The sequence below is a fragment of the Amblyomma americanum genome, chromosome 1, assembly GCF_052857255.1.
Source record: "Amblyomma americanum isolate KBUSLIRL-KWMA chromosome 1, ASM5285725v1, whole genome shotgun sequence".
Classification (NCBI taxonomy): Eukaryota; Metazoa; Arthropoda; class Arachnida; order Ixodida; family Ixodidae; genus Amblyomma; species Amblyomma americanum.
In genome coordinates, this window is record NC_135497.1 from 144,139,377 (window position 1) to 144,283,555 (window position 144,179).

Consider the following 144,179-nt stretch of genomic DNA (forward strand, 5'->3'; position numbering starts at 1 on the left):
TCGGTTTCCAGTCCTTTCAATCTTTATTCCTTTCTACGGTTGTGCTGCGTCATTTCTGGACGGATGAATTCAAGCATCCGCACGTCTCTTCGTGACTGCTGCGCAAAGAAACGCGCTTCGTGGTACCACGCGTATCTACTAGATACGGAGCAGCAAGACGCTGCGTGTATGTCCCCAGGATATTTAATAATTTGTCAGACGATTATTTTTCCGTGGACTCTCGGTCTCAATTGAAGAGTTTGGTATGCATGTTGTAATGCATATGTATGCTCTTATTTTCCTTTTGCTTGTCGCAGTTTGTAGTGATCATGCTTTTGTTTCGATGCCTGGAGACTTGATCTATGCTTATCACTCTTATTTTCTTTTCTTTGTTGGTTTTAAATATGTACATATATACTGTAACCACATCGCTTAGCTGACGATGCCGGGCCACGTCACACAAGCCATCATTGGCTTAGATGGGCCCATTTTTGCTGTACTGATTTTTGGGTGCTTAATGAAGGTTATTATTATTATTATTATTATTATTATTATTATTATTATTATTATTATTATTATTATTATTATTATTATTATTATTATTATTATTATTATTATTATTATTATTATTATTATTATTTAACCCCTGTGATTCAGAATGGCGCCTCCAGATCGAACGATCAGTGATGCCACCCTACCAAAGAGATGCTCTATCGAGGTAGCACGAGATAAAAAAGGCGTTTTTTGAGGAAAGTAAATGGCGCAGTAACTCTCTCACTTCCCAGTGTACACCTCAACAGCGCCGTGAGGAAAAGGATGGCCCGTGGAGCGTCGCCGTGTACAGCGGCGAGAAAGGAAAGCTCAGCCTGGAGGGCAGCGTCGGGCCACTCGGTCAAGCAAGTAAAAACAAAAGCTGTAGAAAAGATACACTTCTTTTGCATTCACACTTTGCACTACTCTTTATTTCAATAAACAGTTCAGTGCAGATCCTTGAGGCCAGATTCTGATTGCAGTGCCCGAGCCTTCGCTGTGGTTTTCAAGGACACTCTGCCTAAATATGTCAGCTGAATCGCCAGACTTTTGAACGCTGAGTACTAAGATTTTCGGTACAAAACTGCGGGATGCCTTCGTCGTCGAACGTTTGGCACGGGATGATCGAGCCCTAGTGCAAAGCTGTGAAGGCTTGCTGCAGATTGCCGCGTAGATTGCCGCGCAGATTACCGTTATCTTCATGATGGCCTTATGGCTCCGCCAACAGCAGGTGAAAAAAGAAGGAGGCGTTAGATTCCATGAAACGAGGCTCAGCGATAGGGCTAGATACGCTTCCTGTGGAGCTCTATTTACAATTCTGGCATATTGTAGGCCCCGTTTTCGAGGGTGTGTTAACACTCTGCTTCACTCGGCATGTCTTTCCCGATTCATTTAAAAGAGGCCGCATTGTCCTGATTCCTAAAGAGTCTATTTTCTCTACATGTCCGGCAGATTGGCGCGCTAACACTTTACTAAATTCAGATTGTAAAGTATTAGCAACATTACTCGTTCGCCGCCTACGGGCTCTCCTCCCTTGCCTCGTTTCCTGCCACCAGGTTTGCTCCATCCCGGGTCGTACGTGGAATACACAGTTTTATCGTCCGTAACGCGAGATATCCGATAGTATACTATACGGCGGCGCGCACAGGATCTTCTTCTTTCTCTCGGTCAAAAAAAAAAAAAGCGTTGGACCTCTTAGAGCAGGAGTATGTTTACGGTACATTGGATGCTTTTGGTTTCCCACCTTCTTTCGTGCTTCTCATCAAAGAGATGAACGGGAGGGTATTTAAAGCACTGCATTCCTCGATAGCCGGGAAAGTACCGCATTTATGTTGGCCGCGGCGTCCGTCCAGGTTGTCCGCTCCCCCCCCCCCCCCCCCTTGTTTGTCTTATAGCATTAGAGCCTTTCTTCTTGGCAGTCGATCACCACTCTCCTATTAGAGGTCTGGCGTTGCCAGGAAGTGAGGCAGTACGCGTCACCGCGTATGCAGGTGACATTACACTCTACTTAGCTGACGATCACAGCCTGCTCGAAGCTTTAAACGTTTTTCGTAAGTATGCCTCCTTGTCGGAGACTGCTCTTAATTATGCTCAGAGTCATTACTTTTTTGTGAGGTCTCGTCAGAGACGTATTACATGTGCGATACTTTTGCAGTGGTGTGCGCAGATGCGAATTTGAGGCGTGACCTACGACTGTGATGGAATATGGGATGGTATGTGGTCTCGCTCGTAGAGTGCATTACAGCTCGTGTGCGGAGGGCAGAGACATTTGGCACACGCACAGACATTTGACTTGCCTCTGATTGAGAGGCGTTACCTGGTTGAGTCGGTCGTGCTGGGTGCCTTCTGGTACCTTTGCCACATTGTTAAACCACCCCTGCGCGTCATAAGGCGGGTGCAGGCTTCCGTTCTATTTTTTTTTCTTTTTTAGGCAGAACCGAGGTTGTGGCTCGTGCTGTTCTTGGACAACCACGGGAGAGGGGCGATTTTGCCTTTCCAACTTTGCCCATCACGTCCTCGTTGTTATGTATATCTATAGCTTTGAAGTGCATTTTGCGTATCCTGATGGGGGACACGTCTCCAGCGCGAACCCTGGCGCGGCACTTTTTGGGCCCTTCTTTGCGCTTTTTGAATCCCTCGGCAACTGCTAATCATGGACCTTAATCAGAGCAGCCTACCGCTTTCTATGCTACGTCAATGACCTTTTTCAGACATGTAGGCGCAGTAGCACCTGATGTCAACATCGTTGCAGACCGTGTGGTGGACATTGGGCTCGCTGCTGTTGCCTGTTGTGCCGGCGGCTCGCCGCTCACCGATGCGCCGCGTTCAATTGGCGCGCGTATATAGCGTCCCAGACCATCTACGCGACTTTGATTGGAAACTTGGCTGGGCAGTGCTGCCTACTTGTGATCGGGTAGAACGGTGGGGTGTTTTACAAGTAAATTATTGACAAGTAAATTAATGACGTGGCCATATATTTGTAAAGCGAAACAGAAAGCAGAGAGGCAAGGTAACGTTATACATTCTTATGAAACCATGGTTATTGAAAGGGCAATACGAAAAAAAAAAAGACAAAAAGAACACTCATGCGATTGATTTCCGCATATGTTTCCAATTCAATGCAATGGTTTGTATGCACAATTGTTACAAAGACAGAGTAAAAATGTACAAGACAAAGCATAAAAAAAAGCCGTGGACAGGCAACTGGGGTTTTTGGGGTTTTCGCAATTTTTTTTTCTCATTGCAGGTTGCATTTTGCGTGACTTGAATGATAAATATCGTTTTCTTCGGAATCGCTCGAATATTGTGCCGTGTCTCGAAATGAACTGCATGCATCTGTTATTTTGATGCATACAGCGTTATTGTGAACTGTCCGAAATTCGTTGTCAGTGAGCTCGCACCACCTTTTGGTCAGCAGCGGCGGTTTTCTTCCCGATTCTGCAGCATTGTGACTATACTTTTTAGATGCAAGCGAGAGATTTGTGTTAAAAGGTGGCGTTCATTTGTCGGGTTTAATTAGCACAGTGGTGAGTGCTCCGCCGTGGCCCGATTAACAAGTGGCCGTCTGCAACTTTCGATTTCGCCGCTGCCGAGGAACCCACTCCTTTGGCAAAGCGGAGTTTTGGGCCAGTTGGTGATTCACGATTTGCAGGTTGGCTTAGCGCGAGGCAAACGAGGACACGAGAGGGGCACCGGATGAGCGCTGACACAGGACGAGCGCTCACCCTGTGGCCTCTCTTGTCCCCGCTTGTCTCGCGCTAAGCCAACCTGCAAACCTACTCCATTGTGGGCCTCTCGAGGTACCTAGCATATTATGAATTGTTCCGTGCAACCAGTTAGCCGCGGATCCAGTCCTCGCCAAAAGTGTCTGGGACGTCGTCGTTGTTGACCTCTGTTCGAGTGCCACATAGCCACAGCGGGGGATTCGACAGGGTGCCTTCTACAGTCAAATATTTGCGAAACAATGGCTCATTTAAGGTAGTCGAGGTTTAATTTTGTGCTTGAAAAGAGAAGTGAATTTGAGTGAATTTTTGAAAAAAAAAACTCATTTGAGCAAATATGCAGCTCTCCTATCACTCAAATGGGTGAACTGCGTTTCTCAGTCAGCTCATATGTGTGCCTTTTATATGACTCATATGAAATAAATGGATTACATTTCATCTTGTCTTTCACGCAGAGCACTTGAGCTCATAATTAAAGAACACAGGTGATCAAGATAGGTCCCTCTAACGTGGTAGGATGTTAAATCCCAAGTATAGTACCATTCCACGTTGTATGAGCTTAGCACAACATGTATGAACAAGCATATGGCATTCCAATACTGTGCAGTTTCAAAGCTACACCTCAGCTAAAGCACACACATTCGAAAAAAAATTTTAGAAAACCATCAGGACATGAAGTATAATTAATCCAAGGTGACCATCTAAAACAAAATAGATAATGAGGCCACAAAACATTGGTTCATGGGATAAATGACTCAAGTAACCTCCAAAAATAAGGAAGTGACTATACAGAAGCAAAAATTTCCGATACATATATCGTAAGCTTGAGAGGTGTGTTGAATAATTTGCCTCCTTGTCTATAATGTGCTAATTACTGAAAGTGAAACATATTATTGTAAAAATAAAGCTTCAGATGTCTTTTTTTCACAGGTGTAATTCAGTTTTTGATATAGTCTCCCACTTACACTGATGCCCTTACGTCATCGATACACTATTGTTGACATGCCCTCAGAGGAGAATGAGGCTGATTGCCCCAACTGGGCACTAAAGGTCTTCAAATGTTTCTTCAGGTATGGAACAGCCAGCAGCTACAAGGCACTAGGCCAGAACTATGGGAGGGTGAAGCAGAACATCTCGAAACTGCAGCTTATTCAACACAGCGCTTTTGCCACCTAACTTGCTGTTATGGCAAGCGCTGTCACGTTAAGTGATGGATTTTTTAAGGAGAAACTTAAAGCAAAAGTGCACGGTGCTTCAGCATCCTCAAGTTCAAGAATGCCCGCAATAACCATCTGCTTAACGTGACAATCATCACAAATAAATTCATCCACATGTGCCACGAGCTCAGGTGTGAGATGCAGACAGCGGGCACCCACTGCGCTCCTCGTCTTTCGCACTCAACACAGCTGGATCTTGCATGCACGTACAGTTTGTACCCACCTTCTGACTGGAAACATAACATACACATTACCATAAATAGGACTCAGTCGACGGTGGATAGTGATAAGGAGAAGACCTTCTGCCATCCAAAATTTGGTTTTGAAAAACTGTTCGAACCGTACACTGGTGTATACCAACATTTTCCTTGTGACTACTTCAATATTAGTGGTGCCGTGTACAAAATGAAAACATCATGAAAAGTGGGAGCACCAAACTGCGTTTTTATGGAGGAAAAACGCTAAGGCGCCCGTGTGCTGTGCGATGTCAGTGCACGTTAAAGATCCCCAGGTGGTCGAAATTATTCCGGAGCCCTCCACTACGGCACCTCTCTCTTCCTTTCTTCTTTCACTCCCTCCTTTACCCTTATGAGACAGATACTTATGAGACAGATATATGAGACAGATACTGCGCCATTTCCTTTCCCTCCAAAACCAATTATTATTATTATTATTATTAACTTTCTTTTCATTGTAACGTATTTCTCTTTCATTAGTTAATAAATGTGTTACATACCAGGAGGTAAAAAATATACTGAACACCCCTCGTACAAACAGAATCCACAAATACCATCTGTTCAATGAGACAACACTACATAATACACAAAAACACTACATAATATATCATGGCACAAGAGTAAGAGTTTTGTACACAGACCACACGAACAACACAGCAGCAAGTGACATACAATATTAGGTATATTTCTCCATATTTACTATACTCGAATACAACTCAAAAATGAACTGGCAGATGCCTCTCAAAGGACCAGACGTCGTAATGAGCATGGAGGAGGAGGACACAACCAGCAGTGTTTATGCGAGTTTTGATGATGACGATGAGATGTGAGCCCGTTAACAGGCCAATGTGATCCATTAAATGTCTGCGTATACAAGCCGAGCACATCGAGCACTGCCACAATGAGATTAGCAAACATGAGAATGACAATGCCTCTGATGAGCTATTGCAGACGTCATGGTGGAGGGCTCCAGATTAATTTCAACCTTATATGTGCTGACAACGGACAACAAAGAGGCGTGTTTTCCACTTCACCTCTATCGACATGCGACTGCCCTCGCCTGGATTTGACTCAGCTTCCTAGGGCATATACCACAATGGAGTGAATAAATGTACATCCAAACAACTGTAACCTGACAACTAAAGAACTGAATATGGACAGGTAATGACAAAAAGAAAAGTGGGCCATATATGCCCTCTTCAGAGTGTGAACATGTCCATCCATCTGAAAACAAAACAAAAATAAAAAGACATCAAGTGTCACCTGCTGAAGAAATAAACAGCCTAAACACTAGTACAACCTTCATTCACAGAAACTGAGCTACCTGTCACAAGGCAATGGGTATGGCAGGCATGCAGCAACCCAATTATATAGTGTGCGCCATCCTGATTGGCTCAGGTTGTCGTACCTTTCATGCAAAGAACTTGCGAGATGAATTATAGACAAGCATTTGCCACTTCATTCTTGAGTTGTATTCAACTATGGTTGGATGGTTTATGGGGTTTAACGTCCCAAAGAGGCTATGAGAGACGCCGTAGTGAAGGGCTCCGGAAATGTCGACCACCTGGGGTTCTTTTACGTGCACTGACATCGTACAGCACACGGGCCTCTAGAATTTCGCCTCCATCGAAATTCGACCGCCGCGGCCGGGATTGAACCCGCGTCTTTCGGGTCGGCAGTCGAGTGCCATAACCGCTCAGCCACCGCGGCGGCTGTATTCAACTATAGTTTACACAACATACAAAAGAAACTGTACTGCTTCTCAAAGGGACACTTAGGACATGTCAATGCAATTTCTGTTCACAGTAAAAATATGTTGTACGGCCCTTTCTAGCCATTCTGTTACTTCTTCAGCAGCAAAATATATATTTATTGTTGGGAAAACTGTATTTAAAAATTAGTTTTTTTTTCTCGCTACTTCATTAAAATTCATATCTAGACTGAGAAATACTCTGTCATCCCTGCTAGAAAGTGTATGGTGGGAAACCAGTCTTGGCACCACCACAATTTTCTTGAGAAAAGGCCTGGTGGTGGTGATACCTGTATTCAATTTTTTACCTTTACCAGCTTAATAAGTTTTTCAATGAAAGTAACCACTTCTTCATTGGAATGCACAAATCTGTTGATACATAGCAACAGGAATTTGTCTTCAGAGTACATTTAAACATGTTACATAACACTGCACCTTTGATGTTCACACACTGGAAAAATAAAGGTTAGTGATGAGCTGTCATGAACTGAATTGGTTGGTCATGTAAAACAGAGGATGCAAAGACAGTTGACACCAAAAATGCCTTGGTTAAGGATAAGAACAGTTTTTAAGATACCTTTTAATGCAACACGTACTTTTTAATGGAATTGATCACTCGTGCGTACAGCTTCCTACCTATAAATCAAGCTCCTTATTTCAATTATTTTATATTTGCCATGAATCTTTGCACCATTTGTTCGTTCGCAACTCACAACCGCCGGCACGCGGCTTTATCATTTTGTTTTGTAATGCGAGATGCGACCAGACTTATCTCCATTGATCATTGACACGTGCAAATGATTCCACATTTTTCCAGATCTTGCTGCTTTCGGTTCTTTATCTCAAAGGTTCCTTACCAGCTTTAAATTCAGCACGACAAAGAACTGCATGACATTCAGTTCGATGACCGCCGAGCACGCTTAATTGCGCCTATTGTCGCCGCCGAGTAAATCAGTTCTTAGTGGGCGTGAGTCAGCCCGTTAAACAGTTAATTTTGGAAGCTTTTTCCTTCTCTTCCTGACAGCTGGAGTGTCGTCACCGCAACGTGACACTTTGCATCAAGCTTTGAACGTAGAAAAAAATTATATATAATTTATTATGTAAATGATTATTAAATAAATAAATAACAAAATAAGCTCGAACTCCTGCCCTCCCACTAAAAAAAAGAAAGTTCCGGAGTCCTTGGCTATACTAATTGTCTCGAGCACAGCCGAAACCTTCACCCGCTGCCATTATGACCCGGACACGACAGCGGTGTGCCAGAGAACGCTGCGAAACTATACTTATAGACCTCAACGAAGCACCTCGATCGAGAGTGCGGTTGTGCTACCTAGAGTCACTAAATAAAGACCTTTAGTGACTCTAGTGCTACGCAGTTCCGTGTTGATGATGATGATGGCCTCTGGATGAATGGCACGTACCCACGATGGGGGATTAGCCAGGGTACATTGTTGATACAAACGCACACACGGGTAAGGAGTGGAGTAATTGGATAATTTTGTGAAGAATACGCAAATTTGGAAGTTGTAGCTCACTAGCAGTTTATTTTTGAGAACCTATTCCTCCTCGTACCTTGCACTCTTCTATTTTCTTAACATATATTCTTCCAGTGCATCAGTTTACCTATTCAGCAGTTTATATCCCCCTTCACTGCTGGTCCTCAGTGGCTGATTTCAGGTCAGTGGCAATATAGTACTCATGAGATATACCACACACCGAGCCATAAAATACTTATTTTGCAGCAATTACAGACTTTTCAAGCACTTGCTGCATTTAGGGGCGTTCTAAAAGAAGTGCTTATTTTATCGTAGATAACACAGATGTTGCTGTTTACAGCGCAGAGAAAAGGGAAGGGCCCAGTGTTATGATCAAGATCCAACAGGAGCTTTTATATTTCGAAACCGAAGCTGAAAATGTTTTAGGGTCGTGTGACGGCGAGGTCCAGACTGTAGGTGCGTCCTGTTTGTCGTAAGCCACACAAAACTTGCTTAAAGCACTAAGTAAAAAGCGCAATGCGCGCCACTAGCTTCGAGCTTGGAAACCTAAACCGATGGTGATTTGTGACATAGCTACTACTTTGTGTAATACCGTGGAGATAAAAAATACCAGAACACTTCAGACATCTAGGTTACAGCAATACCATAAAGCTCTTACAGTTAGACTAAGCCACCCTATTCACAGTCCATGGGCTGTCACAGGTGCAAGAGCGACTTGGTGGGATAGTTGGTTCTGCAGTTGGTTCTGCTTGTTTTGGACCAACGCTCTATGGCACAGCTTGGCACGGCGCCCACAACTATTTCCCCTCAAAGTGGTATTTGTAACTTTTCAAATATTATAAGTATTTTATGGTTGTAGAGCTTCGCGTCGTCTGCTACTGCATGCGGTCAACCAGCAGTCAGCGGAATGGCCGGATGAGCTGCACGAGGAGGCTGCGACATGAAGCGAGATAGAGATCATGGGTCGAAGACGGAAGTTCTGCCACAGGAAATAAACAGCGGAAACTCATCGAATAAAACGTATTTATTATTCAGGATTTTACCGAAGTGGTCATCATCATCATCGTATGCAGCGCCCTGTGCCGTCCGCGTCGCCAAGCCAATCCAAGTCTGTGGTCGTTTGCGTCCAACGTTGCGTCACCAGTCAGCACTGTGTCGGTTTATGTTATTGTTGTTACAATACATTGTGGGTTTTGCAGCCACATGTGACACTTCCACTATGAGTTCCTCAGCTCCGCCGAGATATGCGTACGTGAAATACTTCGACCGACGGCGCAAAGCTATCGTACACATCTCTATGTCGTCCTTGTTTCCTTCGGGCTACACCTCTCATGATATCTCACCGACTGCCGTTAGCGACCTGGCGAAAAAAAAGGACTACTGGCGCGGCGGAAAAGATGAGAAGGCATTCTATCCCGCCCAAGTAATGGAGCTTGGAGGTGACTTCTACAGTTACTTCGCTTATAATAATAATTGGTTTTGGGGGAAAGGAAATGGCGCAGTATCTGTCTCGTATATCGTTGGACACCTGAACCATGCCGTAAGGGAAGTGATAAGGGGGGAGTGAAAGAAGAAAGGAAAAAAAGAGGTGCCGTAGTGGAGGGCTCCGGAATAATTTCGACCACGTGTGCTGACATCGCACAGCGCACGGGCGCCTTAGCGTTTTTCCTCTATAAAAACGCAGCCCCCGCGGACGGGTTCGAACCCGAGTATGTCCTGTTAAGGTTCAGATTTTTTTGTTAAGGGCCTGAACAACTTCGCTACGTGGTCAGATCTGAGAAGTGTGCCAAACGTGTGTGTACATTACTCACCGATTGAAATGGGACATTCGAAGCGCTTAAAATTACTTTCCCTTCACTGTCCTTAAACCCCAATGCCTTGGATAAATCAGCCCCGCTGCTTTCCACTGTAGGGTGAAGCCCTTTACAGAAAAGTTTCAAGTGTTCAGCCGTTTCCTCCTCCTCTCCGCACGCTACGCACAACGTGTCTATCTCAAGGTACCTGACTCGATATGTCTTAGTCCGCAAAACTCCCGTCCTGGCCTCAAACAACAAAGATCTTCCCCTAAAATTATCATAGATATTTTCCTTGGCAATTTCCTGCTTAAAAATCCTGTATGTTCCCAGTGCTGATTTGGTCAGCATCCCTGTTTTCCACAAAGCTCTCTCTGTTTCTTTAACCTTTTTCTTAACTGATAACTGCTGATTTGCCCCCCTACTGCTGTCCAGATATTTGCTTGTCAATTTTCTAGTCCGCTTTTCCATTTCGTATCAACATTCCTTATATACATGTATCTGAAAGCTTTCCCAGCCCACTGATTTTCCCCCATTTTTCTCAATCGCTCCTCAAATGCTATCTTAATGCTAGCTTCTCTGCTCTCGAACGACGCCCATCCCATATCACCTTGTGTCCCCTGATTTGGTGTGTTGCCATGTGCTCCCAAAGCTAGCCTCCCTACGCCACGTTTAATTTCTAACCTTGCTTGAACATCTAGTCGCATCCACTGGACTGCATTACCGAAAGTCAGGCTAGGAAGCATCACCCCTTTCCAAATCCCTCTTACCACTTCATACCTATTGTAATTCAACAGTGAACTATTTTTCATGACAGCTGCAATCCTACTACCTTTGTTCATTACATATTTTTCATGCTCTGTCAGATACTCAGGCCGTCGCTGCATGCTGCGCCGCCAGTGGATGCTCATGGAACCAAGGTGCTGCATTGTGGTATAGCGCGAAGGGGAGAACATGTACGAAGCAGAATTGCTCCTTCCGGTCGCCAATGAGCCGGCCTGTGGTTTACCACACTGCCTGCGTGGCGCTGCAAGGCTAGCGCGCATTCGTGTGCCGACCGAAATGGTTCGGCGGTGCGCACTGCCCGTTTTGCGCCGTCGTCTGCTTGCTCATCTGCGTGGGCAGACGACGCTCTCGTTACACGTGTTTTGGCTATGCGGCACGCATGTTGTGCAAGCAAGACACGGGATTCAGCTACGAGATTGCGCCGTACGTGCCTTCGTAGACATGATCAACACTTGCACAAAAGAAAAGGAAGTTTATTTCATTTGTTTTGTAACGACAAAAAAAGAAAAGAAGCAGTCACAGGCCCGTCCTCGTGCGACATTTAAAGGAAGTCTTAGTATTTTGTTGGTTCGCCCTTAGCAGCCAATACGGCGGCCATTCTGCGTGGGAAGCTTTTGTAGAGGGTATCGACCAAGGAAGAACGCGCTACCTTCTCCCATTCTTCTTGAACAGCTGCCCACAGGTTGACCGAAAAACACGCGTGGAGCGCCCGACGAGACAGGGCCTTCTTTATTTAAGCCCATACATTCTCAATAATAATCATGTCCGCACCTTGCGGAGGACAGTTCAACACCATCACGCACCTGTCTTCCAGCAAGCGATTCACGGGTGCTGCGGTGTGAACTGGGCTCCGGTTGTGGTGGAAGTAAAACAAGCCGTCCTTAAATGGCCCATCCAGGGCGTGCGGCATAAGGACGGTGTCGAGGAGGTCTAAATATGCTGCGGCATTAAAGCGGCTGTCCAGGCGTACAAGCGGACCCAAGCCTTTATTGGAAATACAGCCCCACACGTTGACACTACATCGACCGCTGCTTGCACCACGATGCAGGTTGGTGGCGTCGAACCTGGGTGAATGAAGCGGGAAGAACACAGTACATTATGTTACTTCACTGCAACTGATAACCGTGACGGTAAGGGGTCCTGCTCTTGAATGTTGGCAGAATGCACTGCCTTTAGTGACCATTTCTACAAACTGCTTTTGTCCAACGCACGAAACAAGGTGTTGGTGAAATGTTTTCGCCGTGCGTTCTCTCTTCGCAGTAGCCGAGCGTACGGTATATAAAACGTAATTTTTTATGAAAACACATACCTAGTAGTGTGGTAAACCAGAGGCCGGCTCGTTGGCGACCGGAAGGGAAAATAGAGCAGCGCGTAACAAAACAGGACACAAATGAGAGACACGGAACGACACGAGCGCTAACTATCAACTGTTTATTTCTTGCTGTCGCTACGTATAAATACATGAGCCACAACTCGAAACGAAAAACAAAAAAAGATTGATGAGTCAGCCTTTCGCTGGTTTCCATCGTTCTCGATAGGAGAGCTCTTTAGCTGACAATGCCACTGATGCCACGCTCACACACTTGTTACCTGCACGCAAAATACTACCAGCCTCAATAATCTCTCGAACAATCTTATCATTGTGGCGGGTTATGATTTGGCTCTTCTTAAAAAGTGGCATGCACGAATTTGGAAGGTCCCGTTTCTCAGCCTCGACCTTGCAGTGACGACAGGGTTGGCTTAGGTGGCCCGATTTGCTTTCATTAACATTGTAGCCATGTTCTTTTAGCCTGCTATTCACACATCTCCCTGTTTGCCCAATATACTCATGGCCACAAGACAACGGTACGCGATAGACAACACCCTCCTCACAAGTGACAAATCGTTTCTGATGGTCTATTACACATCTTTTTTTTCTCCTGGATACCGCACAGATTGGTCTTTTTGCAAAGCATAGACAGTTTTACGGGTGCTGAAAATACAACTTCAACGCCTGCTCGTTTTCCTAGTTTCTTTAGGTTGTGGGATGTATGATGAATGTAAGGGATGACAACTACTTTCTTGCGATCCTGCTGTTCATTGGTACCTGCCTGCTTGTTGAACAATCGTGCTTTTTTCATTTTTTGCAGCAGGCCTTCAGCCACAGAAACAATTAGTGGCCCAGGATACCCAGAATCAGACAGTCGTCTAATCTGTGATGCTAAGCATTCTTGCATCATGTGCTCACATGAGCTTTTGAGCGCATTTGTCAGGCAATACTTGATAATGCCTCTCTTTACCAGTTTCGAATGCGCCGATACCGCTGGCAGTAGGCCTTTTTTTGCACGAGGCTCATAACCCCAACAGATGTGGTTAGTGTGAAAGTTAAGTCTAAGATCTAAGAACTTGATAGAGTTCTTGTCAGGAAGCTCATGCGTCAGATTTAATGGGTTAATTGTTTTTTAAAGGAGCCGAGCACGTTTGCAGCGTCAGTATAAAAATCTGCCTTAGAGTTGTCAATGATGATCAAAAAATCATCCACAAATCTAAAAATTTTCACAACTTTGGAGCTACTTAAGCTTTTCCCTAGGATCCTATCATGCTTTGCAAGAAGGAGGTCGCTGAGAACAGGCGCAATACATGAACCATGCCTCTCCTTTGTGTCCTGTTTTGTTACGCGCTGCTCTATTTTCATGGATCACCAACTCGCCCAACAAGCAACACTTCTGGAATTCATTTCTAGTTCATCGGGCTCTTCTTTATGTTCTCTTCAACCAAATGCTCTTGCTGCTCTGGCTGCCAATGCAACCTGCCAGGCTCGCACACTTTCCTTCTGTTTACGTGCGAAGTTCCTGCCGCCGGCAGTTCGGTTGATCTTCGGAGCCATTAGGCCCTCGGTTGGGCATGCGACCAGGGTCCTCAAGATACTGAGGTCCGAATGGCGAAGGCAAGCTCGGCTATTCAGGGAATACCTGTTTGTCCAAGTTACCAGGACCGCACCTCCTTCAAAGGCCGCACTAATCTGGCTGGAATTCCGCCGAGCGCTTGACCAATCGACCGAGGGACTTTGGAAGGTTTTGCTGTCTCGCCTCCGTGTACTTCAACCCACCAAGAAGAAGGTGAGCGCCTACAACCCCGTTCACATTGAAGGCCGCGCTCATATTCCCGAGTACGTACTACGTACCCTCCAGCTTGGGCCAAAGTGTGCTGTAGAACCTAGGAAAAACGCCCCGGAGTTGCTGGGAATGGTCCCACGAGTTACAAGCCTGGCGCCGGAATGTGAGAAGAGCAGCTGCGTATCCCAAGGCGTTGACGTTCTCGAACGTTCAGTGCGACCAAAGCAGACCGTGCCGTTAAAACAAGTGTCAGATTTTCTTTGTGACAATCGCCTCTGTGCCCTGACAGCCGATAAGAAGGGGGGTTTCGCCATCTTACCTCATGACCTGTTTCGGAAGAAAGCTTCAGAAGCTATAGAATGCAATTTCGTTAAGAAGGACCAAAAATGTTTAAAGAAAGCTAAGGCGGAAGCAAAGAAGTTATGCAAACGGTTAGGTTTACAGAGCCTTGTCAAGCAAATTCAGGACAGCCATAAACCTTCCTTAGACATGTTCTTTTCTGCTAAAACGCACAAAGAACTGTGCCCACTTCGCGTAATAATCTCGGAAAAAGGGGCATGGCAGAAATGTGTACCTAGATTCCTGCAAAAGAACTTAGCGCTACTCGAAATTGATGACCCCTACCTTGTAAAAAATTCTAAACAGGTTGTCGACTATTTGTGCCAGAATAAAAACAAAAATGTATTGGCTTTTTCAATAGACATCAAAGATCTGTTTTACTCCTTGCCACAAGACGAATTGCTGTTGTGTGTTGAACAGGCTATTGACGCGCTTGGAGCTGTTTCCTTTCAGAACAGTTCTGGAGTGAGTGTGAGTGGGTTTTTAGAATTGCTGGATGTATACCTGCGCTCAACAATGGCTACCTGGGACAAAGGTGTTTACCTGCAAAAGTGTGGAATTTGTAATGGTTCATGTATTGCGCCTGTTCTCAGCGACCTCCTTCTTGCAAAGCATGATAGGATCCTAGGGAAAAGCTTAAGTAGCTCCAAAGTTGTAAAAAGTTTTAGATTTGTGGATGATTTTTTGATTAACATTGACAACTCTAAGGCAGATTTTTATACTGACGCTGCAAACGTGCTCGACTCCTTTAAAAAACAATTAAACCCATTAATTCTGACGCATGAGCTTCCTGACAAGGACTCTATCAAGTTCTTAGAACTTAGACTTAGCTTTCACACTAACCACATCTGTTGGGGTTATGAACCTCGTGCAAAAAAGGGCCTACTGCCACAGGTATCGGCGCATTCGAAACTGGTAAAGAGAGGCATTATCAAGTATTGCCTGACAAATGCGCTCAAAAGCTCATGTGAGCACATGATGCAAGAATGCTTAGCATCACAGATAAAACGACTGTCTGATTCTGGGTATCCTGGGCCACTAATTGTTTCTGTGGCTGAAGGCCTGCTGCAAAAAAATGAAAAAAGCACGATTGTTCAACAAGCAGGCAGGTACCAATGAACAGCAGGATCGCAAGAAAGTAGCTGTCATCCCTTACATTCATCATACATCCCACAACCTAAAGAAACTAGGAAAACGAGCAGGCGTTGAAGTTGTATTTTCAGCACCCGTAAAACTGTCTATGCTTTGCAAAAAGACCAATCCGTGCGGTATCCAGGAGAAAAAAAAGATGTGTAATAGACCATCAGAAACAATTTGTCACTTGTGAGGAGGGTGTTGTCTATCGCGTACCGTTTTCTTGTGGCCATGAGTATATTGGGCAAACAGGGAGATGTGTGAATAGCAGGCTAAAAGAACATGACTACAATGTTAATGAAAGCAAATCGGGCCACCTAAGCCAACACTGTCGTCACTGCAAGGTCGAGGCTGAGAAACGGGACCTTCCAAATTCGTGCATGCCACTTTTTAAGAAGAGCCAAATCATAACCCGCCACAATGATAAGATTGTTCGAGAGATTATTGAGGCTGGTAGTATTTTGCGTGCAGGTAACAAGTGTGTGAGCGTGGCATCAGTGGCATTGTCAGCTAAAGAGCTCTCCTATCTAGAACGATGGAAACCAGCGAAAGGCTGACTCATCAATCTTTTTTGTTTTTCGTTTCGAGTTGTGGCTCATGTATTTATACGTAGCGACAGCAAGAAATAAACAGTTGATAGTTAGCGCTCGTGTCGTTCCGTGTCTCTCCTTTGTGTCCTGTTTTGTTACGCGCTGCTCTATTTTCATGGATCACCAACTCGCCCAACAAGCAACACGACCGGAAGGGACAATTCTGCTTTGTGCATGTTCTCCCCCTCGCGCTATACCACAATGCAGCACCTTGGTTTCATGAGCATCCACGGGCGGCGCTGCATGCAGCGACGGCCACGCGCTCCGAATGTCCTATTTCAATCCGTAAGTACTGTATAGTTTAGCCTAACGCTTTTAACAAAGCTTGGTGGCGTTTTACATAAAGTAGATGCGTGTGCTTTTTTTTACTGTTGCGAGCACTTGCAGAACACTTACAGTACCACTTCCTCTGTGCTTGCGATCCGAGCACACAGCAGCCCAGCGCTTGCTTCCCAAAGAAGGGAAAAACTGCGTGGTTGCGTTGTAGCAGGTCTCGAGGAAATGTCACTCTGAGCGAACAAATATTTCGTGATTTTTTTCTTGAATTCAAGTAATTGCATAAGGCAGGGAGAAACCGGCTGTTTTCAGATCTGCTAATTTTTCGCATCATATGCTTTTTGGAAAGCAATGAACGCGACACACTAACAGATCCGTTTTCGTAGCTTGCCCTGTGTTTGCTGTCGCTTTCATTATTTTATCTCTCATTTTTTGTGTTCCAGTAACAAAAGCGGAGCTTATCCAGAGGGTGTCGAAGAGAAAAATCACTGCGATGGACTTTGAAGAGTCTGAGCCAGCAACAACAGTTGCACAGATACATGTATGTACTGAGCGAAGTTTTACTGCGGATGCCTCTGCTAGTGCCACTCGCATGCTTACCAGTCGCAATATGTACATTACATAGCATCATGCTTCAGAGCCAGAGAGGTGTCTCTCTCTGTGTGTGTCTAAAATATTTATGGTTGCAGGAAGCAGCCAGGCTCCCTTCAGCAGCAGAGAGCCTTGTAGCTGATCTTTGAATTGTAGTATAGACATATTGCTTAAATGCTACCATTGTGAAAGATTGTGTAGGACACTAGAGAACCGCATGAGGAATGGATGGAAGCGTTGTGCTGTTTTTTGCTCTCTCATGTATAGTGTGCTTGATGTCAGTTCAAAGTTTCATTTTTCGTGTTGCCTCCTCGCGTTGTTGTCTAAAATATTTATGGTGTTGAGGTGCAGCCAGGCTGCCTTCAGCAGTAGAGAGCCTTGTAGCGAGGCCACCGATACGGCGTTGCGGGACAGCGCACTTCTTTCATTGCAGCGTGTTGTTCGTTGCTTCGGCTTGCAACTCAGTGGCCTGTTTTCTCAGTGCCACGATGCTGGTTAAATATATGTATTGCTGGAAATTTATAAGCCCTGCTATTGTTCGGTTATGTGGCTTACCAAAGCGAATCGGCCCACGTGAAACGCGGCTAGAGCCTCTGATAATTATTATTCATGAGGGGTCTTTAACGTGCGTGCACATTGCACAGCCCTTGGGCAAACTTGCATTTCATCATCCATTGAAATGCGGTACCCACGTGCCGATCCGCAACCTCAGTTTCGGTGAGTGCTGGCTTCGCTGTTTTATATTATCGGGGATCAGAGCTGATTCAGAAAAAGCGACCAGTGTGGCAGGCTATTACAACGCGTTACGAATATGGTCCTGTGAGTGGTCGCTTGAGCTTCCAAATGCATTGTCGCACTGCCTGCTGAATGCTGGAATGAATGGCGTCCATAAAGCAAAAATTTCGTGATGAGTTAAACGTATTCTGATTTCTTTCAGGCTCATTACAAATGTTGATGATGTTTATCAGTTCTTTAATAAAATTTGATGTAGAGCGGTGCAGTCTGCGAGCACTTTCGCGCGAGACTTATTATGAGAGAGCTGTGGCCAAGAAGAATGACATTGATTTCATTGATCTGCACAGAGATTAGCAGCTGCTGCAAAGTATCTCATCCTCCTCACACAGCACAATTTCATTGATCTGCACAGAGATTAGCAGCTGCTGCAAAGTATCACATCCGCCTCACACAGCCCGCACATAAAATGAAGTTGTCCGCTATCCGCGTCACTTGCATGGTGCGGTAAAGCTCTGAGGAGGCCTTGCCGCACTGGCTCAAGGCAGACCGCCCGACTGCAGTGTCGGGGCACACGAGATCGATCTCAGCTGCGGAGACCCCGTTTGAGTGGAAGTCAAACGTGAAGCAGCTGTTTAATGCGCGATGTCAGTGCAAGTTACCCCCCTCCCCATGGTCGTCATCGTTAGGGGCCATATTGGCGTCCCAAGAAGCCCGATTCGCTTTGGTAAGCTGCGTAACCGAACAATAGCAGGGCTTATAAATTTCCAGCAAAACATCCTGGAAATCCTGTCCTGTCCTGCTGCCATCACTTCACGTTGAAAGTTCCAGGATATGCTATTCTGACGCTGCATCAGCGCACGGAACCTGACGACCGTTACCTGCTTTTCTTGGACACCCAGGAATCGGCGGCTGTTGGGCCTTGTGTCACAAACACTGTGCATCGTAATCTTCATCGACTGGCTACGCCCCCTTTTAACAGCAGTTTGGCAGTGGCAGTGGTGAGCGACAGACGTGGGCTTTGACAAGTTCTTGTGCATTTTTCCCAGGTTTGTGGCACTTTTCCACATTTTCCTTTGCTGTGTATGCTAAAACCGCTGCTGCTTCCAAACTCGCTAGTTTCTTGTTTGTTGCTGTCTTTTTTTTCTCTTACGAAGTGTACGTTACTCATTGTCATGAGTGATTCAGAACTGGAAATATGTTTGGCCTACAATTGTGAGATTGAAGTTGCTGGAAACGTCCTTGAGTGTAAGCAATGTATGCACCCCTATCACGCCGAAAATTGCTCTGGTTTAGCTTCGAAGACAAGGAGTGGGAACTACCGCAAGAATTTTGCTTGTCCGACGTGCAAAACACATGCTTCCCGCAGTGGCGCGGCAAGTGTAATGGGCGCGTGCCAGGACTTTAATGTAGCCGCCGCTTTCGCTGAACTGAGTCGTTAGCTCGACTCCCTTTTGCCACTTAAAGAACAGGTCGACAACATCGAACAGTCCATTCAAACCATGTCTGACCATTTTGACGACATTCTAAGCCGTCTTGACAACCACGACAAAGAAATCGGGCAGATCAAGAAAAGGCTTGAACATGTCGACAACGTAAATTGTACCGAAAAGGTACCTCAGCTTCACGCTGATATAAATGAACTTGAGTTTCACAGCAGAAAAACGAATTTGGAGATACATGGCGTTCCGGTAACTGAGCAGGAAAATCTTCCACAAAAAGTAAATGATATAGCTAAACTCGTTCACTTGGCAAAGGTTGATGACTGTGATTGTGAAGTTTGTCATAGGCTCCCATCCAAACCAAGTAAAGTGCCCGCTATTCTAGTGAGGTTTGGAAGGCAAGCACTCAAAGACAAGTGGATGGCAAAGAGAGCCTTGCTCGGAGAGAAGGACAGCAATCTGTACATGTGCGATAACCTGATGCGCCGTACTAAGCTTCTGCTCTCAACAACCAAAGAATGGGCTAACAGCAAAAGCTACCGCTTTGTCTGGTGCTCCAATGGCAAAGTGCTCATCCGCAGAAAGGGAGGCGACTCCGCACAGGAAGTCACTGACGCACGTGACTTAGCTAGGTTTGTCATTAACTGATAACCACCTGTTCACTGCAATAACGTGCCACTAGCTCTGTCTTGGCTACAAGCGCACGTTATCTTTTACCCAGTGCTATACGGAACACGCTGCTCCCACAGTGGTCATCTTCTTCTGTGCTGAAATGTGTCCATCTCAATGTGCGATTGTTAAACAACAAACTAGATGAGTTTAAAATTCTATTGCAAAGCTTAGGCTTCTCCTTTGATTTTGTTATAATTTCAGAATCGTGGCTTAATACAGATAACTTCCAGTTGCAGTCATTTTCAACGTTTTCCCTTAACCGCGACCGTCGTCGTGGTGGAGGAGTGTATTCTGTTAATAACCGAATTGAGTGTAAATTGGTGGAAGATCTATGTCACATGTCTCCAGATGTGGAAGTTGTTTCTGTAATAACCTAATAACCAATAATACTGTGTTTTCTGTGTTTTATAGACCACCGAATGGTGACATCTGTGTTTTCTTTGAGTATATAGAGTCCTTTTTTACTTTTACATGTCAACATAAATAAAGTGAGTCATTAGCGGTGACTTTAGCATAGACATGTTATCAAATGTTGCAAACAGTGTCAAGTTCGACATAACTCTGCGCAGCTTCGGCATGGCAGTTACTATCAAAGACCCGACTCGCATAACCTCGAGCTCAGAAACTCTACTTGATTTATTTATCACCAATATCTATGCTTTTTCATTACTCTCCTGAGTAACTTGCAGTGATCTAAGCGACCACATGGGAATCTATCTATTATGTCACACTGTCAAACCCAAATTTAAAAAGCAGATTGTATCTTTATTCCAAGATATAACAGCAGCCTCCCTTAATGCTTTCCATGCGGAGATGCGCGTTGTACAATAGGACGACGTACGTAAACAAAAGAACGCAAACGAATCATATCAAACCTTTGTAGAAAATTTAACGCCATATATCACAAGCATTTTCCTCTTAAAATCAAATGAAAGAACAGGAAAGCGCAAAAGCCGTGGTTATCACCAGAGTTATTTGCGCGCATCAAAGAGAAGAATAAACTGCACAATTCTTTTGTTACATCCAAAAACATTTCCATTCTGAAAGAATTCAAGAAATACAGAAATAAGCTAAACAATGATATACGTAATGCAAGGAGACGTTACTATCAGAATTACTTTCGTACGGTTGTTCGTCCTGATATACTTTGGAAAAAGCTGCGTTCTCTTGATGGCAAGTACATCAACACAGCAGTTGACAAGGTCACTATTGGCGGAAAGCACTATACAGGCAACAACTTAGCTGAAGCATTCAACACTCATTTCTTGCAGTACGTTGAACCTGCCTCTGAATGGCACCATCGACTTATCACAAGATGTCCTGCTACCCTTTTTCTTGCACCTGTTGATGAAAGAGAAATTATATATTTCACGAATTATCAAACTCCACCTCTTGTGATGTTAACAACGTACAGATTCGTCCTGTCAAACATATCATTGAATGTATCTCTATCCCTCTAGCTTATATATATAACTTATGCTTAGGAACAGCAACATTTCCCACAGATATGCAGGTAGCAAAGGTTACTTTCGACTTTCGACGAAAGGTTCGGTTCGACTTTACTAAAGCTTTTGACAGAATTGATCATAACTATCTTTTTGAAAAGCTAGAATTATATGGGATACGAGGACAAGCTTTACTTATGAAATCTTATTTATCATCTCGAAAACAATATGTTCAGATTAGTAACTTATCATCACAACGTTCAGTTCGTACCGGTGTCCCTAAAGGCAGTATCCTTGGTCCTGTGCTGTTTAATCTATATATTAATGTTATTGTTACTATTGACACTTTTGCCCGCTTTATAATTTATGCAGATGATACTACAATCGTCATACCTGGTGATACTTGCAATGATCTAAGCATGCATGCTAATCGCATTCTGGACAAACTAGCAGAATGGTCAGACATGAATTCCCTCTCAATAAACATGACAAAATCTAAAGCTGTAGTTTTCCGTCCGAAGAATAAAACTTGTAGCACAGAAATAGCTTTGTTTTACAAATCACAATTAATTGAAACTGTAAAATCATTTAAATCGTTAGGTGTTTATCTTCAAGAAAACATGCAATGAGATTACCATGTTAATTACGTCATGCTGAAGGCATCTAAGGTTGTAGGCTTTCTATCGTGTCACTGAAACATTTTACCTTAAAAAGTCAAACTTGCCTTATATAATTCTTTATTCTGCTCACACCTAAATTGCAGTACATTAGTTTGGGCAACAACAACGCATTCGAATTTACAAAGGATATTGGTGCTTCAAAAAAAAATCGTCATATAGTCTGTCTTACCCCGTAGACACACAACCCAGAATCTGATTACTACCCTCGACATCATTACAATACTAAACCTTTATGCTTATAGACTGTTGCGCCTATATAAAGTTGAGCAAGAACGACGTATCGACACCATTTCCTCTCTGGCCAGTTTGCATCAGTCTGATTCGCCCTATCCGCACCGCCATAAACAACAGTGGGTTTTACCATTTACAAGAACCAACTATGGCCGTCAAATGGGTAATTATCAGTTACCGCTCGCACTAAACAAGCTTATTGAAGTTAACGTTAGCTTTCCCGATATTACTCTCTCCTCTCTGCGAAATATGCTAGTTCATCTCAGTTACCAGTAATATATCAACCGTTTTGTATGACGGACCTTCTACTCTTATTTGTTGCTTGATGCTTAGCCACCTATTTCATTTCGTTCCTTATAATTTCTTGTATTCCTGTCGCATTAAGAACCAGCGCTAAAAAACACACACAGAGGACGAGTGTGTCTCTTCTCGTCCTGTGTGTTTTTTAGCGCTGGTTCTTAATGCGATGGATCACATCCAACTCGCCCAATCCTCAGTTTTTCTACAGTTGTATTTCTGTTTGAATGCGCGCACAATGGTGTTTATTTTCTTGACTGTATACCATTGTATATTGAAGCTGACTGTTATGCTAAAAACATTGTTTCCCGTCCCTGTCACTGCCGCCTCAACAGGAGGTGAACTCTGTCAAGTGGAATGCCGTTTTTTTTCTCCCCTCCTCCATCAAATTTTATTTGATCTGATGGAAATAAACTTATTATTATTATTATTATTATTATTATTGTTATTATTATTAATAATATTAATAATATTATTATATTATTATTATTATTATTATTATTATTATTATTATTATTATTATTATTATTATTATTATTATTATTATTATTATTATTATTATTATTATTATTATTATTATTATTATTATTATTATTATTATTATTATTATTATTATTATTATTATTATTATTATTATTATTATTATTATTATATATTAACCGGCATCGCGGCACTGAGAAAACAGGGCACTGAGTTGCAAGCTCAAGCAAAGACAACACGCTCCAATGAGAGAAGTGCGCTTTCCCGAAACACTGTATCGGCACACAGTCTGGTGCGCTTCACTGCAATGCAAGCACAGTGCCTGTGCGCTTCTGCACTGTAACAGAAAAGCACGAAGCACCGCCTCCGGGCTCCTGTGCACCTGCGCCGTTTAGTTTCGATGTGCGCCTGCGCCGGATGCACTCCGCAGAGCGTGGCCACGCTGAGCCGTGTTCGCACATATTCTGAACGACCCTATACACTGCTTCGTACCTGCCTTAAATACCTGCCTTAAATAGGCATATTCCTTTACCACTTCCCTTACCTCGCTACCAATTGTGAACTGCTGTTCCCTTGCTAGACTGTTGAGAATGGGAGAACACCACAAGGTAATCCATGTATAATAATGCCTTATGCCTCATTAGGAAGCAAAAAACACACACCCAAAAGATAGTTGTCTGTACTCCTTTAAAGCTAGTTTGTGCATTACAGAATGTGACAGCCACCAGTCACCAGTGTTACCAATCAAAGTTCATTCAGGTAACTTACATATTCAGGGCTATTAACTGTACAACAGAGTACGAGTTGCAAGGCCATGATGAGGGCCCCATGACCCCAGGTATGAGGGCCCCATGACGAGGCCCTCATACCTGTCGGAAGGTTACGAAGCGCTCGTATATACGATAGATAGGTAATCCAATAATTGCTTATATATGAGACATATAAGACATATATACCAGATTTTTAAATAGGGCTGGAAAAGAAATGGCGCAGTATCTCTCACACATCTCGGCGAACACCTGGTCTGGGCTGTAAGGGAAGGGATAAAGGAGGGACTAAGAGAACAAAGGAAGAGGTCTCGTAATGGAGTGCTCTGGAGTAAATTCCACCACCTGGGGATCTTTAACATGCATGCACTGACCTTGCGCAGCACTTGGGCGTTAACTTGTGTTCGGGAAAGGGAAAAGAGGCAACGCTGCGTCCAACACACCTGGCGACCCCAGCAACGCCAGCTTCAAGGAAGTGCCAAGTGAACGTTTTATATCTTTATTTTTTATGTTAGCAATGCTAGTTGCTGGTGGAAGTCCGTTGCCGAAGCGTTGTTTTCTTTATTTTTGATGCTGGGAACTCTATATGGTGACGGAACTGCGTTGCCGCACCGTTGTGCTGCCGCAACACCCTTCCAGACGGCTTCTGTTCGAATGTCGTTCAGTTCGCTAAGTACTGAGACACGATGCCGTAGCACTGGGCTACGAAAAATTGGTTGTGAGGAAAGGAAACGGCGAAGTAATTGTCTTACTTCTCGGTGGAACAACCTGCTTTCAATCCAGCGTCCGTTCGAAAATAGAAGCGCTGGTACCGCCGTAGCGTTCTGCTACAATGAGGTGGTGGTTACAACTTTATTTCCACCAAATAGAAGGGATTAGTTGGGGCTGAGGAGAGCCTACGGTGGCCGCCAGCCAGGGGCGACCTCTTGAGCTCGCGTGATGAGGGCCAGCTGCGTTGTTTTTCTTGAACTGACCAAAAGCTTGTCCATTCCTCCGCCGAGGGAGTTGGGAAGTGTCGTCGGAGCGGGTTTGCTAGTGCATCCCCATACAATATGGCCTTGGGTGGCATGCGTCCCGTCACCGCAGTGGGGGCATGCAGGGTGATATTAACCGTTGGTGCTTAAACATAATCGGTAGGGGCTAAGAATGGCCTTTGTTAGTAGGCGTCTGAGTGCCGTGGCTTGCGCCCTGTCCAGGTCAGGGTGAGGGGCGGGATACTTGCAACTTAGCCCGCGATAAAAGTTAGTAATCTCCGCGTTGAGCGAGGCGCCTCGGCGGGGGCGTCCGCTCCCGTTCCCCGGTTGGTTAAACCTACAGTAAGCCACATTCACCTGTGCGTTTGTTCGAATGTCTCGCAGTTGCTGCGACACTGTTCAGATCTCCCTACTGTACGATCATCTACACTGTACGCATGATCCCTAGCTTCGAATGCCACGCTGTCCCATTTTGGTTTTTCTTTTGATCGCTGGTGTGGTGGGTGTTTTCAGCTATAAATTTGGGGGGGGGGGGGGGAGGGTAGGCTATCCCTTGCGGAAACTGTGTTGCTGTCGGCGCAATGTGTCATAACCGGAGTTGCAGACGAGGGAACATCCGCGAGTCCTTGAGCGAGAAAATGACACGTGGCCCTGGCAAACGGCGTCTCCGATATTGTTCCTTCTGTGGCCGCGTTTCCAGTGTGCTATTCCGAACAGGCGCGGTGTCGGTAGAGATAGCGTAGGCTGGCAAAGGGAAGGCCAAGATAAAACACTCCTTGGTGGCTTGTCCGCCCTCTAAGGGTAGGGACGAAAGAGGAAGTAAAAAAAAAACGCAGTGCGAAAGAGGCAGCGTAATAGAGGTCTACGCAGTAATTTCGGCCGCTTGGCGTTCTTTAAAAGCACGCATGTCGCACAGCACACAGGCGTTTTCGCGATAGAAAGGTCCCCTGAGGTGTCTGAAATAAATAGAGCTGCTCGATTGAGCAGCGTAACAGTCCAAGGGCCGCCTATACAATAGATAGCAACGCTGCACTGCAGTGTTCCAAATGTCCTACGCTAGAGCTTCAATTGGGCGTGGATAGAGCAGGAGTGGAAAAGAGCATCTTTTGCTGAGACAGCCGTCGTCGCTTCAGCGGACGCAGTTGATGCAACGCATCATTCTCCTTTCAGTAGTTCTCCTCAAAGCGCCTTGAACTGTGCTTTGTTTGCATCGTGGCAGTGGTTGGGCATAGCTGGAGCCCATCGGCAGGCCCGTGCACTTTCCTCTATCGTCCTGTAATTACAGCAACATGGATGGCTTAGGGAACGTATAACTTCGGACATCGATGTCTGCGATAATCCTACAATGCCATCGAACGCCAGCGTCGGAGATTGCCAGCGAGACGCGTATCAGATATTAAGCGTATGCTAAAGTCGCCGCCTTGCGGTTTTTTGTCGCCTCGCACAAAAGCAGCCGTCAAAGGTTGGCGGCTCCTCCATACCGAGCGAGTGCTCCGGTTGTGACCAGCGAACCATGCTTCGAGACCTCCATCGAGAGCAATGGCCACCGCAACGACTGGACAAACTGAGATTGGCGCCCGTCTGCTGTTCGATGTCAGTGCAAGTTAGAGATCCCCAGGTCGTCCAAGTTATTCCGGAGCCCTCCACTACGGCACCTCTTCCTTCATTCTCTTAGTACCTGTTTTATCCCTTCCCTTACGGCGCGGTTCAGGGGTCGCGGGTATGGGAGACAGATACTGCGCCATTTCTTCTCCGCAAATATTATTCAGACTGTCACCTCACATGTGGGCAGTAAAACACGCACACTCCTTACTCCGAGACTTAACCACGCTAGCACGTGGCAATAAAATGAATTAAACGGGTGCATTAAAAATACATAGAGACATAAATAAAACCCCAAATGTTGAGAAATCGCTACCGTTCTTTATTTGCCGCTTTCTGGTGGCTCAGTCATATGGAAACGCACGTACTTGGACAAAATGGGAAATGAATGCTAGCAGCACTCGTCCCATTTTCTCACTTTGTACGTCCGTGACGTCGTTATGCGCATCTCTATTTTCCGAACTAGTCCCTCTCAGCAAAGTAGCCTATAGGACTAGCTGGGTTTCGAAGCGCAGTTACCCTCCAATTGTAGTCTTCGAGTTCCACAGCGCGCGGGCTCGAGACGCGTCGGGCCTTTGCGTTCTCATAAGCAGCAGTGGTAGCGCGACATCATACGACAATTCCATTTGTTTCTGTACATTTTTTTATGCGTTCTTGGATCCACTTCGAATCGCCGGCACGCGCATGGCGTCTCCAGCCAATGACGACGGAACACGGAGCGTGGCGTCGCATGAGCCAATCGCAGAGCGGAGAAGGCCACTATAAAGGAGCAACACCGCAGCCTTCCTTCCCTTTCTTCTTCTCCAGTCGCTTGGCCGGCAGTGATTAAGAGGTGCAATTGCCAGCTGTGCTTGTGGCTACGAAGAAAGGAATGCGTAGTGCCTCTCAAAGTGCGCGCCGTTCTTCTTTAAAATTACAATGCACAACGGCAAGAAGAAAAGCGACTCAGCTGATGGGCGTCCAGGTGCGTAGCGTATTTCCTTTCGGTTCTGAGGCCTTCGCCGCGGCAGCCTGGTTTGGGTGCTCCCTTTGTTCATCTGCCGTCACTTGGTGGCTGCTTTAGGCCTAAGCTAGTAGGCTATGATGATTGTGTTCTAAAGCATTATATTTTTGCGAGACGGCTGAACGAAATACGTGAGCGCGGCTAGCCGGTTTGTTTCTCTATTATGCACCGTCGTTTTTATGTTAGCGTGAGTGACCGTGACTTGAGAGAGAAAAAAAAACTGGTCTGCTTGAGTCGAAGCGACCTCGACAACCTTTAAATCGCGTTAAGGTTGGTTCACGTACAAGCGACTAAGCGGCGCGTTGCAGCAAAAAATTTGCAAAATTTTGGAACCTCTTCACTCTGGCCGCTTGACCCGCCGCGACGGCTCGAAACGGCTTCGTGCGCCGCGGCGGCAGAAATCGCTAACGTTTTCGCTTGCATGTGAAGTGGCCATTGGACTGCGTACGTCGGTCGAGCTCCGGGCTCGCGCCACTCTGCGCGTCTCTTGTCCTCGTGCTTCCTAGTGTCGCCATATGCAACGCCGGTAATTGGCGCGCTGCCCCAGGGCTGTGAAGAGCCTTGCTTGGTTCGAACAAAGCGCGCACGCTTAGTGAAATGGCAAAGCCTTCAGCTTGCTCAATCTCGAACCCGCGTTGTGGACAATGCACTCTTCCGATATCAATATTCGTCTCTTGTTTGGGCAACCAACGTTTTGCATTGATGCTGCAGTCTCGGGAATATATGATCTAGCGGTAGCATTGCTATACGACAGAATGTATGCGGAATGGACAAAATTTCTAAATTCCAGGGATGCTACGAACGTCAGTGCTGACAGGCTATGTGAAATAACTAACCGAAAGGCAAAACCCAATACAAAGGATCGCGTCGCTTCGCTTCACATCATGTTTTTTTATTCTTTTGTTTTTTTCTGAGAGTGCCAACAAAAGGGGGTCAATCCCAGCCGCGCATTTGTGACCGGCGGCGCGTTCCTGCCGTGAATGCGTTTTCGAACTTTCGCCTTGCGCATGCGCACTGTGCGTCTCGCCGCTCCTCGAGCACGCGCTTCTGCACGCGTAGCTCGTGCGCCTGTGTGGTCCGGCCCTGCTGCTGACCTGACACGGGGCGGGTGCTGTGGAACGCCCTTCCGCTTGGTCAGTGCTTTGATTCACGGCACGTTTCCGAGCGCTGTTGTTCTTGATGCATAGCAACCCCTCCGCAGCTCCGCGCCCCAATCCCCTAAGCGCATTTGCGATTTCTTTATGGTTTATTTGGGTTTAACGTCCCAAAGCGACTTAGGCTATTAGGGACGCCGTAGAGATGGGCTCCGGAAATATCGGCCACATGGGGGTTCTTTAACGTGCGCTGACATCGCACAGGACACGGGCTTCTAGAATTTCGCCTCCATCGAAAATCGACCGCCGCGTCCGGGATCGAACCTGCGTCTTTCGGGTATCGTGTTTCAGCGTCCTCTGTTTCCGCTGCATTTTTTGCTTGGGCTATCCGCATTAGCCGCCGCGCTGGCTCAGTGATTAGGGCGCTCGGCTACTGATCCGGAGCTCCCGGGTTCGAAACCGACTGCGGCGGCCGCCTTTCGATGGAAGCGAAACGCAAAGGTTCCCGTGTGCTGTGCGATATCGGTGCACGTTATCGGTGGTCGAAATTATTCCGGACCACTGCACTATGGCACCTCTTTTTCCCTTTCTGCTCTCAGTCCTTCTAACTCTTCCCTTACGGCGTGGTGCAGGTGTTCACCGAGATATGCGGGACGGTTACTGCGTCATTTTCTTTCCCAAAAAACAATTTTCAGCCCCGACCCCGGCGGATGCGTTTTTATGGAGGAAAAACGCTAAGGCGCCCGTATTTTGTGCGATGTCAGTGCACGTGTAAGATCCCCAGGTGGTCGAAATTATTCCGGAGCCCTCCACTACGGCACCTCTTTCCTCCTTTCTTAATTCACTCCCTCCTTTATGCTTTTCCTTACGGCGCGGTTCAGGTGTCCAATGATATGACAGATACTGCGGTAATTCCTTTCCCGAGAACCAATTATTATTATTATTATTATTATTATTATTATTATTATTATTATTATTATTATTATTATTATTATTATTATTATTATTATTATTATTATTAAAAGTATTGCCTATAAAAGCAATCCCCCTGCGCCTGGGCTTACATTGTTTAAGTATTTAAAACTTCCGGATTTTGACACCCTTTTTCTCTCCTACACTGTACCCAAATACTTTTGGAACACTGACTTCAGACAGCGACGCAGCATCGGGAGAACATTACGTACCAGCTCTGGTTTTGAAATACCTTCCATGAGAACACATTACGGAAAAAGCATAAGAAAGTACTACATTCCCCACACATTTAATCGCCTCCCTAAAACAGTATTACAGCAAACAACACGATCCGGAGTAAAAAGAGCGTTAATTGAACTTCAAAAATAATTGGTGCATAGTGCTTTAATTCTGTTTTTTATGATGTTTTGGAGCATCCGATACAGTTACTTTCATTGTGTATGTGCGCAAAGGCATTGTTCGATGTTTGATATTTTTATTTCTTTATTTTGCCTCCCTGTTCATGTTGACAACATTGAAAAAAGCATTAATATGCATATATCATTTGTTTAACATACTTGCAAAATACAAGTTTGAGGTTCAGTGTTTTTCTCTAACAGTATGTTTAAAAGCTTTTATTTTAATGAAAAAGTGCATACCATTGTCTCGGAACGCTGGAGCTGCCCCGCTGCTGGGCACTGCCATACAAGCCATGTAGAGGCTTCGGCAGGCCCGGCAACATATATGTATTCCTTGAGGAGTAATAAAGATTTATTATTATTATTATTATTATTATTATTATTATTATTATTATTATTATTATTATTATTATTATTATTATTATTATTATTATTATTATTATTATTATTATTATTTCAGCGAAACCGACCGCGGCGGCTGCGTTTTCATGGGAGCAAAACGCTAAGGCGCCCGTGTGCTGTGCGATGTCAGTGCACGTTAAAGATCCCCAGTTGGTCCACATTATTCCGGAGCCTCTCAGTACGGCATCTCTCTCTTCCTTTCTTCTTTCACTCCCTCCTTTATCCTTTCCCTTGCGGCGCGGTCACTTGTCCAACGATATATGACAGATACTGCGCCATTTCCATTCCCTAAAAACCTATTATTATTATTATTATTATTATTATTATTATTATTATTATTATTATTATTATTATTATTATTATTATTATTATTATTATTATTATTATTATTATTATTATTATTATTATTATTATTATTATTATTATTATTATTATTATTATTAATAACAACTTGGCGTCCCGCTGTGGGGCATGATGAGTGGCAGCGTTTTGTTGTTGGGACTGATGGAACAATGAAAAGTTCAGGGGCCCGGCCACTGGCTCAAGCTGATCCACAATCGCTGCCACTTGCAGATAATCGCTGCCACGGGCAGACAGTAGGAGAGTTAAAAGAGATAAGAGAGGAAATAATGAAAGAAAGGACGCGCGTCGCAACGACCGCGTCATCTGAAGTGACGACGACGGTTTAGCAACTGGTACCTCCGGTGACAAGGAGCCCTCGCGACATGTGCGAGAGCCCCTGCATCGCAGCTCAGCAGGGCCAGGCAGCCACCTCATCGTCCCCTTCCCGTGAAGTGACAGCTTTACTGCTACCCTTCGTAGCTGCTTCGCCGTGTACGCGAGTTTGACATTGAACCGAGGAGAAAGCGCGTGACAGCTATGACGTCACTCAGCCGCCACCGTCGCGTTCATTGTGATCATTGGCGTTGACGGTGTTCTGGACTCCGTCACTTTTGAGGAAAGAAGGGAATTGTGCGAACGTTTCCCACAACCAGCATGTGCTGACATTCTCCGTGACAGCAAGCGTTGTCCGCGGTAAGAAAGGTGCATTCTTTACGCCCGATATATAAATGTAAATAAAAATAATGTGGACTAGCTCAGCTAATCCAGGATATACAAAGCGAAAGATGTCGGCGTTCACTGTGTTCATTGGCGTTTGCGTTGGCAATGTTCTAGACGGCGATGGCTTTGAGCAAAGGAATAACAATTGGTTTTTGGGGAAAGGAAATAGCGCAGTATCTGTCTCATATATTGTTGGACACCTGAACCGTGCCGTAAGGGAAGAGAAAAACGACGGAGTGAAAGAAGAAAGGAAGAGGTGTGCCGTAGTGGAGGGCTCCGGAATAATTTCGCCCACCTGGGGATCTTTAACGTGCACTGGCATCGCACAGCACACCGGCGCCTTAGCGTTTTACCTCCACAAAAACGCAGCCACCGCGGTCGGCTTCGAACTCGGGAACTTCGGATCAGTAGCCGAGCGCTCTAACCACTGAGTCACCGCGGCGGGTAACTCCACTGACCCACGGAGCCGGTTGTGCGCCTTCCCGTTCGTGAAAATGAACGGCCTTTGCAAAGTTGTCAACGCCAATGAACTCTATGAGCGCCATCTGCTCACTTGTTTTGTTTGGTTTTTGAGGAAAGGAAATGGCACAGTAACCGTCTCACATATCTCGGTGGACACCCAAACCGCGCCGTAAAGAAATCGATAAAGGAGGAAGGGAAAGAAGAAAGAGAGAACTGAAAATTGAAACTTCGATTTTGAGGAAACACGCTGCACTGCGCTGCGGCGGAACACCTGTGGCTCGGTTAGAGTGAACAGCTCGGTGCTACTAGTGGCGCATGCGCAGTAGTGGCTAGGGAGCGAGAGAGAGAGAGAGAGAGGAATATCCGCGGCGAGGCGGCCGTTGTGACGTCATGTGCCTCCTCGGAGTACCGCCACGGCGAAATCGCAAGTTCGCGTCCAGTAAAGCTTTCGCTTTAAAAAATCGAAGGCCGATTACGGCAGACGGTAATTCGGAATTTGAGCGCAGCTCTTCGCAAGCTGCCTGCTACCGCTTGGCAGGTGTCGTGCTACGTTGCTAGCCACACTCCGGAATCGTCCGGTAGCAGCCGCCTCCCGGCTGTCCATTCCTCTCGCCGTGTCAGGTGGCGCTTCGGTCTGCTACTGGCTGCCAACACGTCAGCTGTCAGGTAGCATGTTACACTGACTACGACGCGGAACGCAGGAACGGGCGAGCTGCGCTCTAGAATAAAATAAACTAAAGAAGTCACTGCAGTTGAACACGAAGCGAAAAGCTTCACCACGTTTAGTAAAGCAATCTTCGCATAGGCCGGAGAACATTGAATGACCTTCAGCCCAACCACGTTAGCCGTGTATGACCATGCGTGGTACAGTTATGGCGTCGAACTCTTGGCTCCTGACCTCGACTCATGACCTTTAAGTTGACCTCTGATGTTTGACCTTAGACATTGGATGACATTTGGGTTCACCTTTGACCTTCAACACATTCAATGGAGGTGTAAGACCATGTGATACTACGTCTAAGCCACGTGGTCATGTGGATATATACTCTAGAACGGCTGTCCATCCATGCGCTCCCATGGACGAGCCTGAGACGCTTGCTTAGCAAGGCAAGGAACAAGAGGTGCTCGTTATGACATGCATGACTCAAGCCAACAGTGACCGAACCAAAAAGCGTAGGGGATGCTTTTTATAAAATAATTTGTGGTCTTCATCAGTGGGGCTTAATAGGGCAATAACTTCTTAAAGAATCTCTTTGCGACGCTAAGCCCCCATAAAGAGACGAAACTTTTTAAAGATAATTGATTAGAAAGCAGAAGAAAAACAACCATTTGCCGCCGGTGCGGTCCGAAACCCATGACCTCTGAATTTCGCGTCCGGTGCTCTACCGAGCTAGGGCGACGGCTGTCCAGGTATCTGCTTTCGGCGGTGTATATATGCGTGTCGTAACGATCGCTATGATCGAAAACGCAGCAGATATATCAAGCCGACGTCAAATGGGCATTTTCGGCTCGCAGCGGTGCCTTCTGCCAGCGGTGGCAACCAAGCCACCGCTTCGCCCGCCGGTCCTTCGCGGGTTTCGTTCGAGCAAGCACTGCAGCAGGGCGTTGCGGCCAGCCCGCCGCCGCGCGCCGTCAGCGGCAGCCAGACCCCCGCCGCCGAGCGCAGCGCTCAGCCCAGCGTGGAGCCCAGCGGCTACCGACCCAGCTACGGGGCCGCCGCCGCCGCTGGTGCCGCCAACGTAGCTGCCAGCAGCCCCTGGTCTGCATCCGCGGCAGCCGCCGTGAGTGGCTGTCAGCCGGCAGCAGCTGCCCCACCACCGTCGCCGCCGTGCACGTCGCCCGTTGTGGTGACTGAGCAAACACCCGAAGCTGGCGACCAGACCACGCCCGGCGACGATGTCAAGATCAGGGTGCGTACTGCTTGCCGAAAAGGGCTTCAACTTGAGCCATATGCTATGTATCTCGTTTAACCTCGTTATAACAAAGTAAAAGTTCGTTCCCGGCTGTTACTTCGTTATATGCGGTGTTGACCGAGTTTCCGAGGGGAATCGTAATTACTTCGTTACATCCATTATTTCGTTATAACTCATGCTGTACAGTTCGTTATGCCAGCGGTCCATATACAGTAGCACCTCTTTACAACGAAGTTGAAGGTTTCCGGCGATTACTTTGTTATAGCTGTAGCTTCGTTATATCCGCTCTTGGCCGAGCTTCCACGTGCAAACATAATTTCTTCGTTATATCTGTTGTTTCGTTATAAACCGCTTCGTTACAAAGAGGTTCAACTGTGAGCGTGAAGGCTAGAGGAAAGCTCACCTCTCCAAAACATCGACTTACACGCAAGGTACGAGAACCGAACCCGGGTATAATACAACTCAAGAACGAAGCGGCATGTGCCTCTCGGAAAGAGGCCCTCCAGCCAATGGCGATGACTGGTTTTCACGACGCCATGGTTAGTCCAATCGTCTTGGGACCTGTGTGACATCTCAGGGAGTGGCAGATGAAAGGAGAGGAACCACCGTTTAAACAGATTGACAGCGGCGTCCGCAGAATCGGCCGACGCCGTTGGCTGCAAGGCGTCCTTTGTAGGGCATCCGTCGCTTCTTTCTGGAGCTGCAGCCGACTATGCAGGGCTTAGTTTTTAATACTGAAAAGTGGTGTGGGTAGCAAGAATCGTGGTAGTGCATGGCGTAGAGGGCGCTCTGGAAGTGAGGCAAGATTTACTCCGCTGACAAAGTCAAGATCACGAACAATGTTTCGGAACCGCTACGGCTTCCTTGGTCAACAATGAGGAGGACAAGGCGAGTGGGTGAAATTTAAAAGCGAAGTTTTGTGTTGTAACGGACCGTATTTAGATGAGTGGTTCGAACCCGACCGCTGCGGTTGCGTTTCGATGCAGGCGAAGCGCTAAGGCGCCCGTGTGCTGTGCAATGTCAGTGTAGGTTGAAGATCCCCAGGTGGTCGAAATTATTCCGGAGCCCTCCACTACTGCACCTCTTTCTTCCTGTCCTCTCACTCACTCCTTTTTCCTTCCCTTACGGCGCGTTCCAGGTGTCCACCGATATGTGAGAAAGATACAGCGCCATTTCCTTTCCCCGAAAACCAATTTTCAAATTTCACAGATTCTTCTGTGAGGTTCAGGGCCCTCAGTCGTCGCCTGAATAAAGGGTGGCTCAAGCAATAGGTGCGTAGTCAGGTTTAGCCTTTGGGTTCAGTACTTACACACCGGTGGCCGAGGTGTTGTGTTGCCACCGTGAGAAATTGCTTTTAAAGCGAAGGCTTTACTGGCCGCAGGGTGAGCTGTTTCGCGTGATACCTGGACAGCCGTGCTGCGCATGAACAAGGAGCAGTGATGACACAGAGCGCAATTTCTCTCCCTAATCCCTACTGCGCATTCGCCGCTAGTAGCACCGAGCCACAGGTGTTCCGCCGCTGCTCACCGCCCGAGCCTTTCCTCAAAATCCAACTTTCAATTTTGTTCTCTCTTTCCTCTTTCCCTGCCTCCTTTATCCCTACCTTCCCGGCGCGGTTCGAGTGTCCACCGGGATGGGAGACGTTTACTGTGCCATTTCTTTTCCTCAAAAACCAAACAAAACAAGTGAGCCGACGGCGTTCATAGAATTCATTGGCGTTTACAAATTTCCAAAGACCGTCATTTTCATGAAAGGAAAGACGCACAACCGGCTCCGTGGGTCAGTGGAGACCTCAATCTCGCTTTCGCTTTGTATATCCTGGATTAGCGGGGCTAATCCTACCCGCCGCGGTGGCTCAGTGGTTAGGGCGCTCGGCTACTGATCCGGAGTTCCCCGTTTCGAACCCGATCGCGGCGGCTGCGTTTTTATGGAGACAAAACCCTAAGGCGCCCATGTGCTGTTGCGGTTCAGAGCACGTTAAAGATCCCCAGATGGTCGAAATTATTCCGGAGCCCTACACTATGGCACCTCTTTCTTCTTTCACGCCCTCCTTTATCGCTTCCCTTAGGCGCGGTTCCGGTCTCCAACGATATATGAGACAGATACTGCGCCATTTCCTTTCCCTAAAAACCAGTTATAATTATTATTATTGAGCTAATGCAAATTAATTTTTTTGGCGGGGGGGGGGGCAGTACCTGTCGTAGTACATGGCGCAGTACCTGTCCTCACATATAGGCGGACCGCCCGTAAAGGGCCGCAAGGGAAGGGACAAAGGGGGGGGGGGGGGTGAAAGTGGGAAAGGAAGAAGTGCCGTAGTGGAGGGCTCCGGAATAATTGGCGACCACCTGGAGAACTTTAACGTGCTCTGACATCAAACAGCACACGGGCGCCTTAGCGTTTCGCGTCCATCGAAACGCAGCCGCCGCGGTCGGGTTCGAACCTGGGAACACCAGACAGCAGCCGAGCGCCCTAACCACTGAGCCACCGCTATCAGTGTATTGTCTTTTCTATCCATGCGTTATATGGGCTTTTAATCCGAGCGATATTATGCACTGTCGGGCCCAAATATCCACTCTGGCAAAGTGATGTTTCCTTGGCCTGTAGCTGCAGTTGATTCTTTTAAATTACCCGTCTGCACATTCTCATTTCACAGAAAGATTCCTGTTATTCATCTTTCGCTGTTAATGGGCGGCTGCGGCGTCTTTCCGACCTCCACGAATGCCGAAATTTCCACGGTAGTTCCTTGTGCCGAGTTTCGCCGCGTTTCATCAAGAATAATTAAATTTTTCAAATTTTGTCGCCCCAATCGGGACGATTTCTGTGGGCGACCTTGGACGTGTGACGTCACCAGCTGCATGCCCCTCGATATTTGCTCGAAGTTTGCTCAAGAAAAAGAAAATTAAGTCCTTTGTTTTTGGTCATTTCACGCAACCAGTGGTCTGTCGCTTAGTCTCCAGTTTAGTCAGGCAGCGCGACGAGAGGTTCTGCGACAGTATGCATGACGACAAGCTTCAATCTTGACGACATACTTTGGGAGAAACCCAGTTTTGGTTTCCGCGTTCCTTGTTTTTCCTCTTTTAAAGAGCTTCTACTCAGGTTTTTGAAAAAACGGTTTTTTAGGCACAGAGAAGGGACTCTTAAGAAATGTGATGGGAATGGGAACACAATACCACGTCTAAACACATTCAAAATCGCCCGCAATTACCATTTGAGTGGTTCAGAAACTTGCAAGAAATGCTTCCACATCTGTGGCGCCATCATGGCCTTGGTTCCCTGAATAAAGAAATTAAGGCAGAGAAAGAAATAACGTGTAATTACTCTCTCGCTTTTTTGTTGGACATCCCGACCACGCAGTGCGGTTCCTTATTTTGCAATCGTCCCGATGGTCCCTGTCATAGGTGCTCAAGATGGCACAAGGCTCTGAAACACCTTCCGAAGAAAGTACAGGGTCGGTCAGAAGTTCTCAGGCTATAGGGTCTGTTTTTGAGCTGCATAATCGGGCAGGCATGACACCCCCAAAGACTCAAGATATGTGTAGAGGGCGGAAGAGGTATCGTTCTATACTCTGCGAACCCTGATAGCTTTTTTGGCATCTTAAGTGCAACGATATGCCGATGAAAAAGCAAACCCTGTGGCCCCTGAACTTTTGACCAACCGTGTACATAACCTGGCTCAACCACTACGTTCTCTCGTCACAAACACCTGAACCAAATATTTCTACATTGAGCACAGTACCCACAATACCGAGCGAAGGTTGGCGAGCTCTTTCCCAGCGACTTTTTCACGCCCGCGCATTTCTCCGCTCGCTCTCGTGCGTATTTCTGTTCAGATCTGTCTGTCGGTTAGATTCAGAAGTAAAGCAGCTACTATGGCCGGTGCCAGTAATAAGCGTCGGTTCAGCGGGTCAGAAAGGCCCCGCTCCCCCCCCCCCCTACACACACACACACGCCGGGGGAATCCCCGAACGGGTCGGCAGCCGGCGGTTGGGCCGAGTGGGTAGGGCTGTTTGAAGAGCGCCGACCTGTGAGCAAGAAACGAGTGGCGAAAGGAGATGGAAAGGCTCGAAGACGCTGAAATTTAAATTTTGACTACAGATAAATTCGCTTGCGCAAAACGTTTATAACATTCTCACTTTAAGGTATTCATGAAGTGCCGTCCTTTAACGGGCTCGCTACAACACACAGGGTGCAGGAGGCTTTTCCCATTAATACTCACCGGAACCGGTCCTGCACTGTAGCGTAGACCGAAGACCATTCGGCCTAACTTATGTGACGCTCAACACACGAAACAGTGCATGCGTACTTATTTCTTCATGCCCTGCTCTAATTACCATCAATCACGGCGCAGGAGCTCAAGCGAACCCTGCCCTCTCACTTCCCGCGGCGGCCCGCCCACGGCCAGCTGGGCCGGACCATACAACTTCTGGCCAACCACTTCAGCATTGAGATACCGACTGGCAGCGTCTACCACTACGGCGTCGACATCTCCTCGGAGACTGCCCAGGAGACCAAGGTTCCTGAGCAGAAAAAGTACCGATGTCTCAGCACGAAGATCAACAGGATTGTCATCGAGCTCCTAGTAAAGAAGTACCGGCAAGACCTGGCCAACTGCATCCCGGCTTTTGATGGCCGCAAGAACCTGTACACGCGCCTCCTGGTCAACTTTCGCGAGCGGACATTCACTGTCAACCTCGAGGAAGACCAAAGATCCCAGAAGTTTGTAATCAAGATCCAGTACGCGGCCACAGTGAACCTGGAGACCCTGCATGGCGTCTTCGGAAAGCGCGTACAAACTGTGCCCCAGGAGGTCCTCCAGGCCATAGACATCGTCTTGAGGCACAGCCCCTCGATCAACCTTGCACCGGTTGGACGCTCGTTCTTCAGACCGCCGGGACCCAACGAGCACAATGACCTCGGAGGAGGCCGGGAGGTGTGGTTTGGCTACTACACGAGTGTTCGACCCGCCCAATGGAAGCCCATGCTTAACGTTGACATGTCAGCAACAGCATTCTACGAGTCGCTTCCACTGGTCGACTTCATGTGCAGGTTCTTAAGCGACAGCCGTCGTGTGTTGACGCCCGCGGACTTCAGGTCATTGCGGGACAACCAGTACGTGCGCCTGAATAGGGAGCTCAAGGGACTCCGTGTCAAAGTGACGCACCTTCCGCACCCGCGCAAGTACAAAGTGGTCAAGATCACGAGGGAACCTGCGAAGGACATCTATTTTGAATCAGAAGGTAGTCAGATCTGCGTCGCCGACTACTTCCAGAGCCGCTACAGGCGCTTGTCGTACCCGAACTTCCCTTGCGTGCAGAGTGGCAGCCCGACGCATCCGGTCTACATTCCTCTGGAGGTGTGCGAGCTGGCCGAAGGCCAGCACTGTCGGAAGAAGCTCGACGAGAGTCAGACCGCCGAGATGATCAAGCGCACGGCCAAGCCGCCAGCTAAGCGCTTCCACGAGATTCGTCAGTCTGTGCGCGACATGGTCAGCAGCTCGGACAAGTACCTACGAGAGTTCGGCGTCAAGATCAACACTGAACCCACTCAGGTTGTGGGCAGAGTGCTCGACCCGACGGGGTGGGCAAGTTCCGCAACGTTCCTCCCTGCACGACCGTCGTCATCATCGTTATTGTTTCGTCTAATACGATTTATTCGATTTTAATCTCCTGTCTTATAGTCACGAATCTGTAATGTTAATAAATCTGTCAATAAATAATAATGTCATTAAATCTGGTGGACGTGTAGCGCCAGCTCCGAAAATAATGGCATAGGCAAACCTAAGGCTACAAACATCTGCGGTTACTTCTAGTGCGCATGTGGCACGGGTAATAAAAGGCCACACACACCACGACCGTCGACTCGGTGGCCGCGCACCCGCTGTACTTCGGCTCACTTCGGCATCCAGGTACGCGACCTCTTCTCCCCTCTTGTTGCGACTGTCGGCGGGAACAAATGGTCTGCGGTGTTTCATACATATCGCTCGAAGTTCCGTTGCCCATGGTTCCATATCCTATGAGCAGATTAGAATAAATGGGCCCCCTTCTACTGTCCGAGTTGAGGCCCTGGGCTGCAGCCGCCCCCCCCCCCCCCCCTCCTTTAATCCATCGCTGCTCAGGAAGTTTATTGACGCACCAAGCCTACATTTTCGAACTGTTTAAGTACCCTGCGCCCCGGCGCCAGTGGTTATTCCCGACTTCCCGACGCAGGCCTACAGCGCCACTTACCAACGACGCAGCTCGACTACCGCCTTCAGCGTTCAACACACCGCGTCAAGATGTCGCTCCTTTCTGCTCCCCTAGCGGTTGCGTGGAGGTGTGTTCTTAATCCTGCTGGTGGAAGCTTTTCCCTGTCTACGATGCGTTCATTTCGTGCATCGATGATTGCACAGCCGCAAACAAAAATTATTGCACGTTTATATCTTACAAAGCCGTAGGCTCGCAGGCTAACCTTCCGATTAAACGATTACTGCATTGGCCCACAGTCAGCTTAGTTATCGAGTGAATGATAGAAATTCGGCTTTGGAAGAGGCTGACTTCGTGTTTCATTACTGCTCTGCAATGTGGTGCATGTACTGCAGGCAATAGTCGACAAGACGCTGGCGCGACTGCAAGGAGTGGAAGAGGCGGTTTCATTGTGTGACGTCACACATGAACGCGAGCTTTACGAAAAATGAGGAAGGAGCAAGAGGCCAGTGTGACTGTCAGATGTACGCCAAAGGTAAACTTCGAGCTTTACTGTATTTGCACACGACTGATGCTTGTTAGTACGCAGTGAAGCAGTGCTTTTTTTTTCGGTGCAATTTATATATGTTCGATGTAAACTTCACGATGAAGACGTTTCTGATACCCGGACTGGCTGTTTCACGGTCACATTCTGCCAATACGTTCAGCGCGCCCTTCACGCGTAGTACATGTGGAGCGCATGCTCTCGCAGGCACGGTCGTGCAAATAACGCATCAGTTCAAGAAATATGCCTGAAACAAGTAAAAAAAATCAAGTTAATGTGACCCTGAGAAAAAAAAAAAGTTGGTCTGCACCGGTAGAAGTGCCTTCTCTCGCTGAACAAGGAGCTTTTATAATCTGGAGGAGGTAAAAAAAATTGGCGGTGGTTTAGCTCTGGTTAAACCTGGAGTGACATGATAGCTACATCTGGCCGAGTGGAACTCGCCGAGTTGAATTGCAAAGGCAGTCTTTCGCCGCTCCATTTGGCTGGGCGTTCCTTCTTCATCTTCGTCCCACTTGACACAGCGCATGTGCACACCTGTGGCAGCTCGGTTTCGCCCAACGTTACTAGACTAGGTTCCTAGTCTATTAAAGTTGGGTAGCTGCTCCGCACCACGTGACCAACCACGTGACAGCGTGGTGGCGCCGCCACGCTGAATGCTCGAAATGCTAGCGTAATGTAGCTATCGCTACAAAAGAATACAAGGGGAGGGGGTGGCACCAACGGCCCTTTTCGCATGCAAGCTGTGGTGACGTCAAGACAGCAAGACAGTTTGAAACGCGGATCCCTGAGGCTAGGCTACACCGTCATTTACTTCTAGCGCTCATCACAGAGTCCTTTTCGGCCTTCACCTCACGAGCCCGAATCGAGTGGCGGGAATAAAGGTTCTACTTTTAAATACAACTTTCTCACAATAAACACGCATTTTGCTGTCAACAAACATCAACATAACCAGAAAGCGCCGCACAATCGATTTTTACCCAGGAAAAAATTGGATGGAGTTTTCAATCTTCCAGTATTTGCGTTACAGTGAACTCTTGTTATTGCAACTCTCTTGATTAGAGGAGCCGCTTAATTTGAACTGACGCTTTGGTGCCGTCACCATCGAGGGCATTAGAAAGCCTCCCGCTAATACGAACAGATTTTCAGTTTCCTCCGAGTTCAAGCTCGGCGCCTGGCTTTGAAAGGGTGCCTATTCAAAGTTCTGCAAAACAAACCCTACGGCACGTGGTTGTCGCAACAGAGTGACGTGGCGTCATCGGGCGCTATCAGTTCGTTTCCTTCGAAGCATGCGCTTAACAAGGGGCATGCTCAGGTGCCTGCACTAGCGCTGCTCCCGCTGCTGTTAAACGGGCTCTGCTTCACCGTGGAACTTTCCTTCAACGCAGATTTTCATGCGCACGCTGGCTACAGAAATACAATTGAGCATTTGAAAAGAATACAGCACTATAATGGTGTTCATGGGAGGAAGATTTTTTTTTTCTATCGGAGTCTTCGAGCCCTTTTGTCTGCAAGCCCTTGATTGCTGTCTCATTCTATTAATTCTCTTACGCTGTATCCCAAACAAGCTGACTCTAAATCAAAGGTGACTATCGGTACAGTGTTCTACGTTCTTATCTTACCGTACAGGGATTGTAAAAACCCGTCGCCCATGGCCATCCAATTCCTGTGTATGGGCTTCATACATCTGCAATATGACGCGGTGCAGGGGTGACCCTTAATTGTTCTATGGATTGCTGATTCTTCACGCACCGAACAAATAAAACAACTTCTGTCTGTATAATAGACGCGTAAAGAAACCTTATATACCTCGTTCGCACAATTCCCTGAGCGTTTCAAGGCACTGCTTGTGAGCGAGGCGAGCTTCGCTTCACAGCTCTGAGGAACGGCTCCTCACTATGCTCTCTCTCTGTCTTTCTCTCTTTTGCACAATTGTAATCTTGAATGGTCACAGCTGTTTACTCACTGGCGAAGAAAAATCACGCCTAAAAAACCGCTCCTCGAGGCTTGAACCAAGCTACAACCAAACTTCCTGCGAATTTTCTCCCGTACAGCGTGTCAGCCATGGTGCCAGCCGTCGTCTGTTACGGCGGCACGGGATGGGAGGCCCTGCCGTAAAGGCGCGTCTCTTGCGCATTCAAACAGCGCGGCTGTTCACTACGAACTGATTCCAACTAGGCCTAAATCTTGTGTTGCCCGTGAGGGCTTGGCCGTTGACGTTGGGACACGCCAGTCTCGCGTGCAAGGAAGGAAATCGCTTTTTGAGGAGAGGAAATGGTGTCCGCCGATATATGAGACAGATACAGCGTCATTTCCTTTCCCCCAATACCAATTATTATTATTAAGGAGAGGAAATGGCGCAGTAACGTCACACACCGCTCGGTGGACACATTAACCGCGCCTTAAGGGAAGGTATAAAGGAGGAAACGAAACAAGAAATAGAGGAAAAGGTGTCATGGTGGAGGGCTACGGAATAATTTCGAACACCTGGGGATCTTTAACGCGCACTTTCATCGGTACAGCACATCGGTATGCGTTTCGCCTCCATCGAGACACGGCCGTCGGGGAAAATAGGCACAAAGGCGCGTCGACAAGCGCATGGAAGAGGAGTGGGAGAGCAGTGCAACGCTGGGGTGGCATTAAAGCACCTCAATAGGGTGGCACCGCACAGCGCATCACGTTGGCGTGGCGACCTGAGTCGGCGTTCCTATCTACGTTACTCCGTGAGTCAGGCTTCGAACCAGTTTCCCACTCTGTAGGATCGAAGAACACTGATTTTACCAGAGTGTGGTAACGTGATGGGCACACGCACAGTTTAGTTTGGCTCCATCGAAGGGGGGTCTAGAGATTCGAGCGCAGGTGGAGAGGGAAATAGAGAGGGAAAGAGGCTGGCAGCCTGTGTTACACAAATCATTGTAGACAAAGGGGTGCAGTTAGTCAAGAAAGAACTTCGTACATACAGAATGAAAATAAGAAAAATATTGCAAACTATAGAGACATCACCTAATCTCTTCCCCGGGAGGCGGGAAAGAGCAAGAAAGAAAAAAAAGGTTCTGAACGGCTTAGAGCCTTTTTGGATTTGGGGAAGCTGATAACTTTCTTTAATCATAAAGGCTGCCGGGGGGGGGGGGGGGGACTTTGCACTGTGTTTCCCATTGTTATTGGGCAGCCTTGGAACTGCCTGCCCTGCCCTGCCCTGCCTTGTCAAATGGAAATTGCAAATCCTTATTCCATCGGTACTAGTATGCCCGAGTCTGTAAATTTACCGTCAGCAACAAAGAAAAGCGAACAAGAGAATTTAACCACGAAGAGCAAAATGACAAGCTCCTAAGATCACCTCAATACTAACAGAGGAGAATTTCAGTTAGAAGGCGCGAAGACGGTCCATTAGAACTGTTACTCAACCTCACTTGTGTTTCCCCTCCAGAAGCTAATACGTTAGTGCTTTTGTTCGGAACTTCAGTTTTCTTGTTCGCGTTCCGTTCGTTGCTGATGGTACGTCAAGCAAGACCTTTTTATTTTCACCGTAATCTCATGGTCCGTTTTGGTCAGTTGTCGATACCAATAAAATCCGCCAGGATGGCTCAGAGGTTAGAGCAGGGTGGTAAAGGTGAGCCCGAAAAGTGGTCCAGGGCAAGGCGCTAACATCTTCCAACTCTCATCTAGGATATGGATTTCTAATTGCACTAAGTGCATATATCACCGCGACGTTTGAGCAGAATGTTTCGGTTATCATATTTTGTAGTTCGGAGTGCAGCGTTTTTCATGGATTACGGTCGCGCATGGGCGCGAACGTGCGCAATATTGCATCTTTATTCTTAAAATATTGCAGCAGACGACCCCTTCTGGGCGTCAATATATCAAGAATAATGTTAATAAAGGGAAACGTGTTCTGGGCCGGTTTACGCGAGTAGGCAATAAAAACTTTGGCATGCCTCGCGACATGTTACTGTTTCTCTATAAGGCTTATATGAGACCGATTCTGGAATCTGGTTCCGTCCTGTTCTCTGGTAGCGCAAGTTGCAAACTGCAGCCCTTAGCCTTACTGGAAAGGTGTGCCCTACGGCTCTGCTTCGGGCTCCCAAAATCAGCTTCAAACGCTGACCTTTATCTAGAAGCCCGTATCCCAGATCTCTATTCCAGCTTCCAACTTCTCACGGTGCGTACTTTCCTTAGGTCCTTTGACCCGGCTCCCGGCGTTAATACTCCCATATTTCTAACCCATTTACACCTGTTTCGCTAATCATTGGCCACGTTATCAGCTTCCGCAAGTTATGTTCACGAGAACCTGTTAGCCCGCTTCAGGTCGATCTGATCTCCTTGCAACGAGTCGCTGATACGCAGGCTGACCCCGTCTTCTATTACCACCATATATTTCCGTTCCATGCTAAACATGTGCCCGCAAATATCCTAAATGGTCTTCTTGCTGAACACCTACAGAATTTTGCTCGTCACACTGTTCTCTCCACTGATGCCTCTGGGAGCTGTAAGAAGGCGGCGATTAAGATATATTCGCAGGATCTGGCTTGGAGCCATTCCGTTCGTATCCCTGATTACACTCCTACATTCTTTACAGAGGTTTTGTCTATTGGTTTGGCTCTTCTCAAAATCCTGAGCCATGTCGCATGGGCTCTTATCCTTGCCACACTGCCTTTCATTTTAGTCTCTCTCCAAACTTCCGATAAATCTCTATTGAATCGTTCCCTTAAGTTTTTTTCTTCCGCGCACAGTGAGCTAGGTCCGTTCTGTCTGGGTACCTAGTCGTTCTGGTGTCTATTTTGGCAAGGTCAGCTCTCAGCGCCCCTGTTATTCATCCCGTCGCTGATCTAATTGCTTTGAAGACTTCTCGTTTCCAGTGGTTCCAACATATATCAGCCAGCTTGAGTGATCAGTTGCTCAATAGCCATGATTTTCAACACTTAAAGCACCTATGAAATGCCCGGTCGTATAAATCAAGGCTGTTTTAGGCGCCACTGACTCTTCTGCAATGCATAATCCCTCGCATAAATTTGTACTTATGCAGATGCGAGCTCGCTACGACAAACCCTTATGACTCATGTGGGGAAGTTGAAACAATAGAACATTTTCTCCTCTCTTGTTGGCGGCTTGCATTTCAGAGAAAGCAGTATTTATAGGTCGCTCTTTCGATGTTAGGAATCCCTCTTCCAGCTCTTTTCTCGTTGGGTGCGAGCGCCAAGGGATTCTCGTTAAGTAGTGTTCGCGGCTGCCTTCGTGATTACATTATTGCAACTGGTCGGTTACCATGTTAACTGCGCATAAAATGCTGCCGCGCGTCCAAAAACTGTATTTTATTCCATTCTTGGTGCTGCAAATTTGTTGAATTTATATGACTTTTTCAACAACTAAGTATTTTCAGTTTCAAACATTCCATTATTATATTTCGTCCCCTAACGCCTTTTTTTTCCCTGTGCATATAGTTCCTTGGCATTCACCACCGTACCTTGGCCAGTCCCCCCGCGTGGGTACATGCCATGTTTACTGAGGAAAGCAACGACCACATCGTGCTGCTCGAGGTGCGTCTTGGGTCTTGGTACGCGACCAGCCTAAATCGAGACGACCGGATCAAGCCTCCGAGTGTGCCGTATACCTTCTTCGCCGCGACCCGTCGACCCCTCCCGCGTCCTGCTTCTCCTAGAACTTTGCTGCAGCGTCCTCTCGACTCTCATCGGTTCCTGGTGAGGCCGCTCCAGGTGGGGGGGGGGGGGGGGGGGGGGGGCACGAAATATACCATTATAACTTTCATCTCAGAGACTCGCTACTTCTGCCGCCTTCATATATTTCTTCCCGCCGCGGCCATCAGTTCAAGGTTGAAGTGCCAAGCTGTCGCACCATCATCCATTTCGCCTTTTCATCCCCAAGACAGCTAAGGAATGGAACCACCTTCCCGCTTCCATTGCATCCATCACAATGTCCGAGTTAATTAAGAATGTTGTTAGTGATTGTATAACCCAATTCTGCTGTACCAATATTGTTCTTGTATGTTTTTTACTACCCACTCCTCTCCGTAATTATTCGACCAGAATAAATAAATAAATGAACAAACCGTCGTCAAATAGAGTTGTCGCTCAATCGCATATTAGTTCCATGATTTACAGCGGCTCTTACTTATGAATAGCCGATACATTATTTTACTGCAAGAAACCCGGCTCTCTCCTAATCGGTCCTAATCACTTAAGAATTTCCGTGTGTTTAGAGCTGATCGCACGAACGGGGGGGGGGGGGGGGCGGTTGACATTGATTTCATCAAAATTATTTCACCGCGCGAATGTGTCACAAAATATAATGCGCTCGGATTGTAGATATTTGCAGCTGATATCCTTGTACCGCAGTGTGTCGCACTAGCAGTTGGGAATATTTACCTCCCTGCTGGCATTCCTAGAACGGATTGCTTGGGTGCTCTATTGCGCAATAAGTATACAACGTGGTTTTTGCGGGAGGCTTCAATTCACACCATGTTATTTATATGGGGTTTCCGCACAGATTTCAGTGGGCAACTACTTCGGTCATAGATGTCTGCAAATGATGCTCGTTGTCACAACAGCGGTGCTATAGCTTTTATTCGCGCTCATTCGCGTTCAGCGATTGATTTGACTTTCGCTGTTAATGGGGTTGGGATATCTTCATGGTCGCGAGTTCACTGTGGCACGTCGAGTGACCACTACCCGATAACTTTCACTATAGTGTGCAGTCCCCTAAGGGCGACCGGTTCCACTCAAAAATTCGCAGCAGACTATAAGGTCACTGGTGGCTCAGTGCTGCACTTGGTCCCGGCTTTACGTGGCGGGGAATACAGTGCATTCAGCCAGTAGGGTGCCCAAGTTCCCAACATTGTGTACTGCACACTTGTGTGCTACAAAAACAGCCGGGTTCAATGCTTGTATAGTGACACGCGTCATTTCACTGTAATTGTCCGCATTAAAAAATTGGTTTATGAATTATATGCTTTCTTGGCATTTCCCCTGTAGTGATTGAATATCGAGAACATCATTCTTGCTACACCATGCAAGTTGCACGCGTTTGAAAAGAATTATAGATGCACGGAGTCTAGGTGGATAGCTTAGAGTGTAGTGGTGTAATCAGTGGTGCAAGAATGTGCTTGCTACACATGTACTGCTTGCGATATGCAGCAGATATGGCGTTCAAAGTAGAATTTTTGATTCAGAAGGAATCTACTTTAGCTGTACTCGTACTCCACTCTCATTATTCGACTGGGTAGGAAATATGCCTCCCTGCGGTACCTTTGGTAGGTGGGTGATGCCCCTTTTCAGACTCTAAGGAAGGTGGGAGAGCGGCACGGAGGAGCAATGACAATAGTGTAAGTGCATAACACTCATTTATGTGGAGGAGCTCGTAGAAGCTGTAGAATGCTTCGGCAAGCATTTTTTCTTGTGCTTTAATCTTTAGTCACGAGACCCTCCCCCTTCCTCTTAATGACTGAGGGTGGCGATGCATTTTTCTTGGATTCAAAGATTGCAAAGGTCTCGGTAGAGAACACATTTTGCACCAAGTCTGGGTTTGCAATTGCCAAGGAATGGCCCATGTGAGCCCAGGGCCCACCCTTCGAAGAAATGAAGGAGTGCACGTGTTTTATGCGCGTATGAGCGGCAAAGAAAAGCCGAGGACGCCCATAAAGTACAAACCAACAGGCAGGAACTAGAGGGCAGCTTTGTGAGAAATACTGTGCAGATGTGCAAATTGATGCTTAGATTGCAAAGTTTTTGTAAATGTGTTATACTGAAAAGTGTAAGGCCACAAAGTAAAAAACTGCATTCTGGAAAGTGCACAAGATGTAAACCAAGCATAGCCTTGAAAGAAAAACCTAACTATAAGTGCTGTTTCTGAAAGGCAGGAGGCAAATTTCAATGCCTATTAAAGTGATTACTAAACAGTAAAATGATTTTACTGTGGTGCATGGCTTGTTTCTATTGACGTGCACATGTATTGTACCTAATTTTGTATTCTCAGAAAAATGATATGGGTAACACACATAAAGGCACTTCCTGTTAAATGCTTTAGTTCAAGAGCAAGGAAGGATGGCGAAATGAGGGGCTCATTACAATGTACATGGAGGCAGGCAATAGTCATTGACAATTACTGAGAGTTGGATTTGAACGTTATACATCTTTATACTGCCACTTTGTACTGGCCTCGTACAGGTCGCCTTCCCAACCATATCCCACATCTTTGCCCAACACTTTCCCTCGAACGGGTGTCGGCTGGGACACCCTGGTCACGTCGTGGCCATCATCTGCCCATGTCATTTTTGAAGACGGTGAGTGTTCATGTTCAGAACTTGCAACTATCTGTCTGTAAGCCCACCCTTCACGCATTAGCCCAAAAGGGGTCTTCAAGTAAATAAAATGAAACTTGGAGCATGAAGAAACCTTTGCCTCTGCCAACAGCCTGTCGACACCACCATGGCCTGCATTTCTAATTTTGCAGGCATGTGCAAGCAGGACGAAAGAGAACACTCAGTAATTGTGAAATTAAATTTTAAACTTGAGAAGGCATCAAACGACTCGTACATCTAACACAAAACTTTGAAGAATTAAATATGCTGCTCACTAGCATATGGGGAGTAACCACTGCCTGCATGCCCAGAAGGACTTGCCTTTCATATTGCTTTGAGCGGTTCATCCATACTTCTGCATGGAATGTGGCCATCTCTGGGTTTCCCATAATAACCTTCTGTAACTAAGACCCTTGCTTATTGGCACTTTTGCATTGAGCAAACTATTTTGTCCCAAACTCCAACTTAACCTGCTTCTTGTCAAAAAGTTTGTTACACTCCGGTGGCTATAAGATGTTCATGAATGCAACTCGGAAAAAAAATTTTCAGGACTTGTTAATAGCAGAATTCGGTCTATCTCAACCAACAACTCACTGTGCTTCTCTCTGCTATGCCGTCTCCAAGACAGTTTCTCTCACTTGTAGAGTAACCGGCCTTTGCAAGCGCCATCTCTCCTCCTCCTCGTTGACAGGTGCAATTAAAATATGAAGTATGTGTCTTGTGACCCATCTGTGCCATGGCAGGTTTGCACCAACGCCCATCACCTGGACATGGCTGATCACAACAGCACGCTACACATCGCACTCTGCTAAAGCTTGAAAATACCTGGTGCACTGGCTAAGTGGCTGCGGCATTAGATATATGCACCAAAAGTTCTGGGATGGAATCCCACCCATAGTGACCGTCCATCAAGACGTTGCAAGTCAATACTGCCGCTGGTAGAGTGGTGAAAGAATGAATCTGAAAAAGAACTGTTACAAATTGCTGCCCCTGGATTCCAAACTGCGTTAGTATTTTTCGAAACTGGAAACATGGGGCAACGCTGTTTTTCAGTTACTCTGAATTGATTCTGGATTCTGTCAAATTATGCTTCTCAAGTGCCACCAATTTAATTGTGTTTACTGCAGTGTTCATACTCCTGCATGCGTTATGCATAATTACATGCTTTATTACCAAGTTTTCAGTTCTGTTTTCACTTTTGTGTTTTGTATTATGAGCACTGCTTGTTTTTGTGTTCGTCCCTAGTGTGTGTTTCTAGTGCGTTATGAGCGTAGCATTGGACGTTAGAGAATTCTCCTGTGTAATTCTCTGTCGCGTCCTTATGATGCCCCAAATAAATATGGCCGTGAATGTACCATTGGCTGCCAGAGTGTTACTCTGAATTGAAAAGAGGATTGTGGAGAATTCTTGTGCGTTTCCAGCAACATGCACATGCTGCTGCAAAGAGAGAATTTATCTGCTTTTCCTGCTACATAATGTTTGTACCATTGGCAGGAAAAGTAAATGAACCAAGAAAACGAAATTTAAATCTTATTGCTTGGAACCTGGCATACTCCATTGGTCCTGGCATAGATACCTGAGTGTTTACTCCATTAGTAGATGCCAAGCATAGTAGATCGCATTTGTCATGCTCGTCATTTTCTGACTTCATGTGCTAAGCTGTCCTGGAGTAAATATTCAGTCACTTCTGTGGTCCATTTACTTTTCCAGATATTCCTTACATAGATGGCTTGCCCTGACGTCATTCCAACTGCCATGTTCAATGACCACAACCATGGCATGAAACTTAGCGTTTAAGTAACCAGCTTCTCTTTGCCACTATTGTGAATGCCGAGTGTTACATCATCACCTGCAGGCGGCCACCTACTGATTGCCCAGAGATAAATGTATAACCTTTCAGAGGCCAACAATTAGGACTAAGCTTTGTTGTACTAGCTTGTAAAGACGACGAGATCAAAAGTTGCTGCAGTATTAATAGTACAGACGTATGACACTGCAGTCTTTTATCGTTGTTTTGTTTCGTTTGCGGGGTTTAATGACCCACAGCTGTACATGGGCTACGGAGGACGCCGTAGTAGAGGGCTCTGGAATAATTTAGACTACCAGGGGTTCTTCAGCACACTTACATCGCACATCACATGAGTGTTTTTCATTTCACTTCCATTAAAATGCGGTCACCGCAGCCGGGATTCAGCCTCAAGTCCTTGGGCCCAGCAGTGGAATGTCATAGCCACCAAGGCACCATGGCTGGTCTCCACACCGTCATGTCGTATCCTATGAGATGGTATGCAAGAAAGTTATTTCAACTCTTTTCAGCAAAGTGAGCAGCGGCAGCTGGATTATCCCCACATTAAGGTGTTTAGCACAATGCATTCCACAATGTGCTACTACAGTTCACTACCACATGGTGCGAACCAAGCATGTGGCATGGCACGCACACATGCACACCTGGCACAACACACATGTAGCGGGCTCCAAACAAAAGCAAGTCGCAGAAGTACAGATCTTGAAATGTGCTGCGTTTAACGCACTTTGCTTCAGTGCTCACAATGTGACTCTTCGAACACATGAAAATCACTGATAAGAGTATGCTGTAATAGTACGATTTATAGCAACAAATGTATACTAAAATACACACTATCTTCATAGAAAATAAAATACAGGCTGAAAACGAAGTGGTTAGCAGCCACAAATATACCCTGCTTGCCTCGTGTTTAAGTATTTTCGAAGTGTGAATGGTGCATCAATAAACAGTGAGGAGGGGAACAAACGTCATTACTGTTGGTTTTCGGCATTCAAGCTCTTGGAATATTTTTCTCGCAGAATTCACAACCCCTGCATATTTCCACAACCAAGCAGAACTCGGAGGTCACTTGAAAGGCACCTTTATGTTTCGTTTTATTGCTCTACTTCATTCATGCACTGAAAATGTTCTTTCAACCATGATAGGTGGCATCAAGTTTACTCCTCATGTTCAAGGGTGTGATGTAGAATTATGAAGATAAGCAAACTCTCCACACATACTCAAAATATTTGGTCTAAAGCTGAAACTTGGAACAAACACCGCTTCTTTTCACAACTCACACAAGCTCACAACACCTACAGAAATGTTTGTCCTTTAGCAACTACTTCAAGTTAGAAACTGGATCACAGATGTCCTCATTTCAGGTTAGAAGGCAACAGCTGTAGTCTTAAAATGTTCACCAAACAGCCTCTGAATATCAGCTTGCATAAGTTGCTTCTTCAAACAAGTAGCACGGTAAAAATTTCTCCCCTATAAGTGCAGTTAAGCTCACTATAAAATTACATTAAAGCAACTGCTAACCTTTTGGTTAAGAGAAACTGAGCAGAGATGATAATGATGTAATTTCCATGCAATGCAGTCGCTGGAAGGAGTGGCATGACCGTATTGTTCTCGATGTATGAAACTCCGTTTAGCCAGTACGCGCACTTCCTCTACGCTGTCCCTATTACCAACCATGCACTGCCAATATATCAGCAGGAGCCGCCGCCGTGGCTCAGTGGTTATGGCGATCGGCTGCTGAACCGAAAGACGCGGGCTCGATTCCGGAAGCGGCGGTCGAATTTAAATGGAGGCGAAATTCTAGAGGCCCGTGTACTGTGCGATGTCAGTGCACGTTAAATAACCCCAGGTGGTCGAAATTCCCGGAGCCCTTCACTACGGCGTCCCTCATAGCCTGAGTCCCTTTGGGACGTTAAACCCCCATAAACCAAACCAAACCAATATATCAGCAGCTTAATCTATAAAACTGCAGAGGAACACTGCCCGCGTGCTCATCCTCTTTACCTTGCGACGAGAGCAGAAACGACACATCTTAGGGTTAAAAGCCAAATGACCCTATATATCCCTCGTATTTCGAGAAATAATGCAGGTGATTTCGGCTGTACTCACCTTTCCTCGCTCTGTCTTTCCACATGGTGTCACATGGCAAAGATAAGTACCTTTATACAAATCAGATTAACGTTCCGAAGCGACAGATGCATGTCTCGGCTTTGGAACGTTAGTGTCGTTTCGTTTCGGTGCTTTCAACTCAACAACCCAGAACTTTATTGCGCTTTCCTGTGTCTATCTGTTCGGGGTGACTTGAACTCTACTACACCCTCGAGGCTGTGAGCCTAACAGCATTGTCGCGCATTACGGGATAGCGTATACAGCTTGTTCGGTCGATAAGCCGTCGGCGCAGTAATAGTCGGCACAGAGTGTCGGAAGTAATCGGGGGCTGCGGTAAAATATCGTATCATGGTTATTTGTGGTTGTAGTGATTGATGAATGATTGTTGTGTAATAAGCGATGACGAGTTAATGAAATCATTGTAATGAATAGATAAATTAAAGAAATAAGAAAATGGCAAAATTGGAAAAAGGTGGTTCAAAGGTATCAAAATGCTCAGTATGAAAAGCCAATGCTTGATGATGCTAATTAAGAAAATTTAGTGTGTGCAATTGATAGATTAATGAACTGCAGCAATTTTAAGAAACGAAAAATGCGTTCGAAGGTGCCAAACTGCTCAAGATGGAAAGCCTAAGCCAGTACGCTATCGTGTCATACCCTTAAGGCGTAGCTTAAAGGGACAGTGAGCAGAACTCTATCAAATATTTTCGTTAGCTAAATCTGATAGTTTGGAATTTCATGGATTTGTTGCCGCTTGTTCGGGAGCGAAAGATGCATTTATTTCAAAGAAATTTGGATTCGAAGTTGAAAAAGTTTTTCCTGCAGCTAGTTGGCGGAGGCTGCAAACGGGAACTTTCTTTAACTTACATATCCTACACAAAATGTATCCTACACAATTCAGGGACACATGCCCGTGGAGCGGGGCAACCCCCACGCTATAATCACCTGGGAGTGCGAACGCAACTACGCATTTCACCAACACAAAACCCCGAGTGCGGGGCAATGGGAGAGCCGGCTCACCAGCTGCGAGCTCACTGCCCAAAGGGCACTAGTGCAGCACGCAAGCGAAACAGCTAGGCTCAGTGGAGCCCTGGAATAGGGGCCCAACCCTGCTGAAAGAGGTCAAGCGTCGACAGCGATGAAGACGGACACCGAACCGCCAATCTCTTAAGAGACCTCAATAAAGTTTTTTTATCTCTCTCTCTCTCCCGCCGCTCCGATTCAAACACGAGAGCTCTTTTGACGTCACGTCGAACTCTTGTGACGTCATAGAAAGGAGTGACGTAAAAAGTGACGTAAATGCAGACTCTGTGGTTTCTGGCGGCTAGCGGTGCGGTCTAACAGCTGCCGAAATGAAAGCTACCGCCGCCGCACGTTGAAGGCATCTATCGGGGGTCGCTACCGTCGCTTCGTTTACGTTTGCACCGGCGTCCTGCCAGCGTTACGAAGCATCCCGTTCCCGAACCCGACGACGATGTTCTCGCAAAAACTCCGGCCTGCATTTCAGCGACCACAGGCCCAGAGAGCGTGCGATGCTTTTGATGGAGCACGGTTAGATTAGGCGCCGGTGGGTCGTTTCCCCCTTCCGCCGTGAGCAGCCGTTGCAAATTAAATATCATAACCCCATTGCGGGGAGTCTAAAGGCGCAAGGACAAGGACGGCGCGTTGCGCCCATCGGAGGCTGGGCGGTTCTTTGGCGCCAACGGATTGCGATTCCTTGAACGGCGCGGTTGCACGGTGCAGCAGGCGGCGTCAAGGTCTCCCATGCATGGTTGCCACAAAAAACGGATGGGTGCTTGTGGAGTTCGCTGACCTTTCCGAGAACTCGTTGGCCTTGTGTTCGCAAGGAAGGCCGCTCCAGCGGGGTCGGAAGTCCCCAACAAAGGGGCCCGTCCCGTCCCTGCCTCCCCTTCGTGCAGCGGACGTCCTCGTTTGCGCCGCGCCGTCACGGGGATGACCCGCCGGGAAAAACGCTAACCAAGTACAGCTGTCGACATGTGGTTGTTAAGGGGCTGACGAGGTTTCGGGGGCGCACGAGATACGGCTGAGTATTAGCCGAGTGACCGGAAACCCACTATTCCCGTAACGACTGTGTCCGTCTCGTGCGGTGTATGCAGTAAACACTTTAGGGATCGTTTTGTAGCGTGTGCGAAAGAAAGTGGTAACGGCTGGGCCGTGGGTGCCGTGGGAGAGGGTGGTCGCGTTTGTGCTGTTTGTCTATTTGATTGCAACCTCTCCTTTCCCAAATGTTTAATCAGCACTCTTTCCCCAATCTGTGATTAGTTGGCGGAAACCTTATTTTCCTTTCCCTGACCACTGACTGGTGAGGGGTGTCGTTTGTTATCTTATTGGTTGCTGTCCCCGCTAAGGGCGGAGACAGAGCGTTTAAAACCAAGCGCTCTGGGTTGAGCGGGGGCTGAATTCGTCTGATCCACGATTTAGTCATGTAAATAGTTTTCTCCTTGCTTTGTTTCTTCTCGTTTTTTTACCTATGTTGTAAATAAATAGTTAACCTTCTCCTTTCCTTGAGTAATGTGAATGTTTGCGAGTAGAACCACCGGGTCATCAAGAAACCCCGATTTCATCATCAAGTAGTTTCCTCTCATCGAAACAGGAAGGGGATCGCAACTGGCGCAGTCGACACAGGATCGCAACTTCTTTCTACTCAAGGCATTGGACGGAAGGTGAGAAGAACAAGTCGGTGGACAAGCTGTTTGTCCTAAAGGAGAAAACGTGAAGCTGCGTCGCAAGACTGACGTCGAAAGCTTCAGGATCACGGGTCGAGTTCGAGAGGACGTCGGAGGCTCAAGTCAGCTAGGAACTGAAGGAGCCGGGCAACAACAAGCCATCGAGGGTTCGAGTCAGCGAGCTGCTGAAAAGAACCAGGCGTCCACATCGAACGGGTTCGAGTCAGCGAGTTGCTGAAAAGTAACCAGGCGACCAAGTCAAGCCAGTCAAACGAGGCAGAAGTCAGCGAGCTGCTGAGAGATCCAGAGCTCAAGTCGTCCGCATCGAGGAGCCTGTCGTCATCACGGAGGACGACGAGATCACTGGGGCAGAGAGCAAACAGTAAGGTAGGAGACCTTTCTGCTTTCTCCGAATTCACCATGTCGGTGTAGTGTTTATGTGCTAGAAACGATAGCGCGGAAAACGGAGATTGCTGCTGTACGGTATGATCAGGAGGGCAGGATGCGATGCATTGAGCAGGAGGAGGCTGAACAGCTAAGTGAAATTGAAAATTTGAAACTGCAAATTGAGCTGGAAACGAGAAAATTGGCGCAAATGCAGATGAAATTAAGGCAGGGGACGAAAGTCGATAGCGAGGCCTTATTCGCAGCAGTTCAATGTTTTAACTGCATGAAATTTGGGCATTCGATGATTGAGTGTTCGAAAAAGCAAGAACAAGATATTCCCGCGGTGAGGAGAGAGGTGTGCGAGCTAGTAGCTCAGGTGGAGGTACCGGCGCCTGATAAACCAAGTTCCCAGTCGGAGATGGCTGTTGATAAGGTCAGTCAACCAGATAGGGTAGACGATCTGGCATGCCGCAACTTGGAATCCGAAGGTCAAAATTCTGAAGCCTGTGTGGATTCAGGGACCGAAATTACAAAATGGCAGTGTGCGGCTCTCCAAAGAGCACAAGCTGATCTAGCGTTGTGTGCCGTGCCAGAACAGATCGCTGAAGGCATAGAGGCGTTAGTCACACCTGTGAAGCATTCGCTGTCAGAGCGAGCACATATAGAGCAGACCAAAGAGGGGCAGGAGTGTACTTCTCGTGAACAAGCTTTCAGCGTTGCCCAAGAGCAGGTCGGCGCTAGCTCTGAGGCAGCGGGAACGCGCGAGGAAGATGTAAATCAGGATCTGATAGCGGGCACACTCCTTGCAGGTGATGGTAAGCTAGCTGCCAAAAATGAGTTGGTTAGCAAGCTGGAGCTGACACTGTGCGCAGTGACAGCAGATGTAGCTGCAGGTGTAGGGAAGTTGATAACACTTGAAACACACTCGGTACTAGAGCAGCCAGAAAGGAACCAGCCAGATGAAGAACATCAGAGCTCAGATTTCGATGAGCGTTTCAGAATCTCGCACGAATCTGTTCGAGACAGACTCGAGGCTTCAGTGGAGCTTCAGGCAAATCCGGAAGCTACAAATGTTTCTGCATCAGATTGGGAGCTGACAGGGGCAGCTGCAAAGAGTTTCGCAGCACATAGGAAACTGGTGGATGCGGGCAATGCCTCCATTCCTGTAGGTTTCCGCATGGAGCAACCTGCCCCATTAGCAGAAGTGTGGAAGCAAGGCGGCGAAGGTGATCGTAAAACGATAACGAATGAGCGCATGCTTTTCTTTGAGGAGAACGCCGGCTGTCAACGCTGGAAACAGCTAGCACTGCCGGAAACTGCATGTCAAAGTGTAGGTCAAGTTGCCGATGACAGGCCCAACCCTATTCTAAAATTCAAAGTAAGGGCGAATGCAGACGCAATACCAACAGCAGCCTTCGTGGTACGTGGGGAGTCTGTAAGCTCTATTAATTTTGAGAAAAGCGACAAGGGAGATCCGATAGCGGCGGTAGCCTTCACAACCGGCGCCGTGCCGGATAAATTGGAATTTTGGTCCAATCCTATGGGCAAAGCTAAAAGGAAACATCTTCTTTTTCGAGGTGTAGATGGCTAGAACTCATTCTGCCAATTTGGTGCACCGATCTGACATGGTGGTTCTGGAACGTGCAGATTGGTGTCCTAACCTTGCGTGCACGGAACGAAATGAGGCTGTGTATGTGTGTGCGCAGTGCTGCTTGGAACCTTGTGGCCGGACTTTAATGTCACACTGACAGCAAGTGTCCGCGTGACATTCTTGGTTGGGAGGTGTGGAGTTCGCTGACATTTCCGCGAACTCGTTGGCCTTGTGTTCGCAAGGAAGGCCGCTCCAGCGGGGTCGGAAGTCCCCAACAAAGGGGCCCGTCCCGTCCCTGCCTCCCCTTCGTGCAGCGGACGTCCTCGTTTGCGCCGCGCCGTCACGGGGATGACCCGCCGGGAAAAACGCTAACCAAGTACAGCTGTCGACATGTGGTTGTTAAGGGGCTGACGAGGTTTCGGGGGCGCACGAGATACGACTGAGTATTAGCCGAGTGACCGGAAACCCACTATTCCCGTAACGACTGTGTCCGTCTCGTGCGGTGTATGCAGTAAACACTTTAGGGATCGTTTTGTAGCGTGTGCGAAAGAAAGTGGTAACGGCTGGGCCGTGGGTGCCGTGGGAGAGGGTGGTCGCGTTTGTGCTGTTTGTCTATTTGATTGCAACCTCTCCTTTCCCAAATGTTTAATCAGCACTCTTTCCCCAATCTGTGATTAGTTGGCGGAAACCTTATTTTCCTTTCCCTGACCACTGATTGGTGAGGGGTGTTGTTTGTTATCTTATTGGTTGCTGTCCCCGCTAAGGGCGGAGACAGAGCGTTTAAAACCAAGCGCTCTGGGTTGAGCGGGGGCTGAATTCGTCTGATCCACGATTTAGTCATGTAAATAGTTTTCTCCTTGCTTTGTTTCTTCTCGTTTTTTTACCTATGTTGTAAATAAATAGTTAACCTTCCCCTTTCCTTGAGTAATGTGAATGTTTGCGAGTAGAACCACCGGGTCATCAAGAAACCCCGATTTCATCATCAAGTAGTTTCCTCTCATCTCCACCGGAAGGGGAAACTCAACTGGCACAGTCGACACAGGATCGCAACTGGCGCAGTCGACACGATCGCAACTGTGCTCAAGGGCGCTCGCGTTTAAAGTTGGCGGCCAGAAACTAAAGCCGACGCACTACGCTTCAACGGCTTCCGCTGGATCCAACGGGTCCACTGGATTGGGCCTCTCGCCACTTGCATGTACCTTCAGATGTGTACTGTGAATGGATTAAATTAGCCGACAGCTCGAAAAGAAGAGCTCCGCCCAATTGCCGAAACTATTGAATTACGTCACAATGCGCACCTCGCCGCGGAGCCGAATCGGTCTGGCCGGGCCGGCGGCGGCTGGCGCACTCGGCGCGAAATAGAGACATACCCCGAGTCTCCGCCAGTGCGGTCAGAGTGCGCCGAAGCCGCCGAACGCTTCGGCGGTCAAGCGCAGTTGGAGTATAGAGGGTCTCGATTTGGCCGACATGACGTCCCCGTGCAGCGTGCGCGCGCGCGTTACGCCGGAGTATAAATGCCCCTTAACAGAGCCTGCGCTTAAACGCTAACCAACGTACTCGGTGGCGGCATCTATGGGAGCCACTGAAACGCCCCGCCCACTCACTGAATAAAAAATAAATACACTGTGCCGAGGCTCTGAGTCGAGCCAGGGCATTCGGCGTTTAAGGCGGAAACGCTGCCACTCAGAAACGACGGCTCAAGGTATAGCCATCAATAAAGGCGCATATAGAGAATGCACTCTTCTGATGCAGAAGTCTCCGCGCTTTCGCTACGTATACCCTGGCCTAACAGAGCTAGGCAATCAGCAATTTTTCTTAACTGCCTTGTACCTTATTTCCCGTCCCTAATAAACGATTTCCGTTAAGTAGTTTGAAGTTGACTGGCACAGCCGGGAATGTTTCGCCGAGCGAGCGTGCGAAGACCCAAGTGCTCTTTATAAATACTGCGAACTGCCTTGTACGAGCACCGACCATCGTGCCATCATAGTTTTTCATCGACCGTGGCGATCATCTGACCGGCCTTAACAGGCACCTTCAAATTTTAACTAGCACTTGAAGCGGCACTTGGAGTTCCTCTGCTGTTCGGCGCTTGTAAACCGAGGCGCGTCAAAAACAAAACCAAGGGGCACGCAAATCTCAGACGCGAAGTGCCATAACAAATCGAAAAACTCCTGACCGCCTGTGGCAACGCCAAACATCGATTTTCTTTGCTTCCAACATTGAGCTTGTCTTTTTTGTCTTATGTAACAAAAGTGCACTATCGGTTTTAAGACAAAACTTACTTCAATATTGAACCGCGCCACCTTTCTTTGTCAGCCTCAGAGATTCGCGAACCCATGTAGGAAGGAAAATTCCTCCGAGGTGACGTCTCTTGTCCTATGACGTTATCGCGCTTGTAGTTGCGAGATTGGCATGTAGCGACGATACCTGTATTTTGGTTATTGCTATTTTCTACCTAACAAGAGCTTTGTTTTCAGTAAGAGTGGCGTTTTTGTTGTCTGGAGCTGGTATTCTATCGATACAAGTCAACTTAAATTTCTCCTCAGTGTCCCTTTAAGTGTCCTCTCCAATTTTTTTCTTACTCACCAGAGTGACCAGTACTTCTTCCAGACATGAAAATATTATTTCAGATTAAATTTAGAAGCGTCTTCATTATTGGAAACGTCTCCTTTCTTCTTTCACTCACTCCTTTATCCCTTCCCTTACGGCGCGGTTCAGGTGTCCAACGATATATGAGACAGATGCTGCGCCATTTGCTTTCCCCAAAAACAAATTATTATTATTATTATTATTATTATTATATTATTATTATTATTATTATTATTATTATTATTATTATTATTATTATTATATTATTATTATTATTATTATTATTATTATTATTATTATTATTATTATTATTATTATTATTATTATTATTATTATTATTATTCCTCACTGTTCACTTCCATTGCCGGTCCTTCGAGTCATGGCGGTCCAGGAACCCAATGCGCAGGATCATTGCGCCTTTCGCTAGAGGTGGTGACGCGGGGACGGAGTCTCAGGATGTGGACCCGCGAGAGTTGATGGACGTGGTCATAGGAAGCATCGGCGAAGTTAGCCAGCCATCTTCTCCGCAGAGTCAAGACGACGGCGGGAACAGCCGACGAGTGCCCTTGGAACCGTCGCCAACCATATCGCCGGAAGACCTGTCATCTGAAATTCAACAGCCGCTGTACTCGTTTGGGCCATTCGCGAGCTTCGTGCTTTGGTAGTTAAACTTACAGTTCCGCCCAGCTTTGTTTTAACCTTTTAACGTACCGGTGAAGTGTCCCCGTTTGTTGTCGCTAATTTAAACGTTTATGAGGCATAATGATACGCACTTCTCGCGCTTTCACCTGTTTTAACTGTATTTTACACCCCGCCTTCTTGCAAATAAAATTTGTATTCTGCTTTTGAACACAATCTATTTAGCTGTGCCTTGTTTCTAGACGTTTCCAAAGCCTTCGACTCAGTTTGCCATGACATATTGCTTCGCAAATTATATCTTATTGGTTTTAGGGGCCCGTTATATACTCTACTTCAAAACTATCTCGCTGATAGGTCACAAACGGTTGTTGTAGGTACCAAATACTATAACAGCAAATTATCCCTTGGTGCAGGTGTCCCTCAAGGGTCAATTTTATCGCCTCTTCTCTTTAACATATTTGTGAACGATTTCATTTCAGTAATCCCAAATGTTAAAGTGTACCAGTATGCGGACGATATCGTCCTTCTAACGAAGCATATTAACTACAAAAAGGCAATTGAATAACTGCAGCAATCGGTGCATGAAGCTATGGTTTGGCTTTTTAAAAACAAACTCACCGTCAATCAAAAAAAGAAAAAATTGTATACTTCAAAAATCCCTTGAAGATTGGAACCACGGTCATTCCAGTATACCTTCATACCCAAGACTGCCTATCCAGTAAGTGTACGCCTGTCGAAAATACAAACTCAGTTAAATATCTCGGTATTCATTTCGATGTGACTTGTCGTGGCATAATAATGGTGCGCATGTTTGCTCCCAAACTAAGATCTGTCGCATGTTTACTCTTTAACATTAAAAGTTTGGTGCCGTTTCAGACTAAAAAAATGATAGTACATTCCCTTGCATACAGCACCTTAAGGTATGGTATAACGGTTTTCGCTTTCTGCTCCCAGCGTTGGCAAGACAGATCTGATAACCTCTTAAAAATACATTAAAAAGTGTGGCATATAATCGCGTGACAACACCAAACAAAGACATTCTTCATGTTCTCGGTTTCCAGTCCTTTCAATCTTTATTCATTTCTACGGTTGTGCTGCGTCATTTCTGGACGGATGAATTCAAGCATCCGCACGTCTCTTCGTGACTGCTGCGCAAAGAAACGCGCTTCGTGGTACCACGCGTATCTACTAGATACGGAGCAGCAAGACGCTGCGTGTATGTCCCCAGGATATTTAATAATTTGTCAGACGATTATTTTTCCGTGGACTCTCGGTCTCAATTGAAGAGTTTGGTACGCATGTTGTAATGTATATGTATGCTCTTATTTTCCTTTTGCTTGTCGCAGTTTGTAGTGATCATGCTTTTGTTTCGATGCCTGGAGACTTGATCTATGCTTATCACTCTTATTTTCTTTTCTTTGTTGGTTTTAAATATGTACATATATATACTGTAACCACATCGCTTAGCTGACGATGCCGGGCCACGTCACACAAGCCATCATTGGCTTAGATGGGCCCATTTTTGCTGTACTGATTTTTGGGTGCTTAATGAAGGTTTATATTATTATTATTATTTTAATTATTATTATTATTATTATTATTATTATTATTATTATTATTATTATTATTATTATTATTATTATTATTATTATTATTATTATTATTATTTTATTATTATTATTATTATTATTATTATTATTATTATTATTATTATTATTATTATTATTATTATTATTATTATTATTATTATTATTATTATTATTATTATTACTTAATCCCTGTGATTCAGAATGCCGCCTCCAGATCGAACGATCAGTGATGCCACCCTACCAAAGAGATGCTCTATCGAGGTAGCACGAGATAAAAAAGGCGTTTTTTGAGGAAAGTAAATGGCGCAGTAACTCTCTCACTTCCCAGTGTACACCTCAACAGCGCCGTGAGGAAAAGGATGGCCCGTGGAGCGTCGCCGTGTACAGCGGCGAGAAAGGAAAGCTCAGCCTGGAGGGCAGCGTCGGGCCACTCGGTCAAGCAAGTAAAAACAAAAGCTGGAGAAAAGATAACTTCTTTTGCATTCACACTTTGCACTACTCTTTATTTCAATAAACAGTTCAGTGCAGATCCTTGAGGCCAGATTCTGATTGCAGTGCCCGAGCCTTCGCTGTGGTTTTCAAGGACACTCTGCCTAAATATGTCAGCTGAATCGTCAGGCTTTTGAACGCTGAGTACTAAGATTTTCGGTACAAAACTGCGGGATGCCTTCGTCGTCGAACGTTTGGCACGGGATGATCGAGCCCTAGTGCAAAGCTGTGAAGGCTTGCTGCAGATTGCCGCGTAGATTGCCGCGCAGATTACCGTTAACTTCATGATGGCCTTATGGCTCCACCAACAGCAGGTGAAAAAAAAAGGAGGCGTTAGATTCCATGAAACGAGGCTCAGCGTCTGGGCCAGATGGTCTTCCTGTGGAGTTCTATTTACAATTCTGGCATATTGTAGGCCCCATTTTCTAGGATGTGTTAATAATCTGTTTCCCTCGGCATGTCTTTCCCGATTCATTCAAAAGAGGCCGCATTGTCCTGATTCCTAAAGAGTCTATTTTCTCTACATGTCCGGCAGATTGGCGCGCTAACACTTTACTAAATTCAGCTTGTAAAGTATTAGCAAAATTACTGGTTCGCCGTCTACGGGCTCTCCTACCTTGCCTCGTTTCCTGCCACCAGGTTTGCTCCATCCCGGGTCGTACGTGGAATACACAGTTTTATCGTCCGTAACGCGAGATATCCGATAGTATACTATACGGCGGCGCGCACAGGATCTTCTTCTTTCTCTCGGTCAAAAAAAAAAGCGTTGGACCTTTTAGAGCAGGAGTATGTTTACGGTACATTGGATGCTTTTGGTTTCCCACCTTCTTTCGTGCTTCTCATCAAAGAGATGAACGGGAGGGTATTTAAAGCACTGCATTCCTCGATAGCCGGGAAAGTACCGCATTTATGTTGGCCGCGGCGTCCGTCCAGGTTGTCCGCTCCCCCCCCCCCCCCCCCCCCTTGTTTGTCTTATAGCATTAGAGCCTTTCCTCTTCGCAGTCGATCACCACTCTCCTATTAGAGGTCTGGCGTTGCCAGGAAGTGAGGCAGTACGCGTCACCGCGTATGCAGGTGACATTACACTCTACTTAGCTGACGATCACAGCCTGCTCGAAGCTTTAAACGTTTTTCGTAAGTATGCCTCCTTGTCGGAGACTGCTCTTAATTATTCGAAGAGTCATTACTTTCATGCGGGGTCTCGTCAGAGACGTATTACATGTGCGATACTTTTGCAGTGGTGTGCGCAGATGCGAATTTGAGGCGTGACCTACGACTGTGATGGAATATGGGATGGTATGTGGTCTCGCTCGTAGAGTGCATTACAGCTCGTGTGCGGAGGGCAGAGACATTTGGCACACGCACAGACATTTGACTTGCCTCTGATTGAGAGGCGTTACCTGGTTGAGTCGGTCGTGCTGGGTGCCTTCTGGTACCTTTGCCACATTGTTAAACCACCTCTGCGCGTCATAAGGCGGGCGCAGGCTTCAGTTTCTTTTTTTTCTTGGGGGGGGGGGGGGGGGGGTCAAGCAGAACCGAGGTTGTGGCTCGTGCTGTTCTTGGACAACCACGGGAGAGAGGCGATTTTGCCTTTCCAACTTTGCCCATCACGTCCTCGTTGTTATATATATCTATAGCTTTGAAGTGCATTTTGCGTATCCTGATGGGGGACACGTCTCCAGCGCGAACCCTGGCGCGGAACTTTTTGGGCCCTTCTTTGCGCTTTTTGAATCCCTCGGCCCCTGTTAATCATGGACCTTAATCAGAGCAGCCTACCGCTTTCTATGCTACGTCAGTGGCCTTTTTCAGACACGTAAGCGCAGTAGCACCTGATGTCAACATCGTTGCAGACCGTGTGGTGGACATTGGGCTCGCTGCTGTTGCCTGTTGTGCCGGCGGCTCGCCGCTCACCGATGCGCCGCGTTCAATTGGCGCGCGTATATAGCGTCCCAGACCATCTACGCGACTTTGATTGGAAACTTGGCTGGGCAGTGCTGCCTACTTGTGATCGGGTAGAACGGTGGGGTGTTTTACAAGTAAATTATTGACAAGTAAATTATTGACGTGGCCATATATTTGTAAAGCGAAACAGAAAGCAGAGAGGCAAGGTAACGTTATAATTCTTATGAAACCATGGTTATTGAAAGGGCAATACGAAAAGAAAAGACAAAAAGAACACTCATGCGATTGATTTCCGCATGTGTTTCAATTCAATGCAATGGTTTGTATGCACAATTGTTACAAAGACAGAGTAAAAATGTACAAGACAAAGCAGAAAAAAAAGCCGTCGACAGGCAACTGGGGTTTTTGGGGTTTTCGCAATTTTTTTTCTCATTGCAGGTTGCATTTTGCGTGACTTGAATGATAAATATCGTTTTCTTCGGAATCGCTCGAATATTGTGCCGTGTCTCGAAATGAACTGCATGCATCTGTTCATTTGATGCATACAGCGTTATTGTGAACTGTCCGAAATTCGTTGTCAGTGAGCTCGCACCACCTTTTGGTCAGCAGCGGCGGTTTTCTTCCCGATTCTGCAGCATTGTGACTATACTTTTTAGATGCAAGCGAGAGATTTGTGTTAAAAGGTGGCGTTCATTTGTCGGGTTTAATTAGCACAGTGGTGAGTGCTCCGCCGTGGCCCGATTAACAAGTGGCCGTCTGCAACTTTCGATTTCGCCGCTGCCGAGGAACCCACTCCTTTGGCAAAGCGGAGTTTTGGGCCAGTTGGTGATTCACGATTTGCAGGTTGGCTTAGCGCGAGGCAAACGAGGACACGAGAGGGGCACCGGATGAGCGCTGACACAGGACGAGCGCTCACCCTGTGGCCTCTCTTGTCCCCGCTTGTCTCGCGCTAAGCCAACCTGCAAACCTACTCCATTGTGGGCCTCTCGAGGTACCTAGCATATTATGAATTGTTCCGTGCAACCAGTTAGCCGCGGATCCAGTCCTCGCCAAAAGTGTCTGGGACGTCGTCGTTGTTGACCTCTGTTCGAGTGCCACATAGCCACAGCGGGGGATTCGACAGGGTGCCTTCTACAGTCAAATATTTGCGAAACAATGGCTCATTTAAGGTAGTCGAGATTTAATTTTGTGCTTGAAAAAAGAAGTGAATTTGAGTGAATTTTTGAAAAAAAAACTCATTTGAGCAAATATGCAGCTCTCCTATCACTCAAATGGGTGAACTGCGTTTCTCAGTCAGCTCATATGTGTGCCTTTTATATGACTCATATGAAATTAAATGGATTACATTTCATCTTGTCTTTCACGCAGAGCACTTGAGCTCATAATTAAAGAACACAGGTGATCAAGATAGGTCCCTCTAACGTGGTAGGATGTTAAATCCCAAGTATAGTACCATTCCACGTTGTATGAGCTTAGCACAACATGTATGAACAAGCATATGGCATTCCAATACTGTGCAGTTTCAAAGCTACACCTCAGCTAAAGCACACACATTCGAAAAAAAATTTTAGAAAACCATCAGGACATGAAGTATAATTAATCCAAGGTGACCATCTAAAACAAAATAGATAATGAGGCCACAAAACATTGGTTCATGGGATAAATGACTCAAGTAACCTCCAAAAATAAGGAAGTGACTATACAGAAGCAAAAATTTCCGATACATATATCGTAAGCTTGAGAGGTGTGTTGAATAATTTGCCTCCTTGTCTATAATGTGCTAATTACTGAAAGTGAAACATATTATTGTAAAAATAAAGCTTCAGATGTCTTTTTTTCACAGGTGTAATTCAGTTTTTGATATAGTCTCCCACTTACACTGATGCCCTTACGTCATCGATACACTATTGTTGACATGCCCTCAGAGCAGAATGAGGCTGATTGCCCCAACTGGGCACTAAAGATCTTCAAATGTTTCTTCAGGTATGGAACAGCCAGCAGCTACAAGGCACTAGGCCAGAACTATGGGAGGGTGAAGCAGAACATCTCGAAACTGCAGCTTATTCAACACAGCGCTTTTGCCACCTAACTTGCTGTTATGGCAAGCGCTGTCACGTTAAGTGATGGATTTTTTAAGGAGAAACTTAAAGCAAAAGTGCACGGTGCTTCAGCATCCTCAAGTTCAAGAATGCCCGCAATAACCATCTGCTTAACGTGACAATCATCACAAATAAATTCATCCACATGTGCCACGAGCTCAGGTGTGAGATGCAGACAGCGGGCACCCACTGCGCTCCTCGTCTTTCGCACTCAACACAGCTGGATCTTGCATGCACGTACAGTTTGTACCCACCTTCTGACTGGAAACATAACATACACATTACCATAAATAGGACTCAGTCGACGGTGGATAGGGATAAGGAGAAGACCTTCTGCCATCCAAAATTTGGTTTTGAAAAACTGTTCGAACCGTACACTGGTGTATACCAACATTTTCCTTGTGACTACTTCAATATTAGTGGTGCCGTGTACAAAATGAAAACATCATGAAAAGTGGGAGCACCAAACTGCGTTTTTATGGAGGAAAAACGCTAAGGCGCCCGTGTGCTGTGCGATGTCAGTGCACGTTAAAGATCCCCAGGTGGTCGAAATTATTCCGGAGCCCTCCACTACGGCACCTCTCTCTTCCTTTCTTCTTTCACTCCCTCCTTTACCCTTATGAGACAGATACTTATGAGACAGATATATGAGACAGATACTGCGCCATTTCCTTTCCCTCCAAAACCAATTATTATTATTATTATTATTAACTTTCTTTTCATTGTAACGTATTTCTCTTTCATTAGTTAATAAATGTGTTACATACCAGGAGGTAAAAAATATACTGAACACCTCTCGTACAAACAGAATCCACAAATACCATCTGTTCAATGAGACAACACTACATAATACACAAAAACACTACATAATATATCATGGCACAAGAGTAAGAGTTTTGTACACAGACCACACGAACAACACAGCAGCAAGTGACATACAATATTAGGTATATTTCTCCATATTTACTATACTCGAATACAACTCAAAAATGAAGTGGCAGATGCCTCTCAAAGGACCAGACGTCGTAATGAGCATGGAGGAGGAGGACACAACCAGCAGTGTTGATGCGAGTTTTGATGATGACGATGAGATGTGAGCCCGTTAACAGGCCAATGTGATCCATTAAATGTCTGCGTATACAAGCCGAGCACATCGAGCACTGCCACAATGAGATTAGCAAACATGAGAATGACAATGCCTCTGATGAGCTATTGCAGACGTCATGGTGGAGGGCTCCAGATTAATTTCAACCTTATATGTGCTGACAACGGACAACAAAGAGGCGTGTTTTCCACTTCACCTCTATCGACATGCGACTGCCCTCGCCTGGATTTGACTCAGCTTCCTAGGGCATATACCACAATGGAGTGAATAAATGTACATCCAAACAACTGTAACCTGACAACTAAAGAACTGAATATGGACAGGTAATGACAAAAAGAAAAGTGGGCCATATATGCCCTCTTCAGAGTGTGAACATGTCCATCCATCTGAAAACAAAACAAAAATAAAAAGACATCAAGTGTCACCTGCTGAAGAAATAAACAGCCTAAACACTAGTACACCTTCATTCACAGAAACTGAGCTACCTGTCACAAGGCGATGGGTATGGCAGGCATGCAGCAACCCAATTATATAGTGTGCGCCATCCTGATTGGCTCAGGTTGTCGTACCTTTCATGCAAACAACTTGCGAGATGAATTATAGACAAGCATTTGCCACTTCATTCTTGAGTTGTATTCAACTATGGTTGGATGGTTTATGGGGTTTAACGTCCCAAAGAGGCTATGAGAGACGCCGTAGTGAAGGGCTCCGGAAATGTCGACCACCTGGGGTTCTTTTACGTGCACTGACATCGTACAGCACACGGGCCTCTAGAATTTCGCCTCCATCGAAATTCGACCGCCGCGGCCGGGATTGAACCCGCGTCTTTCGGGTCGGCAGTCGAGTGCCATAACCACACAGCCACCGCGGCGGCAGTATTCAACTTTAGTTTACACAACATACAAAAGAAACTGTACTGCTTCTCAAAGGGACACTAAGGACATGTCAATGCAATTTCTGTTCTCAGTAAAAATATGTTGTACGGCCCTTTCTAGCCATTCTGTTACTTCTTCAGCAGCAAAATATATATTTATTGTCTGGAAAACTGGATTTAAAAATTAGTTTTTTTTCTCGCTACTTCATTAAAATTCATATCTAGACTGAGAAATACTCTGTCATCCCTGCTAGAAAGTGGATGGTGGGAAACCAGTCTTGGCACCACCACAATTTTCTTGAGAAAAGGCCTGGTGGTGGTGATACCTGTCTTCAATTTTTTACGTTTACCAGCTTAATAAGTTTTTCAATGAAAGTAACCACTTCATCATTGGAATGCACAAATCTGTTGATACATAGCAACAGGAATTTGTCTTCAGAGTACATTTAAACATGCTACATAACACTGCACCTTTGATGTTCACACACTGGAAAAAAAAAGGTTAGTGATGAGCTGTCATGAACTGAATTGGTTGGTCATATAAAACAGAGGATGCAAAGACAGTTGACACCAAAAATGCCTTGGTTAAGGATAAGAACAGTTTTAAGATACCTTTTAATGCAACACATACTTTTTAATGGAATTGATCACTCGTGCGTACAGCTTCCTACCTATAAATCAAGCTCCTTATTTCAATTATTTTATATTGCCATAAATCTTTGCACCATTTGTTCGTTCGCACTCACAACCGCCGGCACGCGGCTTTATCATTTCGTTTTGTAATGCGAGCTGCGACCAGACTTATATCCATTGATCATTGACACGTGCAAATGATTCCACATTTTTCCAGATTCTTGCTGCTTTCGGTTCTTTATCTCAAAGGTTCCTTGCCAGCTTTAAATTCAGCACGACCCAGAACTGCATGACATTCAGTTCGATGACCGCCGAGCACGCTTAATTGCGCCTATTGTCGCCGCCGAGTAATTCAGTTCTTAGTGGGCGTGAGTCAGCCCGTTAAACAGTCAATTTTGGAAACCTTTTCGTTCTCTTCCTGACAGCTGAAGTGTCGTCACCGCAACGTGACACTTTGCATCAAGCTTTGAACGTAGAAAAAAATTATATATAATTTATTATGTAAATGATTATTAATTAAATAAATAACAAAATAAGCTCTAACTCCTGCCCTCCCACTAAAAAAAAGAAAGTTCCGGAGTCCTTGGCTATACTAATTGTCTCGAGCACAGCCGAAACCTTCACCCGCTGCCATTATGACCCGGACACGACAGCGGTGTGCCAGAGAACGCTGCGAAACTATACTTATAGACCTCAACGAAGCACCTCGATCGAGAGCGCGGTTGTGCTACCTAGAGTCACTAAATAAAGACCTTTAGTGACTCTAGTGCTAAGCAGTTCCGTGTTGATGATGATGATGGCCTCTGGATGAATGGCACGTACCCACGATGGGGGATTAGCCAGGGTACATTGTTGATACAAACGCACACACGGGTAAGGAGTGGAGTAATTGGATAATTTTGTGAAGAATACGCAAATTTGGAAGTTGTAGCTCACTAGCAGTTTATTTTTGAGAACCTATTCCTCCTCGTACCTTGCACTCTTCTATTTTCTTAACATATATTCTTCCAGTGCATCAGTTTACCTATTCAGCAGTTTATATCCCCCTTCACTGCTGGTCCTCAGTGGCTGATTTCAGGTCAGTGGCAATATAGTACTCATGAGATATACCACACACCGAGCCATAAAATACTTATTTTGCAGCAATTACAGGCTTTTCAAGCACTTGCTGCATTTAGGGGCGTTCTAAAAGAAGTGCTTATTTTATCGTAGATAACACAGATGTTGCTGTTTACAGCGCAGAGAAAAGGGAAGGGCCCAGTGTTATGATCAAGATCCAACAGGAGCTTTTATATTTCGAAACCGAAGCTGAAAATGTTTTAGGGTCGTGTGACGGCTAGGTCCAGACTGTAGGTGCGTCCTGTTTGTCGTAAGCCACACAAAACTTGCTTAAAGCACTAAGTAAAAAGCGCAATGCGCGCCACTAGCTTCGAGCTTGGAAACCTAAACCGATGGTGATTTGTGACATAGCTACTACTTTGTGTAATACCGTGGCGATAAAAAATACCAGAACACTTCAGACATCTAGGTTACAGCAATACCATAAAGCTCTTACAGTTAGACTAAGCCACCCTATTCACAGTCCATGGGCTGTCACAGGTGCAAGAGCGACTTGGTGGGATAGTTGGTTCTGCAGTTGGTTCTGCTTGTTTTGGACCAACGCTCTATGGCACAGCTTGGCACGGCGCCCACAACTATTTCCCCTCAAAGTGGTATTTGTAACTTTTCAAATATTATAAGTATTTCATGGTTGTAGAGCTTCGCGTCGTCTGCTACTGCATGCGGTCAACCAGCAGTCAGCGGAATGGCCGGATGAGCTGCACGAGGAGGCTGCGACATGAAGCGAGATAGAGATCATGGGTCGAAGACGGAAGTTCTGCCACAGGAAATAAACAGCGGAAACTGATCGAATAAAACGTATTTATTATTCAGGATTTTACCGAAGTGGTCATCATCATCATCGTATGCAGCGCCCTGTGCCGTCCGCGTCGCCAAGCCAATCCAAGTCTGTGGTCGTTTGCGTCCAACGTTGCGTCACCAGTCAGCACTGTGTCGGTTTGTGTTATTGTTGTTACAATACATTGTGGGTTTTGCAGCCACATGTGACACTTCCACTATGAGTTCCTCAGCTCCGCCGAGATATGCGTACGTGAAATACTTCGACCGACGGCGCAAAAGCTATCGTACACATCTCCATGTCGTCCTTGTTTCCTTCGGGCTACACCTCTCATGATATCTCACCGACTGCCGTTAGCGACCTGGCGAAAAAAAAGGACTACTGGCGCGGCGGAAAAGATGAGAAGGCATTCTATTCCGCCCAAGTAATGGAGCTTGGAGGTGAGTTTTGCAGTTACTTCGCTTATAATAATAATTGGTTTTGGGGGAAAGGAAATGGCGCAGTATCTGTCTCGTATATCGTTGGACACCTGAACCATGCCGTAAGGGAAGGGATAAGGGGGGGGGGAGTGAAAGAAGAAAGGAAAAAAAGAGGTGCCGTAGTGGAGGGCTCCGGAATAATTTCGACCACGTGTGCTGACATCACACAGCGCACGGGCGCCTTAGCGTTTTTCCTCTATAAAAACGCAGCCCCCGCGGACGGGTTCGAACCCGAGTATGTCCTGTTAAGGTTCAGATTTTTTTGTTAAGGGCCTGAACAACTTCGCTACGTGGTCAGATCTGAGAAGTGTGCCAAACGTGTGTGTACATTACTCACCGATTGAAATGGGACATTCGAAGCGCTTAAAATTACTTTCCCTTCACTGTCCTTAAACCCCAATGCCTTGGATAAATCAGCCCCGCTGCTTTCCACTGTAGGGTGAAGCCCTTTACAGAAAAGTTTCAAGTGTTCAGCCGCTTCCTCCTCCTCTCCGCACGCTACGCACAACGTGTCTATCTCAAGGTACCTGACTCGATATGTCTTAGTCCGCAAAACTCCCGTCCTGGCCTCAAACAACAAAGATCTTCCCCTAAAATTATCATAGATATTTTCCTTGGCAATTTCCTGCTTAAAAATCCTGTATGTTCCCAGTGCTGACTTGGTCAGCATCCCTGTTTTCCACAAAGCTCTCTCTGTTTCTTTAACCTTTTTCTTAACTGATAACTGCTGATTTGCCCCCCTACTGCTGTCCAGATATTTGCTTGTCAATTTTCTAGTCCGCTTTTCCATTTCGTATCAACATTCCTTATATACAGGTATCTGAAAGCTTTCCCAGCCCACTGATTTTCCCCCATTTTTCTCAATCGCTCCTCAAATGCTATCTTAATGCTAGCTTCTCTGCTCTCGAACGACGCCCATCCCATATCACCTTGTGTCCCCTGATTTGGTGTGTTGCCATGTGCTCCCAAAGCTAGCCTCCCTACGCCACGTTTAATTTCTAACCTTGCTTGAACATCTAGTCGCATCCACTGGACTGCATTACCGAAAGTCAGGCTAGGAAGCATCACCCCTTTCCAGATCCCTCTTACCACTTCATACCTATTGTAATTCAACAGTGAACTATTTTTCATGACAGCTGCAATCCTACTACCTTTGTTCATTACATATTTTTCATGCTCTGTCAGATACTCAGGCCGTCGCTGCATGCTGCGCCGCCAGTGGATGCTCATGGAACCAAGGTGCTGCATTGTGGTATAGCGCGAAGGGGAGAACATGTACGAAGCAGAATTGCTCCTTCCGGTCGCCAATGAGCCGGCCTGTGGTTTACCACACTGCCTGCGTGGCGCTGCAAGGCTAGCGCGCATTCGTGTGCCGACCGAAATGGTTCGGCGGTGCGCACTGCCCGTTTTGCGCCGTCGTCTGCTTGCTCATCTGCGTGGGCAGACGACGCTCTCGTTACACGTGTTTTGGCTATGCGGCACGCATGTTGTGCAAGCAAGACACGGGATTCAGCTACGAGATTGCGCCGTACGTGCCTTCGTAGACATGATCAACACTTGCACAAAAGAAAAGGAAGTTTATTTCATTTGTTTTGTAACGACAAAAAAAGAAAAGAAGCAGTCACAGGCCCGTCCTCGTGCGACATTTAAAGGAAGTCTTAGTATTTTGTTGGTTCGCCCTTAGCAGCCAATACGGCGGCCATTCTGCGTGGGAAGCTTTTGTAGAGGGTATCGGCCAAGGAAGAACGCGCTACCTTCTCCCATTCTTCTTGAACAGCTGCCCACAGGTTGTCCGAAAAACACGCGTGGAGTGCCCGATGAGACAGGGCCTTCTTTATTTAAGCCCATACATTCTCAATAATAATCATGTCCGCACCTTGCGGAGGACAGTTCAACACCATCACGCACCTGTCTTCCAGCAAGCGATTCACGGGTGCTGCGGTGTGAACTGGGCTCCGGTTGTGGTGGAAGTAAAACAAGCCGTCCTTAAATGGCCCATCCAGGGCGTGCGGCATTAGGACGGTGTCGAGGAGGTCTAAGTATGCTGCGGCATTAAAGCGGCTGTCCAGGCGTACAAGCGGACCCAAGCCTTTATTGGAAATACAGCCCCACACGTTGGCACTACATCGACCGCTGCTTGCACCACGATGCAGGTTGGTGGCGTCGAACCTGGGTGAATGAAGCGGGAAGAACACAGTACATTATGTTACTTCACTGCGACTGATAACCGCGACGGTAAGGGGTCCTGCTCTTGAATGTTGGCAGAATGCACTGCCTTTAGTGACCATTTCTACAAACTGCTTTTGTCCAACGCACGAAACAAGGTGCTGGTGAAATGTTTTCGCCGTGCGTTCTCTCTTCGCAGTAGCGGAGCGTACGGTATATAAAACGTAATTTTTGATGAAAACACATACCTAGTAGTGTGGTAAACCAGAGGCCGGCTCGTTGGCGACCGGAAGGGAAAATAGAGCAGCGCGTAACAAAACAGGACACAAATGAGAGACACGGAACGACACGAGCGCTAACTATCAACTGTTTATTTCTTGCTGTCGCTACGTATAAATACATGAGCCACAACTCGAAACGAAAAACAAAAAAAGATTGATGAGTCAGCCTTTCGCTGGTTTCCATCGTTCTAGATAGGAGAGCTCTTTAGCTGACAATGCCACTGATGCCACGCTCACACACTTGTTACCTGCACGCAAAATACTACCAGCCTCAATAATCTCTCGAACAATCTTATCATTGTGGCGGGTTATGATTTGGCTCTTCTTAAAAAGTGGCATGCACGAATTTGGAAGGTCCCGTTTCTCAGCCTCGACCTTGCAGTGACGACAGTGTTGGCTTAGGTGGCCCGATTTGCTTTCATTAACATTGTAGTCATGTTCTTTTAGCCTGCTATTCACACATCTCCCTGTTTGCCCAATATACTCATGGCCACAAGACAACGGTACGCGATAGACAACACCCTCCTCACAGGTGACAAATCGTTTCTGATGGTCTATTACACATCTTTTTTTTCTCCTGGATACCGCACGGATTGGTCTTTTTGCAAAGCATAGACAGTTTTACGGGTGCTGAAAATACAACTTCAACGCCTGCTCGTTTTCCTAGTTTCTTTAGGTTGTGAGATGTATGATGAATGTAAGGGATGACAGCTACTTTCTTGCGATCCTGCTGTTCATTGGTACCTGCCTGCTTGTTGAAAAATCGTGCTTTTTTTCATTTTTTGCAGCAGGCCTTCAGCCACAGAAACAATTAGTGGCCCAGGATACTCAGAATCAGACAGTCGTCTAATCTGTGATGCTAAGCATTCTTGCATCATGTGCTCACATGAGCTTTTGAGCGCATTTGTCAGGCAATACTTGATAATGCCTCTCTTTACCAGTTTCGAATGCGCCGATACCGCTGGCAGTAGGCCTTTTTTTGCACGAGGCTCATAACCCCAACAGATGTGGTTAGTGTGAAAGTTAAGTCTAAGATCTAAGAACTTGATAGAGTTCTTGTCAGGAAGCTCATGCGTCAGAATTAATGGGTTTAATTGTTTTTTAAAGGAGTCGAGCACGTTTGCAGCGTCAGTATAAAAATCTGCCTTAGAGTTGTCAATGATGATCAAAAAATCATCCACAAATCTAAAAATTTTTACAACTTTGGAGCTACTTAAGCTTTTCCCTAGGATCCTATCATGCTTTGCAAAAAAGGAGGTCGCTGAGAACAGGCGCAATACATGAACCATGCCTCTCCTTTGTGTCCTGTTTTGTTACGCGCTGCTCTATTTTCATGGATCACCACCTCGCCCAACAAGCAACACTTCTGGAATTCATTTCTAGTTCATCGGGCTCTTCTTTATGTTCTCTTCAACCAAATGCTCTTGCTGCTCTGGCTGCCAATGCAACCTGCCAGGCTCGCACACTTTCCTTCTGTTTACGTGCGAAGTTCCTGCCGCCGGCAGTTCGGTTGATCTTCGGAGCCATTAGGACCTCGGTTGGGCATGCGACCAGGGTCCTCAAGATACTGAGGTCCGAATGGCGAAGGCAAGCTCGGCTATTCAGGGAATACCTGTTTGTCCAAGTTACCAGGACCGCACCTCCTTCAAAGGCCGCACTAATCTGGCTGGAATTCCGCCGAGCGCTTGACCAATCGACCGAGGGACTTTGGAAGGTTTTGCTGTCTCGCCTCCGTGTACTTCAACCCACCAAGACGAAGGTGAGCGCCTACAACCCCGTTCACATTGAAGGCCGCCCTCATATTCCCGAGGACGTACTACGTACCCTCCAGCTTGGGCCAAAGTGTGCGGTAGAACCTAGGAAAAACGCCCCGGAGTTGCTGGGAATGGTCCGACGAGTTACAAGCCTGGCGCCGGAATGTGAGAAGAGCAGCTGCGTATCCCAAGGCGTTGACGTTCTCGAACGTTCAGTGCGACCAAAGCAGACCGTGCCGTTAAAACAAGTGTCAGATTTTCTTTGCGACAATCGTCTCTGTGCCCTGACAGCTGATAAGGAGGGGGGTTTCGCCATCTTACCTCATGACCTGTTTCGGAAGAAAGCTTCAGAAGCTATAGAATGCAATTTCGTTAAGAAGGACCAAAAATGTTTAAAGAAAGCTAAGGCGGAAGCAAAGAAGTTATGCAAACTGTTAGGTTTACAGAGCCTTGTCAAGCAAATTCAGGACAGCCATAAACCTTCCTTAGACATGTTCTTTTCTGCTAAAACGCACAAAGAACTGTGCCCACTTCGCGTAATAATCTCCGAAAAAGGGGCATGGCAGAAATGTGTAGCTAGATTCCTGCAAAAGAACTTAGCGCTACTCGAAATTGATGACCCGTACCTTGTAAAAAATTCTAAACAGGTTGTCGACTATTTGTGCCAGAATAAAAACAAAAATGTATTGGCTTTTTCAATAGACATCAAAGATCTGTTTTACTCCTTGCCACAAGACGAATTGCTGTTGTGTGTTGAACAGGCTATTGACGCGCTTGGAGCTGTTTCCTTTCAGAACAGTTCTGGAGTGAGTGTGAGTGGGTTTTTAGAATTGCTGGATGTATACCTGCGCTCAACAATGGCTACCTGGGACAAAGGTGTTTACCTGCAAAAGTGTGGAATTTGTAATGGTTCATGTATTGCGCCTGTTCTCAGCGACCTCCTTCTTGCAAAGCATGATAGGATCCTAGGGAAAAGCTTAAGTAGCTCCAAAGTTGTAAAAATTTTTAGATTTGTGGATGATTTTTTGATTAACATTGACAACTCTAAGGCAGATTTTTATACTGACGCTGCAAACGTGCTCGACTCCTTTAAAAAACAATTAAACCCATTAATTCTGACGCATGAGCTTCCTGACAAGGACTCTATCAAGTTCTTAGATCTTAGACTTAGCTTTCACACTAACCACATCTGTTGGGGTTATGAACCTCGTGCAAAAAAGGGCCTACTGCCACCGGTATCGGCGCATTCGAAACTGGTAAAGAGAGGCATTATCAAGTATTGCCTGACAAATGCGCTCAAAAGCTCATGTGAGCACATGATGCAAGAATGCTTAGCATCACAGATAAAACGACTGTCTGATTCTGGGTATCCTGGGCCACTAATTGTTTCTGTGGCTGAAGGCCTGCTGCAAAAAAATGAAAAAAGCACGATTGTTCAACAAGCAGGCAGGTACCAATGAACAGCAGGATCGCAAGAAAGTAGCTGTCATCCCTTACATTCATCATACATCCCACAACCTAAAGAAACTAGGAAAACGAGCAGGCGTTGAAGTTGTATTTTCAGCACCCGTAAAACTGTCTATGCTTTGCAAAAAGACCAATCCGTGCGGTATCCAGGAGAAAAAAAAGATGTGTAATAGACCATCAGAAACGATTTGTCACTTGTGAGGAGGGTGTTGTCTATCGCGTACCGTTTTCTTGTGGCCATGAGTATATTGGGCAAACAGGGAGATGTGTGAATAGCAGGCTAAAAGAACATGACTACAATGTTAATGAAAGCAAATCGGGCCACCTAAGCCAACACTGTCGTCACTGCAAGGTCGAGGCTGAGAAACGGGACCTTCCAAATTCGTGCATGCCACTTTTTAAGAAGAGCCAAATCATAACCCGCCACAATGATAAGATTGTTCGAGAGATTATTGAGGCTGGTAGTATTTTGCGTGCAGGTAACAAGTGTGTGAGCGTGGCATCAGTGGCATTGTCAGCTAAAGAGCTCTCCTATCTAGAACGATGGAAACCAGCGAAAGGCTGACTCATCAATCTTTTTTGTTTTTCGTTTCGAGTTGTGGCTCATGTATTTATACGTAGCGACAGCAAGAAATAAACAGTTGATAGTTAGCGCTCGTGTCGTTCCGTGTCTCTCCTTTGTGTCCTGTTTTGTTACGCGCTGCTCTATTTTCATGGATCACCAACTCGCCCAACAAGCAACACGACCGGAAGGGACAATTCTGCTTTGTGCATGTTCTCCCCCTCGCGCTATACCACAATGCAGCACCTTGGTTTCATGTGCATCCACGGGCGGCGCTGCATGCAGCGACGGCCACGCGCTCCGAATGTCCTATTTCAATCCGTAAGTACTGTATAGTTTAGCCTAACGCTTTTAACAAAGCTTGGTGGCGTTTTACATAAAGTCGATGCGTGTGCTTTTTTTTACTGTTGCGAGCACTTGCAGAACACTTACAGTACCACTTCCTCTGTGCTTGCGATCCGAGCACACAGCAGCCCAGCGCTTGCTTCCCAAAGAAGGGAAAAACTGCGTGGTTGCGTTGTAGCAGGTCTCGAGGAAATGTCACTCTGAGCGAACAAATATTTCGTGATTTTTTTCTTGAATTCAAGTAATTGCATAAGGCAGGGAGAAACCGGCTGTTTTCAGATCTGCTAATTTTTCGCATCATATGCTTTTTGGAAAGCAATGAACGCGACACACTAACAGATCCGTTTTCGTAGCTTGCCCTGTGTTTGCTGTCGCTTTCATTATTTTATCTCTCATTTTTTGTGTTCCAGTAACAAAAGCGGAGCTTATCCAGAGGGTGTCGAAGAGAAAAATCACTGCGATGGACTTTGAAGAGTCTGAGCCAGCAACAACAGTTGCACAGATACATGTATGTACTGAGCGAAGTTTTACTGCGGATGCCTCTGCTAGTGCCACTCGCATGCTTACCAGTCGCAATATGTACATTACATAGCATCATGCTTCAGAGCCAGAGAGGTGTCTCTCCCTGTGTGTGTCTAAAATATTTATGGTTGCAGGAAGCAGCCAGGCTCCCTTCAGCAGCAGAGAGCCTTGTAGCTGATCTTTGAATTGTAGTATAGACATATTGCTTAAATGCTACCATTGTGAAAGATTGTGTAGGACACTAGAGAACCGCATGAGGAATGGATGGAAGCGTCGTGCTGTTTTTTGCTCTCTCATGTATAGTGTGCTTGATGTCAGTTCAAAGTTTCATTTTTCGTGTTGCCTCCTCGCGTTGTTGTCTAAAATATTTATGGTCTTGAGGTGCAGCCAGGCTGCCTTCAGCAGTAGAGAGCCTTGTAGCGAGGCCACCGATACGGCGTTGCGGGACAGCGCACTTCTTTCATTGCAGCGTGTTGTTCGTTGCTTCGGCTTGCAACTCAGTGGCCTGTTTTCTCAGTGCCACGATGCTGGTTAAATATATGTATTGCTGGAAATTTATAAGCCCTGCTATTGTTCGGTTATGTGGCTTACCAAAGCGAATCGGGCCACGTGAGACGCGGCTAGAGCCTCTGATAATTATTATTCATGAGGGGTCTTTAACGTGCGTGCACATTGCACAGCCCTTGGGCAAACTTGCATTTCATCATCCATTGAAATGCGGTACCCACGTGCCGATCCGCAACCTCAGTTTCGGTGAGTGCTGGCTTCGCTGTTTTATATTATCGGGGATCAGAGCTGATTCAGAAAAAGCGACCAGTGTGGCAGGCTATTAAAACGCGTTACGAATATGGTCCTGTGAGTGGTCGCTTGAGCTTCCAAATGCATTGTCGCACTGCCTGCTGAATGCTGGAATGAATGGCGTCCATAAAGCAAAAATTTCGTGATGAGTTAAACGTATTCTGATTTCTTTCAGGCTCATTACAACTGTTGATGATGTTTATCAGTTCTTTAATAAAATTTGATGTAGAGCGGTGCAGTCTGCGAGCACTTTCGCGCGAGACCTATTATGAGAGAGCTGTGGCCAAGAAGAATGACATTGATTTCATTGATCTGCACAGAGATTAGCAGCTGCTGCAAAGTATCACATCCGCCTCCCACAGCACGCACATAAAATGAAGTTGTCCGCTATCCGCGTCACTTGCATGGTGCGGTAAAGCTCTGAGGAGGCCTTGCCGCACTGGCTCAAGGCAGACCGCCCGACTGCAGTGTCGGGGCACACGAGATCGATCTCAGCTGCGGAGACCCCGTTTGAGTGGAAGTCAAACGTGAAGCAGCTGTTTAATGCGCGATGTCAGTGCAAGTTACCCCCCTCCCCATGGTCGTCATCGTTAGGGGCCATATTGGCGTCCCAAGAAGCCCGATTCGCTTTGGTAAGCTGCGTAACCGAACAATAGCAGGGCTTATAAATTTCCAGCAAAACATCCTGGAAATCCTGTCCTGTCCTGCTGCCATCACTTCACGTTGAAAGTTCCAGGATATGCTGTTCTGACGCTGCATCAGCGCACGGAACCTGACGACCGTTACCTGCTTTTCTTGGACACCCAGGAATCGGCGGCTGTTGGGCCTTGTGTCACAAACACTGTGCATCGTAATCTTCATCGACTGGCTACGCCCCCTTTTAACAGCAGTTTGGCAGTGGCAGTGGTGAGCGACAGACGTGGGCTTTGACAAGTTCTTGTGCATTTTTCCCAGGTTTGTGGCACTTTTCCACATTTTCCTTTGCTGTGTATGCTAAAACCGCTGCTGCTTAAAAACTCGCTAGTTTCTTGTTTGTTGCTGTCTTTTTTTTTTCTCTTACGAAGTGTACGTTACTCATTGTCATGAGTGATTCAGAACTGGAAATTTGTTTGGCCTAAAATTGTGAGATTGAAGTTGCTGGAAACGTCCTTGAGTGTAAGCAATGTATGCACCCCTATCACGCCGAAAATTGCTCTGGTTTAGCTTCGAAGACAAGGAGTGGGAACTACCGCAAGAATTTTGCTTGTCCGACGTGCAAAACACATGCTTCCCGCAGTGGCGCGGCAAGTGTAATGGGCGCGTGCCAGGACTTTAATGTAGCCGCCGCTTTCGCTGAACTGAGTCGTTAGCTCGACTCCCTTTTGCCACTTAAAGAACAGGTCGACAACATCGAACAGTCCATTCAAACCATGTCTGACCATTTTGACGACATTCTAAGCCGTCTTGACAACCACGACAAAGAAATCGGGCAGATCAAGAAAAGGCTTGAACATGTCGACAACGTAAATTGTACCGAAAAGGTACCTCAGCTTCACGCTGATATAAATGAACTTGAGTTTCGCAGCAGAAAAACGAATTTGGAGATACATGGCGTTCCGGTAACTGAGCAGGAAAATCTTCCACAAAAAGTAAATGATATAGCTAAACTCGTTCACTTGGCAAAGGTTGATGACTGTGATTGTGAAGTTTGTCATAGGCTCCCATCCAAACCAAGTAATGTACCCGCTATTCTAGTGAGGTTTGGAAGGCAAGCACTCAAAGACAAGTGGATGGCAAAGAGAGCCTTGCTCGGAGAGAAGGACAGCAATCTGTACATGTGCGATAACCTGATGCGCCGTACTAAGCTTCTGCTCTCAACAACCAAAGAATGGGCTAACAGCAAAAGCTACCGCTATGTCTGGTGCTCCAATGTCAAAGTGCTCATCCGCAGAAAGGGAGGCGACTCCGCACAGGAAGTCACTGACGCACGTGACTTAGCTAGGTTTGTCATTAACTGATAACCACCTGTTCACTGCAATAACGTGCCACTAGCTCTGTCTTGGCTACAAGCGCACGTTATCTTTTACCCAGTGATATAAGGAACACGCTGCTCCCACAGTGGTCATCTTCTTCTGTGCTGAAATGTTTCCATCTCAATGTGCGATCGTTAAACAACAAACTAGATGAGTTTAAAATTCTATTGCAAAGCTTAGGCTTCTCCTTTGATTTTGTTATGATTTCAGAATCGTGGCTTAATACAGATAACTTCCAGTTGCAGTCATTTTCAACGTTTTCCCTTAACCGCGACCGTCGTCGTGGTGGAAGAGTGTATTCTGTTAATAACCGAATTGAGTGTAAATTGGTGGAAGATCTATGTCACATGTCTCCAGATGTGGAAGTTGTTTCTGTAATAACCTAATAACCAATAATACTGTGTTTTCTGTGTTTTATAGACCACCGAATGGTGACATCTGTGTTTTCTTTGAGTATATAGAGTCCTTTTTTACTTTTACATGTCAACATAAATACAAGTGAGTCATTAGCGGTGACTTTAGCATAGACATGTTATCAAATGTTGCAAACAGTGTCAAGTTCGACATAATTCTGCGCAGCTTCGGCATGGCAGTTACTATCAAAGACCCGACTCACATAACCTCGAGCTCAGAAACTCTACTTGATTTATTTATCACCAATATCTATGCTTCTTCATTACTCTCCTGAGTAACTTGCAGTGATCTAAGCGACCACATGGGAATCTATCTATCTATTATGTCACACTGTGAAACCCAAATTTAAAAAGCAGATTGTATCTTTATTCCAAGATATAACAGCAGCCTCCCTTAATGCTTTCCATGCGGAGATGTGCGTTGTACAATAGGACGACGTATGTAAACAAAAGAACGCAAACGAATCATATCAAACCTTTGTAGAAAATTTAACGCCATATGTCACAAGCATTTTCCTCTTAAAATCAAATGAAAGAACAGGAAAGTGCGAAAGCCGTGGATATCACCAGAGTTATTGGCACGTATCAAAGAGAAGAATAAACTGCACAATTCTTTTGTTACATCAAAAAACATTTCCATTCTGAAAGAATTCAAGAAATACAGAAATAAGTTAAACAATGATATACGTAATGCAAGGAGACGTTACTATGAGAATTACTTTCGTACAGTAGATCGTCCTGATATACTTTGGAAAAAGCTGCGTTCCCTTGATGGCAAGTACATCAACGCAGCAGTCGACAAGGTCACTATTGGCGGAAAGCACTATACAGGCAACAACTTAGCTGAAGCATTCAACACTCATTTCACGCAATACGTTGAACCTGCCTCTGAATGGCACCATCGACTTATCACAAGATGCCCTGCTACCCTTTTTCTTGCACCTGTTGATGAAATAGAAATTATAAACATATTTCACGAATTATCAAACTCCACCTCTTGTGATGTTAACAACGTACAGATTCGTCCTGTCAAACATATCATTGAATGTATCTCTATCCCTCTAGCTTATATATATAACTTATGCTTAGGAACAGCAACCTTTCCCACAGCTATGCAGGTAGCAAAGGTGTCTGTCCTTTACAAAAAGGGTAACAAGAATGATTTCGGTAATTACTGGTCAATCAGTATTCTTCCCGTTTTTTCTAAGTGCCTGGAAAAAATTATTCTAATACGAATAGAAAAATTTCTGCAATCTCAGAAAATAATTACTAGTTCACAGTACGGATTTAGACAGAATAAATCAACAGAACTCGCCCTTCTTCACCAGAAGGAATATATATTAGAACACTTTGAAAGCAGAATGTTAGTATTGGGTATTTTTATCGACTTTACTAAAGCTTTTGACAGAATTAGTCATAACTATCTTTTTGAAAAGCTAGAATTATATGGGATACAAGGACAAACCTTACTTTTTATGAAATATTATTTATCATCTCGAAAACAATATGTTCAGATTAGTAACTTACCATCACTACGTTCAGTTCGTACCGGTGTCCCTCAAGGCAGTATCCTTGGTCCTGTGCTGTTTAATCTATATATTAATGTTATTGTTACTATTGACACTTTCGCCCGCTTTATAATTTATGCAAATGTTACTACAATCCTCATACCTGGTGATACTTGCAATGATCTAAACATGCATGCTAATCGCATTCTGGACAAACTAGCAGAATGGTCAGACATGAATTCCCTCTCAATAAACATGACAAAATCTAAAGCTGTAGTTTTCCGTCCGAAGAATAAGACTTGTAGCACAGAAATAGCTTTGTTTTACAAATCACAACTAATTGAAACTGTAAAATCATTTAAATCGTTAGGTGTTTATCTTCATGAAAACATGCAATGGGATGACCATGTTAATTACGTCATGCTGAAGGCATCTAAGGTTGTAAGCTTTCTATCGCGTCACTGAAACATTTTACCTGAAAAAGTCAAACTTGCCTTATATAATTCTTTATTCTGCTCCCACCTAAATTTCAGTACATTAGTTTGGGCAACAACAACGCATTCGAATTTACAAAGGATATTGGTGCTTCAAAAAAAAATCGTTCATATAGTCTGTCTTACCCAGTAGACACACAACCCAGAATCTGATTACTACCCTCGACATCATTACAATACTAATCCTTTATGCTTATAGACTGTTGCGCCTATATAAAGTTGAGCAAGAACGACGTATCGACACCATTTCCTCTCTGGCCAGTTTGCATCAGTCTGATTCGCCCTATCCACACCGCCATAAACAACAGTGGGTTTTACCATTTACAAGAACCAACTATGGCCGTCAAATGGTTAATTATCAGTTACCGCTCGCACTAAACAAGCTTATTGAAGTTAACGTTAGCTTTCCCGATATTACTCTCTCCTCTCTGCGAAATATGCTAGTTCATCTCAGTTACCAGTAATATATCAACCGTTTTGTATGACGGACCTTCTACTCTTATTTGTTGTTTGATGCTTAGCCACCTATTTCATTTCGTTCCTTATAATTTCTTGTATTCCTGTCGCATTAAGAACCAGCGCTAAAAAACACACACAGAGGACGAGTGTGTCTCTTCTCGTCCTGTGTGTGTTTTTTAGCGCTGGTTCTTAATGCGATGGATCACAACCAACTCGCCCAATCCTCAGTTTTTCTACAGTTGTATTTCTGTTTGAATGCGCGCACAATGGTGTTTATTTTCTTGACTGTATACCATTGTATATTGAAGCTGACTGTTATGCTAAACACATTGTTTCCCGTCCCTGTCACTGCCGCCTCAACAGGAGGTGAAAACTCTGTCAAGTGGAATGCCGTTTTTTTTCTCCCCTCCTCCATCAAATTTTATTTGATCTGATGGAAATAAACTTATTAGTATATTGCCACCTAGTGTTGCCAGGTGGCGCAAGCTGTCCGCGAAGACGATGAGGTTGCGATCGTGCTATCGTGGATCGGCCGCCATTACCGTCTCCTCTTGCCGACTCCGGCTGTTGAAGCGTCTCTCCGTGAGAACTCCGTGACAATTTGGTGGAGCCTGCTGGGTACGAGTATCCCATGCAAGAAACCCCTCCAGGGAGCCGTGCCGCCAGCCCTGCGCCGATTGACACCCCGGTACACCGCTTCAGCCGGAGGCTGCAGGGACTTTCACCGGAATTTGGACCACTCGCGACAGTCATGATACCAGCCACCGGTATTCTCACGCAAGCTGCCGGTGCTACACCTGCCCACTATACCTTGCAGACCCCGCGGGTTCCCAAGGCCTTCCACGGGGACCTTTTCGAAGACGTGGAGGACTGGTTCCTTCACTTCGAGCGTGTGGCTGCTTATAACCAGTGGGACGACGCCGCGAAACTAAGAAACGTCTACTTTAGCCTAGAGGATGGCGCCCGCACGTGGTTTGAGAACCGTGAGGAAGTTCTAACTTCCTGGCGAGAGTTTCGCCGTCGCCTGCTGGAGGCCTACACCAGCGCGGATCGCCGCGAAAGAGCGGAGCGGGCAATCCAGTCCCGCGTCCAGCTACCGAACGAAAGCGTACAAATGTACGTCGAGGACATGACGCGGCTCTTCAGGAGAGCTGATCCTGCCATGCCTGAAGAGAAGAAACTTCGGCACTTAATGAGAGGCGTCAAAGAGCAGCTGTTCGCAGGCCTCGTGCGCAGCCCACCATCTACAGTTGCTGCATTTCTTTCGGAAGCCACAACGATGGAGAAGGTCCTGCAACAGCGTTGCGCCAGTTACGACCGGCCCGTGCATGCTGCTGCAGTCACATCATCGTTTGCCACCATCGGACAGCATCCTGATGATTTGCGGGAACTTATTCGCACAATCGTGCGTGAGGAGCTTCACAAATTTTGTAGCCCGTCGCAGCCTGCGCTCGGTTCCATCTCCGCTCTTGTACGAGAGGAGGTGCAACAGGCGTTCCGGGGCCCTGTTCCTGTGGTCGACGTACCACCTCTGCCTGGGGACTACCACCGTCCGACGTACGCCGAAGTTGCAAGGCGTCCGGCTCCCGCTTCGCCGCCACCAATTCACGCCACGCCTCAAGCCCCGCGGCCCTCTGTGCAACCGGTGCAGTACTTCGAGGATCGTCGAGCACCCCTCCGAAAGGCCGACGTTTGGCGTACACCTAACCGACGACCGCTCTGTTTTCACTGCGGAGAGCCAGGTCATCTTTATCGAAATTGTTATTACCGACGCATCGGCATCCAAGGCTTCCGCACCGACTCACCGAGACCCCGTCAAGGTGAACGACCCCCTGAAATTGAAGAATTCCTTGCGGACCAGCGCAATCCATCCCGAGCGCAGCGGCAGTCGCGCTCACCCTCACCGAGGCGCTCTTCCCCGACACCTCCCGGCTTCTCGCGAGCGGCACCGGGCCGATCGCCAAGTCCTCGTCGGGAAAACTGAAACCCGCGACCTTCGGGGGCGAGGTCGCTGGGGGGCGCTGTGCTGAAGACCTCCCGTCGTCGCCGCTACAATCCGACAAGAACCCGCCGACGCCATCACCAGAGTTAAAAAACCGCGTTTCTTTAGAAATACCCGTTCTTATCGATGGTCGCAGAGTAAGCGCATTAGTTGATACCGGGGCCGATTATTCGATCTTAAGTGGACAACTGGCGACCATTCTGAAAAAAGTGATTACCCCTTGGCCTGGCGCGCACCTTCGAACTGCCGGCGGTCATCTGGTTACGCCCAAGGGTATGTGCACTGCTCGCGTTCAGATCTGTAAGTCCACGTTCGTCGTCAGCTGCATCGTCCTGGGCGAGTGTTCTCGGGACCTAATCCTCGGCATCGACTTTCTGCGGGAGTATGGAGCAATTATCGATCTGCGCAACCGAATCGTCATGTTTTCCACAGAGCAAGCCGCCGAACTCGACAACTCCTGCCAACGCAGTGCCGCACTTCGCGTTTTCGCCGACAGCGTCACACTTCCGCCCCGTAGCAGTGTTTTGATTGAAGTCGCCTGTGCTGAGTTGCACGACGCTGAAGCAGTCGCCGAGGCTAATCATTCGCTCCTCCTGACTCAAGGCATCTGCGCCGCTCGAAGCTTACTAACAATTCGCGCTGGCCGGTCTGCGATCCTTGTTACAAATTTTTCTCCAGAGCACCGGCACCTTTTCTCTGGAACTGCGATCGCTACCGCTGAAGCGGTTGTGGATGTTCCGGTCTGCTTTGCGTTCGCGGCAGCGGCCCCTGACGACCAATCATCGCGCGCCACTGACGACCAATCTGTTCCGAATGTCGACATCAACTGCAACCTCCCCGAAGGAAAGCGCCTGGCCTAGAGCACTTGCTATTGGAGTATAAACAGTGTTTCGCTTCTTCGTCGAAAGTTCGTCAAACGCCCCTAACGCAACACCGGATCATTACGTATGACGACGCTCGCCCTATCCGCCAGCAGCCTTATCGTGTTTCCGCCAAAGAACGGGAAGTAATCCAAAAGCAAGTTCAGGAGATGATTGACGACGGTGTAGTTCAACCTTCCCAAAGCCCGTGGTCTTCGCCTGTTGTCCTTGTTAAAAAGAAGGATGGAACACTTCGATTCTGCGTGGACTACCGTAAATTAAATAATGTGACTAAAAAGGACGTCTACCCGTTGCCCCGCATTGATGATTCCCTGGACAGATTACGGCGTGCTAAGTACTTTTCATCCATTGACCTGAAGAGCGGTTATTGGCAAATTGAAGTGGACGAACGGGACCGCGAAAAAACTGCCTTCGTTACACCAGATGGCCTCTATGAATTCAAAGTGCTGCCTTTTGGCTTGTGCTCTGCGCCAGCGACGTTTCAACGTATGATGGACACTGTCCTCACCGGCCTCAAGTGGCAAAGTTGTCTTGTATACCTGGACGACGTTGTCGTTTTTTCAGAAACTTTTGAACAGCATCTCGTGCGCCTGCGAACTGTCCTCAGAGCCCTCCATTCCGCTGACCTTACGCTGAAGCCCCAGAAGTGCCACTTCGGTTACACAGAGCTCAAGTTCCTCGGTCACGTTGTGAGCGCCGACGGAGTTCGACCCGACCCCGACAAGACAGCCGCCGTCGCCAATTTTCCTACTCCGACTGACAAGAAAGCTGTCCAGCGTTTTCTGGGTCTCTGTGCATATTACCGACGGTTTATTGCGGACTTCGCAAAGATTGCAGAGCCGTTGACGCGCCTCACCAGGAGCAACACCTCCTTCGTTTGGACCATAGACCAAGAGACGGCTTTCTCTTCGCTCCGCCAACGCCTTCAGACATCTCCCGTTCTTGCACACTTCGACGAAGAGGCCGACACCGAGATCCACACCGACGCCAGCAATATCGGTCTTGGAGCTGTCCTTGTCCAACACCAAGAGGGCATTGAGAGAGTTATAGCCTATGCTAGCCGTACTCTCTCCCGCGCCGAACGCAATTACTCTACGTCAGAGAAGGAATGCCTTGCTGTCGTATGGGCCACCATGAAATTTCGCCCTTACCTTTACGGCCGCGCATTCAAAGTCGTAACCGACCACCACTGCCTATGCTGGCTGGCTAATTTGCGAGACCCGTCTGGACGATTGGCCCGCTGGAGTTTACGGCTCCAAGAATTCGACATTACCATCGTATATAAGTCGGGCCGTAAACACGAAGACGCCGACACGCTGTCGCGTGCACCACTCGACTCTTCCGGTCCCGAAATCGACGACGACAGCGGTTTCCTCGGTATACTTAATGCATCGGACATAATAGCCCGGCAGCGGGCTGACACGGACCTCCGACCGCTGATTGACAACCTTGAAGGTCACGCCATGCCTCTACCACGACACTTCGCTCGACGTCTCGGCTCTTTCTGTTTGCGCGAAGGTATCTTATACAAGAAGAACTCGAGAGGCCAAGAACGAACTTACCTTCTGGTACTTCCGGCCGATCTTCGCGCCGACATTTTATTGGCATTCCACGACGAGCCCACTTCAGGCCATCTGGGTTTTTCCCGGACGCTCGCCAGGATACGCAACATGTACTACTGGCCCGGACTCTCGGACGATGTCCAAAGGTACGTAAAAAGCTGCCGTGAATGCCAGCGCCGGAAGACGCCACCACTTAAGCCGGCGGGTTTTCTCAAGCCCGTTACTACACCCCGCTCTCCGTTCGATCAAATAGGAATGGACCTTCTCGGTCCTTTTCCGTTGTCACTCTCAGGAAACAAGTGGATCATAGTCGCTACTGACTATTTGACTCGCTACGCCGAGACCAAGGCGATACCCTGTGCCACAGCTTCAGAGGTCGCCGACTTTTTCATGCAAAACATCGTCTTGCGGCACGGAGCCCCTTCGTGCGTTATTACCGACAGAGGCACAGCGTTTACAGCGCAGCTAATCGACCATATATTTACGTTGAGCTGCACTAGCCATCGCAAGACCACAGCTTATCATCCGCAGAGCAATGGGCTAACCGAACGCTTAAACAAGACCATTGCGGACATGCTGTCAATGTACGTAGACGTTCAGCACAAAACTTGGGATGAGGTGCTACCGTACGTCACATTTGCGTACAACACGGCCCTCCAGGAGACTACACGCTTTACTCCCTTTCGTCTTGTATATGGACGTGAAGTCCAGAGCATGCTTGACGCGATGCTACCATGCCTCGATGACGACCAACTCGCACCCGATGTTCATGAAATTGCCCAACGCGCTGAAGAAGCCCGTCAGCTTGCCCGCGTACACATCGGCCAGCAGCAGGGCACTGATGCGCGCCGTTACAACCTTCGACACCGACAGGTCGACTACAATCCCGGTGAACAAGTTTGGGTGTGGACACCTGTCCGCCGCCAGGGCTTGTCCGAGAAACTACTCTGCCGGTACTTTGGCCCCTATAAAGTGCTACGGCGTATCAGTGATGTTACCTATGAAGTGGTTCCCGACGGTGCCGCGCAACCGAGACGTCGACAGCCCAACAGCTCTGACATTGTGCACGTTGTGCGGCTTAAGCCGTACTATGCCCGATAACGGCTTCGCGGCCCTCCGTTGTGACTCTGTGTGTGCTCCGTTTTCCTCGCGTTCTTATCTGTTTCCCTTCTGAACCTTAGCGCGCCAGCAGCACTGCGATGCCCTTCTTTTTCGGAGGGGGGAATAATGCCACCTAGTGTTGCCAGGTGGCGCAAGCTGTCCGCGAAGACGATGAGGTTGCGATCGTGCTATCGTGGATCGGCCGCCATTACCGTCTCCTCTTGCCGACTCCGGCTGTTGAAGCGTCTCTCCGTGAGAACTCCGTGACAATATTATTATTATTATTATTATTATTATTATTATTATTATTATTATTATTATTATTATTATTATTATTATTATTATTATTATTATTATTATTATTATATTTAACCGGCATCGCGGCACTGAGAAAACAGGGCACTGAGTTGCAAGCTCAAGCAAAGACAACACGCTCAATGAGAGAAGTGCGCTTTCCGAAACACTGTATCGCACACAGTCTGGTGCGCTTCACTGCAATGCAAGCACAGTGCCTGTGCGCTTCTGCACTGTAACAGAAAAGCACGAAGCACCGCCTCCGGGCTCCTGTGCACCTGCGCCGTTTAGTTTCGATGTGCGCCTGCGCCGGATGCACTCCGCAGAGCGCGGCCACGCTGAGCCGTGTTCGCACATATTCTGAACGACCCTATACACTGCTTCGTACCTGCCTTAAATACCTGCCTTAAATAGGCATATTCCTTTACCACTTCCCTTACCTCGCTACCAATTGTGAACTGCTGTTCCTTGCTAGACTGTTGAGAATAGGAGAACACCACAAGGTAATCCATGTATAATAATGCCTTATGCCTCATTAGGAAGCAAAAAACACACACCCAAAAGATAGTTGTCTGTACTCCTTTAAAGCTAGTTTGTGCATTACAGAATGTGACAGCCACCAGTCACCAGTGTTACCAATCAAAGTTCATTCAGGTAACTTACATATTCAGGGCTATTAACTGTACAACAGAGTACGAGTTGCAAGGCATGATGAGGGCCCCATGACCCCAGGTATGAGGGCCCCATGACGAGGCCCTCATACCTGTCGGAAGGTTACGAAGCGCTCCTATATACGATGGATAGGTAATCCAATAATTGCGTATATATGAGACATATAAGACATATATACCAGATTTTTAAATAGGGCTGGAAAGGAAATGGCGCAGTATCTCTCACACATCTCGACGAACACCTGATCTGGGCATTAAGGGAAGGGATAATGGAGGGAATAAGACAGGAAAGGAAGACGTCTCGTAATGGAGTGCTCTGGAGTAAATTCCACCACCTGGGGATCTTTAACATGCATGCACTGACCTTGCACAGTCTTTGGCGTTAACTTGTGTTCGGGAAAGGGGAAGAGGCGACGCTGCCTCCAACACACCTGGCGACCCCAGCAACGCCAGTTTCAAGGAAGTGCCAAGTGACGTTTTATTTCTTTATTTTTTATGTTAGCAATGCTAGTTGCTGGTGGAAGTCCGTTGTCGAAGCGTTGTTTTCTTTATTTTTTGATGCTGGGAACTCTATATGGTGACGGAACTGCGTTGCCGCACTGTTGTGCTGCCGCAACAACCTTCCAGACGGCTTCTGTTCGAATGTCGTTCAGTTCGCTAAGTACTGAGACACGATGCCGTAGCACTGGGCTACGAAAAATTGGCTGTGAGGAAAGGAAACAGAGAAGCAATTGCCTTACTTCTCAGTGAAACAACCTGCTTTCAATCCAGCGTCCGTTCGAAAATAGAAGCGCTGGTACCGCCGTAGCGTTCTGCTACAATGAGGTGGTGGTTACAACTTTATTTCCACCAAATGGAAGGGATTAGTTGGGGCTGGGGAGAGCCTAGGGTGGCCGCCAGCCAGGGGCGACCTCTTGAGCTCGCGTGATGAAGGCCAGCTGCGTTGTTTTTCTTGAACTGACCAAAAGCTTGTCCATTCCTCCGCCGAGGGAGCTGGCAGGTGTCGCCGGAGCGGGTTTGCTAGTGCATCCCCATACAATATGGCCTTGGGTGGCGTGCGTCCCGTCACCGCAGTGGGGGCATGCAGGGTGATATTCACCGTTGGTGGTTAAACATAATCGGTAGGGGCTAAGAATGCCTTTGTTTTGTTAGTAGGCGTCTGAGTGCCGTGGCTTGCGCCCTGTGCAGGTCAGGGTGAGGGGCGGGATACGTGCAACTTAGCCGCGATAAAAGTTAGTAATCTCCGCGTTGAGCGAGGCGCCTCGGCGGGGGCGTCGCTCCCGTTCCCCGGTTGGTTAAACCTACAGTAAACCGCATTCACCTGTGCGGTTGTTCGAATGCCTCGCAGTTGCGGCGACACTGTTCAGATCATCCCTACTGTACGATCATCTACACACTACGCATGATCCCTAGCTTCGAATGCCACGCTGTCCATTTTGTTTTTTCTTTTGATCGCAGGTGTGGTTGGTGTTTTCAGCTGTAAATTTGGGGGGGGGGGTGGGGGCTATCCTTTGCGGAAACTGCGTTGCTGTCGGCGCAATGTGTCATAACCGGAGTTGCAGACGAGGGAACATCCGCGAGTCCTTGAGCGAGAAAATGACACGTGGCCCTGGCAAACGGCGCCTCCGAAGTTGTTCCTTCTGGGGCCGCGTTTCCAGTGTGCTATTCCGAACAGGCGCGGTGTCGGTAGAGATAGCGTAGGCTGGCAAAGGGAAGGCCAAGATAAAACACTCCTTGGTGGCTTGTCCGCCCTCTAAGGGTAGGGACGAAAGAGGAAGTGAAAAAAAAGGCAGTGAGAAAGAGGCAGAGTAATAGAGGGCTACGCAGTAATTTCGGCCGCTTGGCGCTCTTTAAGAGCACGCATGTTGCACAGCACGCGGGCGTTTTCGCAATATAAAGGTCCCCTGAGGTGTCTGAAAGAGAGCTGCTCGATTGAGCAGCGTAACAGTCCAAGGGCCGCCTATACAATAGATAGCAACGCTGCACTGCAGTGTTCCAAATGTCCTACGCTAGAGCTGCAATTGGGCATGGATAGAGCAGGGGTGAAAAAGAGCATCTTTTGCTGAGACAGCCGTCGTCGCTTCTCCGGACGCAGTTGATGCAACGCACTATTCTCCTTTCAGTAGTTCCCCTCAAAGCTCCTTGAACTGTGCTTTGTTTGCAACGCGGCAGTGGTTGGGCATAGCTGGAGCCCGTCGGCAGGCCCGTTTACTTTCCTCTGTCGTCCTGTAGTCACAGCAACATGGATGGCTTAGGGAATGTATAAATTCGGACATCGATGTCTGCGATAATCTTGCAATGCCATCGAACGCCAGCGTCGGAGATTGCCAGCGAGACGCGTATTAGATATTAAGCCTAGGCTAAAGTCGCCGCCTTGCGGTTTTTTTTTTGTCGCCTCGCACACAAGCAGCCGTCAAAGGTTGGCGGCTCCTCCTTACCGAGCGAGTGCTCCGGTTGTGACCAGCGAACCGTGCTTCGAGACCTCCATCGAGAGCAATGGCCACCGCAACGACAGGACATAAACTGAGATTTGCGCCCGTGTGATGTTCGATGTCAGTGCAAGTTAAGATCCCCAGGTCGTCCAAGTTATTCCGGAGCCCTCCACGACGGCACCTCTTTCTTCCTTCATTCTCTTAGTACCTGCTTTATCCCTTCCTTTATGGCGCGGTTCAGGAGTCACGGGTATGGGAGACAGATACTGCGCCATTTCTTCTCCCCAAATATTATTCAGACTGTCACCTCACATGTGGGCAGTAAAACACGCACACTCCTTACTCCGAGACTTAACCACGCTAGCACGTGGCAATAAAATGAATTAAACGGGTGCATTAACAATACATAGAGACATAATAAAACCTGAAATGTTGAGAAATCGCTACAGTTCTTTATTTGCCGCTTTCTGGTGGCTCAGTCATATGGAAACGCACGGACTTGGACAAAATGGGAAATGAATGCTAGCAGCACTCGTCCCATTTTATCACTTTGTACGTCCGTGACGTTGGTATGCGCATCTCTATTTTTCGAACTAGTCCCTCTCAGCAAAGTAGCCTATAGGACTAGCTGGGTTTCGAAGCGCAGTAACCCTCCACTTGTAGTCTTCGAGTTCCACAGCGCACGGGTTCGAGACGCGTCGAGCCTTTGCGTTCCCATAAGGAGCAGTGGTAGCGCGACATCATACGACAATTCCATTTGGTTCTATACATTTTTTTATGCGTTCTTGGATGCACTTGGAATCGCCGGCACGCGCATGACGTCTCCAGCCAGTGACGACGGAACACGGAGCGTGGCGTCGCATGAGCCAATCGCAGAGCGGAGAAGGCCACTATAAAGGAGCAACACCGCAGCCTTTCTGCCCTTTCTTCTTCTCCAGTCGCTTGGCCGGCAGTGATTAAGAGGTGCAATTACCAGCTGTGCTTGTGGCTACGGAGAAAGGAATGCGTAGTGCCTCTCAAAGTGCGCGCCGTTCTTCTTTAAAATTACAATGCACAACGGCAAGAAGAAAAGCGACTCAGCTGATGGGCGTCCAGGTGCGTAGCGTATTTCCTTTCGGTTCTGAGGCCTTCGCCGCGGCAGCCTGGTTTGGGTGCTCCCTTTGTTCATCTGCCGTCACTTGGTGGCTGCTTTAGGCCTAAGCTAGTAGGCTATGATGATTGTGTTCTAAAGCATTATATTTTTGCGAGGCGGCTGAACGAAATACGTGAGCGTGGCTAGCCGGTTTGTTTCTCTATTATGCACCGTCGTTTTTATGTTAGCGTGAGTGACCGTGACTTGAGAGAGAAAAAAAAAACTGGTCTGCTTGAGTCGAAGCGACCTCGACAGCCTTTAAATCGCGTTAAGGTTGGTTCACGTGCAAGCGACTGAGCGGCGCGTTGCAGCAAAAAATTTGCAAAATTTTGGAACCTCTTCACTCTGGCCGCTGGACCCGCCGCGACGGCTCGAAACGGCTTCGTGCGCCGCGGCGGCAGAAATCGCTAGCGTTTTCGCTTGCATGTGAAGCGGCCTTTGGACTACGTACGTCGGTCGAGCTCCGGGCTCGCGCCACTCAGCGCGTCTCTTGTCCTCGTGCTTCCTAGTGTCGCCATATGCAACGCCGGTAATTGGCGCGCTGCCCCAGGGCTGTGAAGAGCCTTGCTTGGTTCGAACAAAGCGCGCACGCTTAGTGAAATGGCAAAGCCTTCAGCTTGCTCAATCTCGAACCCGCGTTATGGACAATGCACTCTTTCGATATCGTTAATATTCGTCTCTTGTTTGGGCCACCAAAGTTTTGCATTGATGCTGCAGTCTCGGGAATATATGATCTAGCGGTAGCATTGCTACACGACAGAATGTATGCGGAATGGACAAAATTCCTAAATTCCAGGGATGCTACGAACGTCAGTGCTGACAGGCTATGTGAAATACCTAACCGAAAGGCAAAACCCAATACAAAGGATCGCGTCGCTTCGCTTCACATCATGTTTTTTTATTCTTTGTTTCTTTCTGAGAGTGCCAATAAAAGGGGGTCAATCCCAGCCGCGCACTTGTGACCGGCGGCGCGTTCCTGCCTTGAATGCGTTTTCGAACTTTCGCCTTGCGCATGCGCACTGTGCGTCTCGCCGCTCCTCGAGCACGCGCTTCTGCACGCGTAGCACGTGCGCCTGTGCGGTCCGGCCATGCTGCTGACCTTACACGGGGCGGGTGCTGTGGAGCGCTCTTCCGCTTGGTCAGTGCTTTGATCCACGGCACGTTTCCGAGCGCTGTTGTTCTTGATGCATAGCAACCCCTCCGCAGCTCCGCGCCCCAATCCCCTAAGCGCATTTGCGATTTCTTTATGGTTTATTTGGGTTTAACGTCCCAAAGCGACTTAGGCTATTAGGGACGCCGTAGAGATGGGCCCGGAAATATCGGCCACATGGGGGTTCTTTAACGTGCGCTGACATCGCACAGAACACGGGCTTCTAGAATTTCGCCTCCATCGAAATTCGACCGCCGCGTCCGGGATCGAAACTGCGTCTTTCGGGTATCGTGTTTCAGCGTCTTGACTCTGTTTCCGCTGCATTTTTTGCTTGGGCTATCCGCATTACCCGCCGCGCTGGCTCAGTGATTAGGGCGCTCGGCTACTGATCCGGAGCTCCCGGGTTCGAACCCGACTGCGGCGGCCGCCTTTCGATGGAAGCGAAACGGAAAGGTGCCCGTGTGCTGTGCGATATCGGTGCACGTTAAAGACGCCCTGGTGGTCGAAATTATTCCGGACCACTGCACTATGGCACCTCTTTTTTCCTTTCTGCGCTCAGTCCTAACTCTTCCCTTACGGCGTGGTGGAGGTGTTCACCGAGATATGAGGGACGGTTACTGCGTCATTTTCTTTCCTAAAAAACAATTTTCAGCCCCGACCCCGGCGGATGTGTTTTTATGGAGGAAAAACGCTGAGGCGCCTGTATGTTGTGCGATGTCAGTGCACGTTTAAGATCCCCAGGTGGTCGAAATTATTCCGGAGCCCTCCACTACGGCACCTCTTTCTTTCTTTCTTAATTCACTCCCTCCTTTATGCTTGCCCTTACGGCGCGGTTCAGGTGTCAATGATATGTGACAGATACTGCTGTAATTCCTTTCCCCAAGAACCAATTATTATTATTATTTCAGCGAAACCGACCGCGGCGGCTGCGTTTTCATGGGAGCAAAACGCTAAGGCGCCCGTGTGCTGTGCGATGTGAGAGCAAGTTAAAGATCCCCAGTTGGTCCACATTATTCCGGAGCCTCTCAGTACGGCATCTCTCTCTTTCTTCTTTCACTCCCTCCTTTATAATTTCCCTTACGGCGCGGTCACTTGTCCAGCGATATATGACAGATACTGCGCCATTTCCATTCCCTAAAAAACCTATTATTATTATTATTATTATTATTATTATTATTATTATTATTATTATTATTATTATTATTATTATTATTATTATTGGTTCAGCAAATGTCTATCTTTCCCCGAATTGTGGTCACTATTTATCGCGACTGAGTGTGTTTTGCTTATAGGTAAGAGTGTGCACTCTATGGGGCTGCCGGGTAAAATCAAGCCGGCTTAACAACTTGGCGTCCCGCTGTGGGGCACGATGAGTGGCAGGGTTTTGTTGTTGGGACTGAGGGAAGAATGAAAAGTTCAGGGGCCCGGCCACTGGCTCAAGCTGATCCACAATCGCTGCCACTTGCAGGATAATCGCTGCCACGGGCAGACAGTATGAGAGTTAAAAGAGATAAGAGAGGAAATAATGAAAGAAAGGACGCGCGTCGCAACGACCGCGTCATCTGAAGTGACGACGACGGTTTAGCAACTGGTGCCTCCGGTGACAAGGAGCCCTCGCGACATGTGCGAGAGCCCCTGCATCGCAGCTCAGCAGGGCCAGGCAGCCACCTCATCGTCCCCTTCCCGTGAAGTGACAGCTTTACTGCTACCCTTCGTAGCTGCTTCGCCGTGTACGCGAGTTTGACCTTGAACCGAGGAGAAACCACGTGACAGCTATGACGTCACTCAGCCGCCACCGTCGCGTTCATTGTGATCATTGGCGTCGACGGTGTTCTGGACTCCGTCACTTTTGAGGAAAGAAGGGAACTGGGCAAATGTTTCCCACAACCAGCATGTGCTGACATTCTCCGTGACAGCAAGCGCTGTCCGCGGTAAGAAAGGTGCATTCTTTACGCCCGATATATAAATGTAAATAAAAATAATGTGGACTCGCTCAGCTAATCCAGGATATACAAAGCGATAGATGTCGGCGTTCACTGTGTTCATTGGCGTTTGCGTTGGCAATGTTCTAGACGGCGATGGCTTTGAGCAAAGGAATAATAACAATTGGTTTTTGGGGAAAGGAAATAGCGCAGTATCTGTCTCATATATTGTTGGACACCTGAACCGTGCCGTAAGGGAAGAGAAAAAGGAGGGAGTGAAAGAAGAAAGGAAGAGAGGTGCCGTAGTGGAGGGCTCCGGAATAATTTCGACCACCTGGGGATCTTTAACGTGCACTGGCATCGCACAGCACACCGGCGCCTTAGCGTTTTACCTCCACAAAAACGCAGTCACCGCGGTCGGCTTCGAACTCGGGAACTTCGGATCAGTAGCCGAGCGCTCTAACCACTGAGTCCCCGCGGCGGGTAACTCCGCTGACCCACGGAGCCGGTTGTGCGCCTTCCCTTTCGTGAAAATTAACGGCCTTTGCAAAGTTGTCAACGCCAATGAACTCTATGAGCGCCATCTGCTCACTTGTTTTGTTTGGTTTTTGAGGAAAGGAAATGGCACAGTAACCGTCTCACTTATCTCGGCGGACACCCGAACCGCGCCGTAAAGGAATCGATAAAGGAGGGAGGGAAAGAAGAAAGAGAGAACTGAAAATTGAAACTTGGATTTTGAGGAAAAACGCGGCACTGCGCTGCGGCGGAACACCTGTGGCTCGGTTAGAGTGAACAGCTCGGTGCTACTAGTGGCTCATGCGCAGTAGTGACTAGGGAGCGAGAGAGAGAGAAATATCCGCGGTGAGGCGCCCGTTGTGACGTCATGTGCCTCCTCCTAGTACCGCCACGGCGAAATCGCAAGTTAGCGGCCAGTAAAGCTTCCGCTTTAAAAAATCGAAGGCCGATTACGGCAGACGGTAATTCGGAATTTGAGCGCAGCTCTTCGCAAGCTGCCTGCTACCGCTTGGCAGGTGTCGTGCTACCTTGCTAGCCACACTCCGGAATCGTCCGGTAGCAGCCGCCTTCCGGCTGTCCATTCCTCTCGCCGTGTCAGGTGGCGCTCCGCTCTGCTACTGCCTGCCAACACGTCAGCTGTCAGGTAGCATGTTACACTGACTACGACGCGGAACGCAGGAACGGGCGAGCTGCGCTCTAGAATAAAATAAACTAAAGAAGTCACTGCAGTTGAACACGAAGCGAAAAGCTTCACCACGTTTGGTAAAGCAGTCGTCGCATAGGCCGGAGAAGAACATTGAATGACCTTCAGCCCAACCACGTTAGCCGTGTATGACCATACGTGGTACAGTTATGGCGTCGAACTCTTGGCTCCTGACCTCGACTCATGACCTTTAAGTTGACCTCTGATGTTTGACCTTAGACATTGGGTTCACCTTTGACCTTCAACACATTCAATGGAGGTGTAAGACCATGTGATACTACGTCTAAGCCACGTGGTCGTGTGGGTGTATACTCTAGAACGGCTGTCCATCCAGGCGCTCCCATGGACGAGCCTGAGACGCTTAGCAAACGTCTCAGGCTCAAGACGCTTAGCAGGGCAAGGAACAAGAGGTGCTCGTTATGACATGCATGACTCAAGCCAACAGTGACCGAACCAAAAAGCGTAGGGGATGTTTTTTATAAAATAATTTGTGGTCTTCATCAGTGGGGCTTAATAGGGCAATAACTTCTTAAAGAATCTCTTTGCGACGCTAAACCCCCATAAAGAGACGAAACTTTTTAAAGATAATTGATTAGAAAGCAGAAGAAAAACAACCATTTGCCGCCGGTGCGGTCCGAAACCCATGACCTCTGAATTTCGCGTCCGGTGCTCTACCGAGCTAGGGCGACGGCTGTCCAGTCTTCTGCTTTCAGCGGTGTATATATGCGTGTCGTAACGATCGCTATGACCGAAAACGCAGCAGATATATCAAGCCGACGTCAAATGGGCATTTTCGGCTCGCAGCGGTGCCTTCCGTCAGCGGTGGCAACCAAGCCACCGCTTCGCCCCCCGGTCCGTCGCGGGTTTCGTTCGAGCAAGCACTGCAGCAGGGCGTTGCGGCCAGCCCGCAGCCGCGCGCCGTCAGCGGCAGCCAGACCCCCGCCGCCGAGCGCAGCGCTCAGCCCAGCGGCTACCGACCCAGCTACAGGGCCGCCGCCGCCTCTGGTGCCGCCAACGTAGCTGCCAGCAGCCCCTGGCCTGCATCCGCGGCAGCCGCCGTGAGTGGCTATCAGCCGGCAGCAGCTGCCCCACCACCGTCGCCGCCACGCACGCCGCCCGTTGTGGTGACTGAGCAAACACCCGAAGCTGGCGACCAGACCACGCCCGGCGACGATGTCAAGATCAGGGTGCGTACTGCTTGCCGAAAAGGGCTTCAACTTGAGCCATATGCTATGTATCTCGTTTAACCTCGTTATAACAAAGTAGAAGTTCGTTCCCGGCTGTTACTTCGTTATATGCAGTGTTGACCGTGTTTCCGAGGGGAATCGTAATTACTTCGTTACATCCATTATTTAGTTATAACCCATGCTGTACAGTTCGTTATGCCAGCGGTCCATATACAGTAGCACCTGTTTACAACGAAGTTGAAGGTTTCCGGCGATTACTTCGTTATAGCTGTAGCTTCGTTATATCCGCTCTTGGCCGAGCTTCCACGTGCAAACATAATCTCTCCGTTATATCTGTTGTTTCGTTATAAACCGCTTCGTTACAAAGAGGTTCAACTGTTAGCTTGAAGGCTAGAGGAAAGCTCACCTCTCCAAAACATCGACTTACACGGAAGGTACGAGAACTGAACCCGGGCATAATACAACTCAAGAACGAAGCGGCGTGTGCCTCTCGAAAGAGGCCCTCCAGCCAATGGCGATGACTGGTTTTCATGATGCCATGGTTAGTCAATCGTCTTGGACCTGTGTGACATCTCAGGGTGTGGCAGATGAAAGGAGATGAACCACCGTTTAAACAGATTGACAGCGGCGTCCGCAGAATCGGCCGACGCCGTTGGCTGCAAGGCGTCCTTTGTAGGGCATCCGTCGCTTCTTTCTGGAGCTGCAGCCGACTATGCAGGGCTTAGTTTTTACTACTGAAAAGTGGTGTGGGTAGCAAGAATCGTGGTAGTGCATGACGTATAGGGCGCTCTGGAAGTGAAACCAGATTTACTCCGCTGACAAAGTCAAGATCACGAACAACGTTTCGGAACCGCTACGGCTTCCTTGGTCAACAATGAGGAGGACAAAGCGAGTGGGTGAAATTTAAAAGCGAAGTTTGTGTTGTAACGACCGTGTTTAGATGAGTGGTTCGAACCCGACCGCTGCGGTTGCGTTTCGAAGCAGGCGAAGCGCTAAGGCGCCCGTGTGCTGTGTAATGTCAGTGTAGGTTGAAGATCCCCAGGTGGTCGAAATTATTCCGGAACCCTCCACTACTGCACCTCTTTCTTCCTGTCCTCTTTCACTCACTCCTTTTTCCCTTCCCTTACGGCGCGTTCCAGGTGTCCACCGATATGTGAGAAAGATACAGCGCCATTTCCTTTCCCCGAAAGCCAATTTTCAAATTTCACAGATTCTTTTGTGAGCTTCAGAGCCTCAGTCGTCGCCTGGATAAAAGGTGGCTCAAGCAATAGGTGCGTAGTCAGGTTTAGCCATTGGGTTCAGTACTTACACACCGGCTGCCGAGTGTTGTGTTGCCACCGTGAGAAATTGTCTTCAAAGCGAAGGCTTTACTGGCCGCAGGTTGAGCTGTTTCGCGTGATACCTGGACAGCCGTGCTGCGCATGAACAAGGAGCAGTGACGACACAGAGCGCATTTCTCTCCCTAATCACTACTGCGCATTAGCCGCTTGTAGCACTGAGCCACAGGTGTTCCGCCGCTGCGCACCGCCGAGCCTTTCCTCGAAACCCAACTTTCAATTTTGTTCTTTCTTTCCTCTTTCCCTGCCTCCTTTATCCATACCTTCACGGCGCGGTTCGGGTGTCCACCGGGATGGGAGACGTTTACTGTGCCATTTCTTTTCCTCAAAAACCAAACAAAACAAGTGAGCCGACGGCGTTCATAGAATTCATTGGCGTTGACAACTTTGCAAAGACCGTTCATTTTCATGAAAGGAAAGACGCACAACCGGCTCCGTGGGTCAGTGGAGACCTCAATCTCGCTTTCGCTTTGTATATCCTCGATTAGCGGGGCTAATCCAACCCGCCGCGGTGGCTCAGTGGTTAGGGCGCTCGGCTGCTCATCCGGAGTTCCTCGTTTCGAACCCGATCGCGGCGGCTGCGTTTTTATGGAGACAAAACCCTAAGGCGCCCATGTGCTGTGCGATGTCAGAGCACGTTAAAGATCCCCAGATGGTCGAAATTATTCCGGAGCCCTCCACTACGGCACCTCTTTCTTCTTTCACTCCCTCCTTTATCGCTTCCCTTAGGCGCAGTTCAGGTGTCCAACGATATATGAGACAGATACTGCGCCATTTCCTTTCCCTAAAAACCAGTTATTATTATTATTGAGCTAATGCACATTAATTTTTTTGGCGGGGGGGGGGGGGGCAGTACCTGTCTCAGTACCTGTTGCAGTACATGGCGCAGTACCTGTCTCACATATAGGCGGACGCCCGTAAAGGGCCGCAAGGGAAGGGACAAAGGGGGGGGGGGGTGAAAGTGGAAAGGAAGAAGTGCCGTAGTGGAGGGCTCCGGAATAATTGCGACCACCTGGAGAACTTTAACGTGCTCTGACATCAAACAGCACACGGGCGCCTTAGCGTTTCGCGTCCATCGAAACGCAGCCGCCGCGGTCGGGTTCGAACCTGGGAACACCGGACAGCAGCCGAGCGCCCTAACCACTGAGCCATCGCTATCAGTGTATTATATTTTTTATCCTCGCGTTAAATGGGCTTTTAATCTGAGCGAAATTATGCTCTGTCGGGCCCAAATATCCACTCTGGCAAAGTGATGTTTCCTTGGCCTGTAGCTGCAGTTGATTCTCTTAAATTACCCGCCTGCACATTCTCATTTCACAGAAAGATTCCTGTTAATCATCTTTCGCTGTTAATGGGCGGCTGCGGCGTCTTTCCGACTTCCACGAATGCCGAAATTTCCACGGTAGTTCCTTGTGCCGAGCTTCGCCGCCGGGCGCCGGTTTGTTTCATAACGAATAATTAAATTTTTAAAATTTTGTCGCCCCAATCGGGACGATTTCTGTGGGCGACCTTGGACGTGTGACGTCACCAGCTGCATGCCCCTCGATATTTGCTCGGAGTTTGCTCAAGAAGAAGAAAATTAAGTCCTTTGTTTTTGATCATTTCACACAACCAGTGGTCTGTCGCTTAGTCTCCAGTTTAGTCAGGCAGCGCGACGAGAGGTTCTGCGACAGTATGCATGACGACAAGCTTCAATCTTGACGCCATACTTTGGGAGAAACCCAGTTTTGGTTTCCGCGTTCCTTGTTTTTCCTCTTTTAAAGGGCTTCTACTCAGGTTTTTGAAAAACGGTTTTTTAGGCACAGAGAAGGGACTCTTAAGAAATGTGATGGGAATGGGAACACAATACCACGTCTAAACACATTCAAAATCGCCCGCAATTACCATTTGAGTGGTTCAGAAACTTTGCAAGAAATGCTTCCACATCTGTGGCGCCATCATGGCCTTGGTTCCCTGAATAAAGAAATTAAGGCAGAGAAAGAAATAACGTGTAATTACTCTCTCGCTTTTTGTTGGACATCCCGACCACGCAGCGCGGTTCCCTTATTTTGCAATCGTCCCGATGGTCCCTGTCATAGGTGCTCAAGATGGCACAAGGCTCTGAAATACCTTCCGAGGAAAGTACAGGGTCGGTCAGAAGTTCTCAGGCGATAGGGTCTGTTTTTGAGCTGCATAATCAGGCAGACATGACACCCCCAAAGACTCAAAATATCTGTAGAGGGCGGACGAGGTATCGTTCTATACTCTGCGAACCCTGATAGCTTTTTTGGCATCTTAAATGCAACGATATGCCGATGAAAAAAGCAAACCCTGTGGCCCCTGAACTTTTGACCTACCGCGTACATAACCTCGCTCAATCACTACGTTCTCTCGTCACAAACACCTGAACCAAATATTTCTACATTGAGCACAGTACCCACAATACCGAGCGAAGGTTGGCGAGCTCTTTCCAGCGACTTTTTCAAACCCGCGCATTTCTCCGCCTCGCTCTCGTGCGTATTTCTAGAAGTTCAAATCTGTCTGTCGGTTAAATTCAGAAGTAAAGCAGCTACTATGGCCGGTGCCAGTAATAAGCGTCGGTTCAGCGGGTCAGAAAGCCCCCCCCCCCCCCTACACACACACACACGCCGGGGGAATCCCCGAACGGGTCGGCAGCCGGCGGTGGGGCCGAGTGGGTAGGGCTGGCTGAAAAGCGCCGACCTGTGAGCAAGAAACGAGTGGCGAAAGGAGATGGAAAGGCTCGAAGACGCTGAAATTTAAATTTTGACTACAGATAAATTCGCTTGCACAAAACGTTTATAACATTCTCACTTTAAGGTATTCATGAAGTGCCGTCCTTTAACGGGCTCGCTACAACACACAGGGTGCAGGAGGCTTTTCCCATTAATACTCACCGGAACCGGTCCTGCACTGTAGTGTAGACCGAAGACCATTCGGCCTAACTTATGTGACGCTCAACGCACGAAACAGTGCATGCCTACTTATTTCTTCATGCCCTGCTCTAATTACCACCAATCACGGCGCAGGAGCTCGAGCGAACCCTGCCCTCTCACTTCCCGCGGCGGCCTGCCCACAGCAAGCTGGGCCGGACCATACAACTTCTGGCCAACCACTTCAGCATTGAGATACCGACTGGCATCGTCTACCACTACGACGTCGACATCTCCTCGGAGACTGCCCAGGAGACCAAGGTTCCTGAGCAGAAAAAGTACCGATGTCTCTGCACGAAGATCAACAGGATTGTCATCGAGCTCCTAGTAAAGAAGTACCGGCAAGACCTGGCCAACTGCATCCCGGCTTTTGATGGCCGCAAGAACCTGTACACGCGCCGCCAGGTCAACTTTCGCGAGCGGACATTCACTGTCGACCTCGAGGAAGACCAAAGATCCCAGAAGTTTATAATCAAGATCCAGTACGCGGCCACAGTGAACCTGGAGGCCCTGCATGGCGTCTTCGAAAAGCGCGTACAAACTGTGCCCCAGGAAGTCCTCCAGGCCATAGACGTCGTCTTGAGGCACAGCCCCTCGTTCAACCTTGCACCGGTTGGACGCTCGTTCTTCAGACCGCCGGGACCCAACGAGCACAATGACCTCGGAGGAGGCCGGGAGGTGTGGTTTGGCTACTACACGAGTGTTCGACCCGCCCAATGGAAGCCCATGCTTAACGTCGACATGTCAGCAACAGCATTCTACGAGTCCCTTCCACTGGTCGACTTCATGTGCAGGTTCTTAAGCGACAGCCGTCGTGTGTTGACGCCCGCGGACTTCCGGTCATTGCGGGACAACCAGTACGTGCGCCTGAATAGGGAGCTCCGTGTCAAAGTGACGCACCTTCCGCACCCGCGCAAGTACAAAGTGGTCAAGATCACGAGGGAACCTGCGAAGGACATCTATTTTGAATCAGAAGGTAGTCAGATCTCCGTCGCCGACAACTTCCAGAGCCGCTACAGGCGCTTGTCGTACCCGAACTTCCCTTGCGTGCGGAGTGGCAGTCCGACGCATCCGGTCTACATTCCCCTGGAGGTGTGCCAGCTGGCCGAAGGCCAGCACTGTCGGAAGAAGCTCGACGAGAGTCAGACCGCCGAGATGATCAAGCGCACGGGCAAGCCGCCAGCCAAGCGCTTCCACGAGATTCGTCAGTCTGTGTGCGACATGGTCAGCAGCTCGGACAAGTACCTACGAGAGTTCGGCGTCAAGATCAACACTGAACCCACTCAGGTTGTGGGCAGAGTGCTCGACCCGCCATCTCTCGTTTTTGAGAACAACACCATGTGCAAGCCGCGCGACGGTACGTGGGATCTCCGAGGGCAGCGCTTCTACATGGCGATGTCCATGACACAGTGGATTGTTCTCAACGTGAGCCGCTTCGCGCACAAGGACTGCCTGGAAAACTTCAAGATGCTGATCCGCATCGGCCAAGAACTGGGCATGCACATTGCGCAGCCGCTTGCGGTCATCACATTCGACACAAATCGCAAGGCCATGCGGACCGTTCTCACGGAGCAGCGCAAGCAGCACCCGCAGTTGGAGATGGTTGTGGCTGTGATCACAAAAGCCACTAACTACGCTGAGATCAAGCAGGTGGCAGAGAATGAGCTGTCCCTGCGCACACAATGCATCTTGGACAACGTGGTCCAAAAGTGCAACGCAGCGCTCATCCAAAACCTGTGCCAGAAGATCAACGCCAAGATGGGCGGTATCAACAATAGTCTCCTGATGCAGGAGAAGCCGAAGCTATTGCATAGGCCCGTGATCGTCATCGGAGCAGACGTGTCGCACCCATCGCCTGGAGACAAGGTCAGGCCATCCATCGCCGCGTGCGTCGGAAGCCTAGGCTCTGTACCGTCCAAGTTTCACGCCACCATTCGGGTACAGATTGAAGACTCCGAGGCTAAGGCGCGTGTGGAAATCATCAAAGACCTCAAAGACATGATGAAAGAATTGCTGCTGGTTTTCTGCCGCACCACCGGGCACAAGCCCGAGCGGATCGTCTTCTACAGGGACGGAGTGAGCGAGGGGCAGTTCTTGGAAGTCCGTAACCATGAGGTAAGCAACTGCGCCTACTACAATACTGCGCCCACTAAACGCTCATCTTGTTAAGACAGCTTTTCTCGCATTCAATGTCACTAGTGTCATTGGATATCCTTCTTTTGAGAAGCGGACTGGCTGTGCATACACGTAACGACTCCGAATTGATCTCCACAGCGATATAATTTCAGGAGATCCAGGACATTCATTTCTGGAGACGTCTTCTCGGCGTTAGTTGATCTCAGCTCGATCGTTTCTCTTCAAAAGGTGGTAAACATCCAAGACTGAGGCCTCTGGTGCGGTTTTGTACGTGTCCGTTCCGCGTCTCACCCTTCTTACACACGGGCGATTATAACTGCTGTGCAGTTGACCGTCCGTTGAACTGAACGACAGTTCGAGGTGTTATACCCGTGCCACACGGTCATGTTTTACGTCAAAAATTACTTAGGACATCAAGTTTTAACGCCATTGGCGCGGTGCGACGCACTCGTATTTAATGGCATTAGACAGACTAAGTGCCGTTTGCGACCTACTGAGTTCGCCGCAACTCATTTGCCCGAGCACGGCATTCTCTTTTCCCCATTCCGCATACAGAGAGACATGCAAATTTTTGTGTGTGAAGTTACTATTCAGAGGATAATGGTTTATTCATAAAGAACACTATTTTTACGAGCAATTCATATGTAGTGTTATCTTGTGAGCTGACACACGAGTTCTAGTTTTACACACTTGTCAAGCCAGAACAGTGACATTTTCTACAAATTAAAATTTATGTTATGTCTGAATGGCATTTCTGGGATACTGGCTGATTAACACTGCTTATATAGGGGATTTATTTACTGCCTTGAAGGCGGTATCGTCACCGTGACTAATAAAATTATTTATTTACTTATATGCAGACACCTTATAGGCCTCCGGAGAGACATTGTGTAAGGGGGGGATACAGAAGTTAGTGAAAAATAGGTTAGAAATCCAAAAATCATAGTAAAAGTACAGCAAAACACACAAAAAAAGAGGTGAGTTCAGATAAGATATCGCAATTCATAAAAAGGGATAAAAGTAAAAAAAACCACTCTGCTTCATGGAACAAAAACAGGGGAAATGCACGAAGAGTTATACAAAAGCCAACGAAAATATATCAGGCATAAATGAGCAAAGCTGCCCATCCACGGAACCAAAAAGGCAATAGTCTCAAGCTGCTGAAAACGAAGTTGTACGAATCCTGAGTATATAAATGACGTGCTAACTGTTATCAACGAAGTGTTTGGGTAGATGTTCGCAAAAGGTGCCATGATTAGCCTGCAGGGCGATGCAGTCCGGAAGATCGTTCCAGAGACGAATGACACGCGGGAGTGACGAGAAGTTGAAAGCATGTGTGTTGCCATAAATGCGGCATAGCTGTAGTTATTATGTAATCTATGTTATAAGTAGAAGGGGCGTTGTAGATGTGCTGGCGGTGAATCAGTGGCATTGACGTATTTGTGAAAGATAGATAAAAGAGCAGTCTCGCGACGAATTTGCTACGGATGCATGGAGCGAAAGTTTGATCTTTAGTTGGGTTACACTGGACGGATAACTGTAATTTTGCGAAATGAGACGACAAGCCCGATTCTGGACAGCTTCCAACTTCTCTATTAGATATTTCTGATGAGGTGACCAGATGGATGAATCGTACTCTAGCTGCAGTGTTACAAAAGTAATGTAGGCTTGTTTACGCACGTGAGGGGTAGTGCATTGCAGGTTACGTCGAAAGAAAACTAGTGGTTGTGTGTTCAGCCCGAGAAAAGTTTGGTGAAATATGGACGCCTAGAGGCTTATACTGCGTAGTTCGGGTCAACGTATCGTTATTATTGTGGTATGGAAAATTCGAAGTGACTGATTTTCGGCTAAAAGTAATTATCTTACACTTAGAAATGCTTAAAGTCATTAGACACGTTTTACACCAGTCGTTTATGCAATCGAGGTCACTTTGAAGTTCAAGGTGGCCATTAGTAAATTTTATTGGCCAATAAATAATGCAGTCGTCAGGAAATATGTGTATGTAAGATTAGATTGTTGCTGGCAGGTCATTAATGTAAATTAAGAATAGTAATGGACCGAGGAGGCTTCCTTGCGCCGCGCCCGATGTAATATCGCAAACAGGAAATTAATAATTGTTAACAACGGTGTACTGCTGGCGATTAGAAAGAAAACTACGGACCCATGACAGAGTAAAAGAATGTAATTTAAGTGCACACAGCTTAGATATTTGTCGGCAATATCCTACCCGATAAAGTGCTTTGGCAAAGTCCAAAAAGGTGCAAGTCGGCAGTTTTCGTGCGAGTGTTTGTTGCCATTCTTGAAAACCGGTACAGCCTTTCCTATTTTCCAACCAGTGGAAACCTCACCTGTAGATATTGACTGCTTAAAGATAGGAAGATGATGCTGGAGACAGAAATGGCATTTTTTAGTATTTTGAATTGATTTTATCAACACCAGAAGAAGAGGGTACTAGGCTATTTATCAGGTGTACTAAGCCATCAAGTGTAATGTCAACTGGTGCCATGTACGGGTAACCAAAATATGCTACATACGCGATGTTAGGATTGTCTTCTTGGGTGAAAATATATGCGAAAAACGAGTTAATGCTTTAGGACATTCAGCATCGAAGTAGGGGGTGCTGTGAACGTCATGTATTGATATATCATTACTGACACTGCTCGGACGTATTGTTTTGAAGGACTTGCTTTTATTGTTCTTAAGTAGCGCAGCAAGGGCTTTTGTTCGTCACAAAGGACAGAACAAAACAGCTTTCGGCAGGTTTTATATTTACACCGCGCGCGGGGCGAACATTCGTGCTTTGTATTTTTCTACAAGCGTTTTTTCTATTTGTCGTGCGGTGATGCTTTCTTGTAAAGCAAGGGTTAGGTTTATGATTTGATAGCGTGATAAGCGGGACATGTTTGGCTACAAATTCGGCTAGCTTGTCTCTAAATTGAACCCGCGGTTATCTTTTACTGACCTATATTGAAAAGAGGGCATCAGGATATTTTCAGAAAACACTTGAAGTTCGTCATTTATTCGATTGTAATCTCCTGTGTGATGTGAATAAATCTGTCAATAAACATCATTCAATCTGGACGTGTAGCGCCAGCTCCGAAAATAATGGCATAGGGAAACTTAAGGCTACAAACATCTGCGGTTATTTCTAGTGCGCGTGTGGCACGGGTAATAAAAGGCAGCGCCACCTGCTGTTGAGATCTCTGCTCAGTAGAGATACGCAGTTGGACCAGTCTACTGACCCGCTGCATCGGCCGAGTCGGCGGCATTTCAGGCTGCCACATCTTGCTATCCTGGCTAATATAAGTACAACTAAAACTTCCATTATAGTCGGATACAACTCAAGAACCGAGCAGCTTTTCCCCCTGAATGGACTATCTTGCAGCCAATGGCGTAGACAAATTCTCATGAGCCTGCTCGGGTAACAATGTAGGGAGCGGCAGATGAAAGGGAGTAGTCTCCCCCTTATCAGGGAAGACTATTGTCACTATTGTCACTGTTACAGTGCTCGCCGCATTGTCAACCTTGCAGGTTCGTGATAATAAGCAGAAGCCATTGGCTGGAAGGGGGTCGTTTTACGGAGAAAAGCGGCTTCATTCTTGAGTGTATCCGACTATATGCAAATTAGTGTAGCCAGAAAAAAAATACCGCCAAGTGGCACCAGGAAAGTAACCGCTGAGCGGTGAAGCCGGACATTCCTCTATTGAATTTTCTTAGCTCTGTGTGGTTGTTGACTAGCGGCATACTCAAAGGGCCAAGCTTGCACAGAAATTTTAGTTCAGTGAAGTCAACTAGGGAGTCAATGCCCAGAGTTATGTACAAACCGATCACGTGATCCAGAATGTGAACCGCCTGATCTCAGTTTAGCGGTGTGTGCCGTGTAACTGCAGCGACTGCTATTCATTTTAGCGTCAGTTGAAAAAGCTTCACTTCCATTGAACTGAACGGTAGCTCGTTTAACCGTGCAGAGTATTACTCATAGCAGCATGGCTAAAAGAGAACGCTGCTCTTCGCCATATAGTTGTTCTCAAACGACAATTGTATAGGATAGGACGGCATAGTTCGTGAAGGTCCGAAGTGTTTGGTTTACATTCTGAAACAAGTATATATCGTGATTATTCGAATGACCTTTCAGCCCTGACCAAATTTTTTTGTTTCTGCTCTCGAATCTCTCAGGTGAGCGCCACCCGGCTGGCGTGTGCGGAAATGTCTCCCAACGAAACCTACGAGCCACCTCTGACGTTCATCGTCGGCCAGAAGCGACGCCACACACAGTTCATGCCCGCCAACGACAGCGACGGAGTGGGCAAGTTCCGCAACGTTCCTCCCAGCACGACCGTCGTTTTTGTTGTTGTTTCGTATAATACCATTTATTCGAATGTAATCTCTGTTATAGTCGCGAATATCTAATGTTAATAAATCTGCCAATAAATAATAATGTTATTTAATCTGGACGTGAAGCGCCAGCTCCGAAAATAATGGCATAGCAAACCTAAGGCTACAAACATCTGCGGTTACTTCTAGTGCTCATGTGGCACGGGTAATAAAAGGCCACACGCACCACGACCGTCGACTCGGTGGCCGCGCACCCGCTGTACTTCGGCTCACTTCGGCATCCAGGTACGCGACCTCTTCTCCGCTCTTGTTGCGACAGTCAGCGGGAACAAACGGCCTGCGGTGTTTCATACATGTCGCTCGAAGTTCCGTTTCCCATGGTTCCATATCCTATAAGCAGGTTAGAATAAATGGGCCCCCTTCTACTGTCCGAGGTGAGGCCCTGGGCTGCACCCCCCCCCCTTAATCAATCGCTGCTCAGGAAGTTTATTGACGCACCAAGCCTACATGTGCGAACTGCTTAAGTACCCTGCGCCCCGGCGCCAGTGGTTATTCCCGACTTCCCGACACAGGCCTATAGCGCCACTTACCAACGACGCAGCTCGACTACCGCCTTCAGCGTTCAACACACCGCGTCAAGATGCCGCTCCTTTCTGCTCCCCTAGCGGTTGCCTGGAGGTGTGTTCTTAATCCCTCTGATGGAAGCTTTTCCCTGTCTACGATGCGTTCATTTCGTGCATCGATGATTGCACAGCCGCAAACAAAAATTATTGCACGTTTATATCTTACAAAGCCGTAGGCTGGCAGGCTAACCTTCCGGTTAAACGATTACTGCATTGGCCCACAGCCAGCTTAGTTATCGAGTGAATGATAGAAATTGGTGAATGATAGAAATAGAAACGTCACACATGAACGCGAGCTTTACGAAAAATGAGGACGGAGCAAGAGGCCAGTGTGACTGTCAGATGTACGCCAAAGGTAAACTTTGAGCTTTACTGTATTTGCACACGACTGATGCTTGTTAGTACGCAGTGAAGCAGTGCTTTTTTTTCGGTGCAGTTTATATGTGTTCGATGTAAACTTCAAGATGAAGACGTTTCTGATACCCGGACTGGCGGTTTCACTGTCACATTCTGCCAATACGTTCAGGTGGTGGTGGTGAAAAACTTTATAAAGTAGAGCAAGCCTTAATAGTTACATCCTAGTAATGGGATTGCTCTTGGATGCGTGACGTGGCCGGATGGTGATGCTTCTCAGCGACTTCCAAAGCCCAGTCCACTAGCTGCCGTTGGGCAGCCGGGTCATAACTGCGCACTGCGCACCACAGCCTCCCATCGCTCGAGGTCTGAGTTGCCAATCGGCTGGTGGAAGGAGCTCAGAGCAAGAATAAAGAATGTGTGCAAAATCCGCTTTCGGAGCGCCGCAGAGGGTGCATACTGGCGTGAACAGTCCCGGGTGAACCAGGGCTAAGTGGGCAGGGGAGAGGAAGGTGCGGGATTGTAGCTGTCGCCACGTCACCTGCTGCAATTTAGTGAGAGACTTGTGCGGAGGGGGATACGTTAGCCGTTGCTCACGGTAGTGTAGAGTGATCTCGTGATACGCGACCATTCGATCTCGAGCGTCTCCCCAGGCGTCGGCGGCTCCTGCTCGGCTGACGAACCCTGGAGCTAAAGAATGTGACACCTCGTTACCTGGTTGGCCGGCGTGGGCCGGGACCCAGAGAAGCTGAATAGGTCGGGTAGGGGCGGGAGACCGGCTTAGAAGCCGGAAAGCGGGTTCGGAGATGCGGCCTTTCGCAAAGTTACGGAGCGCGGTCTTTGAGTCGCTGAAAATGTGGGTCGCCGATGTAGTAGCGATGGCTAAGGCTACGGCTGCCTCCTCCGCTTCCGCAGGAGTGGAGGCAATGACAGTGCCTGCCGTAATAGGGGTGTACGAAGTGGACACTGCCGCCAGGGCAAAGGCGGAAGAGGAGGTGTAAGAGGCTGTGTCGACGTAGACGCACTCCAGCTGTGCGCCATAGTGTTTGTGTAGGGCTGCAGCCCGAGCAGCACGACGAGCCGCGTGATGCTCGGGATGCATGTTCTTGGGGAGGGGGCGAATGGTGATGAGGTCCCGTGTGCAGTGTCGGAGAGAGAAGGTGTGGGTATAGTAGCCAGGGGGGTGTAGGCCAATGGCGTCAAGAATGTGACGGCTGGCTGGGGTGGAGAAGTGTTGGGCAGATCGATGCGCCTCGGTGAGCTCGGCGAGGGTGTTGTGTACGCCCATCTTAAGAAGGCGTTCATGCGACGTGTGCGGGGGGAGGTTGAGGGCCGTCTTGTACGCCTGACGGATGAGGAAGTTGTCTTTGTTCTCCTCTACTCGGGAGAGGAAGAGAGAGGGCAGGGAGTATACTACCCGGTTAAGGACGAAAGCCTGGATCAGGCGGTGGAGGTCGTGTTCCCGAATGCCTCGGTGTTTGTTAGCGATTCGTCTGATGAGGCGAACGGTTTGTTGAACGGTAGCAGTGAGCTTGGTGATTGTGGCACTGTTATTGCCATTTTTCTGGAGAACCATCCCCAGGATGCGAACTTTGTCTACCTCTTGTATGCGGGTGGCATCAATGGTGACATCGATGCGAGGTGGGGGAGTTTTGTCCAGTCTTCCCCGAGGGGGGCGAAGGACCAGAAGTTCCGATTTTGTAGGAGAGCATGCAAGGCCGACCTGATGGGCATAGCAGGTCACCACATCTGCCCCCGCTTGTAGTGTCTCTTCAATGGTGCCGATATTACCCGTGGAGGTCCACAGGGTGATGTCGTCGGCATATAAAGAGTGCGAGAGGGCGGGAATGGCTGAAAGAGCCTTTGCTATGGGGATGAGAGTTATATTAAATAGAAGCGGGGAGAGTACCGATCCCTGAGGGGTACCTCGGCTACCGAGGGTGAAAACAGGGGAGAGTGAGCCAAAAGTGATTTCAGCTGTGCGGTGGCGGAGGAAGGCTGAGATGTACTGATGGGTACGAGTGCCGACGTGTAGGGACGACAGGGCGTCCAAGATAGCCGAATGATGTACATTGTCAAGAGGCCAGTGTGACTGTCAAATGTACGCCAAAGGAAAACTTCGAGCCTTACTGTATTTGCACACGACTGATGCTTGTTAGTACGCAGTCAAGCAGTGCTTTTTTTCGGTGCAATTTATATGCTCCATGTAAACTTCACGATGAAGACGTTTCTGATACCCGGACTGGCTGTTTCACGGTCACATTCTGCCAATACGTTCAGCGCGCCCTTCACGCGTAGCACATGTGGAGCGCGTGCACTCGCAAGCACGGTCGTGCAAATAACGCATCAGTTCAAGAAATATGGCTGAAACAAGTAAAAAAAGCAAGTTAATGTGACCCTGAGAACAAAAATCAAAGTTGGTCTGCACCGGTAGAAGTGGCTTCTCTCGCTGAACAAGGAGCTTTTATAATCTGGAAGAGGTAAAAAAAATTTGGTGGTGGTTTAGCTCTGGTTAAACCTGGAGTGACACGATAGCTACATCTGGCCGAGTGGAACTCGCTGAGTTGAATTGCAAAGCCAGTCTTTCGCCGCTCCGTTTGGCTGGGCGTTCCTTCTTCATCTTCGTCCCACTTGACACAGCGCATGTGCACACCTGTGGCAGCTCGGTTTCGCCGAACGTTACTAGACTAGGTTCCTGGTCTATTAACGTTGGGTAGTTGCTCCGCATCACGTGACCAACCACGTGACAGCGTGGTGGCGCCGCCACGCTGAAGGCTCGAAATGCTACCGTAATGTAATTATCGCTACAAAAGAATACAAGGGGAGGGGGGGGGGGGGGGCACTACCGGCCCTTTTCGCATGCAAGCTGCGGTGACGTCAATGACAGCAAGACAGTTTGCAACGCGGATCCCTGAGGCTAGGTTACACCGTCATTTACTTCCAGCGCTCATCACGGAATCCTTTTCGGCCTTCACCTCACGAGTCCGAATCGAGTGGCGGGGATAAAGGTTCTATTTTTAAATACAACTTTCTTACAATAAACGCGCATTTTGCTGTCAACAAACATCAACATAACCAGAAAGCGCCGCACAATCAATTTTTACCCAGGAAAAAACTGGATGGAGAATCTTTCAGTATTTGCGTTATAGTGAACCCTTGTTATTGCAACTCTCTTAATTAGAGGAGCCGCTTAATTCGAACTGACGCTTTGGTGCCGTCACCATCGAGGGCATTAGAAAGCCTCCCGCTAATTCGAACAGATTTTCATTTTCCTCCGAGTTCAAGCTCGGCGCCTGGCTTTAAAAGGGTGCCCGCGAAAGGAACTTTTGTTGTCAAAGTTCTGCAAAACAAACCGTACGGCACGTGGTTGTCGCAACAGAGTGACGTGGCGTCATCGGGCGCTATCAGTTCGTTTCCTTGGAGGCCTGCGCTTAACAAGGGGCATGTTCAGGTGCCTGCACTTCCTCTGCTCCCGCTGCTCTTAAGTGGGCTCTGCTTCACCGTGAAACCTTCATTCAACGCAGCTTTTCATGCGCACGCGGGCTACAGAAATACAAGTGAGCATTTGAAAAGAATACAGCACTATAATGGTGTTCATGGGGGGAAGATTTTTTTTCTATCGGAGTCTTCAAGCCCTTTTGTCTGCAAGCCCTTGATTGCTGTCTCATTCTATTAATTCTCTTACGCTGTATCCCAAACAAGCTGACTCTAAATCAAAGGTGACTATCGGTACAGTGTTCTACGTTCTTATCTTACCGTACAGGGATTGTAAAAACCCGTCGCCCATGGCCATCCAATTCCTGTGTATGGGCTTCATACATCTGCAATATGACGCGGTGCAGGGGTGACCCTTGTTCTGTGGATTGCTGACCCTTCACGCACCGAACAAATAAAACAACTTCTATCTGTATAACAGACGCGTAAAGAAACCTTATATACCTCGTTCGCACAATTCCCTGAGCGTTTCAAGGCACTGCTTGTGAGCGAGGCGAGCGTCGCTTCACAGCTCTGAAGAACGGCTCCTCACTATGCTCTCTCTCTCAGTATTTCTCTCTCTTTTGCACAATTCCAACCTTGAATGGTCACAGCTGTTTACTCACTGGCGAAGAAAAATCGCGCCTTAAAAACCGCTCCTCGAGGCTTGAACCAAGCTACAACCAAACTTCCCGCGAATTTTCTCCCGTACAGCGTGTCAGCCATGGTGCCAGCCGTCGTCTGTTACGGCGGCACGGGATGGGCGGCGCTGCCGTCAAGGCGCGTCTCTTGCGCATTCAAACAGCGCGGTTGTTCACTACGAACTGATTCCAACTAGGCCGAAATCTTACGTTGCCCGTGAGGGCTTTGCCGTTGACGTTGGGACACGCCAGTCTCGCCTGCAAGGAAGGAAATCGCTTTTTGAGGAGAGGAAATGGTGTCCGCCGATATATGAGACAGATACAGCGTCATTTCCTTTCCCCAAAAACCAATTATTATTGTTAAGGAGAGGAAATGGCGCAGTAACGTCACGCACCTCTAGGTGGAGACCTTAAGCGCGCCGTAAGAGAAGGTATAAAGGAGGAAATGAAACAAGAAATAGAGGAAAATCTGTCATGGTGGAGGGCTACCGAATAATTTCGAACACCTGGAGATCTTTAACGCGCACTTTCATCGGTACAGCACGCGGGTGCTTTTTGCGTTTCGTCGAACCCGACGGCGGCGGCTGCGTTTTTATGGAGGAAAAACGCTAAGGCGCCCGTGTGCTGTGCGATGTCAGTGCACGTTAAAGATCCCCAGGTGGTCGAAATTATGCCGGAGCCCTCCACTACGGCACCTCTTCGTCCTTTCTTCTTTCACTCCCTCCTTTATCCCTTCCCTTACGGCGCAGTTCTGGTGTCCAAAGATATATGAGACAGATACTGCGCCATTTCCTTTCCCCCAAAACCAATTACTATTATTATTATCATCGAAACACGGCCGTCGGGGAAAATAGGCACAAAGGCGCGTCGGCAAGCGCATGGAAGAGGAGTGGGAGAGCAGTGCAACGCTGAGGTGGCATTAAAGCACCTCAATAGGGTGGCACCGCACAGCGCATCACGTTGGCGTGGCGACCTGAGTCGGCGTTCCTATCTACGTTACTCCGTGAGTCAGGCTTCGAACGTCCATCCCCAATATCACATCCCTCGCCGCGTAGCTCGCGCTAATGCCCTCCATAAGTATTATGGGCAAGCCCACGATGCCGTTTGGGTAGACGCCGCATGTATAGCGCATGAAGCGGTAGCAGTTGTCTACAATCCAACCCTACCTCACCCAATAACCAACCGTCTTCCCTCGGGCTCTACGCCTGAGGAGGCAGAGGTGACCGCCATCGCCCTAGCCCTTGCACATTCGGTCGCCCAATACATCTTCCGCCACCCCAAACCGGTTCTGTCCAACTTTGCCAGGGGCAGGATTCACGCCCCTGCCTGGCAATTGTTGAACACCCCTACCCAAAATTTACCGCGCAGGGTAGAGCTTCAGTGGGTGCCGGCTCACTCTGGGAACCCTGGAAACGAGGCTGCCGATAAATTGGCCCGAGGTCTGATTTGCCGGGCTCAGGACAGTCTCGATCCAGGATTCTCGAGGGAGCGGGCGCACACCTTTGCGGAGCTCACGCAAATACCCCGTTTGGACCGTGGGACTTACCCTCCTCCCCAACCCTCTCTTACGCACTCCCAACAGATCCTCTTCAGATGCCTCCAGACCCGCTCTCTGTCATCCCCTCAGCTTTTATCCCACTATTGCGGCACATCCCCTGCATGCTCCCTATGCGATGACCCTCACGCCACACTCTCCCATATCCTTTTCGGCTGCCCTGCTGACCCTCCCCCGCGGGGACAGCACGCCATCTCGAGATGGGAGGACTGGGAGGCCCTGCTTATGTCTGCAGACCCGACATCGCAGCTTGCTGCGGTGACTCGGGCTGCCGACGTCATGTCCCGGCATGACCTACTTGATGCAGTGCGGGACCGCGCAGTGGCCCAGGGACCGAGCTGGGTCTAAAACTCACTTGCTCAATAAAGTTTTTCTGTCTGTCTGTCGAACCAGTTTCCCACTCTGTAGGATCGAAGAACACTAATTTTACCAGAGTGTGGTAACGTGATGGGCACACGCACAGCTTAGTTTGGCTCCATCGAAGGAGGGTCTAGAGATTCGAGCGCAGGTGGAGAGGGAAATAGAGAGAGAAAGAGGCTGGCAGCCTTTGTTACACAAATCATTTTAGACAAAGGGGTGCAGTTATAGTCAAGAAAGAACTTCGTACATACAGAATGAAAATAAGAAAAATATTGCAAACTATAGAGACATCACCTAATCTCTTCCCTGGGAGGCGGGAAAGAGCAAGAACGAAAAAAAAAGTTTCTGAATGGCTTAGAGCCGTTTTGGATTTGGGGAAGCTGGGAACTTCCTTTAATCGTAAAGGCTGCCGGGGTGACTTTGCACTGTATTTCCCATTGTTATTGGGCAGCCTTGTTACTGCCTGCCCTGCACTTCCCTGCCCTGCTTTGTCAAATCGAAATTGCAAATCCTTATTCCATCGGTACTAGTATGCCCGAGTCTGTCAATTTACCGTCAGCAACAAACAAAACGCGAACAAGAGAATTTAACCACGAAGAGCAAAATGACAAGCTCCTAAGATCACCTCAATACTAACAAAGGAGAATTTCAGTTAGAAGGCGCGAAGACGGTCCATTAGAACTGTTACTCAACCTCACTTGTGTTTCCCCTCCAGGAGCTAATACGTTAGTGCTTTTGTTCGGAACTTCAGTTTTCTTGTTCGCGTTTCGTTCGTTGCTGATAGTACGTCAAGCAAGATCTTTTTATTTTCACCATAATCTCATGGTCCGTTTTGGTCAGTTGTCGATACCGTTAAAATCCGCCAGGATGGCTCAGAGGTTAGAGCAGGGTGGTAAAGGTGAGCCCGAAAAGTGTTCCAGGGCAAGGCGCTAACGTCTTCCAACTGTCATCTAAGATATGGATCTCTAATTGTACTAAGTGTATATATCACCGCGACGTTTGAGCAGAGTGTTTCGGTATCATATTTTGTAGTTCGGAGTGCAGCGTTTTTCATGGATTACGTTCGCTCATGGGCGCGAACGTGCACAATATTGCATCTTTATTCTTAAAATATTGCAGCAGACGACCCCTTCTGGGCGTCAATATATCAAGAATTATGTTAATAAAGGGAAACGTGTTCTGGGCCGGTTTACGCGAGTAGGTAATAAAAATTTTGGCATGTCTCGCGACATGTTACTGTTTCTGTATAAGGCTTATATATGAGACCGATTCTGGAAGCTGGTTGCGTCCTGTTCTCTGGTAGGGCAAGTTGCAAACTGCAGCCCCTTAGCCTTACTAGAAAGGTGTGCCCTACGGCTCTGCTTCGGGCTCCAAAAATCATCTTCAAACGCTGACCTTTATCTAGAAGCCCGTATTCCAGATCTCTATTCCAGCTTACAACTTCTCACGGTGCGTACTTTCCTTAGTTCCTTTGACCCGGCTCCCGGCGTTAATACTCCCATTTTTCTATACCATTTACACCTGTTTCGCTAATCATTGGCCACGTTATCAGCTTCCGCAAGTTATGTTCACGAGAACCTGTTAGCCCGCTTCAGGTCGATCTGATCTCCTTGCAACGAGTCGCTGATACGCAGGCTGACCCCGTCTTCTATTACGACCATATATTTCCGTTCAATGCTAAACATGCGCCCGCAAATATCCTAAATGGCCTTGTTGCTGAATACCTACAGAATTTTGCTCGTCATACTGTTATCTCCACCGATGCCTCCGGTAGCTGTAAGAAGGCGGCGATTAAGCTATATTCGCAGGATCTGGCTTGGAGCTATTCCGTTCGTATCCCTGATTATACTCCTACATTCTTTGCAGAGGTTTTGGCTTTTGGTTTGGCTCTTCTCAAAATCCTGAGCCATGTAGCATGGGCTCTTATCCTTGCCACACTGCCTTTCATTTTAGTCTCTCTCCAAACTTCCGATAAATATCTATTTAATCGTTCCCTTAAGGTTTTTGTTCCGCGTACAGTGAGCGAGGTCCGTTCTGTCTGGGTACCTAGTCGTTCTGGTGTCTATTTCGGCAAGGTCGGCTCTCAGCGCCCCTGTAATCCATCCCGTCGCTCATCTCATTGCTTTGGAGACTTCTCGTTTCCAGCGGTTCCAATATATCTCAGCCAGCTTGAGTGATCAGTTGCTCAATAGCCATGATTTTCAACACTTAAATCACTTATCAAATGCCCGGTCGTATAAATCAAGGCTGTTTTAGGCGTCAATGACTCTTCTGCGATGTATTATCCCTCCCCTAAATTTTTACTTATGCAGATGCGGGCTCGCTACGACAAACCCTTATGACTCATGTGGGGAAGGTGAAACAATAGAACATTTTCTCCTCTCTTGCCGGCGGTTTGCATTTCAGAGAAAGCAGTATTTATAGGTCCCTCTTTCGACGCTAGGAATCCCTCTTCCAGCTCTTTTCTCGTTCGGTGCGAGCGCCAAGGGATTCTCGTTAAGTAGTGGTCGCGGCTGCCTTCATGATTACATTATTGGAACTGGTCGGTTACCATGTTAACTGTGCATAAAATGCTGCCGCATGTCCTAAAACTGTATTTTATTCCATTCTTGGTGCTTCAAATTTGTTGAATTTATATGACTTTTTCAACAATTAAGTTTTTTCAGTTTCAAACATTCCATTATTATATTTCGCCCCCTCACGCCTTTTTTTTTCCCTGTGCATATACTTCCTTGGCATTCACCACCGTACCTTGGGCAATCACCCGCATGGGTATATGCCATGTTTACTGAGGCAAACAACAACCACACCGTGCTTCTCGAGGTGCGTGATCTGTCATGGTGTAACGCTTGGAGCGCACGTCAGCTCTCTACGTTCTGTGCGCGGTGTGGGGGAGACGCTGGCTCGTGCGGACGTGCGTCGCATGGGCTCCGCACTTTTCGACCTCCACGGAGTCTCAAACCCCACCGGGCCACCAAATTTTGGTTGTAACGACGAGTTCTGACGAGCGGGACCACTCGAACTCCGGTTTCAGAACGGTAGGCCCATTTTTTGGCAACTTACCAGACTTTGAAGCCCCCGAGTGTTCTGGCGGGAAGCGTGCGCCGCTAAGCCTAGGCGTGGCCTAGGACGACTACGGGCGCTGCCGGTGACCCGGGCCGCTCCGCGATGGAGATGCACCCCAATTTCGACTCCCGCAACGAGAATTTATCCCCCGAAGACGCAAACTTGCCGGAATGACCAAGAATTTACCGAAACCGCAAGAAATGGATCACGACTACCTCCATAGCGCCTCCGAATCCGATGCGTCGGCAGCCGGGGATTTCTACGAGGACTCGGACATACAGCTGCAACAATAAACCCGAAGAGCAGACCAAGCGAATTGGGAGCTCTACGAATCCCGAAATACGACGAACCGCCAGAGAAGACACGAACGGAACGCCGCCAGCAACGCGGTCGGGAATTTTCCATCGGGGAGTTCGCCGACCGCTCCAGGTGACCTTTGCTCTCCGCCGGCAGCTGGCGTCGGCGGCGCGCTACAGCAAAAATGCGGGAAGCCGCGGTGGCCTAGGCAGACTGCCGCCACTCGTCAAGGCTGATTACAAGATTATAATGTGACCCAAGGGACTTTTGGTCAAGTCGCTGCACCAATATCAAGTGCCCAAGCAGTAGTCGAGGCAAGTGGGCACGAATTTCAGGGCCGGGACCTGATCACTAGACATCGGACCGGATCCAACATTATCATTGTAAGCACACCCAACGAGGAAGCCGCTCAAGCCGCGAGACGCATTACCAGCCTCACGTTCGACGGCCGCTCATACGCAGTCAACGCATACGTGGCCGCTCCCGAGAAGACTCGCCGGAGTGCCTCCCGGAGCTACGCCGGAACAGCTAAAAGCCGAACTGTGGACCCGCACGCAAGGCGTCACCATCCACAGCGCCCGAAGATTGGGAAAAACAACGACAGCCGTCATCATTTCCAACGGACCATTTGTACCCAAATTCGTCATGTACGGCGGAGGCGAGTTCAGATGTTTTCCATACCAACCATCCACACAATACTGTCACGTTTGCTGCCAGCATGGTCACCGGTCCGACGTTTGCCTAACGCCGGACGCCAAGGCATGCAAGCAATGCGGGACGCAAAACCCGACCGAAGGTCATCAATGCGCTCCAAAGTGCATGATCTGTGGGGGCGGCCACGTCACCGGCTCCAGAGAATGTCAAGAGCGCCTAAAGAAAAATGCGAGATACGGCGGCGGCAGGCAGAGTCGCCGCCGCAGCAGGGACGCCAGGAAACCGAGAGGGTTCAGCTCGGAGGGAGACGCCTCGTCGCGGAGCCGCTTGAGATCCAGGAGCCGAACACGGAGCCGTTCGAGGTCTAAGGCGCCACCACCACCACAGGGGGCCTGGGCCAACGGTAACCCCTTCAACAAGAAGAAGAAAAAGCCCGGCACCAAGGTGAGCTGGGGAGCAGGCCCTTCCAACACTGCTCCGCACTCGGGCAAACAACAAAATCCCCCCGCGCTTAAACAACAGGATGATCCCGAAAAAGCAGAACTGCGAAGGAAACTAGAACAATCGCTAGCCTGTAACGAAGAGCTAAAAAGACAAATTGCCGCAATTAGATGGGAAATGCAGGAACTGAGGACCGGCAGCCCTCCGCACCCACAGCCCCAAATTGTTAGGACACCGTCACCACCCATGCAACAGCAGGGAGATGAGGAGTTTTCAAAATTCAAGGAAGAAATGCAAGCTACGATGCAATCTATGTTACAACAATTTATGCAGCAAACACAATCACAGTTTGCTGAAATAAGAAGTAATCTCAGAAAGCAAGAATTTTCTAGAAATATAAGAGAAAAGGTCCACCACTTTCACCGTCCAGGCCTCGCCGCCCTAGATGCTCAAAACAACACCACCGCTGAAAGCTAATATGGCCAGAACGACTAAAGGAAGAAAAGAATACTTCAACATCTGGCAGTGGAACTGTAGAGGCTACCGCAGAAAACAGGGCCTACTGCAACAATACATATACACACACGACACCCCACCGGACGCTATAGCGCTTCAGGAGACTGGCGCAACCACCACATTATCAGGTTACACGTGCTACGAGCCGAACGAACAGGGCAGGACGGCCACCCTGGTCAGTAAATCGTTGGTGGCCATCAGCCACGAAAGAATCGAGGAAACGGACGTAGAACACGTAATAGTCGAAATTATGCCCAAAAAAGAAGAGCAAACGCGGCAGCATTTTCATAGTAAACGCGTATAACCCTCCGAAACAAAGAAAAGCAAAATTTAAGGAACTGTTTCAGGGCGCGCGAAAACTAGCAAAGGACAACGCCCTAATAATTTTAGGAGACTTTAATGCTAGGAACGAGATCTGGGGATACAGGACTACCGACGCCAAGGGGAAGGCAATCGCGGAGGCGGCCGAAATTACCGAATGCGAGCTCCTCACAGACCCAGACTCCCCGACTAGAACAGGCAACAGCGTCAATAACGACACGAGCCCCGGCCTCACTTTTACTCGCGGCACGGAGCTGGCGCAATGGGAAAACTAAATGGAGAATCTACGTAGCGATCATTACATCGTAAAAACGCAAATCTCTTCCGAAAGACTTAAACGTCAATTAGGAACCGCGAAAATTACTGACTGGGACGCCTCCCGAAAGGCATGCGACAAACTAGAAAAAAAGGGGATACAGTCGATCGAGGATTGGTCTAAAATGCTGAAAGGCAAACAGAACCATTTCACCAAAGAGGCAGCGAAAACGACCCAAACACCCGAAGTAGACACAAGGTTACTAGGGCTTTGGGAGGCTATGCGAGGGCTCACCAAAAGGTGGAAGTACCAAAAGTGCAACAAGAAACTGAGACGCAAAATTGCGGAGATTACGGCGAAGGCCGAAGAGCACGCCACCCTACTGGCGAGGCAAAATTGGCAGCAATTTAGCGATTCACTTAACGGGACACTGAGCACAGCGAGAACTTGGCGTATTCTCAAAGCGCTCATAGACCCAACCAAAACTAAATCGGAAAATAATAAGGCCATATACCGCCTGGTCCATCAATACCAAGTACCGGATGCGGAGCTCCACGAGAAGGTTCGCGTTAAATGCTACGGGGACTCAAACCCGGCAGCCTACACGGACGGGTACAGGGGCAAAGAAAGTAACGATCTAGACAGACCCATTACGAGGGAGGAAGTCTACGCGGCTATGCAGTGCGCGACTAAAAATACGGCCACAGGCGCGGACAAAGTTACAAACGCGCTCATCCGCAACCTTAGCGACACCCTGGTAGAGGAACTAACCGAATTTCTCATTACACATTGGGAAGCGGAAACGGTACCGGCGGAATGGAAACATGCCGAGGTATTCATGATTCCTAAAGCGGGCAAAAAGATACAGATTGAAAATCTAAGACCAATATCGCTCACCTCGTGCTTAGGCAAAATATACGAGAGAGTGGTAACGCGCAGGCTACAACAGTATATGGAGGATAATGAGCTGTACCCCCACTCTATGTTTGGTTTCCGAGCCACACTATCCACCCAGGGTATACTTCTCCAAATCAAAGAACAAGTACTCTTAGGAGTACCCTACAACGGGGAACGCGTTATAATGGCACTTGACATAAAGGGAGCTTTCGACAATGTCAGCCACGACGCCATCCTTACGGGTCTAGACGACCTAAACTGCGGGAGGAGGATCCATGGCTATGTCAAAGCGTTTCTTTCGGACAGAACAGCTACGATTGGACTAGGAGAACTTAGATCGGATAAATTCTCCACCCCAAACAAAGGAACACCCCAGAGCTCAGTCATCTCTCCCACGCTCTTTAACGTAGCGATGATTGGTTTAGCTAAACAATTAGAAACAATCAACGGCATACACCATGCCATGTACGCCGACGATATCACAATCTGGATGACCAGAGGGTCGCTAGAGGAAAAAGAAGAGAAACTTCAGGAAGCCGCGACATGCGTAGAAAACTATGTCAAGGCCAGAGGCCTCGCGTGCTCGACAGAAAAATCGGAAATTCTCCGCGTCTGGCGAGGCAAACAGAATCGCACGGTTCCGGCAGATGACGACGAGCTAAAACTCGAAATCTACCTCGAAGGCAAACCGATCCCTGAGAAACCCATGATTAGAATCTTAGGAATGTGGATACAATCGAACCAGCGCTGTACTCACATCCTCGCCCTACTGAAAGCATCGACGCTGCAGGTTGCTCGCATGATTAAGCGGGTCTCGCAGAGACGATACGGCATGCGCGAGGAAGACACGCTTAAACTCGTAAGGAGCCTAGTGGTGAGCAGGATGACCTATAGTCTCCCCTACTTTAACCTTACCCAAGGAGAAACACAACAAGCAGAAGCAATCCTACGCCGCGCCTACAAAGCTGCCCTACAATTACGAAACAGCACACCGACCGAAAAGTTGATGGCCCTAGGACTCCTAAACACGCTAGACGAGCTCAAAAGAGCTCAGCTTGTAACCCAGCTACAACGTTTAATGCTTACACCAACGGGTAGGAAAGTATTAAGAAAACTGGGTTGCGAAGGAGCGCTAGTAGAAATTCAAAAGACAGACACAATACCCGACGAACACAGACAAACATTAAAGGCGGCTCCACTGCCCAAAAATATGGACACAAATCTGCACACTACACGCAGAGCGGCCAGAGCCACCTATATACAAAGAACACTAGCCCTGAGGGACACAACGGTGTATGTGGACGCAGCCGGATACGCCAAAATTCCAGGACAAGGCAATTACAACATGGTGGCGACGGTGATCAGCTCGGACCTACGCGAGATGACTAGCGCATCTTTAAACGACTGCACGGTAGTCGAGGCCGAAGAGGCGGCCGTAGCTCTAGCGGCAGCGGAGGGCTACCGGTCCAAGCAGTCTTTAACGATCATATCAGACTCGCAAGCAGCCTGCCGAAACTATATGAACGGCAGAATCAGCCGCAGCGCGCTCCGCATACTCCGCTCTTGCGGCGCACCCCAAAAGGATAAGCAAGGAAGACCACTTTTGCATACGATAGTATGGACGCTAGGTCATGAAGGAGTGGTAGGCAACGAAGAGGCCGACAGGGTAGCTCGAGAGCATACGAAAAGCCGAGCTTCCCGCGTAAGCGGCCCCGAGGTTTTCGTACCTATCCCTCAGGGTTATACGGCGATTTTAGATTATTTTAAGGGGGTCAGAAGACGCTACACCCCACCACACAAATCACTTATCAGGGAAGAGGCTGTAGCTTGGAGATAGCTGCAAACGGGTACCTACCGTAACCTGCATATACTAAGCAAAATTCACCCCACGCAATATAAAGATACATGTTCGTGGTGTAACGAAACGCCCACGCTATATCAAATTTCGTGGGAATGCCCGAGAATACCCGTGGTCCCAGCCATACCAAACCCGAGTGCGGAGCAGTGGGAGGGATTGCTCTCCAGCGACCGCCGGTGCTACCAAATTGGTCTAATCCGGCGGGCCAAGCTGGCGGCGGCATCCAGCGGAGCCCTGGAATAGGGGCAGACTACCCTGTGCAAAAGATGATGGCCCAAGTCATGACACCGCAGACGAAAAAAACTAGAGGAAAATAAAGTTTATTCTCTCTCTCTCTCTCTCTCGAGGTGCGTCTTGGGTCTTGGTACGCGACCAGCCTCAATCGAGACGACCGGATCAAGCCTCCGAGTGTGCCGTATACCTTATTCGCCGCGACCCGTCGACCCCTCCCGCGTCCTGCTTCTCCTAGAACTTTGCTGCAGCGTCCTCTCGACCCTCATCGGTTCCTGGTGAGGCCGCTCCAGGTGTGTGTGTTTTTGGGGGGGAGGGGGAGGCACGAAATATACCATTATAACTTTCATCTCAGAGACTCGCTACTTCTGCCGCCTTCATATATTCCTTCCCGCCGTGGCCATCAGTTCAAGGTTGAAGTGCCAAGCAGTCGCACCAACATCCATTTCGCCTTTTCATCCCCGAGACAGGTAAGGAATGGAACCACCTTCCCGCTTCCATTGCATCCATTACAATGTCCGAGTTAATTAGGAATGTTGTTAGTGATTGTATAACCCAATTCTGGTCTACCAATATTGCTCTTGTATGTTTTTAACTACCCACTCCTCTCTGTAGTTCTTCGGCCAGTATAAATAAATAAATAAATAAATAAGTAAATAAATAAATAAATAAATAAACAAACCGTCGTCAAATGGAGTTGTCGTTCAATCGCATATTAGTTCCATGATTTATAGCGGCTCTTACTTAAGCATAGCCCAGTCATTATTTTACTGCAGGAAACCCGGGTTTCTCCTAATCAGTCCTAATCACTTAAGAATTTCCGAGTGTTTAGAGCTGATTGCACGAACCGGGGGTGGGGTTGTTGACATTGATTTCATCAAAATTATTTCACCGCGCGAATGTGTCACAAAAAAATAATGCGCTTGGATTGTAGATATTTGCAGTTGATATCCTTGTACCACAGTGTGCCGCTCTAACAGTTGCGAATATTTACCTCCTTGCTGGCGTTCCTAGAACGGATTGCTTGGGTGCTTTATTGCGCAATAAGTATACAACGTGGTTTTTGCGGGAGGCTTCAATTCACGCCATGTTATATGGGATTTCCGCACAGATTTCAGTGGGCAAGCACTTCGGTCATAGATGTCTGCAAATGATGCGCGTTGTTACAACAGCGGTGCTATAGCTTTTATTCGCGCTCATTCGCGTTCAGTGATTGATTTGACTTTCGCTGTTAATGGGGTTGGGATATCTTCATGGTCGCGAGTTGACTGGGGCACGTCGAGTGACCACTACCCGATAACTTTCACTATAGTGTGCAGTCCCCTGAGGGCGACCGGTTCCACTGAAAAATTCGTTAGCACTGTACAGTTCAAGAAATTGCTAGCTCAGGCGCTTTCCTCTCCTGACCCCTCGGTTAGCTCGGACCGGGCCCTCCGAGTTTTATCTTTTCTTGTAGAAGCCACTCAGCTTCTGTGTTTACGTTTAATTCAGCTGTGAAAAACAAGATTCCTCCGTGCTGGTGGAATGAAGACTGCGAAACCTCTTACCGTCGCCGGAAGGCTGCATGGAAGAGCCTAGCGCATAACCACTTCCCACGCAGTTAGATAAATTACAAATTCTTTACAGCGTCTTTTGAAAGGACTATCTTTAAAGCTAAGGAGGAATACAATGCAAATTTAAATAATTATTTGCCTAGCCCAGAAAATCAAAAAGTTTTGTACAGATTCATGGAGCGCACTAACTCTGTACCTTCCGGTCCTGTAACCTAGTATACAGTTCTATCCCCCCTCCCAAACAATAATTAGACAATCTGAATAGCATAGGTCAGGGCCTCTCCACGCGTTTTCCTGCACGCAGTACGGTTTCTTCGGTTTACCGCATCTGCGTGCAGACCTCATTGCAGTCGTTCAATCTGAGTTAATGTCTTTAGTCAATGGTGCGCTGTCTGCCGTCCCTGGGGTTGACGGAGTCACAGTTGGCATGCTGAAGATATTAGCTCTAGACATTACCCGAGATATCCTACACACTGTGAATTTGTCTCTGGAAGAAGCCTGGATTCCACTAGACTGGAAAAGAGCGAAAATATTTTATTGCTAAAAGACCAGGGAAAAGGATTTGATCATGACAATATTCGGCCTATTTATCTCACTTCAAATTTGGTCAAACCTGTGGAACAGGTGGTACGTAGCCGCCTTACGAATCATGTATCGATTGTACGTGCTCTCAGTGAGGCTCAGGTTGGATTTAGCCGTGGGTGTTCGATTTGGTCCGCACACATACCCTTAGAGAGCCGAATTAAGGCTGCAGTGACGTAGTAGGAGGTGACAGCTCTAGTTACACGAGGATATTGCAAAAGCATACGACAGTGTTGAGCTCAGTATTTTGCTCGATAAATTAGTTGACCTGAAACCTCCCTCGTACCTCCTTGCATGGATAAAAGAGTTCTTAAACGATAGGCAATTTTTTTTTGCACTGATGATCATTACAATTCCAACACATACGCTCAGTCGAGGGGCATGCCTCAAGGTTTAGTATTCTTACCGTTACTGTTTAATATACTCATAAGAAATGTTCCTATCCACCCGATTGTCAGCGCATTGTATGCTTCGGTTCTGCGAAGGAAGTGCACACTTTGTATCGGATGTTGCCAGCGTACCTCAACGCTCTGGAAGCCTGGCTGGGCAGCCTAAGGTTAGTTTTAAATGTTAATAAAAGCTTCCTCTTTGTTTTCCCCCTGGCATCCGCTCTTTACATCTGCTTTCTGTATGGTAATACCCCAATCCCTCAAGTTGATACCGTAAAACACCTAGGTATTACCTACCATCCGCAGTTAGACGGGCGACTACAAATTAAAAGAAATGTGTTTAAAGGCGAGCGCACTCTTGGCCGGTTGGTGATAATCAGCCACAAAAAATGTGCATGCGCCGTGACACTTTGCTCTTTCTTTATAAATCTTACCTAAGGCCACTACTTGAATTTGGCTGCGTTCTTTTTTCTAGTTTTCTAAGGTGCTAGCTTCAACCTTTGATTCTATTCGAGAGACGTGCTCTGTGTCTTTGCGTTGGACTATCAAAAACTGTCGCCAATGCTGTGCTACTCTTGAAGACGCGAATAACTGATTTAAACTCATAGTTCCAGCATCTCACTGTGCGAACTTTCCTTAGAAATTTAGAGCCTTTTCCAGGATTCGCTAGCCCCATATTTACGACATCCCCGACTCTGTTCTCCGGTATTATTTGGCCTAGGTATAAGCGCCCTCAGATTGTGTTCACAAATTCTCTGTTATAAAGAATTTCAGTCATAATCATTTCTGTAGTAAAGGTTCACAACCTGACGGCTGATGCTAGTGTTCACTATGACTACGTCCTGCCAAGAAATGCAAAGAATTTGCCTGTGTTTATAGAAAAATGTGTTTATAGAAAATTATCTGGGCACATTTCCAACACATACTGCAATTTTCAGAGATGCTTCTCAGCAAAAGGAAAAGGCAGCTATTGGCATTTATTCCAGGGTTCTTGTCTGGAGTTATTCCTTTCGGGCCCCTGATTATACTCCTATATTCGCTGCTGAATTTGTGGCTATTCATTTGGCCGTACATGAGGTTTCTCGCAACGTTAGTGAACTCATTATACTTGATGACAGCCTTTCTGTCCTTTCTGATGCTCTTCAGGGCCGTTCCCCAAGCTTTTTCATTCCACCTCATGTTAAAGTGCGATTTCACTGGATACCAGGGCATTGCGGCATTGATGCTGTGATGGATGATTTTTTAGCTGTCTGCACTCTGCAGACCTGTGGTACCATTTACTCCAAACACTGTGCAACTGACAACAGCCCGCTTCCAACTGTTCCTGCAACTGCATTCCTTGAGTCATAAGCCTGTTCTTGCTGCAGCGGATTTTCAACATTTGGCCTTCCCTTGGAGTGTGCGCTTATGTAGTTCACGGCAATTCGAGGTTCCTATGACCCTCTCGCGGTGCAGAATTCCAAGACTAAATCAATATTTGTTCCGATCTGGATTCTCTCTGCCTAACCTTTGTGCAGCATGTGGTCAAATCGAAACACTAGATAACTTTCTCCTCTCCTGTCGACGGTTTGCTTCTGAGCGAAAAGCTTCTCTGCTGATTCCTCCGCTCGATTAGGGCTTCCTCTTTCTATTCCGGTTCATCTCTCCTTCGGGGCAAGAGCCAGGGGTTATGTCCTAAAGCCAGTGTGCGATTGTCTGCATAATTTCACCTTTGCGTCTGGCAGACTCCTTCGTCAATTATAATTCACTTTTTTTTTCAAGCACAACATTAAACCTTGACTACCTTAAATGAGCCATTGTTTCGTAATTATTTGACTGTACAAGGCACCCTGTCGAATCCCCCGCTATGGATATGTGGCACTCCAACAGAGGTCAACAACGACGACGTCCCAGACACTTTTGGCGAGGACTGGATCCGCGGCTAACTGGTTGCACGGAACAATTCATAATATGCTAGGTACCTCGAGAGGCCGACAATGGAGTGGGTTTGCAGGTTGGCTTAGCGCGAGACAAACGGGGACAAGAGAGGCCAAAGGGTGAGCGCTCATCCTGTGTCAGCACTCATCCTGTGCCCCTCTCGTGTCCTCGTTTGCCTCGCGCTAAGCCAACCTGCAAATCGTGAATCACCAACTGGCCCAAAACTCCGCCTTGCCAAAGGAGTGGGTTCCTCGGCAGCGGCGAAATCGAAAGTTGCAGACGGCCACTTGTTAATCGGGCCACGGCGGAGCACTCACCACAGTGGTTATTAAGCCCGACAAATGAACGCCACCTTTTAAACAAATCTCTCGCTTGCATCTAAAAAGTATATTCACAATGCTGCAGAATCGGGAAGAAAACCGCCGCTGCTGACCAAAAGGTGGTGCGAGCTCACTGACAACGAATTTCGGACAGTTCACAATAACGCTGTATGCATCAAATGAACAGATGCATGCAGTTCATTTCGAGACACGGCACAATATTTCAGCGATTCCGAAGAAAACGATATTTCTCATTCAAGTCACGCGAAATGCAACCTGCAATGAGAAAAAAAAATTGCGAAAAAAACCAAAAACCCAAGTTGCCTGTCGACGGCTTTTTTCTTCTGCTTTGTCTTGTATATTTTTTCTCTCTCTTTATAAAAATTATGCATATAAACGATTGTATTGAATTGTAAACATATGCGGAAATCAATCGCATGGGTGTTCTTTTGTCTTTTTTTTTAATATTGCCCCTTCAAGAACCATGGTTTCATAAGAATGTATAACCTTACCTTGCCTCTCTGCTTTCTATTTCGCTTTATTAATATATGACCATGTCAATAATTTACTTGTTATCCTCCCCCCCCTATGTAATGCCCAACCCAGGGCCCTTAAGGGATAACAAATAATGATGATGACTCTCCGAAGCGACGCGTTAGGGCACACGGCCATAGAAGAGCGCGTAGTGATACACCTCTCTATTTAATTTACGGACTACTTCCGTAGTCTGACTAGAAAAAAATTTTATTTACATATGTACACATGCCCAGGTTACTGAATGCAATGATATTCACAAGTAGACATGACTCTAAGCATGTAAGGCCAGCCAATTAAAGAGGTACCATATGCATCTTTGAGCAACTAACAGGAATTGCTTGTGGGAGATTTAAAACGGGATAGTAAACCTATTCACAGAAAAGTGAAAGAGCAATAATCTGACACGAAAGAAAAAGACCTTAGCGCCGGTTTGGTCCAAAGACCAGAATAAGACGATAGTTGTTAAGAGAAATGAATGGGCACGACCACTGCCGGAGGAACCCTTCCTCACCCAAGAAAAAGAGTTCCTCTGACAAGAAACTGATCAGCTCCCTTCGAAGACGGCCAAGTATTGACCACACAGCGCAGCGTCGAAAGCCACCAGCGACCGCGGTGCATCAACTGCGCTATGAACTAAAGAGACCCGCAACAATCAACAGGCGAGCAAAACGGCCGCTTCGGAAGCGGCCGCGGGAGACAAGGATCGAAATGCCCCGCCCACGGAATCCCGCATGAATCGCGCGCCAAAAGACACGCGCTACCACGCAGGTGACTGTAGCGTGGCGATTAGATTCCGGAAGCGGGTGGTTCGGACAGGTACTGGCGCGTAAAACACCCCACCGTTCTAACCGATCACAAGTAGGCAGCACTGCCCAGCCAAGTTTCCAATCAAAGTCGCGTAGAGGGTCTGGGACGCTATATACACGCGCCAATTGAACGCGGCGCATCGGTGAGCGGTGAGCCGCCGACACAACAGGCAACAGCAGCGAGCCCAAAATGTCCGCCACACGGTCTGCAACGATGTTGACATCAGGTGCTACTGCGCCTACATGTCTGAAAAAGGTCATTGACGTAGTATAGAAAGCGGTAGGCAGCTCTGATTAAGGTCCATGATTAACAAAGGCCGAGGGATTCAAAAAGCGCAAAGAAGGGCCCAAAAAGTGCCGCGCCAGGGTTCGCGCTGGAGACGTGTCCCCCATCAGGATACGCAAAATGCACTTCAAAGCTATAGATATATATAACAACGAGGACGTGATGGGCAAAGTTGGAAAGGCAAAATCGCCTCTCTCCCGTGGTTGTCCAAGAACAGCACGAGCCACAAGCTCGGTTCTGCCTGACCAAAAAAAAAAAAAAAGAAACTGAAGCCTGCACCTGCCTTATGACGCGCAGGGGTGGTTTAACAATGTGGCAAAGGTACCAGAAGGCACCCAGCACGACCGACTCAACCAGGTAGCGTCTCTCAATCAGAGGCAGGTCAAATGTCTGTGCCCTCCGCACACGAGCTGTAATGCCCTCTACGACCGAAGACCAGATACCATCCCATATTCCAGCACAGTCGTAGGTCACGCCTCAAATGCGCATCTGCGCACACCACTGCAAAGGTATCGCACATGTAATACGTCTCTGACGAGACCCCGCATGAAAGTAATGACTCTTCGAATAATTAAGAGCAGTCCCCGACAAGGAGGCGTACTCACGAAAAACGTTTAAAGCTTCGAGCAGGCTGTGTTCGTCAGCTAAGTAGAGTGTAATGTCATCTGCATAAGCGGTGACGCGTACTGCCTCACTTCATGGCAACGCCAGACCTCTAATAGGAGAGTGGTGATTGACTGCCAAGAGGAACGGCTCTAATGCTATAAGACAAACAAGGGGGGGGGGGGGGGGGAGCGGACAACTTTGACGGACGCCGCGGCCAACACAAATGCGGTACTTACCCGGCCATCGAGGAAGGCAGTGCTTTAAATACCCTCGGAACCCCTCAAGGGGCGGTCCTTTCTCCCCTTTTCTTTGACGTTGCTCTCATCCACCACGTCATCCACATTCTCCCACGTCAGCCAATTAACTTACTCCCCTCACTTCTCAACCCAGTTGGCCGGATCAAACCCCCTACTTATTGCCGGAGATTTTAATTGCGCTCACGTGGACTGGGGCTATCGGCGCATTAACCACATGCAGAGGCACAGTTTTATACAAATAGACGCTGGCGCTTCACTTGACCATCTTTAATGATTTCAGCTTACCTACACGGATTGGTAACAGTGTTACTGCCGATACTAGCCCAGACCTCACACTTAGTAGAAACTTGGACCACCTTCACTGGGAAAGAATGCGTTCCACACTAGGCAGCGATCATCACCTAATTCGAATAACGCTAAACTATCGCCGATCTCAGCGCAAATTTACCGTTAAGTACACTAATTGGGACGCGCTCCGCAAATTTAGACAAGCGCAGCCAACACAGGCCCCCTTCGACCTAGACACCTGGATTATTCAGTTGCAAAAAGACATTCGCCAACACACTCAAATGCTCGACCCTGCGCCAGACACCCCTGTAATTGACAGCAAGCTCGCCCACCTCCTCCAAGCACAGGACAACATAACGCAAAGGTGGAAGACTCAGAAGCACAATAGGAGACTAAAACTCAAACTTGCCCAGATTCAATCCCAAATAGTACAATGTAGTGCCACTCTTTGCAAAGCTAACTGGGCTCAGGTTTGTGACGGTCTCCGCGGCAATCTCTCCACAATCCGCGCTTGGCATCTGTTACGGCACATGCTAGACCCCACGCAATCCAAATCTCAGACTCGCCTTAGCACTCGCCGCCTCGCTCACAACCATCGACAGGACACCGACGCCTTCCTCGCCCAGGGGAAGTGCACCTATACAACCCCCGGTCTCCCTTGCAAGTATCCTGATTATGCAGGCCCACCCCAGCCCGAGCTTGAAGCCCTTATTAGAGAATCAGAATTTCGCGCCGCCCTATTGAAATTACGGAATACCGCTCCCGGAGATGATCAAATTACCAATGCAGCTATCAGAACTCTTGACAATGCTTCCATCTCTGACTTAGTCAACTACTTTAACGAATGTTGGGAGGCAGGTACTCTCCCTGCCTCGTGGAAGCGTGGAAGAATTATTTTTATTCCAAAACCCCACAAGCCTATCACCCTAGACAACATCCGCCCCATTTCCCTTACATCCTGTCTAGGCAAGGTCTTCGAGCACATAATTCTTGCTCGGCTAACAACGTACATGTAAGACAACCACCTTTTCCCCCACAGTATGATCGGCTTTCGTGCGCATTTATCTGCGCAGGACGCGCTACTTCAAATTACGCATGACGTGCTTAATGATACCATCCCCCGCCACACTAAAGCTATCCTGGCAGTTGACGTCACCAAGGCATTTGACAGAATTCGACACGATGCCATCTTACGGGAACTGCAGGCTCTACAGGTAGGCCCTAAAACCTACAATTACGCTCGCGCGTTTCTCTCGGGCCGCACTACCTCCCTGCACATAGATGAGGTTACCACATCCCCTTATACACTCGGAGAGCTCGGAACCCCTCAAGGGGCGGTCCTTTCTCCCCTTTTCTTTAACGTTGCTCTCATCCCCCTAGCTCACAAACCGGCTCTAATCCCACACCTAAAGCATACCCTGTACGCTGACGATATTACCACATGGACCACTCATGGCTCTGACGGAGAAATTGAGGAAACTCTTCAGTTAGCAGCAGACACCATCTCCTCTCACGCGTCATCCATCGGGCTCGAATTTTCCCCATCTAAGTCCGTGCTCTTCCTAATTAGACCAAAATCTGGCTCTAACTCGCCCATCCAAATCAATTTAAAAGGATCCCCTATCCCCATCACAACCGCCCTCCGCATTCTTGGCCTCCACTTGCAGGATTCTGGACGAAATGAACACACCCTTAAAAGACTCAAGGCCTCCACGCAATCCATGTTGCACCTTCTACGCCGAGTGTCCTCTCCGCTAACCCGCTAACCAGTCAACCCTTATAGCCATCCCTCGACACATCCATACACCTCTCTTTGTGAAACCCCTTCCTCGAAACGTCCATCCCCAATATCACATCCCTCGCCGCGTAGCTCGCGCTAATGCCCTCCATAAGTATTATGGGCAAGCCCACGATGCCGCTTGGGTAGACGCCGCATGTACAGCGCATGAAGCGGTAGCAATTGCCTACAATACAACCATAACTCACCCCCTAACTCACCGTCTTCCCTCGGGCTCTACGCCTAGGAGGCAGAGGAGACCGCCATCGCCCTAGCCCTTGCACATTCGGACGCCCGATACATATTCAGCGACTCCAAAACGGCTCTGTCCAACTTTGCCAGGGGTAGGATTCACGCCCCTGCCTGGCAATTGTTGTACACCCCTACCAAATATTTACCGCGCAGGGTAGAGCTTCAGTGGGTGCCGGCTCACTCTGGGAACCCTGGAAACGAGGCTGCCGATAAATTGGCCCGAGGTTTGATTTGCCGGGCTCAGGACAGTCTCGATCCAGGATTCTCGAGGGAGCGGGTGCACACCTTTGCGGAGCTCACGCAAATACCCCGTTTGGATCGTCGGACTTACCCTCCTCCCCACCCTTCTCTCACGCACTCCCAGCAGATCCTCTTCAGACGCCTCCAGACGCGCTCTCTGTCATCCCCTCAGCTTTTATCCCACTATTGCGGCACATCCCCTGCATGCTCCCTTTGCGGTGACCCCCACGCCACACTCTCCCATATCCTTTTCGGCTGCCCTGCCGACCCTCCCCCGCGGGGACAGCACGCCATCTCGAGCTGGGAGGACTGGGAGGTCCTGCTTATGTCTGCAGACCCGACATCGCAGCTTGCTGTGGTGACTCGGGCTGCCGACGTCATGTCCTGGCATGACCTACTTGTTGCAGTGCGGGACCGCGCAGTGGCCCAGGGACCCAGCTGGGTCTAAAACTCACTTGCTCAATAAAGATTTTCTGTCTGTCTGTCTGTCTGTCTGTCTGTCTGTCTGTCTGTCTGTCTGTCTGTCTGTCTGTCTGTCTGTCTGTCTGTCTGTCTGTCTGTCTGTCTGTCTGTCTGTCTGTCTGTCTGTCTGTCTGTCTGTCTGTCTGTCTGTCTGTCTGTCCCGTACATCTCTTTGATGAGAAGCACGAAAGAAGGTGGGAAACCAAAAGCATCCAATGTACCGTAAACATACTCCTGCTCAAAAGGTCCAACGCTTTTTTTTTGACCGAGAGAAAGAAGAAGATCCTGTGCTTGAGCTTTCCTGGTCGCACTCTGGTCGTGCTCGTGTGACGTGGCCCAGCAACCCAGGCTTCGGGGCAGCGGCTAAGTACCTGGCGGTGTTGCGCTAGCTTCCTAAATTCTCCTTTTTGTCTGTACCTGCTTGCTCCTGTTCTGGGGTGACCGGGCGCGGGACGAGAGCTTAATGTCTACTTCTTCTCCCGGCCAGGGGTTTTCCCCTTGGTCGGCATCTCTTCCTCAAGACCAGCTCCCAATTGATCTCTTTTTCCGCAGTGGTGTTTCGAGCATTCCGGTCGCTTTAGTACCTTCCGATGGGGGCGCTATCCAACCTAACAACCCGGAGGCAGTGCAGGCGGCCCTTCATTCAACATCGAAGCACTTTATGCACATTACCGATGTCCGGCAGTTCGGCAGGGGTGGTATTTTGTGCAGGTCGCCGGATAAAGACTGTATAGATGACCTGCTAAAGTGTACGACCTTCGCCAACCACCCGGTGAGCGCATTCATTCCGCCTCATCTAGCATGTTCCAAGGGCTTGGTCCGAGGGGTCGACTCTCGATTGAGCCCTGCGGAAACGCTTGAGAACCTCTTGCCTACAGGGGTGATTGCTGTCCATCGATGCAGCAGGATGGTTGACGGAGTAAAAATTCCTACGGAGTCCGTCATTGCCACATTTGCAGGAATATTTTGCCCGTCAGAGATTAAGGTGTGGCCATTGGTTTTTCGAGTAGATGCCTTTAACTCTCGGCCCCTTCAGTGTCCAAACTGCTGGTGATTTGGCCACAGCGGCAAAGCCTGCAAATCGGCCTTACGCTGCTGTGCCTGTCGGAAACGTCATTGCAGAGAGGAATGTCCTGAACAGCAGGAGAAATGTTTGTGTAGCGGTGCTCACCCTGCTGATTCCCCTGACTGTCCTGCACGAGCACAAGAAGTTCAGGTGCTTGAGCTTATAGACAAGCGCAGATGCACGCGGAGAGAGGCTTTTGCCGCAGTCAAGGAGAGAGCCTCAGGCTACTCTAGTGTGGCCGCCAAATGCCCACCCATAATGGATTCTAGTTGGTCCCAGGCTTTTACAGCGGCAGTTGAGAAAGCTGTGGCAAATGCAATGGATCGCATTATGGAAACCGTGCCCACGTGCATTTCGCAGGTCATAGATGCTCAGATGACCAATCTTCTGCAGGCGTCCACCGCTCCGCTCTTGTCTTCTTTGGCTTCGGAAGCTACCCCTCCTTCCGTAGTAATCGATTCCGCTCCACAGGGCCACAAACAATGTGAGCAACAAAAGACCTCTCAGGCTTCTCCTTCGACCAGCGTTATGGATGCATCCTCTATGGACTGTATGAATATGGAGTCTGATCTCCGCGCCCAGAAACGAAGTAGGTCTCCTCTGAATATTGCAGGTCCATCTTGACCCCAGTCAAAGACATAGAAAAGTAACGCAAGTCAAAATGCTAAGACCAGGATTCTAGAAAAGGCAGTCGCGGCTGCGGCACTCCCACCAGGATACTACAGTGGAATTGTCGATCTATATTCTCAGCTTCAACAGATTTAAATTGCCTATGCAATCAGCTTCTACCAGATTTAGTTGCTTTACAGGAAAAATGGCTAACTTCAAATTTCAATTATCATCTCAAGAATTACCGTCCGTTCCGGCTTGACCGGTCATCACGAGGGGGAGGGTTGTTAGTGCTCATCTCTACAAAGTTTTGCCACAGGGCATACATTTCTTTCCAATATGCGGACAATGAATCTGAAATCCTTGCGGTTGACCTCAGCGTCCCAGGACAACAGCCCTTTACGGTAGCTAATGATATTTCCTGTCTGGTGTGCGTGACACTCGGCCCCTTGACTCACTCATGTCTAGTAGCCGATCTCAGGTTATATTACTTGGAGACTTCAATTCGCACCATGTAACGTGGGGGTTTAAAACAGACAGGTTTGGTTTTAGACTATGTGATTGGGCTTCTGACAACAAGTTGATTTGTAACAATACCGGATTGCCTACGTTTGTTCGGAGCCAATGCCGCTCTGCCTTGGATTTAACTTTTTCCTCCCCAGGAGTCTCTGTTATGTCTTGGGCACCTGTTGACAATGCAACAAACAGTGATCATCTACCGATTAGTTCCATGTTTGCGTGTCAATTAACTCTTCCTGAGCAACATCAGCGCACGTTAATAAATTACAGTTCCTTTAAAGACACGCTAAAATCAGCCCTCCAAATCACTTCAGACACTTGCGCTCAGACAAGTGCCGAAAGCAAGGCTGCACATCTATGTTCAGTACTGGACCATGCAAGGCAAAAGTCTGAATTTTTGGTTAAGAGAACCAAGGATGCTATCGCGAACAATTGGTGGAATGCTGAGTGCACGCGTGCATATAGACGACGGAAAGCAGCTTGGAAGAAACTTCTCATGAATCAATGCCCAAAAAATTGGTTGGATTATAAATATGTTGCAGCAACTTTTAAGCGCACCGTTTCCCGTGCAAAGGAGGAGTATAATACAAATCAGTACGATTTTCATTCACAATCAGGAAATAAACGAGCTTTGTTTAATTTCATGAGGCGCATCAAGGTGATTCCACCGGCTGCCAACATTGAATCCCTCGTTCAGTCCCCTGCTGACATCGCAAAGGCCTTAGAGGATATTGCGTGTGGCTTAGAGCTTCGCTTTACATCTGCCTTACCTTCTCCTACTATATTTACATGCACCTCAAGTGATTTCACTGAGGTCTCTATGCCTGAGCTGTCGCAAATTGTTCTGCGCTTATCCCCAGCGGCTCTTGGTCCCGATAAGGTCACTTCATCTATGATCAAAATCTTGTTCAATGAATCTCCTGCAGACCTGTTGGCTCTAGTTAACCATTCTATTAAAGGTCCTTGGATACCGCATGAGTGGCGTCTTGCTGAGATAGTTCCACTGCTTAAAAAGCAAGGGGAGGGCTTAACTTTAGACAATATACGCCCTATTTCGTTAACATCGAACCTGGTAAAATTGGTGGAAAGGGTCCTTCTCAGCCGTGTCCTGTCATTCATTTCAGAAAATGCTCTATTTAATCCATGTCAGATTGGTTTCAGGCCGGGTTGTTCAATTTGGTGTGCTCATACTGACCTAGAGAGTCGTATTAAATTAGCTCGCAGTAGAAAACAGTTTGCTGCGCTTGTCACCTTGGATGTCAGTAAAGCATACGACAGCGTTGAGCACTCGACTCTATTACTAAGATTACAGGAACTGAGCTTCCCAAGCTATTTTGTAGCCTGGATTTCTGCTTTTTTGGAAAATAGAGAATTTTACTGCTGCCAAAATGGTGTTTCCTCAAGGAGATTTCCACAGACAAGAGGTGTACCGCAAGGATCAGTTCTCTAACCTGTTCTTTTTAACATTTTTCTAAGCTCAATTCTATGCATTCAAAATGTGAAAACTTATGTGTACGCCGACGATATTGCATTTTTTGCATCAGCAGGTGACATTCACACTCTTTATCGAACCCTGCAAAATTACCTCAATGTTCTTGACAACTGGCTAGGAAGAATTCATCTGTCCCTTAATGTGAAGAAATGCGCATTGTTAGTATTTCCAGTTTCTGTTCCTGTAAACATCTGCCTGGTCTATAGAAATAACATAATACCTCAAGTTCAGACGGTGAAGTATCTCGGAGTAATACGACTCTACTCTTTCCTGGCGGCCACACATTGAGCAACTTTCTGCAAAAGGAGTTCGGGCCATTGGCATCCTGCGTAGGCTTTGTAGTGCTAGCTCAGGCATGAGAAAGCATACACTTCTGATGATTTATAAAAGGTGCGTCCGCCCAATTTTGGAGTTCAGGTGAGTCTTATTCTCAGGAGCTCCTGCCTATAAACTTCGCCCTCTTGTGCTGTTGGAGCGTGAGGCGTTGCGCCTTTGTCTTGGGCTTCCTAAATATGTCGCCAATGCTGTTCTGCACCTTGAAGCGCGAATGCCATCGTTATCAGCAAGGTTTCGCCTTTTAACAGTTCAAACATTTTTCAACTTGTGCGACTCACCTCTTCACGCTTCCAGTATAATATTTCTTAGTCAACCTTCCGCCTTTTTTAGTGCCGCCTGGTCTCGTTTTCATACTCCGCAAATATGCTACGTGCAGTCCCTCCTTGATCTCATAAATATTCATTTCACAGATGTCCGTCAGTTGTATAACAACTCATCATCTGTTCAGATTGAATTCGATGACATTTTCCCATCGAATGCAAAGCTGCAGCCCTTCCCGCTTCTTCAGGGTCTGTTGCAGGACCACCTGAGGTCCTTTCCCTCTCATGTTCTTATTTCTACCGATGCCTTGCAGGATCGCGAGAAGGCAGGTGTGGGATTTTTTTTGCCTTCACTGCATTGGTCTTTTTCTCTCCGTCTTCCTGACTTCACTCCCATTTTTCTGGCTGAATTATTAGCAGTAATCTTATCCTTACGAAAATTAGAAACTAAAGTTTCCCAGGTTGTGGTTATAACAGACTCTCTGTCCATTTGCTCTTCCTTATCCTCACCCACTGAGTCTCGGGCATTACGCCTCTTTAAGTTTCTGATTCCGCTCCATCTAAATTCGGTAAGGTTGCTTTGGGTACCAGGTCACATGGGTTTTCACTTAAATGAGGTTGCAGATTCCTTGGCAAGAGCCTCTCTCTGCGGCCCAATTGTTGCTGTCCTGCCAACGTGTGCATATACAGCTGCGGTGAGGTTTCGCAGCTACACAATATTTCAGGAATTTGCTGCCTCGGCTCTTACATCATCTCCCGAATATCAGCATTTTCTGCATCCTTGGAGTAGCAAAGACTGGCGCTCACGCAGACTAGAGGTCTCTTTCACGCGCTTGCGTTGCCGGGTTCCCCTTCTAAATTTCTACCTTCACAGATCTGGCCTAGCGGCTTACCCATTGTGCCGGATTGAACGCTGGAGATAGGATTGAGCGGACGCAGCTTGTCTGCGCTCCGTGGATTTCTCGTCCTGTGCGCGCAAGATTCATTCGCAGTTCCACATTTTTGTCCGGATCAGACGTATAACGTCGAGGACTACTCGTGGATACGCTTTGATCCCAAGAAGTGACTTTCTTGGCATTATGCGGGACTTTAAAGCCCAAGCCAAAACGTGGGATCGCTAAGCCTCGCAAGCACTTCGGCACCGGGCCCGGCGTCCGTTGCCGCGTTCGGCCTGACCAGCGAGCAGCTACTCCGCTACGGCTTCGACGATGGATGTTGACCACACCCATGGCTACGACCCCGAGTCTGGAGGATTCGGAAGTGTTCCGAGCAGCAGCAAACAAGGCGAGGGGAACTTTGATAATTCACAGCCAGAACCTGGATGGAAGACGATATACCTCAGGGCAGGACAGCGTGCACAAGGGCACTGGGCTCCGAATGCATACGATGACGACCCGAAGTCACCAGCAGCGGATCCCACGAGCCGCAAAAGGCCCCCGAGACTGCCTGACCTCGACAAGTATGAATTTAAAGTGATTATCAAGCCGAAAGACCGTTTGGACCTAAAAATGTGGGGTGGGAGTGTGCACCCACTTAACGTCGCGTTCGAAAACGCGTTACATGGCAAGACGCTACGCGCCAAACCTTACATCAGAGTTATTGAAGAGCAAAACATCATCATCGCGGCAACTTCCCATGTCGAAGACGCCACAGTACTTGCGAAGTCGATCACATCAACCTAGACGGGAAAAAGTACCACATCAATGCCTACGTGAGAACACCGCAAGACTCATGCAAAGGGGTGGTGCACGGGATTGACCCCAAGGCATCAGACAGAGACCTAGAGAAAGACTTTTCCTCAGAAACCCACGAAATATTAGGCGTCCGAAGGCTCGGCAGATCCAACTCGGCGGTGATACTGTTCAGTGGATACAAAGTCCCTTTCTTTGTTACGTACGCGTGGATCGAGCGCAAATGTTTTCTTTATAGGAAAACTAGACCGTTTTGCGTACTGTGCGGCAGGGAAGGACATAGACCGGACGTCTGCCCCAGCCCAGCTGAATTGAAATGTGACTCGTGCGGCAAGCTGAATTCCGGGGAAGCTCACAATTGCACCCCAACTTGTGCGGCATGCCAGGGGAATCACCACACCTACTCAAGGGAATGCAAAGCAAAGTTTCTGGATCCCATCAATAAGCCTAGGAAACATCAACATTTCGATGATCAGGACGAGAAACCGACAACCAGTGGCACCAGCAAGAACTACGCGGCAGCTGTACGCACCAGCCGAAAAGAGCAGTTCGACAAGAAGGAATCCAGAAGAGCGGCCTCCAATTCTACGTCGAGGTCAAGTTAAAATCAAGTCTAGTCAACGTCGCAACTCGTCAGGCCGATCCGGAACGGAAGAGTCAAGACATCATAAAGAGCAGGGGACCACCAGGTCGGTCTCCTTTGCATCTAAGGCGGATCCACCGGCACAAAAGACGCCACGCACCCGAGAACGCGGACCGTCTTCTGAGAAGCAAGAAGACTCAAGACACATCGTAAAGGTGGGCTATGCTGGGTTGCCTCCATCCCTCCCCGGAAACGCGATATCTAAGGAGTTTAACGACCTGAAAGCAGAAGTTATTCAGCTAAAAAAAACAAAACGAGGCGTTGCGAGCTGAACTTAAATTTGTCAGGCTGCAGTCACAAACAACTCACGACAAAACACCCGAAGCCCGGCCAAACTCACAGTCAGTTTATGAGCGCGTCATTGCAGAGCTGAGGGCTGACAGAGAGGAGCAGGATAAAAAGTTCCTACAAGTTATTCAGATGGTCAAAAACGAGCTCGCAAACGAGTCCGCCAACACTAGGAAATACACAAACTCTGCCATTGCCACAGTCCGAGACGAATTCAAATCGAAACTCAACGAGTGCAATTCAAGAATTAGGAAATCCAAATATGCCGACAGGCACCCACTTCCAGAAGAGGACGAATAAGGACCATGGCACATAGGCGACAGGAAACAATTATTTGGCAATAGAATTGTCGGGGATTTAAAAAGAAAAAAGCAAGAGTCGAGTACAGCTAAACTAGATTCCTTCTGAATCAAAACTACTACTTTGAACGTCATATCTGCTGCATATCACTAGCAGTACATGTGTAGCAAGCACACTCTTGCACCACTGATTACACCAGTACACTCTAAGCTATCCACCTAGACTCCGTGCATCTATAATTCTTTTCAAACGTGTGCAACTTGCATGGTGTAGCAAGAGTGATGTTCTCGATATTCAATCACTACAGGGGAAATGCCAAGAAAGCATTTCATTCACAAACCAACTTTTTAATGCGGACAATTACAGTGAAATGACGCATGTCACTATACAAGCATTGAACCCGGCTGTTTTTGTAGCACACAAGTGTGCAGTACAGAATGTTGGAAACTTGGGCACCCTACTGGCTGAATGCACTGTATTCCCCGCCACGTAAAGCCGGGACCAAGTGTAGCACTGAGC

The 144,179-nt window shown here is 47.8% G+C and overlaps 3 protein-coding genes across 3 annotated transcripts; all 3 read left to right on the forward strand.

The window, feature by feature from the left end:
- Positions 1-27,274: 27,274 nt before the first annotated feature.
- LOC144114124 (uncharacterized) lies at positions 27,275-60,527 on the forward strand. The gene is made up of 4 exons (XM_077647634.1): positions 27,275-27,320; positions 33,265-33,659; positions 38,010-38,497; positions 60,290-60,527. Exons 1-4 carry the CDS (start codon positions 27,275-27,277, stop codon positions 60,525-60,527), a joined length of 1,167 nt encoding a protein of 388 aa, XP_077503760.1.
- Positions 60,528-71,190: 10,663 nt separating this feature from the next.
- LOC144136345 (uncharacterized) lies at positions 71,191-80,467 on the forward strand. The gene is made up of 3 exons (XM_077668603.1): positions 71,191-71,529; positions 78,554-78,651; positions 80,271-80,467. The coding sequence occupies exons 1-3, from the start codon at positions 71,388-71,390 to the stop codon at positions 80,391-80,393; spliced, it is 363 nt and encodes a 120-aa protein (XP_077524729.1). The 5' UTR covers positions 71,191-71,387; the 3' UTR covers positions 80,394-80,467.
- An 18,590-nt stretch (positions 80,468-99,057) lies between these two features.
- LOC144114129 (protein argonaute-4-like) lies at positions 99,058-107,311 on the forward strand. The gene is made up of 3 exons (XM_077647644.1): positions 99,058-99,125; positions 99,479-99,902; positions 104,266-107,311. The coding sequence occupies exons 1-3, from the start codon at positions 99,058-99,060 to the stop codon at positions 106,336-106,338; spliced, it is 2,565 nt and encodes an 854-aa protein (XP_077503770.1). The 3' UTR covers positions 106,339-107,311.
- Positions 107,312-144,179: the final 36,868 nt, after the last annotated feature.

Excerpts from the sequence above, each read along its gene's own strand:
- LOC144114124 (XM_077647634.1), top strand. The coding sequence starts at position 27,275 with ATGCACAACGGCAAGAAGAAAAGCGACTCAGCTGATGGGCGTCCAG. Across the intron at positions 27,321-33,264 it reads CTCAGCTGATGGGCGTCCAG|CGGTGCCTTCTGCCAGCGGT; the intron begins GTGCGTAGCGTA and ends TTCGGCTCGCAG. Across the intron at positions 38,498-60,289 it reads GCCATAGACATCGTCTTGAG|AGGTGGTGACGCGGGGACGG; the intron begins GCACAGCCCCTC and ends GCCTTTCGCTAG.
- LOC144136345 (XM_077668603.1), top strand. The coding sequence starts at position 71,388 with ATGTCGTCCTTGTTTCCTTCGGGCTACACCTCTCATGATATCTCACCG. Across the intron at positions 71,530-78,553 it reads CCAAGTAATGGAGCTTGGAG|TAACAAAAGCGGAGCTTATC; the intron begins GTGAGTTTTGCA and ends TTTGTGTTCCAG. Across the intron at positions 78,652-80,270 it reads CAACAGTTGCACAGATACAT|GAATCGGCGGCTGTTGGGCC; the intron begins GTATGTACTGAG and ends TTGGACACCCAG.
- LOC144114129 (XM_077647644.1), top strand. The coding sequence starts at position 99,058 with ATGGACGAGCCTGAGACGCTTAGCAAACGTCTCAGGCTCAAGACGCTT. Across the intron at positions 99,126-99,478 it reads AGCAGGGCAAGGAACAAGAG|ATATATCAAGCCGACGTCAA; the intron begins GTGCTCGTTATG and ends AAAACGCAGCAG. Across the intron at positions 99,903-104,265 it reads GCGACGATGTCAAGATCAGG|GAGCTCGAGCGAACCCTGCC; the intron begins GTGCGTACTGCT and ends ATCACGGCGCAG.